Source organism: Solanum verrucosum, unplaced genomic scaffold (genome assembly GCF_900185275.1).
Source record: "Solanum verrucosum unplaced genomic scaffold, falcon-dt-bn FXZP01000136.1, whole genome shotgun sequence".
NCBI lineage: Eukaryota > Viridiplantae > Streptophyta > Magnoliopsida > Solanales > Solanaceae > Solanum > Solanum verrucosum.
Window position 1 is genome coordinate 1,493,714 of NW_026020145.1, and position 144,179 is coordinate 1,637,892.

A 144,179-nucleotide genomic window follows, 5' to 3' on the forward strand; every position below is an offset into this window, starting at 1 on the left:
TAGCAAAACTAAAACTAACGACTAAAAGCGATAAAGATAAACATGTCACTAGTCCTCGAAGAATGAGGACTCACCACTGATGATGCTGAGCTGGAGATCGAGAATCGATCTAAGCGTGATCTGGATACTGAGAACTTGAACCTACATCACGAGAAGATGTAGCGCAGGTATGCGTCAGTACTTGAAAGGTACTGAGCATGCATGATAGAGTAAAGCTGAAATAACATATAACTGAACAAAGCAATAAAGCAATGAAATAATCTGAACATGATATAGATACTGAATGTTGAGCTAACTGAATGCAATGACCAATTTATAACATGCTGAGACTGAATACTGAAATATCTGACCTAGCATGTGTAATTCAAGAACTAAAGAAATACATAGCTAGGGTTCTGAAATTCATGCGATAAACTGAGCAATAACATAATAATCTGATTTGGAACATTTAAATAACTAACTCATGATGATTTGTTCAAATTCTAGAAACCCTAGGTTTGTTCATAATCATGGAATCAAGAATTTGACTAAATTCTAGGGACCTAATGGGCGAAAGGAACCCACTAGTGAAATCCCACATACCTGGTGACGAATTCCACGGAGAAATCCTTTGATTTCGGGGCTGGAACTGATGGAACCTTGATGCGTTCTTGAACTAGGGTTCTTGACCTTTTTCTCCTCTCTTGATTCAAATTTTCTAAGTTTTGATTAATGATTTTGACTAAGGTAAGTTCTAATTATGTTTCTAGGCTTAAACTGATTAAAACCTCATGATTTAGGGTCTAAACGACGTATCTTAGGGGTTAAATGAAATAGGAAAAGACCAAAAGACCCCTGAATTAACTGTTGTCGGAGTGACTGACGGAATGGACCTACGGTCCAATCAATCAACGGTCCGTCGATTGGGTCCGTAGGTCGAGTTTGCTCGACAGGGTTTCACTAAAACGGGCATAACTTTTTACTCGGAGGTCAGAATTTAGCAAACTCAGTGGTGTTGGAAAGATAATTCAATTATATATCTAACCATAAGTCATGGTACACATAATTCATTTTGTGATAAGAGTTATGACCATCTGAAGTTGACCCATCAATATTTTTTAGCTAACTGGCTGCTGACCCTCATCTACGGTCAGACCTACGGACCGTGGATTGAATGACAGTCCATGCTGGTCGACCGTAGTTTGTGTCAGAGGCTGGGTAAGCGAAGTCTCGATCCACGGACACAGACCACGGACCGTGGGTCTGTCCGTGAGTCGGGACTTAGCCAAATTTTCTGACTGAGTTCTGAGGAAGTTTTCTGTCACGAACCACGGACCTGCAAGACGGACCGTGAGTCCATCTATGGTCCGTGGATGGTGTCCGTGAGTGCCACATGTAACACCAGAAATCTGAAATCTCTATTTTCGGATACGGGTGTTACAAGCAGGGAAATTGTTAAAGATAGATAAGCAGGGTATTCCTAATATCAGAATTAGAAAATGCCAAAATGGAAACTTCAACAATCAATGAAGCATTGGAGAGTGTGTGAGAACAAATGACTAGTTCATACAAAAACATGCTTGAACATAATAGCTGCAACTCAGTTACTGGAAAATGTAAGTCGAATATTCGTTTTAAAGATCAAAATGAGGTTACCTGGTATACACTAGATTTGAGGCAGTGGTATCAGCTCTTCGGAGCTCAACCTGCACAATTGGGGGTTTATCAGTTACATCTCTCAAAATTGATCAAGCCAAAGGTGTGCTTCAGTCTTGGGGATTACCTTGATTGGATATGTCGGAAGAAGGATATGAGCTAAAGAAGTCTTCATAGGGTTGGATCCATGGCATTCGTGAGAATTTTTGAATGCCCAAGGGGATACCGCCCAAGATCATGACTTTTTTATCGCCCTTTCATCAAAGAATAACCATCGGAGAAGCTCGACGTCGGTCGAAGAGGAAGCGGATTAGCTGGGACTAACACTGAAGGAGAAGACTTTCCATTTCCACTTTACTTTGTCAATACAAAATGTGGTATTATGTATTTGGGCTTGGGTTACTATTAGACCCAAGCCATCAGATATTTTGTTCTTTTTTTAATAAATGGGCTTGTCCCACACTTTAAATTTTTTTTAAAAAGAAAAATATAGCCCTCACACCAAATGACCCCTTAATATTTTTGAATAGATCAAATAATATTTTATTTATCTAGAGTTTCTTAACTAGAGATATGGTGTTTTTGGTTATTCATTAGGTATTGCATAGGTTTGACTGTATAATCATATTTTTAGATAGTACTTTATTTTAAATTTCCAAAGAATCAAGTCCTTTTTAAAAAGTACCAAATTTGTCGTTAATTTTAACTAGTTGTTGTAGTGGTATTTTAGGTATCCAACATTTAATTTTTGCTTCACATATTTGTACCTTTTGCATACAAAATAAATTAGGATGATTTGATTCTAAAAATAACCCTTTTATCTTAAGATATTGTCAACATATTAAAATCAAGATGAAACTGAGAAAGTAATCGAACTAAATGTATGAACTAGAGAAAAAATTGAAAAATATCTTGGGTCTTTCATTACAAAAATGACTAACCATCTTTTTAGAGTACTGTACATACCCTTTTATACAAAATACACTAAGTTTCCAACAATACAAATCAGTCCCAAGTCAAATAGAAAGAAAAATACTATGAGAGTTGTCAACTTGGGCTCTATGTCAGTTGGCCCACGGGTTCATTCTTATTATGAGGTCCAACACCCCCTTCAAGTTGGAGTGGGAGAGAACACCCAACTTGGGAAGAATGGAGTGATGAATGAGCCCATAAAAGGCTCTTAGTGAAGATGTCGGCAAGTTGAGCAGTGGTGGAGACATGATGGAGAGAAACGAGTCCAGCAAGAAGCTTGTGACGGGTGAAATGACAATCCACCTCGATAGGTATAGTAGCGGGAGAGGGAAGAACAGTAGGTGGAGGTGAATGATCAGAATCATGAAAAAAAATGTAAGAACTAGGAGAAGAAACGGAGAGAGGAGGAGAATGAAGAGCAAAAGGGAAAATGGATTCATGAAAGATAACATTCCTAGAAACAAAAATAAGTTTGGTGATTAAGTTATAGATTGTGTACCCTTTCTTCCCTAAGAAATAACCAATAAATACACATAGATCCACCTTAGGTTGAAATTGTCTTGGTGAACTTTTGGAATACTAGTGAAACAAAGGCATCCAAAAGTCCTAATATGAGAGAAAGGATGAGAATGTCCATTTAAGAGTTCATAAAGAGATTTGTTGTGAAGTAATAAAGTGGAAGGAAATCTATTGATTAGGCAAGTGGTGGTGAGAACAAAATCACCCCAAAAATTTATCGGTGATTTGGATTGAAAAAGTAAGGCCCTAAAGGTTTCAAGGAGATGCCTATGCTTCCTTTCCACCACACCATTTTGTTGAGGTGTGTGAGGACATGAAGTTTGATGCAAGATCCCAAGATCAAGAAAATACTAACTGTTTGAAGTGTTGGAACCTAGTTCTAGAGCATTGTCACTCCTAATACACTTGCCAAAGACATCAAATTGTGTTGACCATGGCAAAAATGGATTTTAATAAGGGGAAGACATTGCTCTTAGACCCCATGACATGGGTCTAAGTGGCTCTATTTTAATCATGAACAAGTGTGAGAAAGCATTTGCACTGCTATAGGGACCCATGAATCAACATGGACAAGTTGAAAGGGAGAAACAGGTTTGATAGTACTAATGGGGAAAGAAAGTCTAGATTGTCTAGCCATGGGACAAATAGAACATCCAAAAGATTGTTTAGAAAAAAAATTACAAGGAATATAAGGGATATCCTTCATTTTGGAAAAGGGTATATGTCCCAAATGATTGTGCCATAAAACCTCAATTTTGTTAGATGTAGAATGATTTTTACAAGGAGTTGAAATTACATTATGTAATGGAGAAACATGAGAACAATCTGAATTAGCAAAAACAAATGCAGGAATAGAAATTGAGGATAGAGAATCACAAGCAAAACCAGAAGAAATACATGTAGAAATAGACACATCAGAAGTGCAACTTGTCTGGAGCTTGTAGAGTCCATCAACCAAACTACCAACTTCCACTGGCCTCTGCATTAAAGGGGCATGTAGGAGACAAGAATGTTCAGTAAATGTTACTATACAATCTAATTTAGAAATCAACTTGTAAATATAAATGAGATTATAGTGGAAGGAAGGCAAATAAAAAACATTATGCAAGGTGAAAGATAGGAAATTAAGGGAACTAGTACAAGTCACCTTAACCTTATAACCATTCGGCAAATTGACTAAATAAAAAATGAGTAAAGGTTTGATGTCAAAGAGAAGATTTTTGTTGTAAGTCATGTGTTGTGTGGCCCCAAAATCTATAATCCAAACACAATCAGACACACTACCTAACAAGCAAGCACTAGAACTATTATTTATGTTATTAGACATAGAATGAATACCAGCAAAGTTTGCCGAAGCCAAGAAACAAGGCTGAGTAATAGAAAGCCGAGTGTTCTGGAGCATGATCAACAACTGATTGTATTGTTCCTGTGTCATGCCTGGAACCATAGACTAATCCTCATGTGAGTGCCCAAGAGAGCTAGCATGGAAATTAGCTCTAGATTGAACCTCCATAGTTGTTGCAGTTTTGTTGTTTCTAGTGAATTTGAAATGAAGAGGGTAACCATGTATCTTGTAGAATTTATCAATTGTGTGGCCTAACTTTTTACAACACATTAGATTTTGGAGGTGGTTGGTTATTAGAAATAGGAGTAGCTCTCTGGATGAGTTGTCTGATAGGTGGACTGAGATGTGCATTAAAAGAAGCCGAGTTACGTGAAAATTGGGAATGGGATGTCACTTGTCTCTGTCTCTCATCTTGCAAAAGAATTCTATAGGCAGAGTCCAATGAAGGAAGAAGATTCATCATGAGAAGGTTTCCTCTAATGCTCACATATGTATCGTTGAGGCCCATAAGAAATTGGTAGAGCCCGTTCTCCTCTTTTTCTAGGAGGAGGGTAGTCCTAGCCGTACATATGCACTTTTTAACATTTCTAGTATACATGAACCCTAGTTCATCCCAAAGCCTCTTCATCTTGTTGAAATATGATGCAATATCGAGACAACCCTGAGTGGTAGAAGCAATCTGCTTTTTAAGTTCAAAAACTTTGGTCTCATTCACAGTTCCATACCTTTTATTCAGCTGAATCCAAATATTTTCTGCAGTTTCTGAGGATTGGACACTTTTAGCTATTTTCGAGAAAAGGGAACTAGTAATCCAGAAGATGACCATATGGCCACACTTTTTCCATTACCTAAGTTGTGGTTATCTTTCCGAAGGCTTAGGATAACTCCCATCTATGAAAATAATTTTGTTCCTAGCTGATAGAGAAACAACCAGATTTCTCCTCCATCTTGGAAATCCATTCCTTGAAAAGGTACATGAACAAGTGAGATGCCAAGTATATCAGAAGACAAAAGATACAATTGACTCGATTGTTCAGGAACAAACACAACAGAGGAATTGTTTGTTGTAGTAGAGTCAATTGTCATTATGGTCTAAATTGATCGTAAATGACAATACAAAGCGATGAAGACAAAGGAAGTAGAACGGAATAAAGGAACTGAGTATACCATATCTCTCTATTCATCGGAAGAACACAAATTTCACTAACTTGAGAGCACCGATTGAAAACCTTAGCTCCAGATTTGCATCCATCATCGACTTCGATACACACCTCCAAACCTTTAGCTAAGCTAGATCAGCGACATAACAAGTGAAAAAACAAAAACAAATATCCAGTACACCGACTTGGTTACAGAGATGCGTTAAAGACCAAATAACCAATGTAAAACAATAAGGGTAGAATCGTTCAAACGAAAATCACACAGATAAGCAAGATATCTGCTTTAATACCATGTCAATATATTAAAATCAAGATGAAACAGAGAAAGTAAAGGAACTAAATGTATGAACTAGAGAGAGAAACTTAGAAAATATCTTGGCACTTTCATTACAGAAATGATTAATCGCCTTTCCAGAGTACTGTACATACCCTTTTATACAAAATACACTAAGTTCCCTATAATACAAAGTAGTCCCAATTTAAATAGAAAGAAAAATACTGTGAGAGCTGTCGACTCGAGCTCTCTGTCAGTTGGGCCGCAAACTCATTCTTATTTTGAGGTCCAACAGATATTTCAAACGTTCCATAATTATCTTCAACTTTTGTTCTTCTCAAAGAGATGACATGTCACTTTTCTATTCTCTGTTGTTATGAATCCATCTTTTCACATTCATCGTTTCTTGAGGAATTACTTGATTCTTTTTGTAGAAAAGTAATAAAAATTGATTTCATTGTATTGAAATCAAGGACATTGCTTGGAACAGATTTCCTGCAGATGAATTTTTGTTTCTTGGTCGACTTCCTGATGGATTTTTTTTCGTTTGTCATTTTATTTCTCTAATCTACCAATGTATGTAACTTTTAAGTTTCTATAGGTTGCTTTTTGGATGCCTTTTTGGTTCTTGCAATATTACTTCTGGGTTACGATTAGATTGTAGTAGTAATTTTTTATGTTATATGTTTTTGAGTTTCTTTTGAAATACTTGTTGTTTGTGCATATCATTATTTCTCATTTTTTAGCTCTTTTTCAAGGGTCTTTTGAGTTTGGTTGAGTCTCATTTTTTAAATCCTTTTGTTTCACGGGTTGTTGATCATACACATAATACATAAGCATGTCCGTTTAACTTGGGTTCAGTTGATATCTATGTCCTTCAATTTTGGTGTGTATAAATAGTCATTTAAACCTGAATAAAATTGAATAAGTAGACATCTGCATTCTACGTGACATAATACGCGTAGGATGTGATGCAAGATGCATGTGTCTATTTGCTTTAACTTCATACAAGTTTAATCAAATAAAGCTAATTTAAAAGACAAGTTTATATATTATGTCATTTGACTTTTGTCATTTTCATTTAAAGTATTAAATATTTTAATTGATCTTTTATATGAGTTGAAACAATTGACTTGCGATGTTGGGCCCGTACTCATCACGGGTGCTCTTATACTAGTACTATATCTATATTTATCTATTTATATTACCTGAAAAGCTTAAACTCTCTTATTTGAATATTAAATTACTAATATCTCCAACTTAAAACACTCAATTTAGTATATTTTCTATATTATATATTATATTTATTTATATCAAATTATATTAAAAGTAAACACATTTTCATATTGAAAGGTTGTGATTTTTTCAAATGGCTATGACTTTTTCAAAGAGTTGTGACTTTTCCGATGGGTTGTGACTTTTTTGAAGGGTTGTGACTTATCTGATAAGGCCAATAAACATCTATTCAAACTACCCTTTGTTGGCTATAAACAAAGGAGTTTTCTAACATTTTTAAAACTATAAATTTTCTAAGTTTTTTATTCTTCTTCTTCTTAAAACAATATGGCTAGTGAGAATTGTTCAATTATACGATAACAATATTTTTTGTGGTTAAATTAGTCATATGAACAATAATTGATGCACTAAGGAGAATGAAATAACTCAACTGCAAACAAGAAGACTATTTAGACAATTATTTTATTTATATTATAGTATATGAGAAGTAGACTTTTTTTCAGATTGAAGGGTTGTAACTGTTTGAAGGGATGTGACCTTTTTAAGGGTTGTGACTTTTCTGATTAGGCACAATAAGCATCTTTTCATACTACCCTTCGGCTGACTATGAATAGAGGATTTCCTCATATTTTAAAACTACGAATTTTCTAAGTTTTTGATTTTTCTTCATCTTAAAACACCAATTTGGTATATTTTCTATATTTTATATTATTTATATTCTATTATATATTATACTAAAAGTAGAAGCATTTTCACATTGAAGAATTGTGAGTATTTCAAAGTGTAGTGACTTTTTTAAAGAGTTGTATTTTTTTCGATGAATTGTGACATTTCCGAAGGGTTATGACTTTTATGAACTACTGTGACTTTTTCTATTCAGCACAAAAATGTTTGTACAAAATATTTATCAAAAAAAATTAAATAAATAAATAGAAAAAGTATAACCTAGAAAAATAATTAATTTCTAAGTGGACAACGACGTCAAAAACTTGTTGTGTCCAAACGCACACTGTAACACCCCTAAATACTAACCAAGAGTCTCATGTCATTACACCATTGCTTAATTACTACAATATGTTTTATTCTCATTTTGGGAACTTAAAATTTTGTGATATTTGCAAACTTGCTTAACATAATTGTGATCATAATTTAAGGAATTGTATTGGGGTATTTACGTAATATTCTAATTAGAATTATTTATAACTTGAAAGGGAGGTGAGGGATATACATATAGGTAGGGGTGTTCATGGTTCAATTTAGATCGGTTATTGGTTATAACCAAAACCAAACCAAAATTAATTGGTTTTTAGATTTCTAAAATCAAACCAAACCAAATCAAAAAAATAACCTTCGGTTTGGTTATTGTTGGGTTGGTTCGGTTTGGTTTAATTTTTTTGGTTATTTCGATTTGAAAGTATATAGTTTGTTGAGGGCATATGCATCTCGACAGGGGCGGATGTACAGTGCTTCGAGGGGGGTCATCTGACCCCCCTCGGTAAAAAAATTACACTATATATATAAGATTGATTTTTTTTATGTACATGTATATATTTAAAATTGAACCACCTGAATATATATCAAAGGAGTAGCCCAATTGTTGAGGGGGTTCAAGATTTCGCTCAAGTGAGCTTTGGGTCGCGGGATCGAGTCCAATAAACAACATTTTTTTTTGTTGTAATTTTTAGCGATTTTACAGGCTGTTTTTTTTTTAAAAAAAGTTAAAGATAGGCCAGGCCCATTTTTATTGAACAAAAGGGGCAAAAAAAGGCCCAGATCAGCCCATGTCCACAAAGCCTAAATTAAAGTCCTAAATCATTTTTTCTAATTACAAAATAGGAAACTACCCTAGAAAAGAAAGTCAGCAAAACAGAGAAATTTTCAACCATTGAAAATTTAGAGACATTTAGAGACATTGAAAACCAAGCCTGTTGCTGCTGCTAGCCTGCTGCCTGCTGCCCTGGTGGAGGAGTGGTGGTCCTCTTAATCTCATTCTCAGATTCTCTCCTTCAAGCTCCATTTGTGATGGCAACCTCTGTAAGTTTTCTTTTTCGTTTTTTTTTAATTGTTATTTTTCAGAATTCTATGCTTTGATTATGGTATTTATTGATGTGTTATTTTATTTAGCTAATTGAACTCAGATATTCACTTCTCTTAACAATTTTTTATTTTTCATATAAAAATTTCAATTCTATTCATTGATTATGAAAGTTATAATTTTATTTGTTTGGCCTTATTTGTTGATTTTATATGTTTATTATGGACATTCAACATTTCTTAAATGGATATTAACTTTTATTTCTGAGATTCAAACTTTTGTTCATTGTTTATAATTTGTTTTGGTCCTTATTGCATATTTAATTTTTGTAAGTTCTCACTAAATTTTTATTACGATTCAGTCTCAATATTCAGTGAAGAAGTATTTTACACAAGTACCGAAATCAACTTTAGCCTCTCAAAGTTATAGTCAATCTAATCAAAAAGAAAATACTAATCATTCAGAAGTGTCGTTAGATTCTTCTCAAGAATTTGATTTGAGTTCTTTAAAGTTTGATCCTGGTGAAAGAACATCAATATTGAACTATCATCCAAACCACCGTGATGTTATTAGAAGAGCATACCTTTTGAATGGTCCTTGTCAACCTCGTTTGGCGGTGCAAGAGTATCCTCAAACATATATTTTTGGATCAATGCGTCGTTTTAATCATGAATGGTTTGATGATATATATCATGATTGGTTGGAGTATAGTGTTAGTAAAGATGCAGTCTATTGTTTGTATTGCTATCTTTTTAAAGATCATAACACTAATCAAGGAGGAGGGGAGACATTTTCAACTATAGGATTTAAGAGTTGGAACAAAAAGGGTGGTCTTGACAAACATATTGGTCTATCGAATAGCATACATAATCAATCAAAAAAGAAATGTCAAGTTTTACTACAACAACGGCGGTCTATTCAATTTGCATTTGAGAGGCAATCTAATCAACTCAAGCATGAATATTATATGCGCTTAAGTGCGTCGGTTGATGTAGTAAGACTTCTCATAAGTCGGGGATTTGCATTTCGAGGTCATGATGAATCTAAATCATCACTTAGTAGGGGTAACTTTCTTGAAATTCTCTCATGGTATGCAAAAAAATGTGATAAAATTCATGATTATGTTTTGAAACATGCTCCTATAAATGATCAAATGACTTCTCCAATGATTCAAAAAGATATTGTGAGTGCATGTAAGATAGAGACCGTTAAAGCTATTCTTGACGAATTAAATGGTGACTACTTTGCTTTACTAGTTGATGAATCCTTTGATGTGTCACGCAAGGAGCAAATGGCTATCGTATTTCGTTATATTGATAGAATGGGATTTGTAATGGAGCGACTTATTGACATTGTTCGTGTTGAAGATACTAGTGCTTCATCTTTAAAGGAGGCAATTTTTAATTTACTTGCTCAACATTCTTTGAGTCCATCAAGTGTGCGTGGACAATGTTACGATGGGGCAAGTAATATGCAAGGTGAGATCAATGGCCTTAAAATGTTGATTAGACGAGAAAGTAAATCGGCTCATTCAATCCATTGCTTTGCTCATCAACTTCAACTAACTCTTGTTGGGGTCTCTAAAAAGTGTGTTGAAGTGGGAAAACTTGTAGTATTGATCTCAAATATTTTTAATGTATTGGGATCTTCTTTTAAGCGTATGGATAATTTACGAGATTCTCAAAAATCAACAATTCAAGTGGCATTAGATATGGGTGAACTTACAACCGGTAGGGGCTTGAATCAACATCTTGGTCTTTCAAGAGCTTGTGATACTCGTTGGGGATCTCATTATAAATCTTTTAACAATTTTATTATTATGTTTGGCTCTATTCTTGAGGTTCTTGAATCACTTGCTCTTGATGCAAGAAGTATGGATGAAAGAGCCAAGGCAATGGGACATCTTGAAGCTTGTCAAACATTTGAGATTGCGTTTATGTTGCATTTGATGAGAGACGTCTTAGCAATCACAAATGAGCTTAATAAATGCTTACAAAAAAAAGAGCAAGATATTGCAAATGCCATGCTACTTGTTGAAGTAGCAAAGAGAAGGTTGCAAGTCTTAAGAGATAATGAATGGGATTCTCTTATTGCCAAGGTATCTACATTTTGTATCAAACATGATGTTTTGATACCTAACTTTGAGGAGCCATATGTTAGCTCTTTAAGATCACGGCGAAAACTTGCTAACTATACAATCTTACATCATTATCGTGTTGAAGTGTTTTGCAATATCATTGATTGGCAACTTCAAGAACTTAATGATCGTTTTGATGAGGTGACTACCGATTTGCTTCATGGAATTGCTTGCTTGAATCTAATTAACTCATTTTCAAGTTTTGACATAAGAAAAGTAATGAGAATGGCTGAATTATATCCAGATGACTTTGATGAATCCAATATGAGTATTCTTGAGAATCAACTTGCAAGTTACATTGTTGATGTTCGTGATGTTGATGAAAGGTTCTCCGATCTAAATGGGCTTTGTGATCTTTCCAAAAGATTAGTTCAGACAAAGAAACATTCAAATTATCCTCTTGTATTTCGCTTAGTTAAACTTGCTCTACTTTTACCAGTTGCCACTGCCTCCATTGAAAGAGCTTTTTCGGCAATGAAGTTTATCAAGAATGACTTGCGGAGTCAAATGAGTGATGATTTTTTTAGTGGTTGTTTGGTGCCTTATTTAGAAAAAGATGTATTTGATAAGATTTCTAATGATGTTATTATTAAGACATTTTAAGATATGAAACCTCGTAGAATACAATTGTAAAAATATATGTAGTTGTATTTTCAAATGTAAAACTATGTTTTGATAGGTTTATCCGCATGTTTGGTTTCTTAACCTCCCTTCAAGGTTGTGTAGTTTTGTAATGTAATGAAGTCATTTTATGTCAAAAAGAATTTTTGTGAAGAAATAGTATTTTCGCTTTGATTTGTGTTTTTTGTTAATCTTTCTAATGTTAAATTTGTGCTTGCTCTCCATTTGCACTTTCAGGAGCCGAAGAGAATTCTAAAGGAATTGAAGAACTTGTAGAACTTTTTGATTGAATTGTGCTACTTTATTATCATTTTATAGATATGTACTTTAAATTTGTTTCTTAAGATGAGTTGTAATTGTAAGAAATTATTTGAACTAAGGATTTTTTTTGTTAACCCGTTTGTTAATCAATCCGTTCATATATGACCCGACCCGTTTATTTATGGATAATATTAGCGTGTTTAATTTTTTTTTTGAACCCCCTTGATAGAATTCCTGCCTCCGCCACTGCATCTCGATAGACACAAATACATAGTACATAAACAATCCATAGAAAAATTGTTGTGAATTTAATTAAGCAATACTAGTCATTAAATAATTGAAAGAGGACTAACAAAACTCATTAAGTTGTTAGAAGACTTATTTCTAAAAAGAGAAAGCAATTTATATATGTAGTGGAAAATCAATACTAGCAGAGTTGTCTTGGATTGATATATAACATATTGAATCTTACATGTTGTGGCAACTAAGAATTTTACCTAATAAAAAAAAAAAATGTGCTCCAAACTGATCATTTACCATCTTCTTTAGCTTAGCTTAAGCTCTAAATTACTCAATGCTCAAAGTAGTGTCCTGATATTCTGGAAAAAAAAATACACTATATTAGGTAATATTTACTAACATAAATATGATCTAACTTTTTTTTCTTTAGAAAGGACAATAAGAGAAAAGTAAAAAGTTCTATTATGGATCAAATTTTAAGAGCCAAAATAAACTAGAAGAAAGAATTAATAAGTTGTAAAGCAGTACTTTTTGCAACTATTTCAAGTTTTTGAAATCAAAATTTCAGAACCAATAAAGAAACGGGAAGGGATAACTAGTAAGTTGTAAAATAATACCTTTTTCAACTATTTCAAGATTTTGAATTTCTTGTAAAAGATCTTCAATCTTACATTATGTAGATGTTGACGTAACCATTGTTGACTACAAACAAGAGCTTCAGCCGTCTTTGGAGACAAAGAACTTCGATAACAATAAAAAATGCGATCACTAGTGCTAAAAACAGATTCTGAAGCAACAATAGATGTAGGAATAGCAAGCATATCTCTTGCAATTCTAGAGACTACTGGATATCTTTCAAATGAAGCTTTCCACCAAGTTAAAATATTAAAATACTTAATCTTTTCTACATCGTCCTCCAAATACTTGTCAAGATCAGGTTTATTATCAATATTATTATTTTCTTTTTCAAGAAATTTATCCCATTGAGATTGCCACACATCAGAAGTATACATTGCACTAACTTCACTCACCGCATCAGTTTGATCTCCAATAGTTTCACAAGAAGTCCCAACAATAGATTTTTTGTAATGATTATATAAGCTAGTTAAAGTATCTGTTACTTTGATAGATTTACTACATCTCTCCACAAAATTATAATAATTCTTAAAAATAAACTTCACGTACTTCATTTTGAAACGAGGATCCAACACAACGGCAACCAACAACAACAACATATTCATAACATCAAAATCACCCCAATATTTATCAAACTTACCTTTCATCTTCTTAGCCATACCAGTCAAAAGAAAATCATCACACTTTGAATAATTGACAATTATGCTTTGAAGATTAAAAAGCTCATGAAAGAAAGTATTTGAAGTAACATGTAAAGTACTCGAAAATTTCAAAGTGGTTTGATAGAAAATCTCTAGAAACTTGAGAAATACATTCACATCTCTCCAGTCTTCTGAAGATGGATGCTCTATCTTTCCACATGAGTCAAGAAAATATTTAAAGTACTTATGATCATCTATATACATTCTTGAAAATGCCTTTTCAAATTTGACAGCAGTATTTAACATCAAATATATAGAGTTCCACCTCATCTCAACATCCAAACTCAAAAGTCCACGAGTATCTAGTTTAACCTTGTCAACATATGCCTTGAAATAAGTAGTTCTTGCACAAGAAGACAGAACATATTTCACAACATTTCTTACCCGAGAAATAGACTTATTTTGTTCACTCAATCCTTCTTTCACAATCAAGTTTAGAATATGGGCATTGCACTTAACATGTAAAAAATTATTTTCCATGATAACACCTTTCCAATCACTAATTCTCCTTGCATCATTACCTGTTGCATTATCAAATGTTACTGTAAGTAGATTTTGTATTCCCCAATCTACCAAACAAGATTCAATAGCTTTTGCAATAATCTCACCTTTGTGATCTGGAGTTTGAAAAAAATTCAAAATCTTTTTTGCAACTTCCACTCATCATCAATCCAATGGGCAGTAATGACCATATACGTAAAATTTTGGAGTGAAGTCCATGTGTGCCACACCCAACACCTACAACATTGACACTGCTAGCACCAGCTCCCATGGCATCTTTAGACAAAATGTCAAGTTGGGTCATGATCCTTGCCATGTTTTGTTCCCTCTCTTGATCTTTCTCAAGTTGCTCCTTTGCCAATTAAAAGTGAGAAGGTATACCTGATCTTCACGAGTGTACCATGCCTGGTTAATTTTGGTCATTCCATCCAAGAGTTGGGCTGCTATAATGTAAGGTTGTTGCATTAAACCTCCCGGAGAAAGTTGGTCAACTACTCCCTTGTTCACCGAATCAAGGCTTCGATAAAAGTATTGCAGCAAAATGTTGTTGGGCAAACCATGAGTTGGGAATATAGCACCAACTTCTTGAATCTCAACTAAGTCTCATGGATTGGCTCACCATCCAAACGCTTGAAGCTTTGGATGTTGTCCCTAAGTGTCATCATTTTCGAATGAGGGAAAAATCTTTATTGAAATGCGGTGACAAGCTTTTCCCACGAAGTGATGGAGTCTTGATACGCTCAAATTACACCTCCCTAAAGAAGCGTAAGCTATCGTTATCAAGTAAAGAACCCAACTTGTAGGTTGGGGTCGATCCCATGAGAAATATGGTTTAGACTTAACTTTAACCCACGATTATATACGTTTAGTCAACGTACTTCCGAAACAAATAATTAAAGGGGCGAGGGAGGATTTGTGAAACAAATTCTGGAAACTATGTGAACAAGATTTAAACTTTAGGTGTTATCAAGATGAGAGAGAAATTAGGGTATACGTGTTCCCCATAAGCTCATAACGCGGTAATCCTAGTAATAGTAATCATTTCCTAGTGTATTACATGCAAAGTGATAAGTTCGGTATCTCTAATTCCTTGGTCCGGCAACTAGAGAATTTCACCCCGCACATTGGTCCGGCTACGTTTGTATAATTTACTAACCCTTACCTTTACCTCATATTAGACATCGCATCAATGTATGGCTTAGTCTTCACCCTCGCACCAATTGACACTAGACTATTAGATAGTATCACACTAAATCTATGTTGATAATTCTTTTCTTATTAACTACCTCCTTGGTCTGGCAAGTAGCAACAAGGCGAGTTCTAACATTAGCCACCGTTAAAAAGACTTCTAAACGAAGAATTATCAATGCATGCAATAACACTATTCAAGAATTACTTAGTTACTATTCATACGTTGTTAATCGCTCATGGTTCCCACAACCCTAGTTGTAGATTTAGTTACCCATAATAGCAAGAACACATTTCATATTTTTAGATGAAGAAATCATGAACTTACGTAATGAGAAGAATAAACCCAGAATCTCAACTTGAATTTCAAAGTCAAAATCTTCAAAATGAACTTAGAAAATCAAGAATTGCTAAAGTTGCAAGTTAATCTCCAAAGCGAAAAACTAGAATAAAAGTAATAAAGTCTCACCCCCAAAAACGAAGTTTACATGCCCTATATATAGAAAGACAAATCCCAACTAAAAAGGAAACAAAATAAGGAAATAAAGTTTCTAGACGCGGTTGTAGTTGACGACATTGACCTACAGTCCGTAGGTCCCTTCCGTGATTTGGGACTTAGGAGATTTTTCAACTCTTCAAATCTCCTCCTCTTAGTTGCAATTGACAGATCAACATCACAGACCGTGATTCAATCCACGGTCCGTGGATCCTTCTCCATGGTTTCATACTTAGACTTTTGAAATCAGGTACTGGAACACCCTTCTCTGAATGGTTTGACGGACTTGCAGGACGGCTCGTAGGTCGACCTATGGTCCATAAGTTGAGGTCGTGGTTCCACACTTGGTCAACAACTCCCTGATTTCTTCTTCATGCTTTGCCTGTCCATCTAAGATCACAATCTACGGAACGTGACTGGACCTACAGTCCATGAGTCATTCCACGTCCGAACTTAATTCCTACAAACATGATAAAAAAACATTACTACAAATACAAAATGGCTCTAGACACATACAACTTGTAAGTGAAATATATTAAAAATACCGTAAAATCACGGTATATCAAGTCTCTTGGCAATTCAACCAACCACTTACATGCTTCTCCCATTAAGGAAAATGGGAACAACCTCAATCAGACCGACTGTTGGGATATGTTCTTGAAGGAGAACGACCAGCAAACATCAACAAAGTTCCTTATATGCTCATGGGGATCCTCATGAGCCAACCCACCAAACAATCCTTTCAATTACAAGAGCTACAACATGATGCTTATGATGTGGAACACAACGTTCCCTTCATTCGGAGGCAAGAAAATGGCACCAACTCCACCCACAAGATTAGGATCATTAGCATTCGGCTCATTGAGATTGCCGATGTCATCTTGGTGGCCCACTTGGCTACTATTGCTTCCGTTGACATTTATTTCCTCTGTTTTTAAAACAACAACACAAACAAAAACTAAAAGTAAGTAGATTCAACTATAACTAAAAAGAACAAAATTCAACTTCACCAAAGAATCTCAACCAACGTTTCACGGACACTTCATCCAATTCTAAGTGTCAACGATCGCTAGTCAGTATAAACCCCAACTAATTAACGTTTCAAGGACACTTCATCCAATTCTAAGTGTCAACGATCCCTAGTCAGTATAAACCCCAACTAAATGATTTGGGGTCGAATCCCATAGGGAGCGGTACGTGTTTGAGATTCAATTTGAAAGTACAAATTTGGTAAAATCAGTCATAGGGATAAATATTATCGAATAAAAACATAATTCAAATTAGGGAGTGACACGAATGTAAAATGAGGGGTTTTGGTTTGGAATTATGAACTACAAACAGTGGCAAACAATACAAAATAACAATAATGAGACGGGTTCTTGGGTTGTGATTCGATTATAGGCTAATGTAGACAGATGGGTAATTGCAGCTATTAACAAATAGATAAATATTAGTGAGTAAGCTAGGGTGTAGATGAGATAAACTTTCTCTTGAACAATTTATCCCGAATCAAGTTGATTTCTCTCGAATATCAACAAGCAAGCAAAATAAGGACAACCCACACCTTAGTCCATTCACTCTCTCGAGCTGAATGTGTGGGATTGGGTTTAAGATTCACTCTCTCGAGCTGAACCCAGGTCAATCCAATACCCACTGACCATCAATCAATAAGCTTAGTTTTAAAACTTCTCTCTCGAGCAAGCCATAAACACGAGGGTGGAACTGCATTTGAAACTACAATTCTTAAATTAAACCACAATTGATGATTGAACTCACTTCTAAATAACATTTAAACTAACAATTAGCAATACGCATAAACTAAATCCGCCCATAATCACATAATCACACCCCAAGAATTGGGGTTTTATCTAGACATTATAAAAAGATAAAAATTGTTACCAAATTGAGTTTCCATCAATTGGGTAAGATTGATTTCGTCTTTACAATGTTCCAATTCGAAGAATATGAAAGACCCACTTCCAATTTCTCAAAAGTGTAAAACTTCAATTCTCCAAAGTTTAGGAAAACTAGAGAAAACTTGTCTCAATGCTAAGAATATTATGATATTAGATATAATGAAAATTTCATTCTAAGCTAAATGTTCAAAAATGTATTTATAGTCGTCAAAAATATGCTGCGAAGAGCCACTTGGTGAAGTAAGTCGGGCTTGCCGAACCACTCGGTGAGCCGCTCTTTGGTCACTTTCATCGCCTTTCTGCCTTGGCATTCGCATTCTCAAGTTCTGTAACTTTGGGCGATCCAACACTACATCGCGGAACCACTCGGCGAACCGCCCTTTGGTCACTTTCATCGCCTTTCTGCCTTGGCATTCAGCATCCTGAAGTTCTGTAACTTTGGGTTATCCAACACTACATTGCGAAACCATTCAGCGATCCGCCGACTGCTCCTTTCTCTCGCCAACTTGGTTCTTTCCTTCAGGGCTTGGCACACTGGAACTTTAGGTGGTCAAATAGTCATTCCGCGATTCGTCAAGTGGACTTGGCGATCACCAGGCTTGCATTTCTTCATTCTTTGAGCTCGCTTTGTTCCTTATTGCAAATTAGTGTCCTTGCTTTGTTCCTCAATCAATATACCTAGAAATCAAGGGCTTTACATCAATTATTGGCACAAAATAAGCATTTGAGGATACTAAATCTATATAAATAAAACCATAAATAAGTCCAAATCTCAGACTCATCAGTTGTCTATGAGTAGCATATTGATTAATGTTTCAAGGACACTTCATCCAATTCTAAGTGTCAACGATCGCTAGTCAGTATATAACCCAACTAAATGAGTTGGAGTCGAATCCCACAGGAGTGGTACGTGTTTAAGATTCAAAGGGAAAGTACGAATATGCTCAAGTCAGTCATAGGAATAAACATTTACGAATAGAAACATAATTGAAATCAGGGGGTGACACGAATGTCAAATATAGGGGTTTTGGTTTTAATTATCAACTACAGTAGCATCAAATAATACGGAATAAAAATAATGAGACGAGTTCTTGGGATGTCATCCGATCATAGGCTAATGTTGACAAATAGGTAATTGCAACTGTTAGGAAATAGCTGTAAATTAGTGAATAAGCTAGACTATAGAGGAGGTAAACTTTCTCTCGAACAATTTACCCCGAATCAAGTCAATTTCTCTCAAACATCGATAAGCATGCAAAATAAGAACAACCTACGCCTTAGTCCATTCACTCTCTCGAGTTAAATGTGTGGAAAAGGGTTTAGGATTCACTCTCTCGAGCTGAACCCATGACAACCCAAAACCCACAGATCATTAACCAATAATCTTGGTTTTAAAATCTCTCTCTCGAGCAAGCCAAAAACATGAAGATAGAATTGCATTTGCAACTACAATTCTTTAAATTAACCCACAATTACTGATTGAAATCACTTCTAAATAGGATTTAAACTAAAAATTAGCAATATTGATAAACTAAATCAGCGCATAATCACACCCCAAGAGTTGGGGTTTTAGCTAGACATCATAAAAAGATAAAAATCGTTACCAAATTGTGTATCCAGCAACTGGGTAAGATTAATTTCGTCTTTACAAAGGTCCAAATTTAAGAATCTCAAAGACCCACTTCCAATTTCTCAAAAGTGAAAAAACTTCAATTCTTCAAAGCTAAGGAAAACTTGTCACAATACTCAAAGTTCAAAACTACAAATTCTCTCAAGATTAAAAGATAGCTATAAGATATATAACTAAAATGTTCAAAAACGTATTTATAGTCGCCAAAAATATGCTGTGAAGGACCATTTGGCACAGTAAGTCAGGCTCGCAGATCCACTTGGCGATCCTCCCTTTGGTCAATTCCATTGTCTTTTTGCCTTGGCCTTCAACATCCTCCAGGTCTGTAACTTTGGGCGATCTAACACTGCATCGCGGAACCACTAGGCGATCCGCCGACTGCTCATTTCTCTCGCCAACTTGATTTTCTCCTTCAGAGCCTGGCACACTAGAACTTTAGATAGTCAAATGGCCACTCGACGACTCGCCAAATGGACTTGGCGATCACCAGGCTCTCTTTTCTTCCTTCTTTCAGATCGTTTCGTTCCTTTTTCCAAATTATTATCCTTGCTTTGTTACTCAATCCAAATACTTGGAAATTAAGGATTTTATATCATTTATTGGCACAAAATAAGCATTTGAGGACACTAAATATGTACAAATATAGCCCTAAATGAGTCCAAATCTTGGACTCATCATAACACTTGTAGATGAAGAAAGGAAAGAGCTAGCCAAAGATGTTCACCGGCTTGTTCACTTAGATAGTTCAGAATGGGTCAACATCTTCATTAGTAGTGAAGGTTAAGGAAAAACAAGATAGTGATCCTATATTACTTCACTTGAAAGGTGCAATTCATCAGCAGAAGGTTGAGGTTTTCTCCCAAGGGGGAGATGGTGTGCTTCGTTACTATGGGCCACTTATGTGTTCCTAATGTGGGTGAGTTGAGGCAACATATCCTTACAAAAGCCCATAAGTCCAGATATTCTATTTATCCAGGTGCCACTAAGATGTACCGTGATCTACAGGAAGTCTTTTGGTGGAACGGCATAAAGAGAGACATCGCAGAATTTGTGGCTAAGTGTTCTAATTGTCAACAGGTGAAGGTAGAACAACAAAAACCAGGAGTTATGACTCAAGATATTAACATTCCTACATGGAAGAGGGAAGTGATAAACATGGACTTCATTGCGGGTTTACCTCGTACTCGCAGACAACATGACTCCATTTGGGTGAAATTGGACAAAGTCACTAAGTCCGCTCACTTCTTGGCTATCAAGACTACAGATTCAGTGGAGGACTGAGCCCTTTGGTCATTTCCATTGCCCTTTTTGCTTGGGCCTTCAGCATCCTCAAGTTCTGTAACTTTGGGCTATCTAACACTGCATCGCGGAACCACTCGGTGATTCAACGACTGCTCATTTCTCTCGCCAACTTGGTTTTCTTCTTTTAAGGCTTGGCACACTGGAACTTTAGGCGGTCAAATAGCCATTCGACGACTTGCCAAGTGGACTTGGCGATCACCAGACTTTCTTCCATTCACTCTTTCAGCTCGCTTAATTCCTTTTTGCAAATTAGTGTCCTTGCATTGCTCCTCAATCCATATACCTGGAAATCAAGGGCTTTACAGTAGTTATTGGCACAAAACAAGCATTTGAGGACACTAAATCATTGTAAACAAAGCCCCAAATGAATCCAAATCGCAGACTCATCAACACCCCCAACTTAAACTTTTGCTTATCCTCAAGTAAAACTCAAGTTCAACAGTTCAAAAAGGATAACTCAAACCGTACTACACAAGACTCAATCATGAATGCACATAAAAAGACTCAACTTACTTATGCAAGGATCAATTGTGCACTCAATGGTTCAAGTTGTGACTCACCATTACCAAAGATTCTCAAGTTCACAATACTTGCTTCAAATGCAAGTTCAAGCTCAACAAAGGTACTCAAATGCCCTCACACAAAGATGATTCCTTATTCACACACAATGGTTCAACACTTTATAGTTCTGAAATAAAAAACAACTCTCACACTCACAAAGATGAACACATTTATGACTTCACCCATAGGTTTACCCTTATTTTCCAACTAACACTTGTTTCAGCTCACTCAAGATTAAAAAGGTCTTTTCAAGGCTTGTAACGAGGCTGAGTGTAAAGGTATGGTCATTTAGGCTCAGTGGCTGTTATTCTCATGAAATGTGGTACGAACAACACTTTCTTTCCTTTTCTTCAACATTTTCGTTCATGCTCAAAAGTCACCCCATTATTCACTTTCCATGGAATATCGGACACCCCATTTCTTTTGCACTTTCACAACTTTATTTCAAAACTTTTTCATTCTTCTTTTCTTTTTCTCTTTCCTTTTTTTTGTTTTTTTTGTTTTGTATGGAGTGGTTTCATCTTTTTCACAACCATGGATCAAAGGGGACTTATTTGCACTTCTTGATTTACCTTCTCTTTTTACCACACCCCAACTTAGGCTTTTGGCATAAGTTGACTATTCAAACAAACCGCACTTCATGAGAATTATGGGTGAAGGGATAAAGAAAGGTCACAATTTCATCAAGTTTCTTCCAAGGAAATGTTAAGGCTCAAAAGGGTGTTCAAGCAAAATTCACACACTCACAAGGTTGGCCACAAAAGAGGTATAATGTCAAATTGTTTCACTCTTTAAAAATGTTGCCTAAGATCATTTCAAGAGCTTGCATAACTTAGTCAACCAGACCAACATGGGAAATTCTAGGTGTCATCACACAACGTTCACGGTAAGCTTATCACACAAGGCATTGGAACCAATATCAAACAAGACTCCACACTTTCGCTAGTGTGTAATGTTCATCACAAGAGACTCAATTAGATAACCGGCTAGTCATAATGAGATATAAAAAGTTCACATATTATCTATGCAACTTCATTTGTCCTCATCGTAGCCACATATTCATTTTTGTTCAATTGAGAGCACTATTCAAGTCATCGGTATTCATCTCAATCGACACTCAAATTTGTACAACAACAACCACAATTAAATACACAAGAGGTGACAAATTTTTTTCAGAAGGGACCAAAAATCATTTACATTCAAAATAAGGAGCCACAAGCTCTAACATCCACAAAACAGAGTCAAAACACAAATTAAACACAAAACCCAATATATACAAAAGTAATAATCATAAGAGGTAGGTATGGAAATACCTCACCCCACCATAAACAAAAAGCAATTTGTCCTCAAATGTAATAAAATACTAAAACATTAATAAAAGTGACAAAAATGGAGGTAAAGAAAAGTCATGTCTAATCAGTCTCTCCATCTGTCGGGGAATCAGTGCCCGGTGTAGTACTCTGATCATGGGCATCAGTGTTCAAAGTATTAGGAAGAATAGATCCGGCCATGGTGGTGTCCGTCAGAGAAATCCGCATAGCTGAATCTATTATCACCTCTTCAACCTCTGTTAGGCCCTTATAGGAAGCCTCATCATTAGCAACAAGTAGCTCCTCGTTGGTCTCATCCTCTGACTCGGCAGCAACTACTTCCTCATTTCGAACCTCATCTCTATTGGTTGCCAAAGGCACATCTGGATCAACTAGCACATCTGGGATCTCCACTATCCCGAAAATCATCAACATGTTGGTAGACTTCAGCTGGTCCACATCTCTCCTCAACGCAACAATAGCGACTTTTAGGGTTGTCACCTCCTTAGTGGCCTATTGGCCACGCTCGCACACCGCTATCCTTGCCACAAGGGAATCAATGGTAGAACTCAAGGGTGTCACAACATCAACAAGGGCCCTCTCGATCACGCCATGAATGGTAGCCTCATGCCTTGAGGCACGCCTATCGGCAGAATGTGCTAGCTGTCCCATCCGTAACAATATAGCTTGGGTGAGCGGGGCTCGGCTAGCAGTAGTACCAGATCTAGGAGGCAAGGGAGCAGTAGAGGAACTGGGAGTAACAGAAGGGATAACACTAGATGTACCTGAAGGCCCGGGGCTGGAGTAGGCAATATTGCCTTTGCAGGTAGTGTCTGAATATCAACAACCAGGGATGTATCCACCGGGGGTGCCTTCTTTTTCTCGGTCTCATCTTTCAAGTACTCCACCTCAATCCTACGGATGTAAGTACAAGAGGTAGGAGTAACTTCTACATCCTTTTACTCATCCTGAGGCACCCGAGCCCATCTGCACAACTCGATGATTAGCACCGAAAAAGAGAGGGAAGTCTGGCGCTGCTTGGCCCTCAAGACTATCTCCTGTGCAATAATCATCCCCAGGTTCAGCCTTGTCCCATCAATGGTGCAACCAAGACATGCTGCTTTGGCGTGGCAAAGAATTGACTCGTTTTGGGATGGCATGATGGTACTGCTGATGAAGCTAATCCAGAACCTTGCTGCGATATTGAGGTCCTTATTTTCAATAGGTTCTCCAACCTCGATCCACTTAGGAGCACCATCATATATCAGAGGAGCCAACCATTTCTTCATATTCTCCAGCGTCTTTGTCCAGATCATATATTGACAACCATCCTCTTTTCTATTGAGCACTCCAGGACTGCATTGATAATATCACTATCACATTTCACCCTTTTATCCCTTACAACCACATGGTCAACCGACTTGAATTTAGCTGCCGACTTCTTCATTTGTGGCACAAGGGCATTGTAGGCATGTAGAAGTCTCTAACCCAATTTGGAATGTACGGGCCACGGGGCTTAGTGAATAACCGGAATTTGTGCGATCTCAGGCAGTTCATGATCTCTGGGTACCTATTTATAATACCATCTGTAGATAGCCTCTTCTCCTCTATGATGGTCCTCAATCCCTCAGTTTTTAGTTTGTTCATAGACCGAGAAGGAGGACCCTGTACCCTGTACCGGTGGTGCTAGGACCACAACATGTGCTGGAGCAGGAGGAGTAGTGGTGGCCTACGGAGTCCTCATCCTAGACGGATCATTCATTCTCTTGGATCGCAGCTCCGCTCTTTAGGCTGCTAGTAACTCATCATCCTTAGGCCCAAAAGTGGTATCCCGAGGATTCAGTGCTCACCCTTACTCTCAGAAGTGGTGAGGTGAGTGTCATAGATCCCATCACTATCGGAGCTGACCTCCGATGACGTAGGTACATGTGCCTTGCCCTTTCCTTTTCCCTTCCTACTTGTTGTGGGGAGTTTGGTAGCCTTAGTCTTGGATGCAACTGCATCCTTGCTGATTTTTATTCCATTAGCCCTGTTGCAGGGTGGCATGTCTCTACCGACCACTTTTGTTCTAGCCATTTCTGCAAAAACATCAAAAAGAGTTAGATTCATTTCAAGAAAAGTTGCAGAAAATTGTTGTAGGCAGACTCACTGAATCACTTTGGCGAGCCAGATCGGGGTCGCCGAAAGTATTGGCTCAAAATTTCCCGATAAAATTATTTTGTCGTCGATGGGAAGGGCCTTTAGGCGAATCGCCGACAACATTCGACGAACAAGGACTAGGCCATCGAAAGTTACAGTGCATTTTAGGGGTTAGGGAGGTAGAAAGGGCAGTCAAGAAAGAAAATTGGTGAGTCGCCGAGTCCACTCGGTGAACTCAGGCTTCTCGCCGAAAGTTACAGAACCCAAATTCAATTTTAACATGAAATAAAAGGTGATTTAGGGGGATTCGGCAAACCGCCGAGTGGTTCAGTGAGCTCGACCCAGCTCGCCAAACTGCCCAACGTGCCTATTTTCAACCCCGACTTCCAAATTCAACCCCGCTGCCCCCGAAAACAAAATCAAACCATACACTGACCCATTTAGACTAAGACCCATGTTACCCATCCCTTCGGGATACTCAAACTTCTCCCGATTTGGCCAAATTTCGCCATTTGACGACTTTAGCCCTTAGGAATGACGCCAAACGCTCCATCATCGGGTAAAATACGTCATTTAGCACAAATGCGGGTTACTTAGACTTCACCCAATTAGACCCAACAACAACACAACACAACTCAACAAGATTTTGATCAATTTTAAGCACGAAAATTCAGGAAATCAACAATATAGATAATTTAGGTAAGATATTCAAATTAAAATAGGCACACATGCAAACAAGCATAAAAATAATGAAATCAGAGAGGCCCAACACACATCACAAAGGTAAGATCAATTGCAAATGAGTAAAATCGCTAATTACAAGTTCGAGGTTCGGTAAACCAACCTTTAATGTCGAATACGAGATTTGAAAAGCTAGGCGACAAAGAATCTAACTCTGAACACAAAATCAATGACTAGGAGGTAGTAAAAACACAAAAACACAAAAACACGAGAAAATATAGTGCGGGTGTGATTTTAGAAAGTTAAAAAGTGAGGGAATGAAATTTTAAACCTTTGGCCTTTAAAATCCGTCCATTTCTCGCCCATTTGACAACGTTAGTCTTGCTCGCCGACCCACTCGGCGACACGCCGAGTGGCACTTACCTCGCCGAGTTTTACAAGACCTCCAGTTAATGTGGGGTCCAAATGGCGGACAAAGTCACGATCGCCAACCCGTTCGGTGACACGGCGCTTTGCTCCTTGCCCGCCAAGTTTTATAGACTCCAATTTCAAAATTGCTTGAGTCCAACGGCGGTCCAAGTTGAGCTCACCGACCTCTTTGGCGAGTCGCCGATTGGACATTTTGCTCGCCAATTTCCACTAAGATGTACCATGATCTGCGGGAAGTCTTTTGATGGAATGGCATGAAGAGAGACATCACAAACTTTGTGGCTAAGTGTTCTAACTGTCAACAAGTGAAGGTAGAACATTAGAAATCGAAAGTTATGACTCAAGATTTTAACATTCCTACATGGAAGAGGGAAATGATAAACATGGACTTCATTACAGGTTACCTCGTACTCGCAGACAACATAACTCTATTTGGGTGATAGTGGACAAAGTCACTAAGTCCGCTCACTTCTTGGCTGTCAAGACTACAGATTCAGCAGAGGACTACGCCAAACTCTACATCAATGAGATAGTCAGGTTGCATGGGGTTCCCTTGTCTATCATCTCATATAGAGGTCTTTAGTTTACCTCTCATTTCTGGAAATCGTTCAGGTCTTGGTACTCAAGTAAATCTCAGTACAACATTTCATCCACAGATGGATGGTCAGGCAGAACGTACCATTCAAACCTTAGAGGACATGTTGAGAGCTTGTGTGATCAATTTCAAGGGTAGTTGGGATTATCACCTACCTATCATAGAGTTCGCCTATAATAATAGTTTTTATTCGAGTATTCATATAGCCATGTATGAGGCACATTATGAGAAAAGATGTAGGTGAAACAACCCCAAAAATGCCCGAAAATGTGCTTCGGAAACACCTATAATTGTAATTTCCATATATCTCAAAATCCGTGCATGATTTCGGAAATTCGACTTCATATTCTTATTCAGGGGGTCAATTGAGTGGGAAATGGGTCTAACCTGAATTTTAGAACAACCGTATCAAATTTCGAAAATCGCAAAAAATGCGATTTTCAGGGTCAACTTTAAAGGGGCATATCTCTTAGCATACAAGGAACTGGAAGGGCTGCTACCTATTAAATTAAAGCCCTTCGAGTTAGCTTTCCAATGCAATTGGTTTCACCTCATTCCGAGTTAGGATGAAGGAGTTATGATCATTTTCGTAAAACCTGTAGGAGCAGAATTTCAATTTCCAGTAGCTAAAGTTACTGTAGCGGCTGGACGTTTTTCTTTTATAAAAAAGAGGATTGTCCCATACTTAGTTATATTTCTTTCTAGCTTCAAAACACTCAAAAACACTCTCTAAACCCTCTCCAAAATTCCACCAAGATCTTCAACCAAATTCAAACATCTCAAGTTCTAATTCCGGATTCAAGACTCAATCTCAAGCTTCAATTCTCCATTCCAATCTTCATCAAGGATTCCCCAAAGTTGAGGTATGTGGGTTGATTGTGGAAACCTTCCTTTCCACAAGTCCAACCATTTATCCTCTATTTTACTTCAAGTTTATGGGTCCTTATGATCATTTATGAACTCTTGAATTATGGAATTACTACTACACATTCTATTATGGTCTATTTTTGCATATTATCATGAAATGGAATTATTATGTGATGTTATGGTTTTCATGCTTCCATGATCAAATTATGAAGGTTGATATATATATGTATGTTGTTGGTGGGCTGATTTATATGTATTTCGGAATTGGTTGGACTTAGTACTCTTGAAAGACATGATTTTATCTACATGAACAATAGCCCACCATGTGTTTGATAAAATGTCATTTATAGAATTCATAGGAAATGGAAGGTCCAAGGTACATCCTATGAGTCGGATGATTACATAATTATTGAAATGATGATGAAAGGGATACATGTATATGATTTTCTCTATAAAAGTGTTGTGAGTCGACCAAGCCTAGTACGGGGGGTAGTAGGCCCGTATAACCGTATCAAGGGGTTGGTACCTTGGTTGCCTAGTACGGGGGGTAGTAGGCCCGTATAACCATATCGAGGGGTTTGTACCTTGGTCCCTAGCCCGGGGGGTGGTAGGCCCGGGTAACCACATTGAGGGGTTTGTACCTCTTTCGCCTCTCCAAGGGGGTGGTAGGCCTTGGAAATACTATATTGATGGTCACTCACCACACATGTACTACGTCCCACTAAATATGATTTTTATGTAAGCGTCATTATATATATCATTTCATTTATGTGCTATCTATCGGGTATGATTATGCATTTTTCCTATGATGTCCATCTATTGTGGCATTGCATTGCATCCCATATACTTAGTACATTCAAACGTACTAACGCATACTCTATGCCTACATGACGTCACCATGTAGGGACCGGAGCACCGCTTGACCATCCTCCTCCGCGTGGCTAATACGATTTCCTATCAAGGTTATTGGTGAGTCCTCCATTCCGGGGACGTTGCTCATGATCTTTTGCTATGTATAAGACTTTTCTTTTTAGTTATGTTTTGACTATGAGGGTGAGCCCGGTGGCTTGTCTTGGCCCCCGCTAAGTACTCATGTTTAGAGGTGGTGTTGGACAAGTTGTGTATTATGCTTGAGCTTGACTCATCTATGGTATTTATGTATCATTTCTTCTTCTTTTTTTCTTGCTCCCTTAGTCCCGATTTCCCCCTTTGATTATGCTTATCGCTTATGGTCATTTTAATTGCTTCCGCGACCAAGGATGTGTAATGATATGCTATGAGGCTTGTTTGGGGTTCCTTCGGGTTCCCCATTCGCCGGTCACGTCTAGGCCCTAGGCTTGGGTCGTGACAGTAGGTCCCCGATTGGTTGATTAGAAGTAGGTGAATCAGCCTTGATAGGGCCAGATTCAGTTCATGAGGCTATGGAAAAAATTCAACTCATTAGAGATAGACTAACGACAACTCAAAGTTGTCAGAAGTCCTATGCAGATGTGTGGAGAAGGGACTTGGAGTTTGAAATTGATGATTGGGTTTTCCTGAAGGTATCACCTATGAAGTGGGTGATGAGATTTGGCAAGAAAGGGAAGCTCAATCCTAGATATGTAGGTCGGTACAGTATATGAAAAGGGTTGGTAATGTGGCTTATGAAATAGAGTTGCCAGCAGAACTAGCAGCGGTTCATCCAGTCTTTCACGTTTTCGTGTTGAAGAAGTGTATGGGTGATCCTGCATCAATAGTACCAATAGAGAGTGTGGTTGTGAATAATAGTCTCACTTATGAAGAAGTGTCAGTTGAAATTCTTGACCGTCGGTTCGTAGGTTGAGAAATAAGAAAGTCACTTCAGTGAATGTCTTGTAGAGGAGTCAGTCCGTAGAGAGAGCTACTTGGGAAGCAGAAGCAGCCATGAAGGCCAAGTATCCTCACCTCTTCCCTTTCGATTCCATTTCAGCTTTAGGTAATAGTTCATATCTAGTCTCTCAGTTTATTCTTGCGTAAATTTAGTCTCAGTATCTTGTTCCTTCAATTGTTCTTGCATTTCAACATATTTGCATGTTCTTGGAACTCAGTTCAGTTAGATGTCAGTTTCTAGTACTTAGTGGTAGGGATTACAACTCTTTCCCTCCATACTCAGCTTGTTTAGACTTCATTAGATGATGAATGTTCCCAAGGGGGAGATAATGTAACACCTCGAACCTCAAAATGAAGAAAATCCTTGTTTTCAAAAAGTTGGTGCCAGTACCGACAGAACCACCCACAGACCGTAGGTAGAACCACAGACTGTAGGTGGGGATCTGTTGCTAAGGTCCAAATTTTGATGGTCTCTGATCCCACCCACGGTCGACCAGTATGGTCCGTGGTTGGACCTACGGACCGTAGGTGAGGGTCAATAGCCAATTGGAGGGAAATGGCTATTGAGTCAACTTCAAATGGTCATATCTTTTATCAAAGGATTAATTAGGTGGCCCATGACCTATCAAATGAAAGATAATTGAATCCTTTTGCCAACACCACCGAGTTTGCTAAAATCCCATCTCCGAATAAAAATTTATGCTCGTTTTAGTGAAGCCCTATCTGGCAGAGCTTGACCGACAACTCCTACCAACGGTTGGTAGGTCAACCGACGACCCGCCAGTCCTGTAGTAGGTGGCACTCGTCAGATTTAAGTCAGGGTCATTTTGTTCGTTTCCCCTATTCGTTGGACACTTAAACTATGTCGTTTGATGCCTAAACTACATCGTTTTACTCAGTTTAAGCCTAATAACTTTGTCAGACATACCCAAAACCCTCATTCACCTAAAATCATCAAAACTTAGAGCAAAAAGGAGAAGAAAGAGGCCTCAGTTTCCCAAGAACAATCAGAAGGTTTGCTTCAAGCTTCAGCCCCGAAATCGAAGAATTTCTTCGTAGATTTCGTCACCAGGTATGTGAAATTTTACTAGTGGGTTCCTTCATCCACTAGGTCCCTAAAATTTAGCCAGTTCCTTGATTTTCCATATCTTGTTTAGACCTAAGGTTTCTAAAATCTTGGATATTTACTGTGATTTAGCTATCGTAGTATCCTAGGTCAAAATAGCATGTTTCTTGGAAAGTTTGTTAGTTCTTTGTATGAAACTCAGAACCCTATTTGTGTAGATTGTCTTAGTTTATGCATTACACTTGCTAAGTCAGTTAAACAGATAATCATTCTCCAGAATTCAAATGCCACAGTATCAGTATATAAATGTTGCATTCTCAGATTGCATGTCAGTATTTTGAGTTATTCAGTATTTCAATCACATTTCAGTCATATACATATTCAGTTGGTAGTAGACTTAGCATTGAGTTGGACTAGGGTTCAACCTAGCCTTGTAGTCCAGAACTACGTGCCCCTGTAAGATTATATGTCCCTTCTGTTGGGCATCAGATTTAGTGATCACTCCAGTCATGCCTTTATACCCCTGGCAAGGTATATTGGGCCCTCTCGATTGGGCTTATACATCAGACTCCACGTTTAGCTCACATGGTTTATGTCGGTTAATAGTAGCTACCACGGTCAGACTCTTAGTGCATTTGACCAGGTTATCAATATATACTTCAACATTCAGTCCAACATATTATTTTCATGATTAGTACTTAATCATTGCATTCATCTTAGCTTTTCAGTTATGTTTCAGTATTTACATTCTTGCTCAGTTTATGTCATTGCTCAGTTATGCTTTATTCATCTTATATATATTTGTTCAGCTTAGCATCTATATCCTGCATGTTCAGTACATTTTAAGTATTGACATATACTCTAGGCTACATCCTTTCATGATGTAGGTTTAGGTTGTCAGCATCCAGATCACGTTTAGATCTATTCTCAGTCCGCATTTTAGCAGCTTCAGTGGTGAGTCCTCATACTTCGAGGACAATAGACATGTTTTCCACTTTAGTCTTTTTATTCAGTGTTTAGTTTTGTTAGAGTTAGCTGGGGGCATATCTAACAACTCAACTCATATAGAGGCTTTTCAGACACAGTAGTAGAATCAACTTGAATTGTTAAGTTTAATCTTTCAATTGTTATTAAACTCTTAGCATGTTTTATACATTCAAACTAGTTGGGTAATCCCCACTTTCATTTATCATTGTTTTAGCTTCAGCATAGTACATGTTTTATTTAATTATTCTCAGTTTGCTTGATATATGCTAGATACAGGGTTAACTTGGGGTCACTCATGATCCTAGGTCCCGTGTTACATTAAGGGGTATCCTCGGGGCGTGACATAAATTCTCTTAGTTCATAAATTGTACTTGCTAGGTCAGTTTAACAGATAATCATGCCCCATATTTCGAATGTCACATTATCAGTACATAAATATTACATTCTCAGATTGCATGTCAGTATGTAAGTCATATTTCAATCATATACATAGTCAGTTAGGAGTAGACTTAGCACCGAGTTGCACTAGGGTTTAGCGTACCCTCATAGTCCAGAACTACGTGCCCCCGTAGGAGTATAAGTCCCCTCTGTTGGGCATCAAATTTAGTGATCACGCCAGTCATGCCTTTATACACTTGGCAAGATATGTTGGGTCCTCTCGATGGGTCATATACATCGGACTCCACGTTTAGCTCACGTGGTTTTATGTCGGTTAATAGTAGCTTCCATAGTCAAACTCTTAGTGCATTTGAGTAGGTTTTCAATATATACTTCAACATTCAGTTTAACATGTTATTTTCATGATTAGTATTTGGTCATTGCGTTCAACTTAGCTTTTCAGTTATGTTTCAGTATTTACATTCTTGCTCAATTTATGTCATTGCTCAGTTATGCTTTGTTTAGCTTAGTATCTATATCCTACATGCCCAGTACATTCCATATACTGACGCATACTCTGCTACATCCTTTCATGTGTAGGTTCAGGTACTCAGCATCCAGATCGTGCTTAAATCGATTCTCGATCCGCGTTCAACAGCTTCAGTGGTGAGTCCTCATACTTCAAGGACAATATACATGCTTTTCATGTAGTAGTAGTAGAATCAACTTGAATTGTTAAGTTTAATCTTTCAGTTGTTATTAAACTCTTAGTATGGTTTATACATTCAGACTAGTTGGGTATTCCCCATTTTCAGTTATCCATGTTTTAGTTTCTGCATAGTACATATTTTATTCGGTGATTCTCAGTATGCTTAATATATGCCAGACACAGGGTTAGCTTGGGATCACTCGTGATCCTAGGTCCTGTGTTACGTCAAGGGGTAGCCCCGGGGGGGGGGGGAGGTGACAATATGTATGTTGTCCATGGGACATAAGTTGTGACTTTTGCCCTTAGCGATATAGTAGAAATTGTTGCCCATGAGACATAAGTTGCTATTTTAATCTCCAAGCTATTTTTTTCACGTTAAGGTCATTTTTTTAAATATCATTAATTAGAAACAAGAATTTTAAATCAAAAATTTTACACGATAAAAATTTAATCAAAACACTTTGGGAGACACTAGGCATAATTCCCTATATATAAGTCAAAGTTAGGCCATTTAAATTTTTAATGACTACACTATGTCTTCTTTCTTATAATTATATGTTTGTCCAATATAAGCCAAATTTCATTTTAAAAAAAGAAATTAGTGAAGTGCGTAAAATAAATAATAAAATTGAAGATATTGAGAGTTTTGCAAACAATTTAAGAAACCATTATGATAGTTGGATGAAAACTGTGTATTTTATATTGATTAAAATTTTACAAGATGATAAAATCCTAAATTGACTAGTTGGTAGTGTCATTTTGGTCAGGTGTGGAGGAGAATAGTGAAATTATTTCAAATAGGAGGGCAAAAAAAGAAATGTTTTGGTGCGAAAAGAAGTGCCTTACTGCCTAGGCAATAATCAAGGCTGTCAAAGAGGAATGAGCCCATTATTATACGTATAGTGATGAACCGGCTTCTGTGATCTGTTGGTATTTTTTGTTTTCCACATATCTCTCTCAGATTAATAGTGTGATTTCACATCAAAAGTTTTCTTCATCTTTCGGAATTCGCTAATTGGGGTTCTGTGGTTTATTCATAAATTGATGAGAGATAGGGTTTTCTGCAGATTGAATTGTTGAATATTGAGATTTCCTTCTTTCTGTAAATCTTGTGAATTGTCATGATATTTGGATTTTGATTGTGATAAAGTAAAATAATTAAAAAAAAGCTGTTCTGACTTTGAAGGCTGGGTGCCAATCAGTCTCGGCAGAGACCGTCATCGGCTGGGCCGGCCGGTGGTTCGGGAATATGGTTTTTCCTGCGCCCTAGTCCACCACAGCCTTACTCTCTTCAATACCTTCCTCAAATGGATTTTGTCAGCCGACACGCTTCTGACCAGCAAACACCTTCTGAATCCACATCCTCCTATTCTGCTCCACCCTCTCATGCCTCCGAAGAGCCCGAGTACTTGGCCCGTTATATGGTTGTCAAACACTCATGGAGAGGTCGATACAAAAGGATTTTTTGCATATCAAATTTTGCTTTGATTACACTCGATCCAGCTACATTATCAGTCACCAATTCCTACGATGTTGGGACTGATTATGATGGTGCCGCCCCTATTATTGGAAGGGATGATAATTCTAATGAGTTTACCGTAAGTGTCAGGACTGATGGCCGTGGGAAGTTCAAGTCTATGAAGTTTTCTTCCAAGTATAGAGCAAGCATTTTGACAGAGTTGCATAGAATAAGGTGGAATAAGCTTGGAGCGGTGGGAGAGTTTCCTGTTTTGCATCTAAAGAGGAGAACTTCAGAGTGGGTTCCTTTTGTAAGTGTTTTTCCTCCTTGTCTGGTTTGAATAGCTAGCAGTCTTATGGTATTAGCTTTAGACAATTCTTTCTATGATAGATGCTTTGACGTCACCCGGTTCCCTTAATTTTTCTCATGACCATCAGGTGACTTATGTGACACAATACTCGTTTTATTGGTGCTTGATAACAATATCTTATCTTACAGTGAGAAGTCAGAATTCATACAGGGAACACTAAGATTTATTTAAAACAAAGTGTTCCCTATAAGAATGTACTTATCCGGAAAAAAAGTAATGGAATGTTGTTAAAACACCAATTGTGAGTTGATAGAGGAACTATGAGATTGGTTAAGTGAGGAAGTGATGATGCAATGCTTTTGTAGGATCTTTCACTACCCCCTATATCTTTGGTGCTCATTACTTGGTATCCTAGCTATTGGCTTTTTAAGTTGTTTTTGACCTTTCCATTCAGTGTATCTTTTGTAATATTTGGCTGCAAGTGTATATTATTAAGGTGGGAAGTCCTGTGAAGCACATGTGGACACCTTTATGCTTCAGGGTAAGAGTCCGTTTGGATTGGCTTAAAAAAAGTAGCTTTTAAGTCGGGAAATAAAAAGTCAAAACTTACATGACTTTTAAGTCAAAAAAATTAAAAGTAGGGGGAATCCTACTTTTGATTTTTAACCTTTTTAAGTCATTTTAAACTTATTTTAAGTTATTTTTAATTTTGCTAAACACTCCAAAAGCTAAAAATGACTTAAAAATAAGTTTAACCAACTTTTAAGCCAATCCAAACAGGCTCTAAATTGATTAGTTCTAGTATATTTCTTAAAAATTATGCAACAGATAATTGATTTTACTGTTTTTGCGACAATATCTGATGAATTGATGTGCCCCTATTAGTGCTTATATCTTGGACAGAACCAGGAAGGTAGACTAAGGTACTTGAATTTAGTTGAGAACAGCACTGGCTTGAAATGATTATGATGCATAGCTGTGCTTAAGAAATTGTAAATCTATCTTAATATAGGCTTATTTCAATCCACTAGCATCTATCAACTTGGACAATTATTACTAGCAAACCAAGGGTGCGGCCTAGTGGTCAATGAAGTGGGTTGAGAATTATGAGGTCTCAATTCTATTCCTAAGAGAGGCAAAAAACACTAGGTGATCTCTCCCCACCTGTTCAAGCCTTGGTGGACAGAGTTATATGATACCTGTACTGGTGCGAAGTAGTAGGTACTTGTGGATTAGTCGTGATGCTCACATGCCAGATCAGACACCATGGTTATTCAACAAAAAAAATTACTTCTACTATAATGGGAATTTAAGTTGGTAACTGTTTGGATTATGATGAGATGGGCTATGTTTGGGAAAAACCAAAATATCCTAGGATGCAAGCACCAATTTGCTTTCTTGTATAAAGAAGATATCTTGCTTCAAGCTTACAGATCAAGCCCATTAAACTATAGGACGTTGTCACTTTCTATAATTGATTGTAGTCTTCAAAACTTTTTGCTCTGTGCATCTCTTTTCCTTCTCTTTTTTTTTGTTTCTTTTGGTTATGGCAAAATCCACTGATTACTGGAACACTTATTGTAGAGCATATAAAACATCTGCTAGTGAAGTTATATTATGTCCCATCCATCCCAGTTGGTGATACATTCTGGATTTACTGAAGTCTCAGCCTCTTAGGTGTCTGTTACCTGAATGTGTAACACATTTGTATCTTCTAAGGAGTAGGGGGACTTAGTCCTCTGCTTATAATCGCTGTTGGCTGTATGTTATAATGTTACAGAATGCTTTAAAGTTGTACTTGACAAAATTATTTTGTGAATTGCCTACAATTCCAAAGGGATGTCCATTGACGAAGTGTAAAAGATAATCTTTAATTTTCTTTTTGTTTTGATGTTTCAAGAATTGGCTCATCTCCAAAAAATCCATGCTTGAGGCATTAGTGACAGAATATATGCTATTAGCTTTCTCTTCCATCATGTTGTAAGGAATAAGTGGCAGGTGGTTTTGTGCTTTCTTTTTCAACAGTATTTTGAGTCCTGCTCTCTGCTCTCGGCTGTTAATAGCCTTATCTTGATATATACACCTACCGAGAGGATTAAAAAAAAAGAGAGGATTAGGGTTTTTCGGCCATCGCTGCTTAATTCTCTCTATGCTTTGGTAGTATTGATTTATGATGATCTGCTTTCCTATTGTCTATTGCTTTCTCAGTGTCAACTTGATGAGCTAAGTAATGCATACACTAATACTGAAATCTTTGTATGATGGTGACTGCACTGGTTGTATTTCTCTCGGTTTTCCTCTTTTTTTTCCAAACCCCTGCCCTGGTACAGAAAGCGAACATGATAATTTTCCTTTTCCTCTTCGGGGGTGCAGAAGTTGAAAATTACTTATATAGGAGTTGAGCTTATTGAACTAAAAACTGGAGAACTTCGTTGGTGCTTGGACTTCAGAGATATGGGCTCTCCTGCAATTATCCTACTATCTGATCCTTATGGTAAGAAAAATACAGATCATGGAGGTTTTGTTCTTTGCTCGCTCTATGGAAGAAAATCTAAAGCTTTCCAAGCTACTTCGGGAACTACAAATGCTGCCATCATATCAAATCTGGTAATAAAGATGTCCTTGCATTGCTCTCAAGTAACTAACTTTTGGCTGATTCTCATCCAATGAAACTTTACTTTCTGAACCATGAGTCATTTTCATGCTCTAGTCATACTTTTATGATGTTTAATTTGCTAAATATTTTGATCAGACTAAAACTGCGACATCCATGGTGGGTGTGGGATTAACTGTTGACAGTTCTCATGCGCTTGCTGTATCTGAGTACATAAATAGGAGAGGTATCTCTTGAGAGAATAACTATACATTTACTCTCACTTTCTTCTTGTGAAATCCTTGGTACTTACAGAATGTCATCCTACTTGTTTGACTACATCAATGTCAAATTCAGCTAAAGAGGCTGTTGGGGCAGATGAAACTCCTTGTGGAGCTTGGTTAGTAACAAGATTGCGCTCTACTGCTCGGGGGACTCTGAATACTCCAGGAGTAAGTTTGGCTATTGGCCCAAAAGGGGGTCTCGGAGAACATGGTGATGCGGTATCTCGTCAACTCATTCTCACAAAGGGTTCACTTGTGGAAAGACGACCCGAGAACTATGAAGTAAGCTGTATATTCTCTTGTTTGTTTCTTTTTCCAAGAATTTTATGTTTGAGACTCTTCTCCTTTTCTCATACAAATCTTTATTCTTAATCCCTTCAGCTCGTCCCCTCCTAGCAAGAGAATAAGACTTATCTATAAAACTTTGCGCCTTGTGTGGTCCAGTAGCATACTTAGAGAAGGCAACACAACTGACATATCAATCAACTAATATCAATCCTGTACTTGGTTTTAGCTATATTAATCCTCAGTGCCTATTTCGCTTTGTTTAGGTCTATTTTATTTCAGTACTAAATAATGTATTTTAAGGTAAGATATGATGTTTTGTAAGGTTAAGAGGTTCTTCTCTAAATGCAAACTTATCCAAACACAGGACATACACGTCACTTAGTAGAATAAAAGACTGCTGAAAAAACAAATACAAGTATTTATCACAGTTAGTTGGGGTCATTTGTATGAATACTTTTCTTTCAGTGTATTGTCTATCAGAAACAATCTCTCTACCTTCACAAGGTAGGGGTAAGGCTGCGTACACACCACTCTTTCCGGTCCCCACTTGTGAGATTACACTAGGTATGTTGTTGTTGTTGTTGCTATTAATGTATTATGATTTTAACTAAATTTACTTTGATTTTAAGAGCCTACTGTTTTAGAGACAGCTTTCTTCCATCTGATTTAAGTTTTCATTGTCTCCTTTTTTCATCTTCAATATTACATTGATGCACCTATGAATCAGTGTACTTGGACTATGTAGGGCATAGCTAAACCAAATTTGCATTTGTGTCAATTCAATTTCCTGAAGTGTGATAACCAAATAGTTAAAACAATGTTCACATTGCCAATTAAAGTTTTTTTTTGAAACTGGTAATGTTGTATTCCTCAGCATTAAGGTATGCTGGAGACCTCCAAAAGGATTGCCAATTAAAGTTAATGAGGGTGTATTAGGGAAATTAAATAGATAATGAAAATCATTATCTGATACAATTGCAGAAGTTTATGTATAACCCCAAGGACATGGTAATGATTAGTTATGAGCTACTAAAAATAAAAAAGTACATCACCTATATCAAAGACGATGCATTTACTCTCTGAGTATGAGACAATAGAACAAAAAAACCCTTAGCTATCGTGAACAAGGTTGATAGCTCATTATTCGAATATCGTGAAGCTCTCACTCATAGGCTTTACTGGTGCTCAGATCCAAATATGGCAGAAAAGGAAAGGGGTGAGTACAATGAGTACTCAGTAAGTATTGTTGATCTCCCTAGGAAGTAGTGGTGAGAGTCAATCTGGAAAGTACTCTTCCAAAATATATCATATGGATCCTAGTAGAGACAAAAAACATTAGGTGATTTCTTTCCATCTATTCCAATCTCGATAGATAGAGTTACATAGTACTTGTTGCTAATGGGAGGTGACGGGCATTCCTTTGAATTAGTTGAGGTGTGCGCAAGCTGGCCCGGATGCCACAATTATCAAAAGAAAAATCATGTGCAAGTATTGTATAAGCAGCCTGCTTTGCTTTCTTTGCATTTCCTTTTGTGAAATTATTCAATTTGCTATTTTTACGTTAGGGTTGCTTGCTTGTCTTTATTCTTGATTCTTGCCTTAAGTTGTGCGATAAATTTTAGATTTCTTGCCCTTTTTAGTGTTACTTTTAGTAAACCTTAGATTGTCACAAATGTGTTTTAGTGACATTATTTTATTGATATCTTCTATTCACCTGTTTTTTTTTTTTTTGTTAGATAAGTTGCACATGTTTTCATAGTTAGTGCTCTTCCATTTTGCCGGACTCTTTGTTGTCCCAGTGTTAATAAACTCTTCATTGTAGTAGTTTATAGATTATTGTGACTTAAGTGAATGATGGTAGAGTAAGAGCATGTCACGGGGGGGAGGGGTTAGGTGCAGGGTCAAGGGTGACAAGGGAGCCGATTAGTGCCGTCAAAACAGGCTTAGCCCATGGGGCCAGCCCAACTCAACCCGTTATTGGGGTAGGTTGGGATAGAATTTCTCAAGCCCATCTAAAATTAGGGCTTATAATTTGCTCTACGCAGATGATACCATCATCCTTTGTGATCCTGTAGAAGAACAGATAAGCTACATTAGAGTGATATTGGTACTTTTTGAAGCAGTCTCTGGATTGAAAGTGAACTGGGGAAAAAGTAGTCTCTTCCCTGTGAATGAGGTACCTCAGATAAAAGAGATGGCAGGCATACTAGGGTGTAGTGTTGGGAAGCTGCCTACCACCTATCTAGGCATGCCATTGGGTAACAATCACAAAGCCTTGGAAATATGGGATGGTATTTTGGAGAAAACTGAAAAGAAGCTCTCTGGATGGAAGGCTCAATATCTTTCACTTGGAGGACGATTGATCTTAATAAACTCTGTTCTTGATTCTCTGCCCACTTATGTGATGTCTCTATTCCCAATCCCAGGAAAAGTAGTGGAAAATCTGGATAAGCTAAGGAGAAAATTCTTATGGCAAGGCAACAAGGATGGAAAAGGCTATAGCTTAGTAAACTGGGAAACTGCTCTACTTAGCAAAGACAGAGGGGGCCTGGGAATTAAGAATTTGAAACTACAGAATGAGAGCCTATTGAAGAAGTGGTTGTGGAGGTACACTGAAGAGAGAAATTCCCTTTGGAAAGAGGTGATCATAGCAAAATATGGTGAGTTAAACCCTTGGTGTACAGAGACCACAACAGAACCTTATGGTGTGGGTGCATGGAGATCAATTAGAAACTTGTGGTCACAAATGGAGACAAATTTATATATCAAGGTGGGAAGTGGCACTAAAACAAAATTTTGGAAGGATGTTGGGATAGACCAATCCCCTCTTAGAGATCTCTTTCCAGATCTCTTTCAAATTTGTGGAAATCCTGATGCCAATGTTGGCGATTGCTGGACTGAACAGGGCTGGGATCTAGTTTTTAGAAGACTTCTCAATGATTGGGAGGTGGAAATGGTGGCTGAGATATTAGGGATGCTAGGCGGAGTGACCATCAATGCAAATGCCACAGACAGGATGTTGTGGAAGCACAGCAAAGATGGCCTCTTCTCAGTCAACAGTGCTTACAGAAGAGGTCTCCAGGTGATGGCAGGGAGACCAACACACCTCTGGAACTATTTTTGGAAGGGGGATATTCCTACAAAAGTGAAATGCTTCACTTGGCTAGTGATAAAGAGAGCTTGTTTAACACAAGAAGTACTTCAGAAGAAGGGTAGACAGCTGGTCCCTAGGTGTTTTTTATGCAATTTGACAAGCGAAACTAACAGCCACCTCTTCTTGCACTGTAATTACACTGCTCAAATCTGGAATTTGTTCCTTAGCATCTCAAATCTGAATTGGACAATGCCAGAACGTACATCAGACGTGATGAAGTGATGAAGAGCTGGGTAAGGAGAGGGGGTACCAAGAGCCAGAAGAGATGGTGGAGGCTAATACCATCATGTATATGGTGGTCAATCTGGAAGGAAAGGAACAGTAGATGTTTTGACAATAGATCCAATTCCATACACAAGGTCAAATGGAATTGTATAGTAACTCTACTTTTTTGGTGTAAACAGTTGTGTATAGTAGATACAGATCAGATTGTAGATTTGATAGGAAGTTTGTAATTGACACTTTTTGGTGGTGGCCAGCATGCCCTTAATGCTGAAGAATACAACCTTACCAGTTTCAAAAATAAAAAATAAAAAATTAGGGCTTATAAGCCCTTGGCCCTTGAGGCTTGATCAGGGACTGGCCGGGGTTGGCCCATGGGCCAAAACTTTTTATTTAAGGGTAACTTACAATAATCTCGCTAGTATATAATCTAATTACTTAAATACACGCTAGGTTGTAATATTATGAATCTTACTAGATTTTGGTACGTCTAAATACATGTATCTCGGAATATATGGACTCAAAATTAAGTTAATTTATTCTATCCAAGTAGATTGACATGTATCTAGGATACATAGACAAATATCGCACCCTCCCCTCCCTCCCATCTTGTTTGTCACTTTCTTATCACGCTCGCGTATCTGGTATGCGAGATACATGCTAATTACACTGGATTTTATGCTAGTGTTATTGAAACAAGACCATTGTTTGCTATATTTGCTTTGAAAATCTTCTCATTTTCTTGATGTTATAGAATTAAAAGTTTGAAAAGAAAAAAAAATGAAAAAAGAAAAAAAGAAGGGCTAGCCCGCTCCAGCCCTCGGCCCTTCCGGGGTTGGGTTGGGTTATACATTTTCAGGCCCTTCCAAATGAAGGGCCGGCCCGCCCTAGCCTTTCAAATTCCTTGGCCCGTGAGGCTTGGGCCGGGTGGGTTTGGGCCGACCCTTTTTGACAGCTCTAGAGTCGATAGGTTGAGAGTTGGGTCTTGGAACATAGGGACTTTAATGGGGAAGTCTATTCAGTTCGTGAAGATTCTCAAAAAGAGGAAGATGAATATAGCTTGTATTCTTGAGACCAAATTGGTGAATGGCATACTCATCTTAGTAGATAGGAATCTTAGGGAGCTAGTGGTAGTGGCTTGGAGGGTGAACAATAGGAAGATGGGGATTAAGCCATTGATGTGAGGACTACCTTGAATGTAAGCTGACTTGGATGAAGAGGTTAATAAGTGGTTTTGAAAGAATTTGGATGAGGTTGTGAGGAGTATCTTGAACACCGAGAAGCTATTCATTGGAAGAGATTTCAATGGCCACATTAAGACAACTTCAAGGGGTTATGATGATGTACATGGTGGTTTTGGTTTTAACTTTTAAGGATAGAAATGAAGGAGAGCTCTACCTTTTGTCTTCTCCAAAGCTTTTTATTTGATGATAGCTAATTCGAGTTTCCCAAAGGAGGATCACTTGGTGACCTTCCATAGTATAGTGGCTAAGACTCAAATAGATCACTTACTCTTAAGAAGTGTGATAAAAGTCTTTGTATGGACTGCAGGGTTATCTCTAGTGATTATCTCACAACTCAACATAAGCTCTTGGCAATGGATTTAGAGATAAAGAGGAAGAGGAAGAGGAAGAAGAGGGTCCTATATGACCTTCCGAGGAACAATTGGGGTGGCTTAACTATTGTCGGTGATGGGGGAGAAGTTGATGGTGATAGGGTGATAAAAATCGGGTTACTAGAATAAACAAGACAATAATGCGGAAGCAAAATTACTAAGATTAAAAACAAAAATTGGAAGGTATGTGAAATTCGAGAATAAAATCCCCAAATTTCAAGAAAAGTACTAAGAATCCTAATTGATCTTATTCAAAATTAGTGGATTAAACTAATTATGATACTAATAGAGTCAATTCAAGAACTTAGATCAAAAGTGCTCTAGACCCCTATTTCGAAGAAATGTGGGACAACAATTAGTATAAGACTGTTAGAATAGGAATAAATATATAAATCCTACTTAGTATAGGAATAGGAATAGGAATCCTAATTGGAAAAGGCGTCATAGGAATAAGAATCCTAATTTGAAAAGGAGTCCGATGTAGTGTCTATAAATAGGGTCTCAATGTAATAATGTAGATACACAATTTCAATAATATATTTCTCCTATATTTCTCACATGGTATCAGAGCAATGGTGAGAAAATTAAATCAACCTTCATTGTGCAATTTTCCGTTGACCTAAATTGCTGCCTGAGAAGATAAAATTTTCTGGCAGTGTTTTTCAGCAATTTTTTTTCCAGTGGGGGTCGCCTCCTAATTCCGAGGCTGACCATAAATTTTTTCCTGATTCCGATCAGCTTTTGGTGATCAGATCTCTTTTTCCGGCAGTCAGATCTATTTCCAACAGTTCCAGATCAGTTTTTGGTGATCAGATCATTTTTTCGGGCAGTTAGATCTATTTCCAACAGTTCCAGTTCCGGCAGTCAGCCATTCCAACAATCAGATTCTGGCCCCAAAATTCTTCTTATTTTTTATTTTTGTGAGAATATTCTAATTTCACAATATGTCGTTCGGGATTCATACTTTTGGCTCCAAGAATATAGGAAGTTCAAGTGCTATGATCACTACAAAACCATTTATGGGAAGCTCAAACTATTTAGCTTGGGCTTCTTCGGTTGAGTTATGGTGCAAGGGCCAAGGCGTTCAAGATCACTTAACCAACAATGCTTGTGTGGTAGATGAAAAGGCAAAGGCTAGTGAGGCAAATGATAAAGCCAAAGCACAATGGGAGATGGTTGATGCTCAGTTAGTCTTTTCCCCATTACCAATTTTCTTCCTCAATCCACAATTCATTTTAGAAATTAGTCTTTTCCCCAGTACCAATTTTGTACTTCAGATTATTACTGAAAGAGAGCCACAGTCTTCTAATTGTTTTCCACACAGAACACCGAAGTGTACCAGTCACCTCCTCAGTAATCCAGCTATTCAGGAGCCCATATTTCTGTGAAATGAAGCTCCTCCAAAGTGCCATATCTTCACCACAAAATCTCCACAACCAATCCACAATTCATTCTAGAAATTAGTCTTTTCCCCATTACCAATTTTGTACTTTAGATTTTTTTTTTTTTTGATAACCGAGAAATACGTCCGTGACCTGCCCTTTGGACCAATCACAGCCTTCTAAACTCGGTGGATAATGGGCCTGCCCCTCTACCCTTCTCCACTTAAATACCGGGCTTCGCTTTGCATGATGTGGGGCTTGAACCTGCAACCTAAGCCACAAATCCTCCACCTTTTGTACTTCAGATTATTACTGAAAGAGGGCCACAATCTTCTAATTGTTTTCCACACAGAACACCCAAGTGTACTAGTCACCTCCTCAATAATCCAGCTATTCAGGAGCCCATATTTTTGTGAAATGAATCTCCTCCAAAGTGCCATTTCTTCACAACAAAATCTCCACAACCATTTCTTCAGTAAACTTTCGTTGTGTGCACGTATCTTCTTTATGCCTAGACCACCTTACTCTTTGCTAAGGATCACCTTATCTCATTTGACTAGATTGTACCCCTTCTTCTCTTTGTTGCCCTGCCATAGAAATACTCTTCTTGCCTTGTTAAATTTTTTCTTTATGTTGACTGGTAGAGGGAACAAACTCATCATATAGGTAGGTTGGCCATCCATGACTGACTTTATAAGAGTTAGTCTACTGCCCAAAGACAGATATTGACTTTTCCATCTTGCTAGTTTCCTCTCACTTCTTTGCTAAATCTCATTCCACGCTTGCAGCTCCTTGTTCTTTACTCCGAGAGGCATACCTAGGTATTTAGTAGGTAGGGAAGCCACTTGACACCCAAGGTTCTCTGCTAGGATCTGCATATTAGGCACTTGGTTGATTGGGTGGAGACAACTTTTCTGCCAGTCAACATGGAGCCCTGAAACGCCTGCAAAATTGGTTTGGATAGCTCTCAAATGCCTTATTTGTGTAACTTCAACTTCACCAAAAACTAGGGAATCGTTTGCATAAAGTAGATGAGATATCTCCATAGCATTGCCCATATTTCTGTTACCACAAAAGCCTCTAATCCATCCATTCTCCCTTGTGGGGAAACTTGATGTGCAAATATTCTGTTTACTTCTCCTTAATTTAGAAACCTCTACTCTCTAGATTTTGTTGATTCCCATGTTTTTTTTATGACTATGGTGTCCGGACTAACTTTGGTGTACCTCGACTAATTCCACTGGGTACCTGCCACCTCCCACCTGCAACAAGTACCAAGTAACTCTGTCCACCTAGGCTAGGACATATGGGAAGAATCACCTAATGTTAATCGTCTCCATTGAGTTTTGAACCTGAGACCTCAGGGTTTTCAACCACTTCATTGACCACTAGGCCACACCCTTGGGTGCTCCCATTCTATTCTCACCTGTTAAAATAAGTCATCTCTTCAACAAATAGCATGCACTGTGAAAACCTCGTCCTATTATTGGCTAGCTCATTAGATCATTCTTAAAATAGGGTATACATAGCACATGAAAGATTAAGTATATATATGTTGTTCAATTTTACCAATGTTAGAATCTTAGGAATATTCTATAGCAATGTGTAAGCATAGTAGGTAGCTTGATTTACTCCTAGATTTACAACTAGCTTTTTACTCCTAGATTTACAACTAGATTTTTACTCCTAGATTTACTTCTATCTTGATTAGGTATTGATTATGTATTGATTTCCTTTCCTTTTTAGGACATTTATACTTTAGCTATTTAAACCCCAATAGCTTGTGAGAATAATCAAGCTAAGTTCTCTCTCAAACTCTTGTCCTCTCACAACAACTTCAAAAAATAAGTATATATCTGTGGTTAACTCATACTGTATAAAGGTTGAAATTTTAAGATATAATTTCTGTTCCCACTAATCATCTGGCTGAAAAGGCAAAAAACATTTTAATTTTTCGAAGTTACTATGTAATGAATAGTACTACTCTAAGTACAGTAGACAGTGTTGGAACGCAATTCCTACTTGCATTTTCTGGAACATATGGAAGCCGCAGGAGAGAAACAATAGATGTCTTATTTCTTAATGATAGGATAGACATTATCTTATATGTCAAATCTAGATGTTTGAAGAGCCTTTATTTATGGTGAAGAACTAGCTTTTAATCTGTATCTTGACTCTGTCTAATCTCTTGTACTCCTTAACCTTTAGATGAAAACATCTCCCTCTCTTGTAATTTTGGTACTCATTAATAAAGTCATTACTAAAGCAATTTTAATAGTTACTATGGTATGAACAGTACTCCTATAAGTACAGTAGACAGTATTGGAAGGCGATTCCTACTTGCATTTTCTGGAACATATGGCTGAAGAGAAACAACAGAGGTCCTAATGATAGGAGAGACATTATCTTACATGTCAAATCAGATGTTCGAAGAGCCTTTATTTATGGCGTAGAGCAAGCATTTTTATTGGATCTTGACTCTATGTTTTATGTCTCGTACTCCATTAAGTCTTAGATGGAAATTTCTTCCTCTCTTGTACTTTTTGCTACTAGTTAATAAAACCATTACCTTTCTCATCATAAGAAGAAAAAAATAAAATAAAATGTTCTACTTTAGCAATACATATACACTCAAGTGATCTCATTATTTGTACTGCTGAATTATTTATAATTATGTGGCGTGTCTGAGAGGTGTGTGTTATCCATGAAAATGATGACCTAAAGTACTGAGCAATATGGTCAATAGCTTTCGAGCTATTACTGCAGACTTGTCACTTAGTTACATTTACCTTGTTCCCCAACCTAGCACTAGGTAGAGGTGACAATTTTGGTCCTCCTTGATCTCCTACTTTAGGAATCTGTTATGATGCTCTTTTTGTTTGATTTTATTAAAATGTTATTAATACTTTCTAACAAATGCTTGCAGGCAGTTGTTGTGCGTCCTCTATCTGCCGTTGGTGCCCTTGTTCGATTTGCTGAGGAGCCCCAAATGTTTGCTATTGAATTTAATGATGGATGCCCAATTCATGTGTGCCTTTGTGGCTTTGCCAGATGTCAAATTTGTTTATTTACTTGTGTTGGTTAGACTTTTTGCCTTATGTCCCTTTTTTCTTCAGGTATATGCTAGCACGTCTCGTGATAACTTACTTGCAGCAGTTCGTGATGTTTTGCAAACAGAAGTAAGGCCTCTTTTGTTTGTACTTAATGTAGGTCTTAATCTAAATCATTCAGATCTCAGTCATTAAGTGTGTTTTCAAAGTCTGAATCGTAATTATTCAGATCTTAATCATTAAGTGCATTTATTTGTCTTATTTTACAACTACTTAATGGTTCTAAATAGATCTGAATGATTAAGATCTATAACAAAGTTTTAATATCATTAAGATGTCTATTTAAGAATTTGTGCGAAGATGATAGGTCACGGCTTCTCTATCTACTTTCACCCACCACCTATAACCACCATATCAGCCACAACTACCTCCACCGATCACCACCACCTACCATCCACAACCACCAATCAACAAAATCAATCGTCATCACCACTAGCCATAATTTGCAGTCATCACCCCCAACCATTATTATATCCGCTAATCACCACCGATAATTATCACCATTAGTCAACATTATATATCTCTAATAACCATTATCATTTACCATCGTCATTAGCTATCAATATATCTCACTCCTAATTATCAGCCGTCATCACCAATAACCATGGTTAATCAGTACCACTATACAATAAGATAATACCCACAACCACCAACATCAGTCAATACCATCCCAAATCGATACACACAATCACCATCGTTAGTCATCACCAGTACCAATTGCCATATAAAATTTTAATTTTTTTTTTGATATAATATTAGATCAATTTAGTGTCTTATTTAAATTTTTATTTATTATTATATAAACAAAGACAAATTTTATACATTCAGATGTTGAGGAAACAAATAGTCTTAACTATCAGTATTCAAAACTTAATCAGATGTGCATTTAGATTCAAATGCCTTAATCTTAATGAAAACAAATGAGGCCTAAGTGGACATGCTCTTCTTGGTCATTAATAGTTTTTTAAGCCTTTCCAAGGGGTTGGATTGAATGCATTCTCACATGTTTAGACATCATTGAATACATGGATTTGCTTAAGTCATATCGCCTTACACATCTTGTTTATTTTGTGTAGCGCCAGTGTCCGGTCCCGGTGCTACCAAGGCTAACAATGCCTGGTCATCGAATTGATCCACCATGTGGCAGATTCCACTTAAAATTCTCTGCTTCACAACAACCTGTTGCTGACTTGGAAACTGCAACTTTGCATTTAAAACACATGGCAGCAGCTGCTAAAGATGCTGTGGCCGAGGGAGGATCTATTCCTGGATCAAGAGCAAAACTATGGCGCAGGATACGAGAATTTAATGCATGTATTCCATATGGTGGAGTACCGTCTGGTATTGAAGTACCGGAGGTGACGCTAATGGCTTTGATTACAATGCTTCCGGCTGCTCCCAATCTCCCACCAGAGTCACCATCACTGCCTCCACCCTCTCCTAAAGCCGCTGCTACTGTGATGGGTTTCATTGCTTGTTTGCGTAGGCTGCTTTCATCAAGAAGTGCTGCTTCTCATGTGATGTCTTTTCCTGCTGCTGTTGGTCGTATAATGGGTCTACTTAGAAATGGGTCTGAAGGAGTAGCTGGTGAAACTGCAGGCCTTGTGGCGGTACTTATTGGTGGTGGTCCAGGGGAAACTAACATGCATACAGATACAAAAGGGGAATGGCATGCAACAATAATGCATACCAAGTCTGTGCTGTTTGCTCAACAAAGTAATCTTATAATTCTGGTAAATCGGTTAAGGCCTGTATCAGTGTCACCACTATTGTCAATGTCTATTGTTGAGGTTCTTGAGGCAATGGTCTGTGAACCACATGGAGAAACAACCCAGTATACAGTGTTTGTGGAGTTACTACGTCTAGTAGCTGGCTTGCGCCGCCAGCTGTTTGCATTGTTTGGACATCCTGCCGAAAGTGTGCGAGAAACAGTAGCCGTCATTATGAGAACAATTGCTGAAGAAGATGCAGTTGCAGCAGAATCAATGCGTGATGCTGCTTTGCGAGATGGTGCACTACTGCGTCATTTGTTGCATGCACTATACCTTCCTTCTGGTGAGCGACGTGAAGTTAGCAGGCAACTTGTGGCTCTATGGGCCGACTCTTATCAACCTGCTCTTGATCTGTTATCTAGAGTTCTGCCTCCTGGACTTGTTGCTTATTTGCACACTAGATCCAATGGGGTTCCAGTTGAAGGTGTATCTGACCAGGAAAATTCATTGCTGAGTAGACGACGCAGACGGTTGCTTCAGCAAAGGAGGATTCATCCTGGGAAAGAGATCGCATCTCAAGGGCAATCTTTGCCTTCTGCTACTAACTATGAAGTTAGTGAGCAAGCTCCTGTAAGTTCTGTCCCTTTCAGAACTTCTGATGGTTATCAAAGGGCTGCTGTTGATTCAATCTCTGGACAGGTGCCAGCCATGCACTCTTCAGCTGGCAATGCAGGTGAATGCTTCCAAGGTGAGCTGTCTGCTGCTGCTGCTCCTCAAACTGATCAGTCGTCAACCATTCCTGCTCCTGACGGTCCTTCAACCAGTACACATTACTTGGTTGAATCAAACACTGCAAATGCTGTGGATTCTGATGTTACTGCGATTTCCCAGGATACAGGCCTTCCAGCTCCTGCACAGGTAGTGGTTGAAGATGCACCTGTGGGATGTGGAAGGTTGTTACTGAATTGGCCAGAATTCTGGCGAGCTTTCAGTCTTGACCATAATCGCGCTGACTTAATTTGGAATGAGCGGACTCGGCAGGAATTGCGAGAGTCATTGCAGGCTGAAGTTCATAATCTTGATGTTGAAAAAGAACGCTCTGAAGATATTGCCCCTGGAGGTGCAAATAGAGACTCAATAACCGACCAAGATAGTGTGCCTCAAATATCGTGGAACTACAGAGAGTTTTCTGTTAGATATCCTAGCTTATCAAAAGAAGTTTGTGTAGGTCAATACTATTTGCGTTTACTTCTTGAGAGTGGCACAAGTGGGAGGGCACAAGATTTTCCTCTGCGTGACCCTGTTGCTTTTTTCAGAGCACTGTATCACCGGTTTCTATGTGATGCTGACACTGGGCTTACTGTGGATGGTGCTATTCCTGATAAATTGGGTGCTTCTGATGATTGGTGTGATATGGGAAGATTAGATGGTTTTGGAGGAGGGGGAGGCTCCTCTGTCAGGGAGCTCTGTGCACGTGCCATGGCAATTGTTTATGAACAACACTACAACACAGTTGGCTCATTTGAAGGCACAGCGCACATTACAGTTCTCTTGGACCGGACTGATGATAGAGCTTTACGGCACCGTCTTCTTCTTCTTCTAAAGGTGCATCTCATTTATTTTATTATTCTATTTCTATTTAATGATTGTCTTTAAATAACACCACATGTCCAGAAAAGGAAAAGACGATTGGTTCATCTAAGTTTAAGGTGTACAAAAGACAGCACATGCTGTTTGATCTTTAACTAACACCACCTGTCCATGGAAAACAAAGAAGGTGCTTCTTCCATGTAAAAGGAGTAAAAAGGAAAACAGAAAACTAGGTTTGTTGGACTTATTATGGGTCCTAGTAACAAAAGATATAAAGACTCTTCACGACCCATTTTAATGGGAGAACTTTTGTCGGATACCTTGATTCACTCAAATGATGAAGATTTATGTTCTTGTTACATAATCTAGTGTTCTTTTTTCGAAAAATTTGGTCAAGTTGAAAAAATGACTATTTGAAGTTGAAGTTGAAAAAGAGTATTTGGAAGCTGAAATTGTGTCTGGACATGAATTTCATTTGAAAAAGAAGTTAGAAGTTTTAGAAGTGGAAATCATTATTCATTTGAAACACTCCTCAAACAAGTTATTTAGTTTCAAATTCTCTATTTCAAGTTGGAGTTTCAAATAATGGACAAAATTGTAAATTGACTTGCAATATAAATATATATATATCTGTGTGTGTGTGCGCGCGCGCCCCAAATATGCCTTTGCTTCCTATCTGCCTCAGTTAGGAGTCTTTCATCTGCAGTTCCTCTTATGCTTTGTCATTTCCCAATTCCTGTGGCTTTTTCTGCTTTATTTAAAAATAGACATGTTGGTTGTGGAACCATTCCTTGTCACTTTGGTGTTCTAGTAACTGTCCTGCTAAAGCATGGCTTATATCTCAGAATGAGAAGCTTGCTTGTAAGAAGGCCCATTTGATGCATTATGATGGCATCCTAAATTTTATTTTTTCTTCTAATCTCTATTCGTAGATATCTCAGGTTTAAGGTCTTTAGTGTCTGGAAACAAGTTCATTCTAGTTTCTGCTTTGTTTTGGTGCTTTCTCATATTTGTGGTCGCCAATAGTTGTGTTATGCATTGTAGATAAGATGAGGTGCAAATAATGAATGTTATTATTGTTTTGATGAAACCCTGAAATCTAGTCTGGCAACAAATTGTTTTCCTTGAACATGTTACGTCAGAGGTGGTGGCTCTAAAATAGCTGCTTAGGTGGAAATGCTATGCCTCCTTTACTTGACCATTGCTTCGCTTTGATGAGTAAAAGATGGCTAATCATTTTAGCTTTTAGGGTTTTTTTGATTTCATTTTATGAGAAAATAATCTGTGTAAGACGCATCATTACTTGGGTGCTTGGTTACCTTTTTTGTTTCTCGTATGAATGATACTTGCAAAACATATGTGCGATAACCTATCTAATAATTATATAAGATTGAGTGGTGAATAGAATTTTTTTTTTTATGACAAGGGAAACCCGCAGCCGCTATCCTTTGGTGCGCACAGGGTAAAACCTCCGCTCCTATGCAATAGCTTGCAAATCACATAGGAGAGGTAACCCGCACTAGGCAATCCCGGTGCGACGCGACCCAGAAGGCAAACCCCTTGCTTTCGCTGGCAAGGGGTTTCGAACTCGAGACCTCCAACATGGAAGTCCCAAGCCCAAACCATTTGTTGTAACAAAAAATAAATTCATGACAGTAGTGTTGTAAGAATATTTAAAATATTTTTTGTATAATAAACCTTTTACGTGTATATTAGTAATTAAAGGCAGTTTTTGGTTTTGGTGTTCCCTGAGTTTTGTATTCGGAACCTACAAATATTAGAAGAACAAATCTACTTTCATTTGTAGAAAAAAAAGCGGTAAATTTTGTTTATGAAGTAAACAAAATCTGTAATTGCCATAGATGTATACAATTGTATAATCTCATACAGATGTATTAGGCGATCCAGTTGAAATACTTATTCAGTATGTAAATAACAAATAACTCAATAGCACTTTTGAAATTCATCATCTCTGGATATAAAAAGAACCACTTCTTCCGTGGGAGAGCAAAGCAGAGTCACTTTCTACACTAATTTCTGATGCTGAAGAATATAATTTGTGTTCCTGTGGTCTCATGTAATAACTGTTCCTCAAATACGCTTTATATTTGAAAATGGATTTAATCCAATCGACAGCTAATGGCACATGGTGAACAAGCAAATGTAAGCTTTCTTAGCTGTTGTCAGATGATATGTGTAGTGAAAAGTGAGGCCATCTTTATCTATTGGGAGTAATTTCTTGGAAGGGTTACCACACTTCAGGAATTATAATGAATTGGCTCCTGAACTGTTGGAAAATTATTTAGTTGTGGAGAGAGTCTATATGGTTCTTTTAATCACACAAGCACTAGTTAATTTTTCACCTTCATGTCTGATCAAAATATTTTTTGGCAAGAGTATAACTTTGAGCGTGCTATATATTCTTTTTCAATATTTCCCAACTTGCGCAGGTTTTGATGAAGGTTTTGACTAATGTAGAGGCATGTGTCTTGGTTGGAGGCTGTGTACTGGCTGTTGACCTACTAACAGTAGTTCATGAAGCTTCAGAAAGAACAGCTATACCTCTGCAGTCGAATTTGATTGCTGCTACTGCATTTATTGAACCCTTGAAGGAGTGGATGTTTCTTGACAAGGATGGTCTGCAAGCTGGACCAGTGGAGAAGGACGCTATTAGGAGACTCTGGTCAAAAAAGGAAATAGATTGGACCACCAGATGTTGGGCTACTGGGATGCCAGATTGGAAGAAGTTGCGAGATATTCGTGAGCTCAGGTGGGCTTTGGCTGTCCGAGTTCCTGTTCTCACTCCAACCCAGGTATTGCACTACTTTCATATTTTGTTTTTTTTTGAAAAGGTAACTTGTATTATAAACACAGGAATACTCTGGACGTATTCCAGTAATACTTACAATCAGAAATACAAAAGTGTTGCTGTTTTCCTATGAACTCCTTAAGGACTCTTAACATACTAGTGATATCCTCATCTTCGTGAGGATATTCATGTTTACACCAAAAATAGAAAAGAGTTAAACATTTCAGCTTCATCTTCTCCATAGAGCAGCTCTTGTTCTCAAAACATCTTTGATTCCTTTCCAGCCAAATAGTCCACCAAATGCAGGCTGGGACAATCTTCCATCTCTCCCTGTGCCCCGACTGATTTCCATCCCGATTCCAACATGCCAAAGCTTCCTTTATGTTTCCTGGCATAGACCAACTGATGCCCCTTTTATTGATGAAAATTTGCCAAAGTTTCACCGTCTCCTTACAGTGTAAAAAGAGATGATTTATTGTCTCTGTCTCACATTCACAAAAAAAACATCTGGAGCACAAATCAAGGCCCTTCTTCATACGGTTATCCTGCGTGAGAACAACTTGTTTTGCTAAAAACTTGTTTTTCAATCTCCCACGTCCCATTTTGACAGTGAATAGATTTGAAAAGAACTTTGAAATTTGGTAACACTTGAACTGAGTGGTCTTGAAGTTGAAAACGGATTCTTTTTTATTTTGATATCTTTTGTTGCGTTGAAGTTAGTAGATGTTAACTTTCTTCTGTAATATTAATCAAGATTGTGATGCATATTTTAGGAGGGTTTGGAGGTCGCGGGTAAGGGTAGAAGGTTAGTAGGCAGTTAAAGAGTTGTCGTATTACTATCCTATTCATATATTTGGCTTCGCAGTTGTATAGAGCACCGTGTCGGTCGTAGTATTAGCCTATTTATATAGTCTTTGGCTTTTGGTATCTGATATCACCTATTCATGTGTTTTGGTGATTGCACGTTGCTGTTGTTGTTACATTTCCTTGCTGTGTTCTTGTGATCGCATATATGTTCCACACAGATTTGCTTTGTACTTACTGAATTATTGTAGTTCTTGCTTTTGATATCTAGCATCATCAGTTGTTTACTGTGTTTCAGTTATCGCACTATTTTGTTGTTCTTGTTCCTTTCTACACTGTTTTCTTCTTCTTTGTACTTGGATGCATTTGGGCCGAGGGTCTTTCGGAAAGAGTCTATCTACCTCCACGAGGTAGTGTAAGGTCTACGTACACTCTACCCTCCCCAGACCCCATTTGTGGGATTTCAGTGGGTATATTGTTGTTGTTATTGTACTTTAGTGGAACCGTTGCCTGAGAAACTGGTGATCATTTGTAATAGCCTGAAAATGGAGGTATCTCACTTGGGTTTGGAAGAACTTTGCATCTGAGAAAGTGAAAAAATTATGTTATGGACTGGAAATGGATGAGGAATATTAGTTTGGGGCTCGTAGAATTAGTTCTTCGCTCAAATTTGTGCTAGATTTTCAGTAAAACAAGCTTAAGGTGTATATTCTGTTGGCTATGTTATTTCTCGGACTTGACTTGTTTGATTTATGCCTAATCAAAGAGGAAACAGTCAGAGCTTCTTTTTGCATGTATGAACATATGTCTATGTACGTGTATTGGGATATGGGAATATAGTAACAGTTTGTCACATCCTTCTAATTCCACTATGTTATTGTTCAAAATGGCTATGACATTCCAGGTAGGAGAAGTAGCATTGAGCATATTACACAGCATGGTTGCGGCACACTCAGATATAGATGATGCTGGAGAGATAGTTACACCAACACCTAGGGTCAAGCGAATTTTATCAAGTCCACGTTGCCTTCCACATATTGCTCAGGTTAAATTATTTGACTTGTTATGGTGCACTTTTCTATAGTAAAGGAGTCCTTGGTTAAAATCGCCGTTATATTTGCCAAAATTTTGAAGTTTCATCATATTGGGTGGACTTTTGAAGAACAATAACAACTATGCCTCAGTCTTAAACAAGTTGGATTAGTAGGAACAACTGGCCTCTAAAATATATTCTGAAAGCATTGATGGCGTAGCTGTTACTTTTTCTACTTCATTTATCAACCCTTCCCTTCTCTTTCTGTTCAATATTAGTTAGCGTATGTGAATTGGTAATTATTTTAATCAAGATTCTATTATTCTGTTTAAACATGGTTTCTTCTAGTGGAAGTATGAAAAAAGTTTCTGAAGTTATGGAGAAGGTCTGTTTAGGTACAGGTGATACTATTTCTTTAAGACTTTTTTCCTTGATAGATAAGATAATAGATAATTTGATTTTTTTTTGAAATAAAGAAACTTAGGTTGCAGATTTCGAATATCCATTGGAATAATCAAAAGTCAATGTGAAGGTGTAAACAAACAATATCTGTTTACATAACAACTATGACACTGGCATTCAACATTCCTTAATGCCCTCTTGATACTCTATGCTGCTCTATTGAATTGTTTTTTCTTCCTCTTTTCAGTATCCCTATGATCAATTTAAAAGATTTTGCAGAGACAATATTTATTCATATTCTTCTATCCAAGTTGGAATACCACAGTGAAATAACTGACTGGGGCATGCGTTTTCAGAATAAGGATTGGCATATAAAATTGAACAGTCTAGGCTAGATTTAATGCTCCTCAAATCACTTGAAAATAGTGCTTGAAATGGGAGTGGGGAAAGAAATAATTGAGAATTAGCTGTTTTTTAAATGTTGGATTCTATTTGAGAAGCTTGATGCATGAAAATCTCTGGAGAGAGATGACAAGCTGTCAGACTTCCGAGGGTTTCTGACACTTCCGAGAATAAGGTGGAGGAAATGATCCTTCTAGAACTATGTGTCCTCAATGAAAGAGTTTGTTCGTGCAGAATAGGCAGTCTAATGTCTCATTTGTTTGCACTTAATGGAGGTCTGAATCTGAATGGTTCGGACATTAGACCATTATGTGCATTTTTTTCCTAAAAAATCTCTTTATGGGTCTGAAAGCATCTGATTCAGTCGAGTCTTATTTCTATCCAGACTCTTTTCAAAGCGCTTATTTATTTCTCCGTAAAGCTCAAACAATTTTGTTTTCTCTATGGACGCCTGCTCTTTCTCCCTCTCTCCAAGAGCGTGCCCTCTCTCCTTCAAAAGGGTTGTTGAATTTTTTTTCTTGAACGGGTAAGATTTCAAAACTTTTTATAAGTTTGTTTATTAATTTTTATATTCAAAATATCTTTGGTATTACTGTGCGACAACTCTGAAAATGTTGCTTGTAATTTAGGTTTTATTTATAAAATTAGTAGTCTCGTGGTGCTTATTCGATAAAACAAAATTTGTGCTAGTTATATTGAATAAGATTACACAAATAAAGTTTTTGTTGTTACTTTACTATGGTAAAGCCTCTTTTCCTTTCAATTCCTTTATTTTCTTGGTGCATGATGGTTGATCGCATGTTGGGATATGGTACACCCTTACTTTCACTATTACCCTTTTGATTATTCCCAAATTATTCTCCAAACAAATATAAATTAGTTAAGAATCCTATTAAAAAGAGGATAAATATAAAAAAAGTTTCAAATTTTTTCTTATGCGATTATGGAAAAGATGGTGATAATACAAAAGATAATAAGTTCAGATGAAGATAAAATTTAATACGGACAAAACTAAGGGCTAAGAGAATTATAACAAAAGTCAAGTTTAGTTTTATTAAATTGCATTAGTCAAATTGGATATTTTTTCTTCATATACAGATTCACTACTTCAGGAATAAAAATTGATGCCATGTTTTTGCTTCATTTTTCTCTTACAATTTTTTTGCCGTATATATAAAGAATATATTAAAATTAGTGAGTAACCTAAATGAGAATTTATCAGTGTTATTGACACTTTGACTATATTCAAGTTTATTCTTGAGTTAGACGAGAGATTGCGGACTTGCTTACTCTAGAAAAGCTTAGATACTTCATGTGTATCCTTATTTGTGCCAAGTTCGTCTCAATAATATTAGTAGCTTAATGCCAAATTATAATTAGAGGCCTTAAATATATGTGTATGCACAAAAATAATTTAAATGTTTTATCAAACTTAAATGTGAAATTTTTATCACATAATAATTTTATTTTGTTTAAATAAAAAAATTCTAATATTTTATTAATATAAACACCAAAATATAATTTTAATTGAATTATATATTTATTATGCTTATATAATGATGAATTATACACATTCAAATGTTCAAAAACAAACAATCTTAATCTTTTAGGGGTCGTTTGGTAGACTGTATTGGAGAAAATAATGCTTGCATTAGCTTGATGTATTACTAGTACCTTGTTTGGTACACTTTTCTAACCTATGCATAACTAATGCTTGTATTAGTAATACACTCTATTGTGTATTGAAGAGTGTATTACTAATACCATCTATTTCTATGCATTAGTAATGCAATGGGTTCTAATGCATGCATTAACATTATTAAAGACACAATTGCCCTCAAAAACATTTTTACATCCTTTCCACTATATTTTTATTTTTTGATAAAGGTAACATTTGTATATCAATCATCAGCTCAAAGCTGGTATCCAAAAATTTACATCATATCCTCCCTCCACACGTGTGTCGGGCATAACAAAAGATAAGGAAAAGAAAGAAGAAAAAAGAGAACTATCCCTAGATCCTCCTTTCACCTTTATAAGGACCCTAGAATGTCTACAATAGCCACAGAGTCATCTATATACTCTGAACTACACCAATAGCAAAAAGTGATAATGCAGTTCATTTTAATCTTGTGCAGAGGGCTGCTCTTGTTATCAAAATTCCTAGAATTCCTTTCTTTCCATATGGTCCACCAAATAACAGTTGGGACAATTTTCCATCTACTCTGGTCTGTGCTGCCACTGCCCTCCATATTCCAGCTTTCTAGAGCCTGTCCTGTTCTCCCTGGAACAGTCCAACTTATACCTCTGAAGCTAGTAAACAAATTCCACAACTGGCCAACCACTTTACAATGCAAGAACAGATGATTAATTGTCTTTGCAACCTGCTCACAAAAACAACATCTTGGGCACATTTGTATTCCCCTCTTCATAAGATTCTCTTGTGTAAGTACAACCTCTTTCACCACCAACCAAGTAAAAACTACCACTTTATATGGTATTTTAACCTTCCATATAAGATTCCAAGGAAGAAAGTTAACTTGGGATCCCATTTGATTCATATTTCTATATGCAGAACTAATAGTGAATAAACCTTTATTATGACATTTCCATTTAAGAGTGTCTTCTCCTTCCTTGAATCCTAAGAACTGAGCAAGTGTTCCATAAAATTCAGCCAATCTTTCCACCTCCCAGTCTTGCATCAGTCATCTGTAGGTAAGGTTCCATCCATGTTCAGACCAAACTTCATAAAGAGTCTACTCTTGTTGTTGGTTCAGGTGATGAATATCTGGGAACAAGCGTTTGAGGCTTCCATTCCCTAACCAGTTATCTTCCCAAAACCTGATCTTCCTCCCATTGTTCACATTACATTCAGTTTTCGCATAGAAACCATGCCATAAGTTTCTAATTGATCTCCACAAACTGGTTCCATATGTGGATGTCACTTCCTTAGTCTTCCAGGGTCCTTCCTTCCCATATTTGGCCTGGATCACCCTACCCCACAAAGATTGTTCTTCTAAAGGAAATCTCCACAACCACTTCATGAGAAGACTTTTGTTCTGCTTCCTAAGATTTTTAATTGCCAGTCCTCCTTGCTTCTTGGATAGTAGCAATGTCTTCCATTCGACTAGGTGGAAACCTTTATATTCCTTCTCACCGTGCCACAAAAAATTCCTTCTCAGTGCATCAATTCTTTCTTCCACCTTTGCTGGAAGGGGAAAAGCTGACATTAAGTAAGTTGGTAATGCATCTAGGACTGAGTTAATCAGCACTAATCTACCACGTCTTGATAAATATTGAGACTTCCACCTAGACAATCTTTTCTCACATCTTTCCACTACTCCATTCCATATCTCCTTGGATTTGCTATTGGCACCCAAAGGCATACCCAAGTATGTTGCTTGTAACTGTCCTATTTCTACACCCAAAATATCCACCAGATTTTGTATTCTGGGCACGTCATTGATTGGAAAGATGTGACTCTTCCTCCAATTAATGTGCAACCCTGATACTGACTCAAATAGTATGAGAACTATCCTCAAATTTTTTAGTTGGCTGTCTTTTGCATCACAAAAAATCAAAGTGTCATCTGCATATTGCAGATGGGTGATTTCCAATCTAGTATTCACCTCTTTGACCACATTAAAACCCCTTATCCAATCATTCCTATGCGCTGTTTTAATCATACTGTTCAGGCCTTCCATGACTAGCAAAAATAAGAAGGGTGAGAGTGGATCACCTTGTCTCAAGCCTCTGCTTGCCGTAAAGAAACCTGCAGGAGAACCATTTATTAGTATTGAGAACTTGACAGTGCTAATGCAGAACCTTATCCATCCTTTCTACTATATTTGTGGAGGGTATTTTTGTAAACAAATATTTTTTCTAAAAAAATTATGTAATGCATAATATTTTTAGTACACCAAACCAAACATTGCATAAAAAAATCTCATCATATCTAATGCAAGCATAACTAATACAAGCATTACTAATACACTATATTTTGCATTATTCTTATACACTCTACCAAACGACCCCTTAGTGTTCAAATCTAGAGACAACATCTTAATCATTTTAGACGTGCATTCAAATTCAGACGTCTTAATCTTAATAAAACAAACAAGGCATGAGTTAGGAAAGTCAACATGATTAACTAATTGAAAGTATTTAGTACCTGAATTACTATTCAATGTGATTTTTTTTATAATGCAAATAGGGGTTTTAAGCTTCACTTATGCTTGTACCAGACGGAATTTCTCTTATCTCATATTCACTTCTGATAGTTTTCTTAAGTCTCAAGTTCAGATCACAGTTTTAATGAGTGACATGGGGATGTTCTCTAACTTCCTCTCGTTTGATTCTTCTTTTATAACTGTGATTTATAGGCAATGCTCTCTGGAGAACCAAGTGTTGTTGAAGGTGCTGCTGCTTTGTTGAAGGCCATTGTTACTAGGAATCCCAAGGCAATGATAAAATTATATAGCACTGGAGCCTTTTACTTTGCTCTAGCTTATCCTGGATCCAATCTCCTCTCAATTGCTCAGCTGTTCTCAGTGACACATGTTCATCAAGCATTTCATGGAGGGGAAGAAGCCGCCGTCTCCTCTTCTTTGCCTTTGGCAAAACGCAGTGTTTTGGGTGGGCTTTTACCTGAGTCCTTGCTCTATGTTCTGGAACGTAGCAGTTCTGCTGCATTTGCAGCTGCAATGGTCTCTGATTCTGACACTCCTGAGATTATCTGGACACACAAGATGAGAGCTGAGAATCTTATCCGTCAGGTTGTTCAGATCAACAGGATTTTGCCGTACCTTTCCAAGATTGTGAGTTGCTGCTAAACTTTACCTCTGTCTCTGCAGGTCCTTCAGCATCTTGGTGATTTTACGCAGAAGTTGTCACAACATTGCCATTCTTTGTATGAATATGCTCCTATGCCACCTGTGACATATCCAGAGCTGAGGGATGAGATGTGGTGCCACCGTTATTACCTTCGTAATTTATGTGATGAAGTTCGCTTTCCTAATTGGCCAATTGTTGAACACATCGAATTCTTGCAATCGCTGCTGGTTATGTGGCGAGAAGAGTTAACTCGGAGACCCATGGATCTTTCTGAAGAAGAGGCTTGCAAAATATTAGAGATTTCCTTGGATGAGGTGTCAAGAGATGATGCTCCCAAAAGACAATCAGAGGAGACGGTTAATATCTCTAAGCAGATTGAGAACATTGATGAAGAAAAGCTCAAGCGACAATATCGAAAACTTGCAATGAAGTATCATCCAGACAAAAATCCCGAGGGGAGGGAAAAGTTTCTGGCAGTGCAGAAAGCTTACGAACGGCTGCAGGTAGTTGTATACTCCCTAGTTTAGTGTTTAGACTAATATTTTCTATTTAACCAATTTTTCGTTCTGAAACCTCAAATTTTGAAATCAGGAGAGTGAAAGGTTGTGGGACCCTAGGCCAGGAATTGCTGGATATGTTTTAGTTTTAGTCTCCAATTCCATTTTTTCTATAAACTGTGTGTTCCTTCTTTATTTCCCTATCGGTAACACATTTTAAATAGGCTCAGTGTGTTAATGCAATTGTGAGTATGGTTTGTAACTTGTAAGCTAGAGCTAGGAGTTGAAACTTCGTGACTTTTGCCTTCTAATATTTTGACATCATGTTTAATCTTGAAGTCTTAACCGTGAACATACATACAATTGGTAGAAACAGTGAAACCTTTACTACTCTTTCCCCCAAAGATTGCTGGTTATGTGAAACCATTTCTTCTTTTTTTTGGACAAAGGTAACAGTTTTGTGTATTAATCTTCAACACTAAAGGCTGGGATCCCAAATTTACATCATGGAGCTCCACCATTTCTTCTTATATGATCTTTGTCAATCCTCACATCATTAGCTATCTTTTGGGGTTGAGTTAGACCCAAAGATCCATTTTCTTTGCATGGTTTTAAGTCAGGTTCCAAGTTTGGGACCTGCAGGCTATGGCCCCACCTTGCTTTCGTGAGTGTAATCACTGGGGAACGTTATAAGAAAAAGCACTGTCCCTGAGAAATATTTTGACAGTGTAATGTCTGAGGTTTCCTTAGCTTATGTGAGTATTGTGCCTAAATTAATACTATTACAAGGATCAGAACCTCGTGTGAGCAAACTCTCATCAGAGCTTCCACACACTACTCAGTTAACTCATTTCCGAAAAAAAATATCAAATTATCTCTGGTATATCAAGGGTCGGCCCATATCAAGATCACATTGGTTGATTTCCAGAATTTTATAGCGACCCACATTGTTCTTGCCATATCCTTGCAAGTTTTCTAATAGCTTTCTGGATAATTCTTTTTAGTTTGTTCTCTTGATTACTTGTGTTGATTCTCTCGCACAATTTTGAGATTATTCTTTCGTTTTCTTGAAATTTGTTGTTGGAATTCTTTTCAACCCAATAACATGTCATAAGGATTTGAGAAGTTTGGGTGCAACCTGCAAGAAAATGGACTTCAAAGGTTTCTCAATAAAGAAAATGGAATCCAAACAATGAATGGTTGAATTGTTTCTTTACTTGATCATATTTTGTTTGTTCAGTACAAGACGCTTAATCAGACATCTTCTGAGATAGCTTCTGTTGTTCTACATGCAACAGTGTAGATTTTCCCATATTAGTTGTGGGAAGAAGTTGTTGTCTCCTTGTATGTTCTTGGGCATTTCTCACCTCATGAGCTAATTTTTAAGGTTGAGTTATATCCCATACCTATTTTTTTTAAACACAGGTTTTGTTCTACGGTGAATAATAATATATTGATTGAATTGTAGGGATGGCCTGATCTAAAGGTGTTTTATGACTAGTTTCATATGTTACAGTAGACTTCTAATCATCAGCCTTGATTTTGTAAAAATATACCTATAATTAATGAGATGGAGATCATATATATCTACGCTGAGTATATTCTGTCAAGTGAAATCTGAGCTCAAATCTATGCACATATCTTATGCATGAAACCCTGATTAGAAGTCCCTTAATGTGATCCTTCTTCACTAGTCATGCCTTTTATTATACATCCCTACATAGTGATCAATAAATCATCTCGTCGCCGTACCAAATGTCTGATCAAGTCTTTTAAGTGACAATTCTACTTTTAAGTGATATCTCTATGAATGTTTGTTCCACCTATTAGCTTTATGATGACTTCCTAGCGACAGCGTATGTGGAATGAGTCAAGAATTCAAACAGATAATCCATATACAGGAGCTTGATTTTTCAATTCTTTCGCTCAGTAAATTTTGAGGGCGAGATAGAGCTGCGGCATAATTTGGTTTTTCCTCTAAAGAAAGGTGGAACACCCTTAAGTTTACCAGTTTTTTAAAAAAGGTGGAACACTCTTGAGGAAACCCAAAGAAGGTATGTGCAGATATTCTATGTTTGGAGGGAGTAAAAGATAACTTGTAGATGAGTTTACTGTCTTCATGATTTGGTTGTTTCTTGCTTCTAGTTTTGACAATATTGTTGTTCTTACCATGTCCCTTAAATCCACATGTATATTTGCTTATTTTCTTTTCTTTCTTCTCTCTTAAACACTTTGGTCAGGCTACAATGCAAGGACTGCAAGGTCCACAGGTTTGGCGATTATTGCTTCTATTGAAGGGACAATGTATTTTGTACAGACGACATGGAGATGTATTGGAGCCATTTAAATACGCTGGTTATCCAATGTTATTAAATGCAATCACTGTGGATAAAGACGACGCCAATTTCCTTTCTTCTGATCGAGCATCTCTTCTTGTTGCTGCATCTGAATTGATATGGCTAACGTGTGTTCTCTGAATATAATTGAATTTTTATTTTCTATACTACCGCTTTCAGCTATATGAAATATTTTCATGCTTTTTAATGTCTCAGGTGTGCATCTTCTTCACTAAATGGTGAAGAACTTGTAAGGGATGGAGGAATACAACTTCTTGCAAATCTTCTGTCCCGTTGTATGTGTGTAGTTCAACCAACTACTCCTGCAAGTGAACCATCTACTGTCATTGTCACAAATGTGATGAGAACCTTTTCAGTGTTGAGTCAGTTTGAGAGTGCCAGAGCTGACATGCTTGAATTTTCTGGCTTAGTTGATGATATTGTACATTGTACTGAACTTGAGCTTGTACCAGCTGCTGTTGATGCTTCCCTCCAGACAATTGCTCATGTTTCTGTGTCCTCTGAATTTCAAGATAACTTACTTAAGGCTGGTGTTTTGTGGTACGTGAATTATTTTATGATGAACTGCATAGATTACCTGAACCACTGATTAGAATAGATGGATCATGATACTTTCTGGATAGGGTCAAAGCTGTTGTTTCTTGTGGTTATTACTTTTTGCCTAATCCTACCTCTATTGTAGCTTTTTGTTTCCACTTGCAGGATGAGCTAAACAGGTGATGCACCTGGATCTGCTTTCTGTTTTACCTTTGTTGGATAAGTTCTGTTGATATCAAAAAGGTCTTTGAAAGCTTTTTTTAGGAATCACATATTTGTAAATGTCGTATAGTACTCAAGCTAACAGAATATTTTGACAGTGAGTGATTTCTGTGAGGGTTACTTTCCATTTACAGAACAGGAAACTATTAGCTACTGCTCTATCTTTAGCTTTGTGAGTTAATGATAGGTTATCAATCATGCTTGCTCGTATCCTATCCGTTTCACGTAGTATGTGTCCATTTTCTGAAATAATACTTTGCTTTATTTGTATGCTTCCTAAATATTAATTTGCTAATACCTTATACAATTAATTTTTTGCTTTAGGATCCCTTCTTTCTTTTTTGAAATGGTAAGTATTATTAATGTCAAAACTATCACTAGGAAAGTGCTGTGATTACATCCAAAACAAGAGAAGAAGAAAAATAAACTACCGGAATCCCATTTGATGAACTGCAATAGGGATTTGGCATCATCTATCCATTCCACTTTACACCAAAAAGAAATCAGAAGTATACATTCAGATTTGATTGTCATTATATTGCTGTCGTTTTTGCTTCAAAACATCTTCTATTCTTCTGCCTCTAAATGCATGCAGATGGAGTTCCAAGCCTTCTTCAGTTTCTTTAAGCCCTCTTTGTACCAGCATAAAAACAGATTAGCAGGTGAATTGGGCATGACCTTTTTAAGGTTCAAACATTGAAGAACATATGCCAAATCTGAGAAGTACAAGGACAATGAAAAAATAATTCTCCTCCACATAGAAAGCATTGACTGACTAGTTGTATGCCTCTCTTGTGTAAATTTTAAGATGTCGAGTTACACAATCTTCTTTGATGACTAGCCATGTAAAGCACATCACTTAAGCTGGTGCCTTAGAGCTCCAAACCTTCTTCCATGAGCCATAAGTTTCTTGGTTGGCTTCTTTTACTAACATGCGGTAGCATGACTTCACTGAATTGGAACCATCTCTCTGCCCTGTCCAAATTAAATTATCTTCACTGATGTTTAAATCTAGAACTGAGGAAAGAAGACCAAAGAAATCAGAATTCTGCCCATTTTCCAATCATTTAAGTTTCTTCTAAAGATGATAAAAAAGTTGCCTTCTTTACTTTGTGCTACACTGAGGTTAATGTCCACTCCTAGATTAAACAGGGAAGGGAACTTCTCTTTGAGAGGGGAGTGCCCAATCCATATATCTTGCGTGTTAGCACCCTTCTTCCATTTCCAATTTCGATACTAATGTTGGGAGGAGAAAGAGGCTATAGTGCTCTAATATTTTTGTCCAGATACCAACTCCTTGTGGGGGTGGTCAAGTTAGTGCACCACATATTCATCAAACGATATTTCTCTGTTATGATATTCCTCCATAAACCATCGACTTCAACATTAAATCTCCATAGCCATTTCATCAAAACGCTCCTATTTTGCATTCTTAGATTCTTGATACCTGTGAGAAATATATACGAAAAATATTATTGAATTGTGTATCTAAATAGTTACATTGAGACCCTATTTATAGACACTACATTGGAATCCTTTTCCAACTAGGATTCCTATTCTTATTCCTATTCCTATTCCTATTCTTATTTCTATTCTAAGTAGGAAATACTTATTTCTATTCTAACACTCCCCCTCAAGCTGGTGCATACAAATCATATGTACCTAGCTTGTTACAGATGTAATTAATACGAGGACATGTGAGGGACTTGGTGAAGATATCTGCAAGCTGATCATTTGACTTCACAAATTTCGTAACAATATCTCCCGAGAGTATCTTTTCTCTGACAAAGTGACAGTCAATCTCAATGTGCTTAGTCCTTTCATGAAACACTGGATTTGATGCGATATGAAGAGCCGCTTGATTATCACACACAAGTTCCATCTTATCAACTTTGCCAAATTTTAGTTCTCCCAGCAACTGTTTGATCCAAACTAGCTCACAAGTTGCTGTCGCCATTGCTCGATATTCTGATTCTGCACTAGATCGAGCAACCACATTCTGTTTCTTGCTCTTCCACGACACCAAATTACCTCCTACTAAAACACAATATCCGGATGTCGAACGTCTGTCAGAGGGTGATCCTGCCCAATCAGCGTCTGTATATCCAATGATATGCTCATGGCCTTGATCCTCAAAGAGTAGTCCTTTACCGGGAGCTGACTTTATATATCGCAGAATACGAACAACTGCTTCCCAATGACTATCACAAGGGGAAGTCATAAACTGACTTACAACACTCACAGGAAAAGAGATGTCAGGTCTAGTCACTGTGAGATAATTCAACTTTCCAACAAGTCGTCTATACCTTTCAGGATTACTAAGTGGCTCCCCCTGTCCTGGAAGAAGTTTAACATTCGGATCCATAGGAGTGTCAACAGGTCTACATCCCATCATCCCTGTCTCCTCAAGAATGTCTAAGGCATACTTGCGCTGAGAAATAACAATACCTGATCTAGACTGAGCAACCTCAATACCTAGAAAATACTTCAATCTGCCAAGGTCTTTAGTTTGGAAGTGCTTAAAGAGATGTTGCTTCAAATCGGTGATACCATCTTGATCATTACCGGTGATAACAATATCATCAACGTAAACAACCAAATAGATACATCGACTTGGTGCAGAATGCCGATAAAACACAGAGTGATCAGCTCCACTACGAGTCATGCCAAACTCCTGAATTACTGTGCTGAACTTCCCGAACCAAGCTCGAGGAGACTGTTTTAGACCATAGAGTGACCTGCGCAATCGACATACAAGGCTACTAGACTCCCCCTGAGCAACAAAACCAGGTGGTTGCTCCATATAGACTTCTTCCTCAAGATCACCATGCAGAAAAGCATTCTTAATGTCCAACTGATGAAGAGGCCAATGACGAACGGCAGCCATAGATAGAAAAAGACGAACAGATGCAATTTTAGCCACAGGAGCGAAAGTGTCACTATAATCTAGCCCAAATATCTGAGTATACCCTTTGGCAACAAGGCGAGCCTTAAGTCGATCAACCTGACCGTCTGGACCAATTTTGACTGCATAAACCCAACGACAACCAACAGTAGATTTACCTGCAGGAAGGGAGACAAGCTCCCAAGTACCACTCTTATGTAAAGCAGACATCTCATCAACCATAGCCTGCCTCCATCCAGAATGAGAAAGTGCTTCACCTGTAGTCTTAGGAATGGAAATAGAGGACAAAGACGACACAAATGCATAATGGGGTGATGATAGACGATGATAACTTAAGAAGGTATAATGTGGGTTAGTATTTCGAGTGGATCGTATACCTTTTTGAAGTGCAAGCGGTTGGCTAGGAGGAGGCAAGTCCGCAGTAGGAGCAGGGTCTGGCGCATGACATGAATCATCTGGGACTAGGGTTGGACGTGGACGGCGATGATAAGTTAGTAGTGGTGGCACTACAACTGGAGATGTAGAAGTAACCGTAGATTCCACAAAGGTTGGCACAGGTAAAACCTGAGGTATGGGTAAGACCATAGAGACATCAGGATGATCAGAAGATGTATAGTAAGGCTGAGACTCAAAAAATGTAACATCAGCAGACATAAGGTATCGATGAAGATCATGTGAATAACAACGATACCCTTTTTGGACTCGAGAGTAACCAAGAAAGACACATTTGAGGGCACGAGGAGCTAATTTATCTTTTCCTGGGGCTAAGTTATGAACGAAGCATGTGCTCCCAAAGACACGAGGAGGGATAGGATAGAGATGTGACTGAGGAAACAGTATGGAATGGGGAACCTGATTCTGAATAGAAGAAGAGGGCATTCTATTTATCAAATAACAAGACGTAAGAACTGCATCTCCCCAAAAACGCAATGGAACATTGGATTCAAGGAGAAGAGTACGAGCGGTCTCAATAAGATGCCGATTTTTTCTTTCAGCTACACCATTTTGTTGAGGGGTGTATGGACAAGTAGTCTGGTGAATAATGCCTTGGTGAGTCATAAACTCCCGAAATTGGGAGGATAAGTATTCTAAGGCATTATCACTACGAAAAGTACGAATAGAAACACCAAACTGATTTTGTATTTCAGCAAAGAAACTTTTGAAAATAGAAAATAACTCAGAACGATCTTTCATTAAGAAAACCCAAGTACATTTTGAATAATCATCAATGAAACTAACAAAATAACGAAATCCTAAGGTGGAACTGACTCTACTAGGACCCCAAATATCAGAATGAACTAATGAAAAAATAGACTCTGAACGACCCTCAGTACTACGAGAAAACGTAGCACGAGTGTGTTTCCCAAGTTGACACGACTCACAATCTAATGTGGATAAACTAGACAAACTAGGCACCATCTTTTGCAGTTTGGATAGACTCGGATGTCCCAAACGTTTGTGAATTAAATCTGGGGAATCTGTAACGGAGCATGCTGCTAAGGAATTTGAAGAGGTAAGATAGTAAAGGCCTTGTGATTCATGTCCTGTTCCAATCATCTGTCCCGTACTGCGGTCCTGCATGAGAAAAAAATCATCGAAAAAAGTTATGCTACAATGTAGGGCTTTCGTCAAACGACTAACAGATGCTAGATTAAAAGGAGAACCAGGGACATAAAGAACAGAGTCTAGGGTGACAGAAGATAGGGGTTTGGCTTTTCCAACCCCTTTTGGTTTGGTTTGGATCCCATTGGCTAAAGTAATAGCTGGAAGAGATTGTGAATAAACAATATCGGATAAAAGTGATTTATTACCAGAGATATGATCAGAAGCCCCAGAGTCCATGACCCATGTTCCAAGAGTACTAGATTGCGACACACAAGCAAAAGAATTACCCGCAACAGAGACATCAGGTTGTGCAACCGAAACTACTTGTGGAGACGTTTGCTTATTTGCACGATACTGAAGGAACTCTGAGCAATATGAGCATTATTGGATGGTTGATTAGGTTGAGCACCATATGCTACTGGTGGAGATGTCTGTTTACTTGCGCGATTTCGAAGGAACTCATTATATTCCTTTAGAACAATAGGATCATAACTGGGTGGTGGACCATGCAAAATATAACATATATCACGAGTGTGTCCAGGCTTATGACAATGACTACACTTGGATCGAGGTTTCCCAAAACGCCCTCCTCCTCGCCGATTCTCCATAGATTGATATGTACGCTTTTCAAAGGTTTGAGATGCAAGAATAGATGAGTCAACAGTGGGTGATGAAACTACCTTGTGACTGGGAGGTGCCGCAAGACGAAGGAGACGAGAGAATAATTCATCGATTGTAGGAACTGTAGGGCTAGCTAAAATCTGATCACGTACAGAATCATGATCAGGAGGAAGTCCAGCAAGAGTAAGAACTAGAAACAATGTTTGTCTGTGTTCTTGTTGTTTTTCCACATTCGTAGTAACTGGCATTAATGTGTCAAATTCCTCCATGACTGCCTGTACCTGTCCTAAGTAAGTAGACATATCGGATTCTTGTTTCTTTAAGTTGGTCAATCGAGATATCACATCATAGAATCGAGATATGTCATTAGTGTATAAAGCACGAGCCTTTTCCCAAACTGTATAACACGTCTGGAATGGGCGAAACAAGGGCATCAACTTGAAATCAATAGAACGCCATAGGAGACTACATAATTGAGCATCTACTTTCTCCCATTGTGCTTTGGCTTTTGCATCTTCCTCACTAGTCTTTGCCTTTACATCTACCTCATAAGCCTTGTTCGTTAAGTGATCTTGGACACCTTGACCCTTGCACCACAACTCAACCGAGGAAGCCCAAGATAAATAGTTTGAACTTCCCAATAAAAGTTCTGAAGTGATTATAGGGCTAGAACTTCCAATCCCCATATTTTTGGAACCAAAAACATCACACCCAAAAGACATTATGCTAAATTTGTCTCGGAAAATTCAAATCTCGAAGAAAAGTCGCCGGAAACTGCCTGGAAATAGCTGGAACTCTAATTCCGGCGATCGGATCTGGTCAAAAACAGTATGGGCCTGGTCGGATTGGCTGGACGACCCCAACTGTCAAAAAAATCTCAAAAAAATATGATCAGAAAAGCCCTCACGCGCCGGCGCGTGAGACAGATCTCGCCGGAAACTGCCACCTCCGATAGGCGCGTGAGAGCGCGTGGGGTGGTGTTTTCCGGTGGTTTTGGCTGGGGTTTGGTCGCGGGGGCTTTCCGAGCCTCGTGGTGGTGTTGGTTTTCGCACAACACCCACAGAAAGAAAAAAGTATAACAAAATCAGACCCAACAGTCACCGGAAATTGACATAGACATACGGTGACTTGTTTGTTCTCACCAATGCTCTGATACCATGTGAGAAATATATACGAAAAATATTATTGAATTGTGTATCTAAATAGTTACATTGAGACCCTATTTATAGACACTACATTGGAATCCTTTTCCAACTAGGATTCCTATTCTTATTCCTATTCCTATTCCTATTCTTATTTCTATTATAAGTAGGAAATACTTATTTCTATTCTAACAATACCTATCTACCATCTTCCTTCTTTGAAATGACAATACCCCACTTCACCAGGCTAAATGCTTCACATTCTCTGTCCATTACCAAATTAAATGTCTCCTCATCTTGTCTAGTTTCTTTTTCCAACCCCCCCTCTTGCACCTAAATGGTAATCTCAAAGAGATGGAGGAATCTCTGTTTGGCAGCCCAAAATTGTAGCCATAACTTGCAAATCCAGCACTTGATTAATTGGTAACAAACTATTCTTAGCCAGTTAACATGTAGACCTGACACAGCTCCCAAAAACATATATTGACTTTCTTCTTAATCACAAAAAATGTGAGTGTTGTCAGCATTGAGAGATGTGAGATCGACAGGTTACTTTGATGTCCACTGTTCACTTTGAATTGCTTAATCCAGTTTTCAGTTACAACATACTTAAGGAGCTTGCTTAACCTTCCATTACCAACAAATATAAGAAAGGAGATATTGGATCCCCTTCTGTAAGGTCTCTTTGAGTAGGGAACAATCCCTGTGGAGAGCCATTGATGAGAACTGAGAATCTGACAGTACTTATTTAATACCATATCCACTTTGTGACTTACTTCCAAAGCCCATATCTCTGAGGAAATTGAGTAGAAAATCCCAATTGACATGGTCGTATGTTATTTTTTTGTGTCAATCTTCCACATTAATCTTGGTTTTGTCTCCCTTTTCCTGGAATCATAACATTCATTTGCAATAAGAGCTGTATCCATAATTTGTCTCCCTTTTAAGAATGCCACGTGTGTGTTGGGAACTAGCCTGGGCATTATCCGTTGGGTTCGAAAGAAACAGTGCATCATGCGGAAGCTTATAAAAGAAACGTCTATTATTATATGATATGCAATTGGCCTACATATTTTAAAAACTAATTAAAAGCATAAAAATGTAGAGAGAAAATCTCCCCATAAACAAAAGTCTCTAAATGACTACATTGTAGATCCTATTGTGTTCATTGCATGAGAAGAAGGGTCTTCAATTTACAGGGTTCCATACTTTTCCTACTTTTCCCGTAAGGAATGAATAACTAAATATGGAAGAGAATTATATATTTTTTTTCAGGAAAAGTTGAAGCATTTATGGTAATACTTCTCTTAACTTTTTTTCAAGAGAAAAGTTAAACTCAAATATGGTAAGAAAATCAGGGTAAAACCCTAACATTAGTTTCTTCAAGTCTCACTGTAAGTAGTTTTGTTTGACCATTATCTTGTAAAAACTTCCAATTAGATCAATGGGTCTAAAGTTTTTCAACTCTCTAGCTGCCTTCTGGGAATCAAGTAATATATAAATAGGCATTGAAGCTTTTTTCAAAATTTTTCTGTTGGCGAAAATGATCAATAACCTTCATTAAGTCTTCTTTCATTCTAGTCCAACACTTTTGGAAGAAACCCATATGGTATCCATCAGATCCTGGAGCAGCACATTGGTTTTATTTATTTATGTACCTCTCCTTTTTGAAAGGTCTTTGTAGCCATGCATTTTTCTCGTGAGAAATCTCTGTTGAATCACTCATATTATGTGATGGTTTCCAAAACTTCTATTTCCGGGTGTAGTTTCTCATAGAAATCACAATTTCATTTTTTAGCTCTCTGGTTCCTCAAAGGTTGTCTCTTCCACTACTACCTTGTCAATGTGATTGTATCTTTTATGGGCATTGGCCATTTTCTGAAAGCATTGGTGTTTTTGTCCCCTTGCTTCAGTCATAACACACTGGATATCCGTCTCCAAGATATCTCATTATCTCCTCTGCTTTGGACATGTCCTCCATTTCCATTAGAATGCTAACTTTTTCTTAACATTTCTTCTTCAGCAATTCCTTATCTTCCTTTTTTTTTTTAAAAAAAATAACTCTCTATCTTCCACAATTCTGTCCATGTATTTTCCTGATTTCATAATTCTCAGCAGCCTCTTTAGACCACTCTTTCAATTTCAGTTTCAATATCTTCAGTTTTTTAGCTCGATTGAAGTCCAAACTATCTTCTTCAATAAAAGAGGACCACCAACTCTCCACCATATCACAAATCTCTCTTGTTCAAGCAACCAGTTATGAAATTTAAAATACTTGGTATTCTTTGCTTTATGATCATTTTGAGTATTAGAAAATAGCAACTATTTTGTACACATTGCATTTCTAGTTATCTAGAATATATTACTCCAATCTATTTTTATGTGGATTAGTCAATTGGCGAGGTATTGTTGTTTTTATAAATTTAAATTGGATCAAGTGTCTGGAAAAATAAAATATGAAAAATTTAAGAACTTTATTTAAAAGTCTATCTATCACATTGTTTTGATTTATTAAGTTACTTACCTAATAGATCAGAGAATCATATTTCTAGAAATAAAACTAAAATTGAAATAAAAAGTCATCGTCAAAAGCATGAAGTGGGGATCAGAATTGAAACAGAGGTTGCGACTCCACCCTCCAATCTATCAAAAGCCTCCCCTTCTATCTTCCTCTCCTTCTGTTCAAGGGCCCTCTCCACCCTTAAAATAAACCATGAAAATTAACCTCTAAGGTCCAACTTGTCACATAGGATGGATGCAGTAAAATCTAATGCCTGGTTTCTTGATGTTGAATTCTTTATACTTTTATTTTTTTTAAATATTTAAATTCTCTAAAGTTTTCTTTTATAAGTCATTGGTATTTATTGTCTTATGCTTGTCTGCTGTAGGTACCTGTTGCCACTGTTGTTTCAGTATGATTCTACTGCAGAAGAGACAGAAAAATCTGAAGCTCATGGTGTTGGTGTTAGTGTTCAAATTGCAAAGAATATGCATGCTGTACGGTCAGCTCAGGCTTTGGCAAGACTCAGTGGTTTGGGTACTGATGAGAATCAGACACCATATAATAAGGTTGCAGCTGATGCGCTTAGCGCATTGCTGACACCAAAGCTTGCCAGTATGCTGAAAGATAAATCTCTCAAAGACTTGTTATCCAAACTAAATTTAAACTTGGAGATCCCAGAGGTGATTGCTGCAGATCTTTAAGTTCACTTGGTGGATCTTTCTGTTGCATATGCAAAACTGAGTTTTTTCTTTTACAGCTTTCCTGAGAATGGTTAAGGGTAACCTTTTTTAATTGGGGGTTGCCTCTGTTTTATTATTATTTCTCATTTGTCTAGTGCTGCAAGAGTTTCATTATCTCCTGCAGGGAGTAACAAAAACATGGTTCGCCACAAAATGTACCCAATTACTCCATACTAACAGGCAACTCGTGGGAGTTAGTCCTAATTTGACATAGAGTATTTTCTAACCCTTAAAGGCTCTTGAGCTTTTTTCCTTTTCTTGTTTTTGTTTGACAAGACTTTTCTTGAGAAACTATCTCTGTGCATTTGAAAAATGGCCATTTAATGAATGACATCCTTTGGATGGACTTGAAATGGTTTTTTTCCATATTGCACTCATAAACTCTATTGTTGATAGATTGTTTGTTTTCCTCTCTTTCCCTCTCTATTTTTATTTTTTGAGTCTGAAAATGCTCATTCTGATTTTCTCTGTCCATCTCAATTTGCCATTTCTTCTGAATGCAGATAATTTGGAACACTTCAACCCGCGCAGAACTGTTAAAGTATGTTGATAAGCAGCGTGATAGCCAGGGTCCTGATGGTTCATATGACCTGAAAGATTTGCATTCCTTCACATTTGAAGCATTGTCTAAGGAACTTTTTGTTGGAAACGTGTACTTGAGAGTGTACAATGACCAACCAGATTATGAAACTAGTGAACCTGAGGTCTTCTGTGTTGCTCTTGTTGATTTTATATCATATCTGGTACGGAGTGATGCTGCAGTGGGAACAGATACTCCTTCAACCACTGGGACATCAGAGTTCCAAAATGATACGATTAATGAACCACATAATGAAGAGCAGCTGTCTAATGATGATTCAACTCCTTCAGATGTGAAACAGATGAAGAAAGAGGAAAATGAATTGGTTAATAAATTTCGCTTTGCTTTAACCGCACTCCAGGTACACATGGGAATCATTTGTCCCGTTTAATATGGTGATCTGATGTTTGACATATGCATTTCTTTCTTCAGAATCTCCTGACAAGCAACCCAGATTTGGCATCAGTTTTTTCTGCGAAAGAAAAATTGTTACCAATTTTTGAATGCTTTGCTGTTCCTGTTGCTTCAACAACCAATGTCCCTCAACTGTGTCTGAGTGTCCTGTCACGCTTGACAACACACGCTCCTTGCTTGGATGCAATTGTGTCTGATGGATCCAGTCTGCTTCTTCTATTGCAAATGCTTCACTCCTCTCCTAGCTGTCGCGAAGGAGCTCTCCATGTTCTGTATGCTTTAGCTAGCACACCAGAGCTTGCATGGGCAGCTGCTAAGCATGGTGGAGTGGTCTACATTCTCGAACTTCTCCTGCCTTTGCAAGGTAATTTTTTTTCCTGGCATTCTCTTCTAGATCATTATCCTAGACAGTCTAAAAATATTGAATAATGTTTTGCAGAAGTTCCTCTGCAGCAAAGAGCAGCAGCTGCGTCATTGTTGGGAAAACTTGTTGGGCAACCAATGCATGGACCTAGAGTTGCTATAACTCTGGCTAGGTTTCTTCCTGATGGCTTGGTATCTGTTATCAAGGATGGTCCTGGTGAAGCTGTTGTGAGCATTCTTGAACAAACGACAGAGACTCCAGAACTCGTGTGGACTCCAGCAATGGCTGCTTCTTTGTCTGCTCAACTTGCGACCATGGCATCAGAACTGTACCGTGAACAGATGAAAGGAAGTGTTGTTGATTGGGATGTACCTGAGCAGGCAACTGGCCAACAGGAAATGAGAGATGAGCCTCAGGTATTGATTGATAAATTGCACATTTGGCACCATTTCCCAGAACTACTCTTTTTTTTTTTGTTTTAATGGTGAATTTTTATGGTGATGTAGGTTGGAGGAATCTATGTTAGATTATTCTTAAAAGATCCAAAGTTTCCTCTTAGAAATCCGAAGAGGTTTTTGGAGGGTCTATTGGATCAGTATCTTTCATCAATCGCTGCGACACATTATGATGTCCAATCGGTTGACCCTGAACTTCCTCTTCTTCTATCTGCTGCTCTGGTGTCATTATTACGCGTGCACCCTACTCTTGCAGATCATGTTGGATTTTTAGGATATGTACCAAAACTTGTGTCTGCGGTGGCATATGAAGGGAGAAGAGAAACAATGGCCATTGGGGAAGTGAAAAATGTTGACTACTCCAAGGAAGAATATGAAGCTGATAGTAGCTCAAAGCAGCCCCCTTCACCAACGCTACAAGAGCGTGTGCGTCTAAGTTGTTTGCGTGTTCTGCATCAACTTGCAGGAAGTACAACGTGCGCTGAAGCTATGGCAGCTACTAGTGTTGGGACACCCCAGGTATGTGCTTTACCAAATGCATAACTTAGAATAAGTTGAGATATTTTTGTTTCTTGGTTTCTGCTGTTTAAAATACTTAAAAACAAAATACTTTGCTGCAAGGTCCTGCTTTAATTGTCATTTGTGCCTTTGGTGTTTCAGGTTGTTCCCCTTCTGATGAAAGCTATTGGATGGCAAGGTGGAAGTATTCTAGCTCTTGAAACATTAAAACGTGTAGTCGTTGCTGGAAACCGGGCTAGGGATGCGTTGGTTGCTCAGGGACTCAAGTGAGTACATAATTTGATTATGTAGAAAGTTAGTATTCGTACAGATTAAAAATTAGTTTTCTATATGTTGGAGTTGTACTAATTGCTTTTCAGAATATAACTGAGATAATTTCTTGTCACAAATCTCACCATCAAAAAATAATAATTCTCTTTCACAGATTTTATTCGGTTCTGAAAGTAAATTGGAGGTTTTTCTTATAGAAAGCTATAGGCAAGGTGTTGGAAATGACCGAGTCTTGATCAAGTACTATTTTATTGAAGTGTGCTTTATAATATGTTTTCATTTTTTCTTTTGGTACAATAGATCCCCAAAGGAGTTAGAGCCTGCTTGGATTGACTTATTTTAATTGCTTTTAAGCTAAAATAACATTTAAGCACTTTGTTTGAGTAAGATAATAAAGTGCTTTTTTTTTTTTGATAACCGAGAAATCTGTCTGTGACCTGCCCTTTGGACCAATCACAGCCTTCTAAACTCGGTGAATAATGGTCCCGCCCCTCTACCCTTCTCCACTTAAATACCGGGCTTCGCTTTGCATGGTGTGGGGCTTGAACCATAAAGTGCTTTTAAGCACTTGTTTTAAGCCAAAATAACAAAAATAAGCCAAAAGCCATAAGTTAGGATTCCTAGCTTATGCTTGTAAGCCCATCCAAACATGCTCTAAGTGATGCATAGTCCACCAGGTGCAGCTTTGAACCAATGCTATTGTTAGGTTTGGCCAAAAGAAGGTAGAGGAGTGAACAGTTAGTTTTCGTACTTAGTCTTGACAGATTAAAAATTAGTCTTCTATATCTTGGAGTTGCACTAATTGCTTAATTTTGTACTTATGCTTGTACAAATTAGAAATTAGTTTTCTATATCTTGGAGTTGCACTAATTGCTTTCCAGAATATAATTATGGTAATTTCTTGTCACAAATTTCACCTATACAAAATGAATTGTCACAGATTCTGTTTGGTTCTGAAAAGTAAGTTGGACGACTTGTTTCTCATATGATGCTAATTGGCAATGTGTTGCAAATGATTGAGTCTTGATCTAGTACTATTTTATGAAAATTTGCTTTCTGACATGTTGTCGTAATTTTTTCTTTACCAGTTTAAAAGAAAAGATATGTTGTCGTCATATTTTCTTTTGTTATAATAGATCCCTAAAGGAGTAAGTGATACATAGTCCACCGGGTGCAGCTTTGAACCAATGCTATTGGCAAGTTTATCCATGTTAGAATATGAATAGGAACAATAATAGTATATACAATCCTACTTAGAATAGGAATATGAATAGGAATAATATAGAGAATCCTATTTGGAAAAGGATTATAATATAGTGTCCTAGTTGGAAAAGGAGTCTAATGTAGTGTCCATAAATAGGGTCTCAATGTAGTAATATAGGTACACAATTCAATAATATTCTTTTCCAATATTTCTCACATGGTATCAGAGCCTCTACAATCTTGGTAGAGAATCAAAGAGCTTCCACTGTCAGCGGGAGGCTAGTACCCATATATGCCACTCGTCTGGCCAACAATTATGTTAGCAAAAATAGTGTCACCGTGTATCTTTCTGGTGACGATGACTACTTTCTCATATTTGATTTGTGTAGCACTGTACATCATTTGGGTAACTACTTTCTCATGTTTTATTTGTGTAGCGCCGTACTATCTTTCCGGTGATTACTTCCTCATATCTGATTAGTGTAGCACCATGCCGTCTTTCCGATGACTACTTTTTCATATCTAATTGGCGTAACACTGCTCTTTCTGGTGACTACTTTCTTATTTGTGTAGGGTTGTGCTATCATTCTGACCCTACCCTTATAATTTCTATTTTTCTGTAGGATCGTGCCATCATTCCGATCCTTGCATAAATAATTTCTATTTTGCAATAGGGTCGTGCCATCATTCTAACCCTACCCATAGTTCTCTTTCTTTGTAGGATCGTGCCATCATTCCGACCCTACCCATATAATTTTATTTCTCAGATTGTGACCACTTTCAACCATCAAATCTAGTACTCCGACGCATGAACATGTTTCAGCCAATTTTTCAGTGACTTTCTTGTTTAATGTCGACTCATCTACTAATTTTAAAACGGCCCATATATTTTTTTATACCATATTTTGAGCACTTTCCAATGTTCGATGCCTTGTGGATAAGTTTATATGGAGCAACTACCTAATTTTGTTACTTCGGGGAAGTTAAGTAGCCTTGTATTTCGATTACGTAAGTCACTCTATGGTTTGAAATAATCTTCTCAAGCGTGGTTTGGGAAGTTAAACACTTTAATTTAGGAATTTATCACTCTGTATTTTATCGACATTATGCATCAAATCTAGTATTTCATGAGAAGACTAAGCCCATTGGGATTGACTGCCAATTTTGTGAAGTTGAGTGTTCAACTTGCCAATAAGAACAATAATAGTATACGCAATCTTACGTATAATAGGAATATGAATAGGAATAGTATATAGAATCCTATTTGGAAAATAATTATAATAGTGTCTGTAAATAGGGTCTCAATGTAATAATGTGGATACACAATTCAATAATATTCTTTTCTAATATTTCTCACAAGCCAAAAGAAGGTAGATGAGTGAACCTATTTTAAATTGTCTTTCATCATAAGTTTCATATGCAATGGTGAGATAGTAGGTTCTACCTTGAAATTCGATAAGGTGAACCAAGCGAGGACTAGGCTAGTATGACTCTCAATTACTTTATGGTCTCAGAAGGTGTTCAGAGAAGTCGGTGATCATTGTGGTGCCTGGTAGAAACAAAGGAGAGGAGACGGAATTTAGAGGTGAGAGGGGATGGAGATTCAGTTTCGGAAGTGGTGACAGTGGGATTTGAAGGGGTTATTTTCTCTATTTAAGTGGTGTGAGCCACACATGAGAACCAGTGCCGTATAAGATGGACTCTTTGGACTGTAGGCTATTTCAAATGCGAAAATACTTGAACTCACACGTGGCTCATCATGTGAGAAGAGGGTTTCAACAGTGACCACAATACAGGAAATAGGACTGGGTATTAGTAAGAAGGAACTGGGCCTGCACACTTTGGCCCAATGCATTTCGGAAGATATGACACTGCAGGAGTTAATACTAGGGCCTAGACTTGATCTTTTTAATGAAGAGTTAGCGGCTAACTCTTTCTCACCTCTTCTGAGAGTACAAGAACTATGATAGAGAACCTATTATGAAAGAGGGAAGGAAGTATAAGATGAAAAGGAAGTGAAAGATTGAGATTTTGATACATCAATTTGGGTGTGTCAAAACATCATCAAATTAAGCAATGTATTTGGGGTGAACTTTTATGGTTGCGAGAAAGAACAAAGTAAAACATGATTTGATAACTGCTCATGGGATATGGAATGTCTCTTCTCATGTCTTACCAGTGTTTTGGAAGGCGCGAGGCATCAAACCACGACAAGGGCCTGCTTCACTAAGGCGAGAGGTGAACTTTTTGAAGTGAAGCACCAATTAATACAAAAAAGATAAAATAATAAATTTACATATATGGATTACCAAAACCTCAATGGCAATAACATATTAGCAAATATTTCAATTCAAAAACCACTACCACTAGATGATGCCATTGAAATTTACTGTTTAAAGGCAAAAAGAGTTGATGTATAAATTATTATGCAACAAAAACTGAATTGAAAAGAACAATGAAAATAAAAAAACTGAATTAAAAAGAACAATGAAAATTAAAAAAACTGAACAGAAAAAGGAAGAAACAGAGGTTCTGTTCTGCCTGAAAAAGAGAAGAAGACAGAGGTTCTGTCGACCGGGAAAAGAGAAACAAAAGGAAGAAGTAGAAGAAAGAAGAAAGAAAGAAAAGAAAGAAGTAGAAGAAAGAAAGAAAAGAAAATTCCTGAAGGAAGAAGGGCTGCAACTGTAATGGAGAAAAAAAACAAGAGCTGTGTGACAGGGTCTGACCAAAAATCCTAAATTAAGTTGTGATTTTTATCCTGTTATTTGAAAAGAAAAGCGTCGCGTCAAGTTGCATCAGCGCCTCAGTGGTGCCTTGTCGCCTTTCTCGCCTCAATCCAGAAAAGCGATAATCTCATGCTTCACCACGCCACACACCTTTCAAAACAGTGTTTTACCCCGTCCTCTGGAGCACTAGTCTCACGGTTATAGACTTGTCACAGTCTATGGACTATGTATGTTGCCCAGGTCTCTGTAATTCTGGCACTACTACTGGCTGATGACATCATCATGGTCAGGCAATGTATGCTCTACTGTTGTAATGATAAGGCATGCTAAAAAACTAATCAATTATCACAGAAGATGCAGCATAACTTTTGAGAACTGAATGAATGACAAGACAAGCTAAACATTATCATGGGAAGATTCAATAAACTTCATAAACTAAACGAACGATAAATCATGTGAAACAGCTAAGCAATAACATAATAACACTGAATCTGCTAGGAGATTCAAATCGTGTGAAAACACACCCTAGGACCCCACTTAGTGGGATTTCACCGGGTATGTTGTTGTTGTAAGCAACACATATAACATGCTTTACAGGAAAAGCAAGCAAACTTAGAGTTGAAGTTTAACTTGCCTCGGAAACGGCAACCCTTACTTCACTTGAATGCTCAAACTGATCTAATTGAGCTCCAATGGCCTCCATCTATTCAAAATCATGCTCAGAGCGATCAAAAACCTCGGAATAGCCATTTTCGGGATCCTGGTCAATGTCAAAGTTTGATAGATCAGGTCTACTTAAGGTCAACCTGCACTGAATCTGCCCAAACAGTTCAACAGGTTGTCCTCACCTTGAGGAGTCCAAATCTATGCTCCAAGTCAAATCTTGAAGAGAAACTACGCATATACAGAGGTTTGATTCATTTTTCAATACCAAGTTAAGAGGGTGTTTGGATTGGCTTAAAAGTGGGTCAAACCTACTTTTAAGTCAGTTTTTGACTTCCAAAAGAGTTTGGCAAAAATAAAAACAACTTAAAATAAGTCAAAAAATGACTTAAAATAAGTTAAAAAACCAAAAGTAAGCTTCCCCTATTTTTTATTTTTTGACGTAAAAGTCATTTTAGTTTTAACTTTTTATTTTTGACTTAAAAGCTACTTTTTTTTAAGTCAATCCAAATGGACTCACCACCTGATCAACGGACTCAGAATTTGATAAGTTTTATGTTCCTGCAAATCCCATGACTAGGATTCCTAATCCATAATCAAAATCTTATTTTGATTGGAAATCGATGGTCAATTGAGAATTATCCCCAAATCTATCCCCAAGGCAAGAAACCTATTTTGGTGTAGAATTCATGATCCAAACATGTTATAAGGATCAAAGAAGGTCTGAAAATGTTACCTCAATGTTCTTCCTTGATCCCCAATGTTTGTCACCTTTACTCCCCAAGTTATGCTCTAAAAATCACCTAGTGTGTTTGCCTCTGCTATGATTTGAACCTAAGACCTCATGGTTTCAACTCACTCCATTGGCTAAGTGGTCACACTGTTGGGTGCAAGATTAGCAAACTCTGAACTGTCCTTGGTGGTATTTTTATGGTTTGCTTGGCACTTAAAAAGTGTTCTCAGTGTATCTTTTAGAAAATGCTCTTAGTATATACTTTTATGGTTTGCTTGGCACTTAAAAAGTATCCTCTGTTTATCTTTTAGAAATTGTGTGGGTGTTATTTTTTTTTTTTATCATAGATTTCCAACAAAATTAACGAATTTATTCAGTCTGAAAAGGATATTCTTTGTACCCTTCCTTCTTCCTCACTATCTTACCTACACTCAAATTGCTTTCTTTTATATAGGGTTGGACTTGTTGAAGTACTCCTGGGCCTTCTTGATTGGAGGGCTGGAGGAAGAAATGGACTTCACTCCCAGATGCAGTGGAATGAGTCTGAAGCATCCATTGGCAGGGTGCTTGCAGTTGAGGTCAGTGTGTCTTATTACTGTTACTTGATTTGCATGATCTGTAGTCTACTTTATCTTGTTTTAAGTATCTGGTAGTACTTCCTGTGTCATCTCATAACAGGCAATGACCGGTGCTTGATGATTCTGTCCGTTTTGGTTCATGCTTTGTAAGCCTGTAAAAGTCAATTAATGATATGATCACTGTGGAATGAACTTCTTAGTTGGTTTTCCTAAATAAAGTTCTTGCATTTGAGAAAGCCTTTCTTAGGACTTAAATCTTTCACTATTGCAGCGTTTTTGAGAGCGTGAAGCGACAAGGCCTCACTTTGCTTAAAGCATGAAAGCAAATCACTTCTTCCTCAAAGTGAAGTGCAATTTTTTAGGGCTCATTGGGAAGAAAGATTACGTGCGGCCTTTTTTTTAAATTTTTTCCCAGAGACGAATACATAACAAATGTTCAATTTAAAAACTAAAAAATAGACTGTACAAAATTTTCCATAGGACAATTAAAATCAAAACTAAACCATAAATAGATCAACATCCTATTCTTCTACAAGATTGTCAAAATATCTAATTCTATCATCATCATCATTATATTTCTCCTCGTTTTTTTCATCAATTAAGGATAAACTCATAACTACTTCTTTCTCCTCCTATGTGAGCTTGAACATGATGTACTCCCTCTTAAACCATAAAAGCTCTCCCCAGTTCCACTTGCCTCCGCAACATCAACCCCCTAGTGAAATTAGAATCCCCATCAAATACTTCTTCATCTGCATGAGTTTCAGTGAGACTCCAATTAGCCATTCATTAGCCTCACCAATATTATCCAAACAAATTGGATCAATGACATTGCGAGTGTTGTTACGGCGCCTCAATATTCTATTGTATTATATAAAAAATGAACACTTGATCATTGAGGCTCTTTAGGGTGAATCTATTCTTCTTCTTGTTATGAATCTGCAATGAAGTTGTGGCAAGTAATTAGTAGGAGTTAGAACAATTGAGATATAATTTAGTTATCATTACTAAATCTTTCTTCTTACATGTTCAAACATACTCCAATTCTCTCACATCCTCATAAGCTACAAGTTAGACATCAAACTTTGATGGCAAACTTTTGTAACTTTGGAGTGGAGCAACCATAATGCTTCCATTATTCAACTGTATTAGTAGAAGTGTAGAACAGTTCCTGGTTTAGAACATTCCTAGCTACATGCAAAGATTGGTGAAGTTGATCCGACCACCTCTTTATATTCAGCTCGTCATTAAACGACTCTTGAATTTCCTTGTTAGCCCTACCCATAGCTTCATAAATGTAGCCAAGTGGTGGTTTTTGCTCCCCATCCACCAAACAAAATGAAGTACTTTAATAGAAGAACCACTTATTTTGAAAGCATGAACAATATTATTTCAAAAGGTTCTTCGTCATGTTTGATAATAAAGATGTTTGAACAATGTAAGAATGCACTCTAACTGCCCGAGTGGAATCTGTATTGAAGGGTATTTCCTTGAAAATGTCACTGACAGCAAATTTATAAAATGAACTCCATAAATATGCAGGTACACTCCCTTCAACATATCACTCGCTTTAGCGTTTTCCCTAGCATTCTCTGTAATAACCTTAAGAATGTTCTTTGCTCTAATTTTCTCTGTAGTATTCTCAAACAAGGAGATCATTTTGATGGAATCTGTAGAAAAGTCACTAACATCAATTTATTCAAGAAACAAATTACTTTTTGGAGAATTTACCAACGCATTGACGATCATTTTTTAATTTCTTGCTGTCCACTTATCCATCATATGGAACATCCATATTTGTTCCATTCTACTTTATGATCTTCCACAATTTCTTTTTTTGTGTCTTCCACTTTTTTTGTGGTGGAGTATAATACCATCATGCATTTGGTGGTGTATTTGGAAAGAAAGAAATAGCAGATGCTATGATAACAAAGCTAATTCAATAGAGAAAGTCAAATGGAACTGCTTGACTACTTTTTATTTTTGCTGTAAAGAGGAAGGGATAGAAGAAGCTGCACAAATTTTGGATTTTATAGGCACTTTGTAATCTATTTAGCCTTTTTGTTTTTTCTCTTGTTGGAAACCAATTTTTGGAGGTCTCCAGCATATCCTTAATGCTGATGAATACAACTTTATCTTTATCAAAAAAAAAAAAGTACCTCTAACTTCATGATAAGCGGTGGGCTTCATTCTTGGACCAAACTGGCCAACAGCCTCAATGAAGGCTCCAAAGGCGTCGGTTTGATTGACACAATTGAAGGGGAGCCCTGCATCATACATTTATCTTATAAAAGTTGTAACTGCACGATCCCTTCAATCTCCTTGGCAACATTTTGAGGATTACCACTTTTCTTTGCCCCATGTCCTGGATTTTGTGGGAAATAACAATCTATAGGACCTTTAGTCTTACTGGTAGATCCACAACTTGAAGACAATTTTTGCCCCCTTCCTCATTTTTTAGGAAGCAACAACTTATTAGCTTCACCATTTTCCATTTTACCATCCTCATCATCAAAACTGTGCACTTGTTGATGTTGCATTTGAGTTTTTCACTCAATATGTCTATCCGTGAACTTTTTCAAGCCTTCCTTCCCATGTGCCTGGCATTTTGGATAAGCTGTGACATTGGGGTTACTACTGATGACATGAATTTATTGATGATTAATTCCCCCTTTTAAAATCTTGGTACAAAAGAGACATCTAACTGAGATCTTCTTGGTCTCGCTCACTTCATGTACATATGTCCAAGCCGGGTCTTTCTTTTGATCTTGTGATGTCATTTACAATTTGTTAAGAGCTGTTAGAATAGAAATAAGTATTTCCTACTTATAATAGAAATAAGAATAGGAATAGGAATAAGAATAAGAATAGGAATCCTAGTTGGAAAAGGATTCCAATGTAGTGTCTATAAATAGGGTCTCAATGTAACTATTTAGATACACAATTCAATAATATTTTTCGTATATATTTCTCACATGGTATCAGAGCATTGGTGAGAACAAACAAGTCACCGTATGTCTATGTCAATTTCCGGTGACTGTTGGGTCTGATTTTGTTATACTTTTTTCTTTCTGTGGGTGTTGTGCGAAAACTAACACCACCACGAGGCTCGGAAAGCCCCCGCGACCAAACCCCAGCCAAAACCACCGGAAAACACCACCCCACGCGCTCTCACGCGCCTATCGGAGGTGGCAGTTTCCGGCGAGATCTGTCTCACGCGCCGGCGCGTGAGGGCTTTTCTGATCATATTTTTTTGAGATTTTTTTGACAGTTGGGGTCGTCCAGCCAATCCGACCAGGCCCATACTGTTTTTGACCAGATCCGATCGCCGGAATTAGAGTTCCAGCTATTTCCAGGCAGTTTCCGGCGACTTTTCTTCGAGATTTGAATTTTCCGAGACAAATTTAGCATAATGTCTTTTGGGTGTGATGTTTTTGGTTCCAAAAATATGGGGATTGGAAGTTCTAGCCCTATAATCACTTCAGAACTTTTATTGGGAAGTTCAAACTATTTATCTTGGGCTTCCTCGGTTGAGTTGTGGTGCAAGGGTCAAGGTGTCCAAGATCACTTAACGAACAAGGCTTATGAGGTAGATGTAAAGGCAAAGACTAGTGAGGAAGATGCAAAAGCCAAAGCACAATGGGAGAAAGTAGATGCTCAATTATGTAGTCTCCTATGGCGTTCTATTGATTTCAAGTTGATGCCCTTGTTTCGCCCATTCCAGACGTGTTATACAGTTTGGGAAAAGGCTCGTGCTTTATACACTAATGACATATCTCGATTCTATGATGTGATATCTCGATTGACCAACTTAAAGAAACAAGAATCCGATATGTCTACTTACTTAGGACAGGTACAGGCAGTCATGGAGGAATTTGACACATTAATGCCAGTTACTACGAATGTGGAAAAACAACAAGAACACAGACAAACATTGTTTCTAGTTCTTACTCTTGCTGGACTTCCTCCTGATCATGATTCTGTACGTGATCAGATTTTAGCTAGCCCTACAGTTCCTACAATCGATGAATTATTCTCTCGTCTCCTTCGTCTTGCGGCACCTCCCAGTCACAAGGTAGTTTCATCACCCACTGTTGACTCATCTATTCTTGCATCTCAAACCTTTGAAAAGCGTACATATCAATCTATGGAGAATCGGCGAGGAGGAGGGCGTTTTGGGAAACCTCGATCCAAGTGTAGTCATTGTCATAAGCCTGGACACACTCGTGATATATGTTATATTTTGCATGGTCCACCACCCAGTTATGATCCTATTGTTCTAAAGGAATATAATGAGTTCCTTCGAAATCGCGCAAGTAAACAGACATCTCCACCAGTAGCATATGGTGCTCAACCTAATCAACCATCCAATAATGCTCATATTGCTCAGAGTTCCTTCAGTATCGTGCAAATAAGCAAACGTCTCCACAAGTAGTTTCGGTTGCACAACCTGATGTCTCTGTTGCGGGTAATTCTTTTGCTTGTGTGTCGCAATCTAGTACTCTTGGAACATGGGTCATGGACTCTGGGGCTTCTGATCATATCTCTGGTAATAAATCACTTTTATCCGATATTGTTTATTCACAATCTCTTCCAGCTATTACTTTAGCCAATGGGATCCAAACCAAACCAAAAGGGGTTGGAAAAGCCAAACCCCTATCTTCTGTCACCCTAGACTCTGTTCTTTATGTCCCTGGTTCTCCTTTTAATCTAGCATCTGTTAGTCGTTTGACGAAAGCCCTACATTGTAGCATAACTTTTTTCGATGATTTTTTTCTCATGCAGGACCGCAGTACGGGACAGATGATTGGAACAGGACATGAATCACAAGGCCTTTACTATCTTACCTCTTCAAATTCCTTAGCAGCATGCTCCGTTACAGATTCCCCAGATTTAATTCACAAACGTTTGGGACATCCGAGTCTATCCAAACTGCAAAAGATGGTGCCTAGTTTGTCTAGTTTATCCACATTAGATTGTGAGTCGTGTCAACTTGGGAAACACACTCGTGCTACGTTTTCTCGTAGTACTGAGGGTCGTTCAGAGTCTATTTTTTCATTAGTTCATTCTGATATTTGGGGTCCTAGTAGAGTCAGTTCCACCTTAGGATTTCGTTATTTTGTTAGTTTCATTGATGATTATTCAAAATGTACTTGGGTTTTCTTAATGAAAGATCGTTCTGAGTTATTTTCTATTTTCAAAAGTTTCTTTGCTGAAATACAAAATCAGTTTGGTGTTTCTATTCGTACTTTTCGTAGTGATAATGCCTTAGAATACTTATCCTCCCAATTTCGGGAGTTTATGACTCACCAAGGCATTATTCACCAGACTACTTGTCCATACACCCCTCAACAAAATGGTGTAGCTGAAAGAAAAAATCGGCATCTTATTGAGACCGCTCGTACTCTTCTCCTTGAATCCAATGTTCCATTGCGTTTTTGGGGAGATGCAGTTCTTACGTCTTGTTATTTGATAAATAGAATGCCCTCTTCTTCTATTCAGAATCAGGTTCCCCATTCCATACTGTTTCCTCAGTCACATCTCTATCCTATCCCTCCTCGTGTCTTTGGGAGCACATGCTTCGTTCATAACTTAGCCCCAGGAAAAGATAAATTAGCTCCTCGTGCCCTCAAATGTGTCTTTCTTGGTTACTCTCGAGTCCAAAAAGGGTATCGTTGTTATTCACATGATCTTCATCGATACCTTATGTCTGCTGATGTTACATTTTTTGAGTCTCAGCCTTACTATACATCTTCTGATCATCCTGATGTCTCTATGGTCTTACCCATACCTCAGGTTTTACCTGTGCCAACCTTTGTGGAATCTACGGTTACTTCTACATCTCCAGTTGTAGTGCCACCACTACTAACTTATCATCGCCGTCCACGTCCAACCCTAGTCCCAGATGATTCATGTCATGCGCCAGACCCTGCTCCTACTGCGGACTTGCCTCCTCCTAGCCAACCGCTTGCACTTCAAAAAGGTATACGATCCACTCGAAATACTAACCCACATTATACCTTCTTAAGTTATCATCGTCTATCATCACCCCATTATGCATTTGTGTCGTCTTTGTCCTCTATTTCCATTCCTAAGACTACAGGTGAAGCACTTTCTCATTCTGGATGGAGGCAGGCTATGGTTGATGAGATGTCTGCTTTACATAAGAGTGGTACTTGGGAGCTTGTCTCCCTTCCTGCAGGTAAATCTACTGTTGGTTGTCGTTGGGTTTATGCAGTCAAAATTGGTCCAGACGGTCAGGTTGATCGACTTAAGGCTCGCCTTGTTGCCAAAGGGTATACTCAGATATTTGGGCTAGATTATAGTGACACTTTCGCTCCTGTGGCTAAAATTGCATCTGTTCGTCTTTTTCTATCTATGGCTGCCGTTCGTCATTGGCCTCTTCATCAGTTGGACATTAAGAATGCTTTTCTGCATGGTGATCTTGAGGAAGAAGTCTATATGGAGCAACCACCTGGTTTTGTTGCTCAGGGGGAGTCTAGTAGCCTTGTATGTCGATTGCGCAGGTCACTCTATGGTCTAAAACAGTCTCCTCGAGCTTGGTTCGGGAAGTTCAGCACAGTAATTCAGGAGTTTGGCATGACTCGTAGTGGAGCTGATCACTCTGTGTTTTATCGGCATTCTGCACCAAGTCGATGTATCTATTTGGTTGTTTACGTTGATGATATTGTTATCACCGGTAATGATCAAGATGGTATCACCGATTTGAAGCAACATCTCTTTAAGCACTTCCAAACTAAAGACCTTGGCAGATTGAAGTATTTTCTAGGTATTGAGGTTGCTCAGTCTAGATCAGGTATTGTTATTTCTCAGCGCAAGTATGCCTTAGACATTCTTGAGGAGACAGGGATGATGGGATGTAGACCTGTTGACACTCCTATGGATCCGAATGTTAAACTTCTTCCAGGACAGGGGGAGCCACTTAGTAATCCTGAAAGGTATAGACGACTTGTTGGAAAGTTGAATTATCTCACAGTGACTAGACCTGACATCTCTTTTCCTGTGAGTGTTGTAAGTCAGTTTATGACTTCCCCTTGTGATAGTCATTGGGAAGCAGTTGTTCGTATTCTGCGATATATAAAGTCAGCTCCCGGTAAAGGACTACTCTTTGAGGATCAAGGCCATGAGCATATCATTGGATATACAGACGCTGATTGGGCAGGATCACCCTCTGACAGACGTTCGACATCCGGATATTGTGTTTTAGTAGGAGGTAATTTGGTGTCGTGGAAGAGCAAGAAACAGAATGTGGTTGCTCGATCTAGTGCAGAATCAGAATATCGAGCAATGGCGACAGCAACTTGTGAGCTAGTTTGGATCAAACAGTTGCTGGGAGAACTAAAATTTGGCAAAGTTGATAAGATGGAACTTGTGTGTGATAATCAAGCGGCTCTTCATATCGCATCAAATCCAGTGTTTCATGAAAGGACTAAGCACATTGAGATTGACTGTCACTTTGTCAGAGAAAAGATACTCTCGGGAGATATTGTTACGAAATTTGTGAAGTCAAATGATCAGCTTGCAGATATCTTCACCAAGTCCCTCACATGTCCTCGTATTAATTACATCTGTAACAAGCTAGGTACATATGATTTGTATGCACCAGCTTGAGGGGGAGTGTTAGAATAGAAATAAGTATTTCCTACTTAGAATAGAAATAAGAATAGGAATAGGAATAGGAATAAGAATAGGAATCCTAGTTGGAAAAGGATTCCAATGTAGTGTCTATAAATAGGGTCTCAATGTAACTATTTAGATACACAATTCAATAATATTTTTCGTATATATTTCTCACAAGAGCAAAAGAACTAAAATTTTCAGCTATTTTAATTGAAAAAAATCCACTGAAAATCGACTTCATGAAAGAATCAAAATGCAGCTATATCAATTCAGTCTGTTAAAATTTAAGAGCAACAAAAGATTAAAACACAGAAGAAGAAGAAGAAGAAGAAGAAGAAGAAAAACAAAAAAAATGGCAAGGAAGAATAAAAAAGAACACCTCAGCAGCTTGAGGATTCTTTTGTTGAGAAAAGCAGCAGCAGCTTGAGGAGTTTTTAGCCGAAAAACAAGTGGCTGAAGAAAAAGTGGTGCAGCAGCATTTACAGATTGGATAGGTTCACCCTCTGTAAATGTTGCTGGTCAAAACTGTAAATGTACTCTTGAAGTGAGTACCTGTCGCCTCGTGTTCTCACTTTATGTGATTAAACGACAACTTCCTATAACACTTCACTATTGCCTATGGACTTGTTGACTGTACATTAGTGGATAAATATATTCTGTGTATAGTGCACTTGCTATTGAAATGTTGAGTATCTGAAGAATTTTATTGCTGTGAAGGCATGTTTAACCATCCCCACTCTTTGCATGTTTTTGCCAGTTGTATATTTTGTGATATCCATTACTAACTAGTGTTAAAAATACTTGTCCAGGTTTTGCATGCTTTTGCCGCAGAAGGGGCCCATTGTACTAAAGTTCGTGAGATACTAAATGCTTCCGATGTAAGTTCCAAACACGTAAACAGTTTGTGCTTGTCATTCCAGTTTGTTATTGTTCACAACTTTTTCAAAATTCTGAGGCTTTCCCCCATGTACTGAACTCAATTCTTTAGTTCTGGATGTTACTCTGCAATTGTTAAGAATGAATAAATTTATCTAGAATTAGAGGAAAGGAGCAGAAATTGACTTGTTGCTATAAGGTTAATTTAGAATCGCTTGGAACATGCTTGTGCATACCTAATAAATCTTTGGCTCACAATCTTAAGGTTCGTTTGGACCTTAAGTGCAAAATAAAGAGCAAAAAACTCTTTAAGGTTCGTTGGGACTTTAAGTGCAAAATAAAGTGTGGACTTAAATGAAAAAGGTTATAGGGAGGAAAATACAAATATATATGTTTAGTCCAAGACTAACAATTTATAAGCATGAATGACAAATATAAACAATGAAATTGAAAAATAATTACAATAAAGTGAAATATCAATTGTTTAGTGTCGTCTCTTTAAAAGAGGTTCATTGGCAAGGAAGAGTATGTCTTAGAACCTTGATGACGACACCGAAGTGCACATTAAGCTAGGTGAAGAGCTCAACACTTTTTGAGCCTCTTTTCAGGGCTTACGTGTGCCTTTGACAACACTGGTTTTTGAGTCATTTATGCATTTCATCAAGCAGTGTGCATCATTCCCCATCGTTCATCAATGGTGTTTTTTTTTTTTTTTTTTTTTTTTTGAGAAAGATCAATGGTGTTTCTTTCATCCAACAACTTTTCTATATTCCGACAATGGCACTACAATCATGCTTAGGTTCTACTTCTTTCAACACATACATGTCCAACAATTAACTCCCAATCAACCTATCCACTATTAAATCACTCCCCCAATCTCTACAACATTCATCAATTTCAATCCAAGAACTTTTTTCAATCCAAGAACTTTTGGCTTCCAATCACCATCACATAAATCTCTACATTTAAATAGTAATCACACTATCATGCATCTGAGATAAGGGGTGTAGGCTTACCTCTAGGAAGAAATCCTAGCCAAATCCTTCACTTGAGTTCTTGAGAAGATTTTAAAAAAAAAATTCGGTTCCAGGAGTAGGAGGTGTTAATAAACGTGGAAGGAGTTGGAGGTATAGAGAGGGGAGAGAACCTTCAAAGACATGACCAAAACATATGCCCTTTGTCTCTCTTCGCAACCGTAAAAATATTAGGGGTCAACCATGGATCCAACCTATGGCCATGGTTAGGGCTTGTCCTTGAGCCTTGAATCCAACATACTGGACTTGGTCACAGCAGGGGACTCTCTGGGAACAATCAGGGCATTTTGGCACGATTGGAACCGTTGGCCACGGTAGTTGGCTGTTTTGCTACGTCCCCCTGGAATGATTATAACTCCTTGTAGGAAGGTCCAAATGGTAAACAGTTTGGAGCGTTGTAAACTAGACTGGAGGATCTTTCATTTGATAGGTAATTCACCACATAAAACTTTATATTCTGGAGTTGTAAGCTTGTTTGAAGTTGGACCTTGTTTGAGGTTATTTGAGATATTAGTCCCACAGACAACTCATTCCATTGGAATATTGGGGAAATTATCAAAAGCATAGACACATATGCATTCTACCAGAGAAAATACCTAACCAACCCGAATCCAGTTTTCATTCATATCCATTGATCATTTTCTCTAGCAAAACTTATCACTACTCCTACTAGAGCCATTGTTTCCATATTACCCTCTTCCCCTTCTGGATTGCAAAAGACAGTTGCATCTTCATCCACACCAGCCCATCTGGGTTCGTGGCTGCATAGAAAATGTCGAATTTGAATTACTATTTTGTTATAATTTATGGTATGTCTAACTAATACATGTGTGGTGGTAATTCGCATAATAATGAATATTGCAGTACTGTAATTAAAATTCAAAGATTCAAAATTGTGTCCTGAAGGTAGAGGTGCGCAAACACCACGGTTATCAATAATAACAATAATGATAATAAAAATTGTGACCCTTCGGGGTGGCCCAGTGGTTTGGGCTTGGAACTTCCATGTTGGAGGTCTCAAGTTTGAAACCCCTTGCCGGCGAAAGCAAGGGGTTTGCCTTCTGGGTCGAGCTCGTCGCACCAGGTTTGCCTAGTGCGGGTTACCTCTCCTATGTGGCTTGCAAGCTATTGCATAGGAGTGGGGTCTTACGCCGTGCACACCCAAAGGGTAGCGGCTGCAGGTTTCCCTTGTCATCAAAAAATAATAATTGTGTCCTGAAGCTAGAATTTCACAACTCAAAATTCAGGACATAATTTCCCAAAGTTTGAAAGTCACAACTCAAAATTTAGGACTTGATGTTATGAAGTCCAAATTTCACGGTTCAAACTTACGGATACTGTGAAGAAATTTATGAACTGATATCAGTTGAGACCTTTGTGATCTTGGCAATCTACTCTTTTTCCTTTTGTAAAAGTATCCAACAGTTCGAACTGAGTGTCCTAAGGTTGACATGTAACAGTCCAAACTTCAGGACATAGTGTCATGTTCACTTGTGAAAATGCAAACTATTTCCAGAAGTTAACTATGCAAATTTCAGGACATTGTATCCTGAAATTCATTTGTGATAATGCAAACCATTTCCTGAAGTTTGCGTCTGGTGGTGTAAATTTCAGAACTTTGATTTTTTTCAACTTTTACTCAGGTATTATCCAAACATCTTAGTCATTTGCTCATGAGTACAACCACGTCCAAGAGTCTCGTGTTTCATTTCTTTTTACTGATAATCTAATATAAAGATTGTGCAAAAAGGTTCTTGTATGTATATAATTGTTTGATATAAAGAAAAAAAATGCTGAAAGCAAAGAAGAAAAACACTGAGTGAAGTCGTTTCTTTTGAGAATTTGAATCAGTAGAAGAAATAAGTCATTTATCCTAGTTTTAGACATTTATTAGAAGCAGGTGGCTGAAGAAGAGAGGAAGAAGAAAAGCAGTACTATTGTTTGGTGGGATAACTTTGTCAACATATAATTTACTAACAAAACACTTGGCCATTTTGAAAGTACTTAAAAAACGGCTGAAATTTAAGGAGTGGTGTTAAAAATGGCTGTTTGTGCACTGTGCCTGAGTTACATGTATTCGGGACCAATTCTTACTATCATAAAAAGTGTTAAGAGATTGTTGTAAGTGAGAGGTCGTAAGTTGGATCTAATGAAGCCAAGTTTGTGATCAAACTTAAACTTGCAGGTTTGGAGTGCTTATAAAGATCAGAGACATGATTTATTTCTCCCTTCAAATGCCCAATCTGCAGCTGCTGGAGTTGCTGGTTTGATTGAAAATTCTTCATCCAGGTTGACATATGCACTGACAGCTCCTCCAGCACAAACTGGTCTAGCTAAACCTCCTGTCGTGACAACATCTGAATCGAATGGCAAGCAGGATCAAGTTTCATAAGATGAAAAGTTAGACATGATACATACGTCTGCTGAAATGTTTCAGCCAAAAAGTTATGCTGCTCCTCTTGTTGGCACTTGGAAGGCATGCATTGTCCTTCCATGGGCAGAATTTTTTATTTTCTAAAAAGAGCTTCATCATGTGACCCCCCTCCCCGGCCTTTGTTCTTCATCTTGTGTACAGTTTTTTCACCCTTTCTAGGCTTGCTCTTATTTTGATGTCGTGGAATTACGGAAGAGGTCAAATTAAAAGCAGGAGTACATGATTATCCAATGTATAAGACTAGCAAAACATCCTGTAAATTTCTTATAGTACTGGTAGAGTTCATTTTGGTGAGTTTTTGTGCTTCTGAATTGTTGTACAACTGAGCTGATTCACAGAGCTTTTCAAATTAAACATGAAATTTATGCCTTCCGCTGAGTTGCCATCGTTGTAAATAACTCCCCCAACATCATATTGGAGTTTTTTAATTTTTAGTGAGATAATTGTTGTTCTACGTTATTTTCTATTGATTACCTTTGTAAAATAACATCTAATGGAGTTGGATGAATCCAAAACCCTTGATTAACAACTCTACCGTGGATTGCAGGATAAATTCATGGGAATCCAAAAACCTAGACACATTATACAATGTTTGAATTTTAGTCTTTTCTTACATTCTCCAAGAATGGGAGTATGTTAAAGTGTGTGTTTGCTTGTACTCTATTCCCTTTTTTCATAGTATATCAGGTCGAGACAACCTCGATTTTTATTTTTCAAAGTATAAAATCCCGACAGATGTACCCTATGTTACCTTTGTTACACTGGCGATGCTTTATGGCTGAACTCACCATACTAAAGAGAGAATATTATTTGCTAGTGGTGACATTAGCAATGGCTAGCTAGCATGGAGATGATGAGAAAACCGACTCACAAATCACATTCCATATTGCAAAGAAGCCAACCCCAGAAAGTTTGCCTGTGTGTTGTCTTTTTAGGCCTCTAATACTAAACACTACTTTCGGCTCTTCGAAAGCTTGGTGTTTGATGCCTAAGTCTCTAATCGCCCTTGTAATTATAATTCATCTCCTTGCGTAGAGTACCAATTTATAACCTATAATTATCACACATGTAGCTATTACAATCATGAAGCTCTAACAGGTATATGGATGAGCTACAGTGACAAAAACCAACATAGATAGACCCAAAACATATATACATGACTTGGCCGTTGAAGTCACAATTGCTAATGAACCAAATATACTCGAACATTAGCCTACGAAATAACATGGCAAACTTAGGTTTAGTCAGGATAGGTTCTGTCTTATCCTTAACTACTATACAACACCAAAATGCATCTACAAAAGACTTGGTAAAGCTTCAAATCAATCTGGAGCTCATCAAAAGTAGTTGAGTATCGTATGCTCCTACCGAGGAGATCAATTACCTGGAGTACATGTACATGTGGCATGAAACACACCATCTCCCCATAAGGGACGTTAGTACGAAAGAATGTATTGAAAATGTAAGAAATAAAGTGATCATATATAAACCAAGAGCTCAAATGAAATCAAGTATCAATCTGTGAATGGCTAGATAAGAATTAAAAACCACCTTTTACTTGCTTGTTATGTACATAACATTCTTTTTTCTTGTTATGATCTATGTAAGGCATGCCATACAAATGACTAGTCGATTAGTGGTAGAAAATGATGACCTGTGATAGACATTTTCTAATCACAAGGTCACTTGTCTTCATAAATATATATTGGGATACACCCATGCAAGGCTTTTGCCCCTCGGATGCTACCCTTATACTCAAATTAAAATCCCATGCTAGGCTTTTGTCCTTAGGTTACAACCCATAATGTCACGACCCAAAGTACACCCTAGATTTGACATGGTGTATAAGAGACCGAGAAGCCCTACACAAGCCACTTGACATGAACACAACACAATATAATAGACAAAAGTAGAGAATCTCATATCATTAGAAAAGTTGTCATAAAAGTGAAAGACTAAATATAGTCTTGACAAGCCATTCTAATACATCAAGAAGGGGTTGGGACGTAACCTGTACACCATGTACAACATCCGAATACTCAATACATATGAAAAATATAGTAAAGGTTACATGGTCTTCGGATCATGAGTTAAAAGAAGCGGTGCTTAGAAAGTCCGTTGAGGCTTTCTCCCAAGGGGGAGATGGTGTGCTTAGATATCAAGGTCGTTTGTGTGTTCCTAATGTAGATGACTTGAGGGAACAAATCTTGTCAGAAGCCTACAGTTCTCGGTATTTCATTCACCCGGGAGCCACCAAGATGTACAGTGACTTGCGAGAGATCTATTGGTGGAATGGGATGAAGAAGGACATTGCGGGATTTGTGGCTAAGTGTCCTAACTACCAACAAGAGAAAGTTGAGCATAAGAAACCGGGAGGTTTGTCCCAAGATATAAGCATTTCTACTTGGAAATGGGAGGATTTGAATATGGACTTCATAGTAGGGTTTCCTCGCACCCGACGACAATATGATTCGATTTAGGTTATAGTAGACAGAATGATGAAATCGGCTCATTTCATTCCCATCAAAGTTTCTTATTCGACGGAAGATTATGCTAAGTTGTATTTCAGGGAAATGGTAAGGTTGCATGGAGTGCCCTTGTCCATTATCTCCGATTGGGAAAAAAATCATTAGCTATATTAGAGATCATACACTATCGTTAGATGTCCTTTACAAGGAGGAACACTTCAGAAAATCACTTTATTGGTTACTACACGAGTGTAAGATTTTTTGCCAAAGAATATGAAATCAAGTAATCTTACGTAACTTGCGGTACAACTAGACATTATATCGAATCAACCTTCTTTATTTTAGATTATTAATCTATAATGAAATAAGTAAAGCTAGTATTAGTAGATAATCAACACATAATGGGTACTGAACCTTACCAAAATGGTAGTCGAGAAGTAGACGCATAATTTATCATATCAAGGGTGATATTTCAATTCCTTCTCCTCTAATTACATCGAGATACCATATAAATTCTTATAAGATCCTCCGAAACAACTTCGGCTCCATTACACCCTCTAAATAACATTCAAAATGGAGTGAGAAGTAAAGCCTACAAAACATTCATTCCGGTGGTGTATCGCTACACCCTCCTATATTTCAATATAAAATATTCACACCTTTCTCAAACATCAACCCAGCTCCCCAACATTACACATAAAATAGTCTCTAAAACTGCCTCAATTATTCTTTATCATAGCAACAAAATATTGAACTCACCATTTCTTAAGCTCTTAATAACAACACACTCATAATTCTTTACCCAAACTCATTATAAGGAGGATAAAAATAGAGCAATCACCTTACCTCAATTTCTATAACTTATCCTTTTAACTTGAAGAGCTTCAACTTCACATTTAAATCAAAAAAAGAATAAAAGTCTTTTAATAACCAAGAAAAGTGAACAATTAGCTTATAAAAAAACATTCTGCCCTATGATTATACTTAAGCATAAATAACATGTTTTTTTAGTCTTCCATGAGAGAATTAAGCTAAAAACAAAAGGGGTCCTTTGGTGTGACAGATTAAAAAATAGTGCTGGGATAAAAAAAATTGTGTCTTATTTGGTTGCATGTTTGGGATAACTTATTCCCTCATTTATGTCATAGTGATGAGATAAGTTATCCCATATATATGGTGGGGTAAGTTGTTTTGGATAGCTAATCCCATGATAATTAATTCCGAAATAACTTGCTCCCAACAAAATGTCCCCTAAGTATTTTCACTTACTTGGCTTTTAAAGTTGAGTATTTTTAACATTCTGAGAAATTTTAAGGCTATTGTTTTAAGACTAGAGAAAACTGGAGTTGAAATCTGAATTTTGTGTGTTAAAATGAGTAAAAAGTCTAGCTAATATGGATCTTATGTTAGGCCTTCTTGGCCCTTAAAAAAAAATCCTCTAGAGCCTACCTTTTTATGCTTTATTTTTAGCCACTAGTTGGTCAAGTAGGTGATGCACCTACTTGGTTATATCAAGCAGATGAAAAAGTCAAAATAGATGATGCACCTACTTCTTTATTCTTAGTTGGGATTAACTTCATTGAGCCTTGAAAATTTGGGATGTTGAGCTCTTTTTTAATTTCCTTTTTTTTCTTACTTAGTTTGGGCCTCAAATGAGTCCATTAGCAAAGACCTAAATCTGGTCCATTAACCATGACCCCTTTAATTAGATCCATATAGCTCAAGTAGGTGATGCACCTAGTAGCTTAATTAAGTCGAGCAAGAAACTCCTTATTTTATTTTATTTCCTAAATCTTAATCTCTTTAGCTTTAACTCAACACTTAACTTTGAACTTTACACTCAATTACCACCTTACTAACTCGAGTTAAATACTTCCATCGAGGTTAATTTGGAATATACATGCTGAAACGTGCAAGACATTATAAAACCTTCCAATTTATTTTAAATGATCACTAATCATATAAGAAGAATGATCCCTCACCTATACGACAAGGCTATATCAAGTGTCATATGAATAGAACTAACATATGCATATACGAGGTGTCACAATTTGCATCTTCTTCTTTGTTTTTGTATTGCAAATGCTTATATACCACTTAATAAGCAATAACTGTGCTACAATTTTGTTAGCTATATTGAAGATGATAGCTTGATGAACACTTCCTTATCATTATGGAATGTTCTAGATACATACAGAGAGAGAACTCATAAATGTAACAAATTATGAACTGCATTCATTAATCTCCTTAGAGATTCTGTACATTTATATATACAACAATAGGAAAGTATAAATTGTAACTACCCTAACTAACTTCTTGCTCATTAATCCTCTAATTTCTAGTAATTACATAATGACCCAACCTTCCTATGTAATACCTTCTTTAATACACCCCCTCAAGTTTGTGGGTATGAACAAGTTCAATAGACCAAACTTGGATAGCAAATACTCATGTTGAGATTTCCCTAAACCCTTAGTTAGCATGTCAGCCTCTTGCTCTTTAGTATTCAAATACTCGATCTGAATGAGACAATTCTGATTTTTCTCCCTTATTAAGTGACAATCCAACTCGATATATTTTTTTCTTTCATGTAGAACTAGATTGGCAACTATTTGAATAGCAGACTTACTGTCACTATAGATGGTAACAAGTGTGAGAACTTCTGCTCCAAGTGCTCTGAATAATCTCACTAACCACACTACTTCAGCTACTGCACTGGCCATACTCCTGTATTCAGCTTCAACTGAACTTCTAGAAATAGTTCCTTACTTCTTATACTTCCATGATATTAATGAGCCTCACAGCTTGACCATAAATCCCATAACTGATCTTTTTGTGTGTAGGCAGGCTCCCCAATCTGAGTCACAGTAGACTTGTAATTGTTTACTGCTTTTACTGGATAGTAGAACACCTAGCCCTGCCCGACTCTTGATATATCTCACCACCTTGAGAGCAACGTTTAGATGTGATTTCTTAGGTTGGTGCAAGAATTGACTCAGTCTGTGTTGCATAAGGGATGTCTAGTCTAGTAAAATTTAGGTACAATAGTTTCCCAACCAACCTCATGTACACTGTTGGATATGTAAAAACCTCGTCATCCTTGCTTGTTCCATTTTGTTCATCATACTCTTTGGTAGTTAGTTGCACATATGGATCAAGAGGAGTGGTAGCTGGTTTAGCAACATCAAGTCCAGCTTCAGAGATAAATTCCAGAGTGTATTTCCTTTGATGCATCACAATTCATTCTTGGGATTAGCAAACTCAATCCCAAGAAAATACCTGAGATCACATAGGTCTTTCATCTTGAAAATATCATGTAGAACTCTTTTGGTCTGCTGAATGAAACTGAGATCATTTCCTGTAATCATCATGTCATCAACATATACTAACAGTATCACCAGAGATGTACTTGTCTTCTTGTTGAATAAAGAGTAATCAAGATGACTTTGAACAAATCCCTTTTTGATAAGAGCCTCTGTGAGCTTCACATTCCATTGTTTAGGGGCTTATTTTAAACCATAAAGGGATTTAGTGATCTTGCATACAAGTTTCTCCCCATGCACAGTAAATCCCTTTGGTGGTTGAAAGCCAAGTGGAAGGGTCATATAGACCTCATCAAACAAATCACCCTGAAAGAAAGAATTGGACACATCCATCTATCTGGTGAATATGCCCATGATTCTGAGCTGCTAGTGCTAACACACTTCTAACAGTCACCATCTTAACCATAGGGGAAAAGATTTCCTGGTAATCCAGCCCCTATCTCTGATTAAAACCCTTTCCTACAAGTTGTTCCTTGAATCTATCAATATCACCCGAGGCATGATACTTGATTTTAAAAATCCACTTACAACCAATGGCTTTCTTGTGGGGAGGCAAGGGAACCACCTGCCAGGTCTGGTGGAATTCTAAAGCTGATATTTCAACCTGCATATCCTCAACCCACCTTGGGTCTTTACAAGCTTCCTGAAAGGTGGCAGGCTCAACTTCAGAACCAAAGGAAGATAGAAAGTCCTGATAAATGGAAGACAAGTGCTCATAACCAATATACTTGTCAATGGAGTACAAGGGCCTAACTTGATTGAGATGAGCAGAGGCAACATAGTCATGAAACCACAGTAGAGCTTTGCTGCTTCTCTCTGATCTTCTCAGGTTAGGAGTAACTGGGACTGAATCATGTGTCTTTGTAGGCAAGTCAGTTGTGTCAATCATATCTGTAGATGGACTACCAAAGAGTTGTGTAGGATCAAGAGGTGTATAAATGTGAGGAAATAAATTCTTGTCATTGGAAGGTGGGACAACAAAGGGGAATATGGTTTCTCTAAACAATACATCTCTGCTAAGGAAGAAATGTTTGTCCTTGAAATTATATAACATATAACCCTTTGTATGATCATTGTAGCCCATGTGATTAACAACAACACTCCTAGGTTTGAATTTGTCTTGAATGTACATATTCTTGGCAAAACAACGGCAACCTAGAACTCTCATATGATGAAGAAAAGGTTTTTTTTGTAAAAAACTTCATGAAGAGATTTGCCAGTATAGGTGTGGGTAGCCTGTTGATGATATAAACATCATTAAGGATGCAATGACCCCAAAACCTAGTGGAAATATGTCCTTGAAACTTGATGGAACAAGCAACCTCAAGAACATGCCTATGCTTTCTCTCAGCAATAACATTTTACTGAGGTGTATGAATACATGTTTTTTTGATGTATTATGCCTAAGCTGGTATATAAGGTGTGACACTAAATATTAATAAATTCAGAACCATTGTCAGTTCTAATGTTTTTAACCAAGGCATTAAACTGAGTTTTGACTAAAGTGAAGAAGTTTTTGAACACAACACGGACACACTCTTCAGCTTTATTAGAAAAATCCACAACATTACAGTACAATCATCAACTATGGTTACAAAAAATCTATTACCATCACATGTAGGAGTATGAAATGGACCCCAAACATCTATATGAAACAACTGAAATGGATAAGTAGATACAATATTACTGTGCTGAAAGGGTAATCTAGGTTGTTTAACAAGTGGACATATAGTGCAATTGTGAACCTCCTTGTATCATTGTTTAACATGAAGGTCAAGAGAAGTGGTTAGAACAGTGGAAGAAGTGTGTCCTAATCTTTGATGCCATAGTATGGATTGTTCTTCTGATGGAGAAATATCACCTTGGGCAAAGTGAGAATATGATGGATAGACTGTGTCATAAGAGGATGAGTGAGTAGGCAGAAGATAGAGGCCTGCATGTTCTCTACGAATCACCTTCACCTGCCCACTGTAGAGGTCCTGTATGGTAAAAAAAAATCAAGAAAGAAGCAAACTGCACATTGTAGGTCTTTAGTAATTTTAGATACTGACATCAAATTGAATTTAAAGTCAGGAATAAGAAGCATTATTGATACTGTCATGCGATGTCATTTTACAAGATCCTGTATGAGTAATGAGTGTAGTGTCTCCATTTGGAAATTACACACTTCTAGATTTATCAACAGTCAGTGGATATTTATGAACAAGTAAATCTGAATTAGGTGTCATATGATTAGTTGCTCCAGAGTCTAGAATCCAGTCTGACTGTACATACTTAACTGTAAGGGCAGTGGAATTACTTGTGGATGAGTAGTGGCCCTTAGCCAAATTTGCACTAGAACCTGTAGCTGAGGCTCCTTCTATGCTGCCCTATAAATTAGACTGACCAAGCATGTGTAAAATTTGGTTGTAATGCTCATGCAACACATTCATTCCTTTGTGATACTCAATATGATTAGATTGCCTAGTTCCACTGCCATAACTGTGAGCCCTTTGATTCACAACTCTCATATATTCAGGCTCATTATTAGACCTAGGTGAATGATCAGATTCACTAACCACATTTTGAGCAGTTGGATGTGGTCTCCTATCATTATTGGATCTTCCTCTCCCATGATAGGTGTTCGGAGTTCCTTTCTTCTTCCTTTCATAACTAGGAGGATAACCATGAACTTGATAACAAATAGTCTGTGTGTGCCATGTTCTTTTGCAGTAGTCACAAAATGCATTTGGATCATAGCTCAAACTAGATCTTGTCTTATGTATTGGAATTGAGATGTTGCTAGTAGTGACTAAGGCACTCAACTCAGAAGGAACTATTGAATGTTTGAGACATGTTACAATGACTCTCTTTCAATCAACAATGAGTACGTCTTATTCAAGGATGGCGATGGTACCATCATGGAGACCTGACCTCTAGCATGCTCATATGTGTCATTAAGTCCCATGAGGAATTGAAGCAGTTTCTGATTATGCATAAACACTACAAATTCTCTCGAATCAACACATTCACAACTAGGAATAGGAGATAGACTATCATACTTAACCCATAATTTATGAAGCTTAGAAAAATAGGTTGATATTGAACTGGTACCTTGACTGATTGTTGCAATCTCTTTGTGCAGTTGAAAGATACACGATCCATCAATTTTGTCATATCGTTCACACAAAACCTTCCACACTACTACAACATTTGTATAGTAGACTATACCTACAAGTAATTCCATCGAAATATAGTTCATGATCCATGAAAGGACTATGGCATTGCAGCGTTCCCATAGATTTGCCAAATTTGGACCATACGATTCATTTTGCAGGATCCATCGATGAATCCAAGCTTATTTTGACCTAGAATTATAATCTTCATGGCTCGACTGCATACTGAAAAATTATCAGCTCCAGTCAGTTGGATTGAGCTGAGCAGAACACCAGAATTATCAATTGAATAAAGAAAAAGAGGATGATTATGGCTCAGTTTCTTAGGCATTTCATTGTCAATAGTTGCCATGATTCAGCTAAGACACTTCAAAGCTCTGATACCATGTTAGCTATCTTAAAGATGATAGCTCGATGAACAATTCCTTATCAATATGGAATGTTCTAGATACAGAGAGAGAACTCAAAGATGTAACAAATTATGAACTCCATTCATTAATCTCCCTAAAGATTCTGTACATTTATATATACAACAATAGGAAAGTATAAATTGTAACTACCCTAACTAACTTCTTACTAATTAATCCTCTAACTTCTAGTGATTACATAATGACCCAACCTTCCTATGTAATACCTTATTCAATAAATATTTCTACATCAACGCAGATCAATGTGTATTTAGATGTGCTAAAATTGTAGAAAGAGGGAGAGATTTATAGGATAATCTAAATCCTAGCTATCTCTGTTCACCTCTCTCTCACATTTCGAGGATAAAATTATGGTTGTTGGATGTTATAAGATAGGATCTCAGATAAAATTTTTGGTTGTTGAATGTGATAAGATGGGATCCCATATAACTTAGAGTTTGTCTGTTATTAGAAAGTGAATTGTAAGGCTACCTTGGACCTTTTAGAACACTGTTGTTTGTCACACCTCTTTTCGCATACGGCGTATAGGGTATTTCCAATTACGGTGACGGTATTGAATAGGGATTATTTTGTTTTTCGGAGTCGCCACTTGAAATTGAGTTATAGTGTTCCAAGTCACCTTTTTATTTAATTCCTAATCAAAAGGAAATGACTCTTTGGTTTTGGTCTGCGAACCAGAAATTCGGGTAAGGAATTTTGTTGACCGAGGGGAAGGTATTAGGCATCCGTCGAGTCCCGTGGTTCTAGCACGGTCGCTTTTATTGACTTATACTTATTTTTACTATTTTTGGATATATTGTGTCTACAGGCCATGGTTTGCTTATTTTTTAATTGTTGAATTTTTGTTAGTCTTAAACCGGATGCATAATTGCATTCTCGATCTTGACATTTGGAGACATAACTGTCTTCCCATCTCGAGTTCATCACACCTAATAATCCCAATTTACACCTCTTTGTTTGAATTAACAAAATTAATTATTAAAATAATTTGGCCAAGGTGCGTAACCGCATCCTTGAGTTTCTTAAGTATCTCAAAAAGATGTGGAACAACATTCTTAATTGAGATGAAATTTAATTATTATTATTACTCATCTAACAAAAAATAAAAAATAAATTTTCTAATACATAATGAGTTATTCTTATAATAGTTGTCAATGTACTATATTTAAATTATTTCCTTAAATGTTAGAATGAATAGTTTCAACATTCTAAAGGTCTTCATTGTTTAGTGATATGTAAGATTCAAACAATTGTATTTCAACATTATAATACCAAAATTAAGCACACCTAAAGTTCGAGCAATTTCATAACATTGTAATCAAGTCTTATCTTATCATGAAAGAAAAGTATACCAAGTTAAATTAAATTGAGTGTTACCTCTTGTGAAAATTATTCATTGAAATAAAATAATCCTAATAAAGAACCACAAACTCAAAATCAAGAAAGCAAACCTCGAATTCAACATTTGTTTGTGAGTGGAGGAAAAAAAAATGCAAGGATAATTTTTCTTTTTCTTCTTGAATCTGTTTGCTGCCCAGATGAAGGGGTGTATAAATATGTGGAAATTGGAGTTTAATGGTATTTGGTGTTGGAGGGTATGTTGTGAAGTTTTTTTTTTTAGCTTGTGCGTGTGTCTGTTGTGCCCTTTTTTTTTTTGCTGATTTTCTTCTTCTTTCTTTTACTGTTGGTGTGCGTGTGTGTCGTGCCTAGGAGTAGTGTCCGTGTATGTATCGATTTCCTTTTTTCCTTTTCTTTGCAATAGTATAATTAATGAACTCATAAAGGCCCCTTTTTAGAGAAAAAATAATAATAAATAAAAGTAAAAACAAAATACAAGATTATCTTCAGTATTTATACTAAATTTAAATTAGCGTTATGTCCATGTCATATAAAATAACAAGAACCTTTTGTTTTTGGATGACAAAAATAAATGCTATCAATAAATGCATTTTTGCTAATGAAGGATGATTTACTTAATCAATTTTGAGTTATGCTCATACGAATAATACAAGTATATATTAATTACACAATTAAATTCATAAGAATTCCTGAGTCATGTATTGGCTTAATAAGGTAGAACGAATAAAGAAAAATATTGGATCCTAGCCAAGCAAAAGCAACTATATGTTATACTACGTTTTACTCGATCTAAATTTAACAGTATAAGCATTCAAATATATTTCAATATTATAGCATTAATAATATTAACGGGTTAAACAAATATGAAATCTGAACAACTTCCATATATGGGATTCATTTCTTGCACAATCATGACACAAAATTATACAAAAATAGAATATAAATAAATGTTACCTCTTGTAAAAATTAGGTCACGAAAAGAAAGGACCAACAATCAGGAGCCACGAACTTGAAACCGCGAAAGTAGACTTTGAGATCCTCAATCACAAGGTGCAAAAGTATGATATATATTGTTTGCCGAGATTAGTGCATATCTCTCTCTGTTTGTTCTTCATTTTTTTCCTATGTGTTCTATATATAGGATATATTTTCCTAGGTCGGTCCTATTTTTTTGTTGTAGTGTGCATGTTAATAAGAGTTGGGGGGGGGGGGGATTGTATCGTGTAGGGTGTGGACTGTGGAGGAAAACGTGAGGGAATGGGAGTGTGGGGTGGGTTTTGTTAGATTATTTAGGTTATTTTTTATGTTAGTTTTAGTTTTATTAACTATACATATATATAATAAATTATAATAAAATATCAACTAATTAAAACAATATTAAAAATTATAACTGAAATTTAAAACTCTATCCCTTCGTATAATTCTTAGGCACAAAAATAGAAACTGATTTTTATATGTTTATTTATTTTTCTAACAATCTTTGACTCATTCCTGCATGTTTTATGATATTAAAGCAAAGAAAAATCACATACTACTTTGTTTTAATCACAATTATTAATAATGTAAAAATACTTTAAAAAGATTATTATCAAAAAAAAAATATTTTTTTTAAAAATGTTCAACAAGTTTAATATATTGAAAATATCTTTCTTTTCTTTTTGTTATTTTCAAATCTTTTAAAATAAACTTACTAAAATAAGACAAAAATCAAAATATCTAACTTAACCTAAAATAAATATTTAAGGAATAAATACAAGTGTAAAGCCTTATGTTCGGTCAAAAATTACGTGTCTACATTGTTTAGTATGAGAGAACCCAGCTCAGAACAATGCTTTCTTGTAGTTAAAAGGTTCTTCGGTCATTGGCCAAGGGTCAGCCCGAGATTAAATGTAAATTTCCATCAACACCTATCATGAGTTTTTTTCTCTATTCCTCGTCGTAACTCCCTTAATGCTAGATTCTTAAAAGACTTTTTATATTATCCCATTTAGGTCAAATATTCTTTACCCCTAATATATTTATCACCAACACAACTCTCTAGTGTTGAGAGTTGAGGATTTAATTTGAAAAATAAAAAAATATGGTAATTTGTGTTTTGCAGCGACATTAAAAGTTGGGGCAGATTCACAGTATGCCAAGATATTCATATTCAAGCACAAGAAGTAATGGTAATACAAGACTAATAGTATCATTTGGTTTAAAGTGCTTATCCAGCTTCAATAATAATAAAAAAAACTTAAGAAATATTTTGGTTCGAAGGCGGGAGGAAGATCCTCAAGAGTTCATTGATGAGATTTACAAGGTGTTAATGATTATCGGAATGACGCCGGTGGAAAAGGCAGAGTTGGACTGTTATCAACTTAAAAGTGTTGCTCAAATTTGGTTCAACCAATGGAAAGAAGGGAAACCAGAAGACGCGAGTCCTGTCGATTGGGAGCAATTTAAGTTTGCTTTCCTTGGTAGGTTCTTTCCTCTTGATATGAGGGAGGAAAAAGTGCTTGAGTTCATAAACCTTTTTCAAGGAAGTATGAGTGTGAAAGAATATGATTTGAAGTTCATAAAATTGTCTCAATATGCTCCCAGAATAGTTGCCGATCCTAGGGAAAAGATGAGCAAATTTGTTTTAGGTATGTTCGAAATAGTTGTTAAAGAATGTCGTACCACCATGCTTGTTAATGACATGAATATTTCTCGTCTCATGGTTCATGCTCAACAAATCGAAGAGGAGAAACTTAAGGAAGAGTCTAAGGAGGCAAAGAGGGCTAAGACCGGTTAGGGTAATTTCTCACATTCAAGGTCCGATGGACATGGTCATTCTAACTTTCGACAAAGGTTTTCCGGTCAAGGTTCCTCCAATGCTCCTCCTAATTTCAACAAAGATAGGGTGCCTAACCCTAAGCCTCAAGGAGGGAATGATAGTGGATCTTCATTGCTTATGTCTACTTGGGCAAGGTGTGGAAAGAAGCACGAGGGTAAGTGCTTAGTCGGCACAAATGGTTGCTTCAGTTGTGGTAAAAATTGTCATAAGATGAGGGATTTCCCAATGCTTATGGCTAAAGAAAGAGAGGGCAAAAAATCTCCTAGTGGTTCGGGTTCCAATGCTCCCATGCAAAACTGATTCTATGCACTTAAGACTCGTGGTGAATAAGAGGATTCTCTCGATGTGATTACCAGTATGTTGAAAATCTTCAAACTTGATGTTTATGCTTTACCTGATCCTGGTGCTACATTGTCTTTATTGACGCCATCTGTGGCTATGAGGTTTGATGTTCTTCCAGATGTGTTGTTAGATCCTTTTTATGTCTCTACTCATGTTGGTGATTCTGTTATGGCTAAGAGGGTCTATAGAAAGTGTCCCGTTTCCTTGTCCCATAGAGTTACTCTTGTTGATTTGGTAGAGATTGATGTGCTAGATTTTGATGTTATCCTTTGTATGAATTGGCTACATTCTTGTTATGCTTCTATTGATTGTAGAACCCTAGTAGTCAAGTTTCAGTTCCCGAATTTGCTTGTCCTAGAGTGGAAAGGGGGAAGTTTTATGCCTAAAGGTCCGTTTGTCTCTTGTCTTAATTCTAGAAAGAAGATTGCCAAGGTTTACATATACCATCTAGTTAGGGTGATGGATGTGGATTCCGAAACTCCTACTCTTGAGTTAGTCCCTATTTTTAATGAGTTTCCAGAAGTGTTCCCAGACGATCTACCTGGTATTCCTCCCGAAAGGGAAATAGACTTTGGTATTGACCTTCTCCCAGATACGCAACCTATCTCTATTCCTCCTTATCGAATGGCTTTGGTAGAACTAACAGAGTTGAAAGAACAACTGAAAGACTTGTTGGATAAGGGTTTCATCCAACCGAGTATCTCTCCATGGGTGCTCCTATCTTGTTTGTTAGAAAGAAGGATTGTTCTCTCCGTATGTGTATAGACTATCGACAGTTGAATAAGGTTACCATTAAGAATAAGTATCCTTTCCCAAGGATAGATGACTTGTTTTACCAACTTCAAAGGGCGAGTTACTTTTCCAAGATTGACCTTCGATCGAGTTACAACCAATTTAGGGTGAAGGAAAATGATATTCCGAAAATGGTTTCTAGAACCCGATATAGTCATTATTAGTTTTTGGTAATATTTTTTGGTTTGACCAATGATCCAGTCACTTTTATGGATTTGATGAATAAGGTATTTAGACAATATCTTGACATGTTCGTGATTGTGCTCATTGATGATATTTTGATTTATTCTAGAAGTGAAGATGATCACATAAATCATTTGAGTATTGTGTTGTGAATTCTCAAGGACCAACAACTCTTTGCAAAGTTTTTCAAATGTGAGTTTTGGCTACGTGGCTTTTCTTGGTCATATTGTTTCAAGTAAGGGTATTAAGGTAGATCCTAAGAAGACGGACGCGGTCCAGAGTTGGACTAGACCTCTATCCCCTTCGGATATTAGAAGTTTCTTGGGTTTAGCTGGTTACTACATAAGGTTTGTTGAGGGGTTTTCTTCGATTGCCAATCCATTGACAACATTGACTTAAAAGAAGGCTAAGTTCATATGGTCCAAATCATGTGGGAAGAGCACTACATTAAAAATGACTATTAGAGGCAATTAATTAGCAATTGCCGCTAAATATGTATTTTTAGCGGCAATTAGCACTCTTTGTATATGTCTCTAAGGGCTTTAGCGACATTGGATCTAGTGGCACTTAACTAATGCCGGTAAAGACTTTAGCACTCTTTATTATTGTGTCTATTTATTTCTGCTAAAAGTTGTTTTTGTTATAGTGGAGCTTTTAAGAATTGAAGGATAGACTTACTTCCGCTCCAGTGTTGACCTTACCGAAAGGGACTAGTGGTTTGTTGTTTATTGTAATGCCTCGAGAATTGGGCTAGGATGTGTACTTATGAAAAATGGGAAAATTATTGCCTATGATTCAAGGTAACTTAAGGTTCATGAAAATAATTATCCTGCCCATGACCTTGAACTAGCGGTAGTTGTTTTTACCTTAAAGATTTGGAGGCACTATTTGTATGGTGTTCATGTCGATGTTTTCACCAACCATAAGAGCTTACAATATGTGATTAATCAAAAGGATCTAAATCTTTGCCAAAGAAGGTGTCTTGAGTTATTGAAAGATTATGACATGAATGTTCTCTATCATCCCGCTAAAGAGAATGTGGTGGCGGATGCTCTTAGTTGGTTATTTATGGGTAGGATTGCTCATAATGAAGAAGATAAGAAGGAGTTGGTCCTAGATGTTCATATATTGGCCCTGTTGGATGTTCAGTTAGTGGACTCTACCAAAGGTGGTGTTATGGTCAACAATAGTTCAGAATCATCTTTTGTGGCGGATGTGAAAGCCAAGCAAAGTCTTGATCCAACTTTGGTTAAATTGAAGGAAGCGGTGCTTAAAAAGTCTGTAGAGGCTTTCTCCCAAGGGGGAAATGGTGTACTTAGATACCAAGGTCATTTTTGTGTTCCCAATGATGATGACTTAAGGGAACTGATCTTGTCAGAAGCCCATAGTTCTCGGTATTCCATTCACACGGGAGCCACCAAGATGTACCATGATTTGCGGGAGATCTATTGGTGGAAATGGGATGAAGAAGGATATTGCGGTATCTGTGGCTAAGTGTCCTAATTATCAACAAGTGAATGTTGAACATCAGAAATCGGGAGGTTTGTCCCAAGACATTAGCATTCCTACTTGGAAGCGGGAAGATTTGAATATGGACTTCATTGTTGGTTTGCCTCACACCCGACAACAACATGGCTCTATTTGGGTTATAGTAGATCGGATGACAAAGTCATCTCATTTTATTCCCAACAAGATTTCCTATTTGGTGGAGGACTATGCCAAGTTGTATTTAAGGGAAATGGTAAAGTTGCATGGAGTGTCTTTATCCATTATCTCCGATTGTGGTACCCAATTCACTTCGTAGTTTTGAAAATCTTTTCAAAAGGGTCTTGGTACTCGTGTCAAGCTTAGTATATCCTTTCATCCCCAACCCGATGGGAAAGCATAGCGTACTATCCAAATTTTTGAAGATATGTTGAGAGCTTGTGTGATTGATTTCAAGGGTAATTGGGATGATCACTTCCCTTTGATTGAGTTTGCATATAACAATAGTTATCACTCAAGTATTGGTATGGCTCCATTTGAGGCATTGTATGGTAGGAGGTGTAGATCTCCTATAGGTTGGTTTGAGGAGGGCGAAGTTGCTTTAATAGGTCCTGAGTTGGTACATGAGGCTATAAAGAAAGTTCGACTTATTAGGGAATGGTTGAAAACGACCCAAAGTCAGCAAAAGTCATATGCCGATGTAAGAAAAAGAGATCTTAAGTTTGACATCCACGATTGGGTCTATTTAAAAATCTCACCCATGAAGGGTGTAATGAGGTTTTTCAAGAAGGGGAAGCTTAATCCCTAATATGTAGGCCCATATCAGATTTTGAGGCGTATTGGTAAGGTTGCTTATGAGCTTGAATTGCCTAATGAATTGGCATCGGTGCATCCAGTTTTCTATGTCTCCTTGTTGAAGAAATGTGTTGGTGATTCGACAACTATAGTCCCATTAGATGGTTAGGGAGTTAAGGAGAATCATTCTTATGAGGAAGTCCCGGTTGAGATTTTAGACTGGCAAGTCAAGAAGTTGAGAAAAAAAGAAGTCTCTTCCCTGAAAGTGTTATGGAGGAATCAGTTAGTTGAGGGTGCTACTTGGGAGGCAGAGGCCGATATGATGTCCCGATATCCTCATATCTTTCCTTCTACCCCTACTCTAACTAGAGGTAATTAGTTCCTCATGGTTTACTCTTTTGGTGTCATATGTCTTAGATTTTCCCATGAATTCCTCATTTATGCATGTTCATGAAAAAGCTTAAGTCTTGAGAAAATGAGTCAACTTGATTGATTTCTACATGTTTATATGCATTTGAGTATGAGTTGCATATAGACTTCATGATATGATGTTTTGAACATTCTTTAGCTTGGAGTTGATGTCTCCTTTGATATGTGCATTTATGTGATTTCATGCATGATGAGCTGCTAGATTTGAGTTCATTACATCTGTATGATGTCAAGGATTCCATTCGAGGACGAATGTTCCAAAGGGAGAGATAATGTAACACCATGTAATCAAGAAACCTAGAAAAGAGAGTCAAGTGGGAGGTCACCAACCCTCCATTCAACCATGGCACCCTTCATGGGACCCTTCACAGGTCGTGAAGGTCACCATGACTCATTGTGGTGCTCGTGGGGGAATACAGGTTGGCTTGGACGGGCTCCCTTCCCATGTGCTCTTAGACGCCTCGTGAAGGGTACCATGACTCACGGTGGTGCCCGTGGTGGAGTGGACAGTGTCCTCCCTAAGGCATGCTCCTCTAAGTCTATTTCCCGTTCGGGAGGAATGCCGGGCAAGTCATCGGGAAAGACTTCCGAAAACTCACTCACCACGGGGACCGAATCTAAAGAAGGAGTCTCAGACTCAACATCCATTACCCTTACAATATGATAAATGCACCCCTTTGAGATCATTTTCCTAGTTTTTAGACATGAAATGAATTGACCTCTAGGGATCAAATTTCCCCCTTTCCACTCTAAAATGGACTCATTTGGAAATTGAAACTTTACTACCCGAGTCCTACAATCAATAGAGGCCTAACATGCATGCAATCAATCCATCCCCAAAATGACATCAAAATCAAACATGTCTAATTCTATCAAATCAACCAAAGTGACCTTATGAGACAAAGGAATAAGACAACTCCTATAGACTCTTTTAGCCACAACCGAGTTACCAACCGCGGTAGAAACTGAAAAAGGTTCTTCTAACACATCGGGGAGTACTTCAAATTTCATTGCCGCAAAAGGTGTAACAAATGATAAAGTGGCACCGGGGTCTAACAATGCATAAACATCAATGGAAAATACTTGCAACATACCTGTTACCACATCCGGGGAACTCTCTTGGTCACTCGAGATTTGAGAGCATAGAATCGATTCTTCTTGGGAGCATCGGAATATGAGCCACTAGGAGGGACTTGCTTGCCCTCTCTCCCTTAAACTTTAAGCATGGGACAATCTCTTATCATATGACCACTCTTCCCACGATGAAAACAACCATCCGTGCCAACAAGGCACTTCCCCTCATGTTTCTTGCCACACTTGGCACAAGTAGGCCTTGTCATTGAAGATCCACCACTATTGCCTCCTTGAAGCTTAGGGTTAGGCACCCTATATTTGTTGACCCTTGGAGCATTAGAGGAACCTTGGTTGGAGAACCTTCTCTTGAACCTTGGTTTACCTTGACTCTCAAATTTACCTTTGGAAGAATTTCGATCATCGGTCCTTGCCCTCTTCACTTGTCTATTCACTTGCTTGAGCTTTTGTTCCTCAATTTGTTTGGCATGAACCATAGGACGTGAAATATTCATACTTGGGATGAGCATTGCCTAACGACATTCATTGACTACCAAGTTGGATATCCCCATAACAAATTTGTTCATCTTGGCCCTAGAGTCTGCCACCAAGGTTGGAGCATATTTAGACAATTGGGTGAACTTAAGACCATATTCCTTCACAGTCATACCTCCTTGGTGTAGGTTGATGAATTCTTGCATCTTTCGTTCCCTTAACTCTAAGGAAAGAACCTATCAAGAAAGGCCGACTTGAACACTCCCCAATCTACCGGGCCCACTCTTACGGGTCTCTCATCCTTCCATTGCTCATACCAAACTTGAGCCACATTCTTCGATTGATAGGCGGCTAGTTCCACCTTCTCTTGGAGAGACACTCCTATAGCATCAAGCACCTTAAACACTTCATCAATAAACCCTTGTGGGTCTTCCTCCATCTTGGAGCCATAGAACATAGGGGGATTCATTCTTGTGAAATTCGTTATCCTTGAAGCGGTTGTACTTGCACTAGGGTTCACTTGAACTCTAGCATCCCTAGTGACTTGAGCCGTTAAAGCACGAGTCAATGTTTGGAGATCCATCCTTATTTCCACATTTGTCATAGCCCCCACATCATTAGGAGCTTGAGGCTCTTGAGGACCTTGGGAGGAACTCCTTCATTCATGATCTCCTCTTCCATCCTTCTTGCATTCTCCCTTCTTGTATTCGTATCCTATATACACAAGAGAAGGGTTATGAAAAGGACTTCATAGAGTTAAAACTCTCACTTTCATATCCCCTTGGTGCTAAGCATAATTCCCTTCAAAGTCATATTAGGTCTTTGCTTAAATTCATGTTCATGAAAGAATGCAATAGACACTCAAACCATCATAACATCATAATTAGCTCATAGATTGATTAGGTGAGAATGTCCTTTCAACCTTAAAATCATCAACATGTGAGTAAACCTTTCACATCTTATTCATAGTGTATTCATAAGGATTGCCTTACAATTAACACAACAACATCATCATATTCAAAGATATATCATACATAATCATGTGTAAGGGTAGGGGAGAATAATCTTACAACAATACCATAATTACACAATAATCATAACATCTTCACCTTCTAAATGAATCATAAGCTCATACACAAATTCTCTTAAAGATGTACAAACCCTAATATTATGCCCTTCAAGGGTATTGAATCACAATCAACCCCCATCATATTCAATTACTACACAAGATAGGGGGGAATTTCATAATTCAATAGCTTAATCAACATAAACACATTTAATTGACATACTTATAATATCAACCAACCCACATCACCAATTCATGATTCATCAATATGGGGGAAACATGGGTTTATGGGGAATTTTCATCATAAAACATCAATACTCCATTAATAAAACCATAATTCATCATAACCAACCATAATCAACCATAGATAAACAATTGAAAACGTTTTAGAAGTAAACCCATGTCATAGATTGAAAACCCTAAAATTAGGGAATTTGGAATCTTGAAAACATAGTTTGAAGGGGCTCTTTGGGTGATAGATTCCCAAAGACGAAAAGCATCCATACCCTGACTAAAAACTCCAAGAAGTTTGGGGAAGAACCCTTGGAATCCACAAGCCCTAGCTTCAATGAATCATTTCTTCTTCTTTGTGTTTAGAGAGAGAAATATTGAGAGATGAGGAAGTTTTTGATCTCAATTGGGTGTTTGAGTATAATGACTTATTTTGGGTGAATTTGAACTTAAAATGACTTATATAGTAAAATACCCAAAATGACCTCACTTAAGTTAGGCTTAATTAGGAATTGACTTAATTGACCCTCACTGAGGAATCCCGTCCAGGCTCACGAGCTCCTTCATGTGTTATGGTGAGGACCACGACCAGTGGTCCTCCTCGTGAAGGTTGGACAGTGGCTTGGCACTTGGTGCCTTAGACTCATAAGCCCAAGGCATTACCATAAGAGTCTCCACGAGTCGTGGTCAAGACCACGAGCTGTGGTACTTAGGCAGTGAGCTTGCCACTTGGGGCTCTTAAATACTTTGCTTAAGTCTTCTTCACGAAGGGCTCCATGAGCCGTGGTCCCTATCGTGAAGTTAAGGCAGTAGCTAGGCCAAAGGGTGGCCATTTTTCCATGGCCAAGGAAGCTTCACAAGCCGTGGAGTGGACCATAATCTGTGGTCCCACTCGTGAAGGTGGGGTAGTCTGCTCCTAGCTAGGGGCAGCCTTTGACTTTGGCCTTGGCTTGTCCCCTTTGCCTTGGCACTTGCCCCTTTGCCTTGACTTAAATAAACTCCCTTTCAACTCCAGAAGGACTTCTAATATTAACAGAGTCATTTTATGATTTTTAACCTTATGTTTAGGCTCTAGTTTAACCTACCTTTTTTTGGAGTCTTACAATAATCAATTGACATACTTCTAATATCAACCAACCCACATCATCAATTCATAATTTATCAATATGGGGGAATCATGGGTCCATGAGGAGATTTTATCATAATTCAACAATACTCCATCAATCCAACCATAATTCCTCATAACCAAGCATAAAACAATTGAAACTGTTTTGGAAGAAGACCCACGACATAGATTGAAACCCTAGATTTTTGGGGAAATTGAAATATTGAAATTTAGTTTTGAAGGGACTCTATGGGTGGAAACTACCCATAGATGAAAATCCACCATACCTTGCTTTAGAATCTCCAAGAAATTTGAGGAAGGACCCTTGAATTCTCTAAACCCTATCTCCAATGGCACCTTTCTTCTTCCTTGAGTTTAGAGAGAGAAATATTGAGAGGAGGAGATTTTTTTTTTGATTTGGGTGTTTGAGTATAATGACTTGTTTTGGGTGAATTTGGACTTAAAATGACTTATATAGTACACCTAAAAATATCCAAAACGAGCACACTTTAGTTGGACTAAAATAGGAAATGACTTAACTAGCCCTCATTTAATGAACATGCCCAGGTGTCACGAGCCACCTTCACGAGCCGTGGTGAGGACCACAACCCGTGGTCTTGCTCGTGAAGTTGGGCCAGTAGCTTTGCAATTGGTTCCACAAGCTCATTAGCCTAAATCACCTTTACGAAGGGCTACATGAGCCGTGGTCAAGACCACAGTCGTGGTCCCTTCCGTGAAGTTGAGGCAGTAGCTAGGCTACTTGTGCCTCTGGCCACCATGCCTAACTCATCTTCACGAAGGGCTCCATGAGTCGTGGTCAAGACCACGAGCCGTGGTCCCTTCTGTGAAGTTGAGGCAGTGGCTAGGATTTTTGGTTGCCATTTTTCCATGGCCAAGGAAGATTTACGAGCCCCTTCACGAGCCATGGTGAGGACCGCGATCCATGGTCCCACTCGTGAAGGGTGAGGCGATGTGCTCAAGCTGGGGGCAGCCTTGGCTTGGCCCCTTTGCCTTGGCAGTTGCCCATTGGCCTTGACCCTTATAACCCTCATTTCAACTCTAGAAGGTTTTCCAATCTACGGGGAGTCATTTTATGATTTTTACCCTTACATTTAGGCTCTAGTTTAACCTACTATTTTACGGAGTGTTACAGAAGGGGAGGCAGTATCCCCAAGCATCTGGTCCAGGGTCATGACTGCATATACAGATCGTGGACCCTGAGACGGCTTGTGTGGGCCTCCTTCTAGAGGTTCACATCAGCTGTAAGCCAGGGTCAGTTAGGTCGTTTCCTAATTATTTTATTTTGATACTATGTCGTTTTACCCATACCTAGGACCCCTATATAAGTATTTTGAACCCCAAATTCAACCCATTCAAATCATTATCTTAAATTTACCAAAGAAGATCAAGTTCATCCTCTCCAAAATATTTCTCTCTCTAGAAACTTGAAGAAGAAGGGTTCAACCTAGTGTTTCAAGGAAAGTATCTGATTCCACTATTGAAGGCAAGCTTTTGGAATTGAGGTGTGATAGTTTTCATCCATGGATTCCTTCCATTCATGGAGTTCCTAAATTCTCCTATTTTCAAAGCTAGAATTCTCCAATTGAGTTAGGTTTTTCTTCTATTTTATGGGTTCTCTTGATTATTGATTTAATTGATGGAATTATGATCTCTTATGCATGAATTAATGAAATTATATGGTTTTATGATGATTCCCCATGAACCCATGTAATTCTCATGTTTTCCAAATTTTGATGATAGGATGTGGGTTTTGGATTATGAATGAAGAGTTTATGAAATTAAGCATGTTATTATAGGATTTATGTAAATGTTTTAAGGATGCTTTGAGAGTGAAGTATCAATGATAATGTTTTTGTTGTGTTGTTGAAAGGATTTTTCTCATAAACACATAAGAGTATGATTGTGAAATGTTTTCTCCCATAGTAAGGATTTTAAGGTTGAAAGGTCTTCTCACCTATATAAATCAAAGATAAGGAGCTATCCTAATGAAACCTAGCTTGGATTAGTTATTGAATGATACCTTTCCATGATTTACTTATGACCTAGCTTGGATTGGCAAGATGACGTGCCCTTCCATGGATAATTAGAACAAGTAAAAAAATGACTATTCCCTGTGATTTATGCGTAGCACTGAGAGGGTATTGAGATGGAAGCTCTCCCGTGAGTAGAGGCGAGGTTTTAGAAGCAATCTCCTTATCCCTTACATATTTGCCCCGATAGGATGATTTTCTAGATAAACATTATCTAGTTGATCCACCTAAGCTAGAAGTTTATGGTCCTTACGTTGACAAGTAGGACAACCTTTTTCGGTGTGGGAGACACTAGGGGACATGTTATAGCTCACATGGTATCTATGTCGATTTAGGCTACATCCCACAATAATAATGAACTAAGGTTACTTCAAGAAGTATCTCACATGTGTTCAAATGTTTTAAAGATGTTAGCTTACATTGACCATGTTTTATGACTTATGTCTTCTGAACTGTTTTATCATGTTTTAGCTTGGTCATTGCATGTTATGAAATGTCCCCTTTTAATCATGTTATCAAATATTTTATGCATCACTATCATACTTGGTACATGTTTGTACTAAGTATACTCTTGCCTACATTATCCCCAAATGTTGGGTCCGATAGTCAGGGTTCTCATTTCCGTGGCTAGATGCTAATTTAAGAGATTTCAAGATTTGGTGAGTCCTCATGCTTCGAGGACGGATTTTCATTGTTTTCAATTTTCTTAATTACTTTCAGTTTTGAACATGATGTATGGGTGAGGCCCAATTTCATTCTTATGTACTAGATGGCTAATGAGACAAGTGTTTAGACATTCGCTTCACTTTTATAAAACTTTTGGAACTTGAAACGTTGTTCTTTATCTCTGTTATTCTATTTCTTATGTTATGAATGCTAAGTGGCTTGTATGGGGCCTCTAGGGGTCCTATAGGCCATGTTACGCTTAAGGGGTACCTTGGGTCGTGACATTGAATCACCAATTAGAGTTCAGATCACCTTTTTCTCTTTTCAAGTTTAAGATATTTGATCTTTATTTGGCGTTCCCGCTCAAGTTTGTTTTTTGGTTCGGCAAATCGTTGATCAGAACCTTAATTCACCCTTTAAACTTCCATTTAATCACACAACAATGTAAAATTCAACGATGTTCCTTCTGTTCGCCTTTTCCACTCGGTACATAATTTTTTACCTACGACTTCGCCCATCATTTGATAGCCCTATGCCTGGTGTACTTCCAGATTGGGCGATCCCATGCTCATTAGGCGATCCACTTTTCTCACATTGCTGATATACCGTGAGTTTACAATATTTTTAATACGTTTCACTTAAGAGTTATGTGTGTCTAGGGCCTTTTTATATTGGTTTTTATGTGTTTTTATCATGTTTTGCATGAAAGATATTTAGGCGCGGAAGTAAAGCGACAACTGGAAGAAATGCAAAAAAAGGGATCTACGGATCGTAGGTCCATTGACGCTCCATAGATGGTGAATGTAGATCAGAAGGCAAGGCATGAAAGGCAAATCAGGGAAATCTGACCAAGTGTGGAACCACGACACTCATTGACGATCCGTAGATTGATCTACAGACCGTACAACTGATCCATATAATCATATTGCGAGGGTTCCAGTACCTGATTTTTGAAGATTCTAAGTGTGGAGCTACGGAGAGGGATTGACAGACCGTAGATCGATCTATGGTCCGTATTGGAGTTCCGTCGTTTGTTTCAGAGAAGTTGATTTTTGGAAGCTGAAATATTTTCTAAGTCCTGGCTGATGGAAGGGATTCACGGACCGTAGATCCATTGACGGTCCATGAATCAGTCTTGTGGAATGAAGACGCGTGCCTGAACAAACTTTCCTTATTTTGTTTTCCTTTTAATTTAGGACATATTTTCTATAAATAGGGTATGTAAACCTCGATTTTGGGGGTTAGACTTTATTACTTTAGTTCTATTTTGTGACTTGGGATTTTTATTGTTGCAAACCTAGCAATTCTTGATTTCCTAAGTTGGTTTTGAAGATTTTGGTATTGAAATTCAAGTTGAAATTCCAGGTTTGTTATTCTCAATTACGTAAGTTCATAATTCTTTCATCTAAAACAATGAACTGTGTTCATATGATTATGGGTAACTAAACTCCACAACTAGATTGTGGGAGCCATGAGTGATTAACAAAGTATTAATAGTAAATAAGCAATTCTAAAATAGTGTTTTGCATGCATTGATAATTCTTTCGTTTAAAAGTCTTTTTAACGGTGCACAACGTTAGAACTCGCCTTGTTGCTACTTGCCGGACCAAGGAGGTAATCAACAAGAAAAGAATTATCAACATAGATTTAGTGTGATACTATCTAATAGTCTAGTGTCGATTGGTGCAAAGTAATAACTAAGTCAAACATCGATGTGATGTCTAATATGAGGTAAAGGTAAGGGGTAGTAAATCATACACACATAGCCGGACCAAGGTGCGAGGTGAAATTCTCTAGATGCCGGACAAAAGATTTAGAGATACCTAGCTTATCACTCTGCATGTAGTACACTAGGAAAGGATTGCTATTACTAGGATTACTGCGTTATGAGGTTGTGGGGAACACGGATACCCTAGTTAATTCTCTCATCTTGATAACAACCAAAGTTGACTTTTGTTTGCTGATTACTTACTAAATTCTTGCAATTGTTTCACAAAATCCCCCCCCCCCCCAATTAATTACGTGTTTCTGGAAGTAATTTGACTAAACAAATATAATTGTTGGTTAACGTTTAGTCTAAACCATTCTCCTCGTGGGATCGACCCCAACCTACAAGTTGGGTTCTTTATTTCATAACGATCGCTTATGCTTCTTTAAGGAGGTGTAATTTGAGCGTATCAAATTTTGGAGCCGCTGCTAGAGAATTTTGGCTTTTAGAGTAATTTTAACTACATTATTGAACTTTGGTAAAATATTTCATAATTTTACTTTTTATATTTCTTTTTGTCTTTCTCAGGTTCTGACTCTAGTGTATGCCAAGTACATGGAGCAAATGTGAACCACTTACTCCTTACGATCCAGAGTTGAACCGAACTTTGCGAAGAATAAAAAATCAAGGAGATCAAGTTAATCCTATAAGAGGCAATCTAGGTGATGAAGTTGAGTTGCAACCTCCGAGGGTAGTTGGTGGGGACAACCAGGTTCTAGCTGAAAATCAATTGGGAGATGAAGTGAGGGTGCATGGTCCACCAGGCCCACGACTGCATGACAACTATAGGGGAAACGTCAATATTGCTGACTCTGATGGACCTCTTGTCCTACTCCCTTTGCCTCCGAGGCATACATTTGTAGTGACCAGTAGCTTAATGCAGATGCTTACAACGGGGGCTTGTTCTCGGGGTTGCCAACAGAGGACCCACATGCTCACATAGCCAAGTTAAGGGTGGTTTGCAAGAGCTGTGTAGGTCGACCAGACTTGGATATGGATGTCATCGGATTGCGAGTGTTCCCTCTATCACTAACAGGCGATGCTGCCGTATGGTTCACTGAGCTTCCTTATAACTCAATCTATACATGGAACCAACTGAAGGATATGTTCTTAGCAATATATTATACAGTGTCCAAGAAGCTCAATCACAAACATAAGGTCAAAAATTTTGTGGCATTACCTGGAGAGTCTGTGAGTAGCTCTTGGGACATATTTATTGTGTTCATAAGAGGTGTTCCGAATCACCGTATTGATGATAAGTCACTGAAAGAATATTTCTATCGAGGTCAGGACGACAACAATAAAGCAGTACTTGATACTATTGCTGGAGGTTCATATGGTGAGTGCATGTACGCACAGATTGCAGAAAAATTGGAGAAGATCTCTCGCTATAATAAAACATGGAGCACTAGAAGGTCAGATACTAGGAGAAACACATTTACCATTCACGCTACAAACAACCAGTCTACGGATGAGATTCGTGAAGAGATGACTCAGATGAGGACCGAGTTGGGGTTGATATTAAAATATGTGCGCGGAGGTGCGGAAAAGGTAAATGATGTGAACTACTTGACTAGAACTCCACCACCAGTTGAAGAGTGTTACTATGAAGAGGATACCTATGCGGTGAATGATCAGACGAGGGATTTTCGACCAAACGCCGAAGGATTCAAAACGGACTCTTGGCGCCAAGGTCAAGGAAACCAAGGTCGGAACTATGGCAATTATAATCGAGAGGGTCAATATGTGAGGGATGGGAACTTCAATCGCGACAACAACTACAATCAGAACAACTATGGCAACAGAAACGATCTGGTTGGACCTTATGTTCCCCCTCAAAATTGGGAATCTGGTACTAGGGAAGCTGGAGGCAAATATGGCGCGTATTGAAGATATGATGCAAAAGATGATGATAAGGTTTGATGCAACTGATGAGAATGTGAAGGAGATGAGAAACGACTTGTCTGGTATTGGTCAAAAGGTTGATGCCCATGCAGTGTTAATAAAATATCTAGAGCAACAAATGACTCAGTTGTCTACTACAGTGAACCCACATCAACCTGACACTCTTCCTAGGAACACCATCCAGATCCAAAGAATAATGGTCATTGTATGGCAGTTACTACTCGAGGGGGTAAGTAAACCATTGATCCACCTATGCCGTTTGTGGTGGATGTTGAGATTAGAAAAGAAGATGATGTGGTAGAGTTTAGAGAAGAGTCTGAGAATTCGACAGAGAAAGAAGCTGAGATATCTCAGAAAGTGGTCCCCATACCTAGACCCCCACCACCTTTTCCACAGAGGTTAGTGAAGAAGACTGAAGATGGTAAATATCGCAGGTTTATTACTATGTTGAAGCAATTAACGTTCCGTTGATAGAAGCCTTAGAGCATATGCCTCGGTATGCGAAGTTTATGAAAGATATGGTGACAAAGAAAAGGTCTGTGAGTTTTGAAGATGATGATAGATTGCAGCATTGTAGCGCTATTGCTACAAGGTCTCTTGTGCAGAAGAAGGAAGATCCCGGTGCTTTCACGATTCCGTGTACTATAGGGTTGTTACAATTTGCTAAGGCATTGTGTGATCTTGGTGCTAGCATTAACCTCATGCCATTGTTTATTTATAAGAAGTTGGGTCTAGGGGATCAAAAGCCTACTACGATGCGGTTACTTATGGCCGATCGAATCGTGAAAATGCCCATTTGTGTACTCCATGATGTGCTAGTGAAAGTGGAGTCGTTCATCTTTTCGGCAGATTTTGTGGTTCTTGATTGTGAGGTTGATTTTAAGGTAATGTGTGATGCAAGTGGAGTGGTGCTTGGTGTAGTATTAGGACAGAGGAGAGAGAAAATTCTTCCCCCTATTTACTATGCTAGCAAAGCTCTAAATGTGGCCCAAAAGAATTATACTGTGATAGAACAAGAACTTCTCGTGGTGGTTTTCACATTCAAGAAATTTTGATCCTACATGTTCGGTACTAAGGTCATAGTGCATACTGACCATTCTGCATTGAGGTATTTGATGGCGAAGAAGGATGCAAAACCGAGGTTGATTAGATGGGTATTGTTGCTACAAGATTTTGATTTTGTGATAAAAGATAGAAAGGGGATCGAAAATCAAGTTGTCGATCACTTGTCCAGATTAGAGGAAGAGGCTATGCTAAAGCTTGGTGATAGGGCTGAAATTAATGATGCTTTTCCAAATGAACGGGTATTGGCTGATTCTCATGATCTGATTCCTTGGTTCGCAGACTTTGCTAATTATTTGGCAAGCGATTTGGTTCCCCCAGATTTTTCTTTTCACCAAAGGAAAAAGTTGATGCATGATGTGAAGAAATTATTTTGGGATGAGCCTTATTTGTATCGTAGTTGTGTTGATGGGATTATTCGTCGTTATGTGCCCAATGTTAAGATGTTGAGTGTACTTGAAGCATGTCATTCATCGCTTGTTGGTGGGCATCATAGTAGTATTCGGACTGCGCATAAGATTTTATAGTGTGGGTACTAATGGCCTACCATCCACCAAGATGCTCATGATTTCGCCAAGTCTTGTGATCGTTGCCAAAGAGAATGAGGGATTTCAAAGAGGCAAGAGCTTCCTATGAATCCTATATTGGTGATAGAGTTGTTTGATGTATGGGGCATTGATTTTATGGGTCCATTTGTGAGTTCACATGGGATGAAGTATATTCTTGTTGCGGTTGATTATGTATTGAAGTGGGTGGAAGCACCTGCGCTCCCCAACAATGAAGGTAAAAGTGTCACCGCATTTTTGAAAAAGAATATCTTCCCCAGATTTGGTACATCGAGGGCGATCATCAGTGATAGAGGTTCCCACTTTTGTAATGAGTTGTTCAAGGCGCTACTTGAGAAATATGGTGTCTGCCACAATGTAGCCACTCCTTACCATCCGCAGACTAGTGGGCAAGTTGAAGTGTCCAACAGAGAGATCAAACAGATTTTGGCAAAGACTGTGAATGCTAATAGAACGGATTGGTCAAGAAAGCTTGATGATGCTCTATGGGCCTATCGCAATGCATACAAGACTCCCATAGGTATGTCTCTGTACCAACTGTATATGGGATGTCTTGACTTTTACCGGTAGAGCTAGAGCATAAGGCTTTGTGGGCGATGAAGAAGCTAAATTTGGATTAAGGCGCCGCATCTAATCAAAGAATGAATGACTTGAATATGCTTGATGAGTTTCGCCTGAAAGCTTATGAAAGTTCAGCCTTGTACAAGGAGAAGATAAAGAGATATCATGATCAAAGAATTGAAAAGCGAGAAATTGTTGTGGGTGATCTTCTGTTTCTATTCAACTCTAGGTTGCACTTGTTTTCGGGCAAACTCAAATCCAAATGGTCTGGGCCATTTTTGCTCACAAAAGTGCTCCCCCATGGAGTGGTCGAGCTTGAGAACAGTGAAGGAACAAGGTTCATGGTTAACGGGCAAAGGATCAAGATATATCTAGGAAACGCAATAAGTGTGCAAGATGTTGTTGCGGCCTATCATCTTGATAAAGTCTGAGTAATCAAGAGGCATGCATCGCGCTGCGACGTTAAATCAAGCGTTTCTTGGGAGGCAACCCAAGATGTAAAATCTAGCCAACAATAGGTTTTTGTTTTTCGTTTAGTAGTTTTCTTTGTTTAGTTGCTTCTCTGTACTCATTTAAATAGTTGTTTTATTTTTGTTTTAGTGTTGGCTAGACATAGCATAGGGTCTGTGTCTAAAAGAAAGTGTCCAGAAAATGTAAAAAGAAAGTGCTAATGGTTGCTACATGTGCAAGGGCGAAAAGCAGATTCTGTAGAAAAAGGTCTGGTGCAGCGGTCTACGAACCCCATCGATGGTCCGTGGTTCATTCTACGGACTGTCAATAGTGTCCGTAGATCCTAGGTAAGGTTTCTGAATTTTTAAGTACAAGTTTGATCTACGGTCCCCATCTACGGACCGTAGATCAACCCATGAACCGTAAATAGGGTCTCGTGGATCAAAAACCCTAAATGCTACCTGACCCGACCTGGACCAATCCTATTTAAAATCCCCCAATTTTAAACCATTCCCATTTCCTTCCATTTACCACCAAACCGTTTCTAAACTTCCCAATCCCTTAAATCACTCCATAACTCCCCATTAAATCTTCCCTTTCCTCTCCCCTTAAAACCTAATTTTCCTATCCTCTCCAACCTCCACTCTTCCCATAAATTCCCCAATCTCTCTCAACTGCCTTATTTAAAACTTTGGTGTTCGGGTTCGGTGCAACTAGGTGATTAGTGTGGTCTTGCAAAGCTTAGTGTCATCACGCAGTCACCCCACTCTTTGTTTCTTGTAAGGTAATAGACGTTCCCCTCACTTTGAATTTCGGTTCATAGATTGAATATAGAAAGTCGAGAGTCGGGTCTTGACCTTGGGTAATTAAGTGTATGTAAGCGCATGCAAAAATTTAAGTACTAAAACCCTTGGGACGATAGATTATGATCGTGTTGCCTTGATAGTATGTTAAACATGTCTAAATGCTAGTCTATATGTAAGTTTCGAGTTAGGGTTCCGAATCTTGTATGAAATAATTATCAAATTGAGTAATTGGAACCCTTGGAATGATGAACTAGCATGATTAAATGTTGAAATGCATGGTTACACTAGGATACTGTTGAAAATGGTCAAATATGTGGGATTGAAAAAAATGAATGTCTGAAACCATCACGTCCACGAGACCCCGTCTACGGACCGTAGTTCAATCTACAGACCGTAGATCAGGTTCGTGGATGAATGCACTTGAAAATTTCACCAAGTGTGAAACCATGGAGGTGGACTACGGTTCATAGATCAATCTACGTACCATTCTGTACATCTATGGTTTCCATCTGCGACCAATATTATTGGTCCTCTGGTCCACGGAAGGGTTCCACGGACTGTAGATCAGTCTACGGACCGTAGGTCCCCACCGTAGATGACCACGGTAGACACTATCTGAAATTTTTAGTTAGTTTTGGTACTAATAACGCTTCCACAGGTACTATGGAACCCAATAAGCTAGTCACCTATGCAAAATAGGGAAAGTCAAAATCTATTGCCCCTAGCTTTTCGTTAATCGACAAAAATAACGATGTGGAGACGGATCCGACATATATTCCTCCCAACACAAGGACCTCTCCCACTGCACCCCGAGTCACCAGAGGCACCCCCCGGAAGGTGATTCTCGATGTAGTCACTATCTCCCAGTCTACTGAGGAGCACACACTGTTCGGGTCACCAACTGGGGCTGCTTCCAGTTCAGAGATTGGGTCTACGTCCGACTCCGAGTCTGCCCATGTTGAAGGGTCCATTGCTAAATCAGCCACATGTTCCGGTGAAAATGAATAAGCAGCCTCATCTGATTAGGCCACTAGCTCAGAGTCGGTACCAGCACCACAGAATGATGGCCCTACTCTAGTGGCCGATGAGCCAAATAGATGGTGTGTTGAGGGCCAATGGCAGATTTATCGAGATGCCAAGATGAAAAATAACAAAGAAAACATGGCACGACTTATTACAGAGGAGCGTAGAGTCCTCATGAGGAGCTTACACACTATTCCCGACATCCACAGGCTTTTTCAGCTTCACAAGTGCGACTGGATGGCTCGAGACCCTGGGACTTATAGCGAGGAAATTGTGCAGGAGTTTTATGCCTCCTATGTTGCCACTCTCCGAGGTTCGATTGACAAGAGGTCCAAGCCCACAACCCAGGACCCTATTACTTCTACTATGGTCCGAGGTTTTCCAGTGAACATATCACATACCACCATCATTTGATTCCTCTATGGCCCTGGTCCTGACAACACTTGGGCTCTCAACACGACCAAATTTGATTACAGATGAGATGTTGTGAGAAGTGGAGCCTTCACGAGTAATGCCGAGAAGCGAGAGGCTGTTATACTATGATTAGCTAAATACATTGCTACAGATAGCTAGCGTGCGGAGTGGGTCACCGCACCACGTTTGGGTATCCGAAAGGCCACATTAAATTTTGTGGCCAAGTTCTTCTGATTGTTGGTGTGCAACAAGGTGTCACCTACAAAAGCTGACAACCAACTCACATGAGACAGAGCCGTCATGGTTGCAACATTAGTAATAGGATTGGAGATTGACTTTCCCTGCATGCTGCTGGCAGAGATCCACGAGAGGGCGTTCAAGTCCTCCACTACTTACCCCTTTCCATGTTTGGTTTTCCAATTGTGCAGGGACTCTGGAGTGCCGATCTGGCATTGTGATAGGTTGATCCACCCTACGAAGACCCTAAATATTGGCCTGATTTGGGACAAGGCAAATGTGGCAGCACCTCGTAGAGGGCCGCGGATCGATGTGCCATTGGGTACTGATTTAGTAGATGTTGTGGAGAAAATGCAGGGTGATGAGCTTGCCCCTCCAGCCCACACTGATGATGCCCCAGCCTCCTCTTCTCAGACCGCTAGTCAGGCCCCCAGCTCATCTAGAGCCACCCCCCCTTCGGGAGCAAATGTTATACCACTGGCTCGAGTCCAAAAGTTAGAGGCTCAGATGGCCACCTTGCTGCACCATATTAAGCCCTGGATGCGGAAATTCATTACTAAGTCCGAAGAGATAATAGAAAAGAGAATGGAGGCGAAAATGGACCAAAAGGTCCAAGCAGTTCATAAGCGACTTGATGCCTTCGAGTTGAGAGTTCTAGAGACGCTAGCTCCTACTACTGCAATGTCCTCTTTCCGAACCGAGATAGCTAGTCTCTAGGCCGATGTTGATGTCATCCTGGCCACACCAGCTGTTGAGCCACAGGCTGCACCCTCTGCATTAGGCGATGATACAGTCCTGGGTGCACTATTCAGTAAAGATGATGCGGAGGAGTAGCCCGAGCCTGCACGTGCCCATGGTAAGAGGCACCGTTCTAGTCACAAAACTAAGCTCACGAAGGAGGAAAAGACTAGCAAAAGGCAACACAGGCAGGAGAAGAGGGCACATAAAGCCTCCATAATAGATGAGCAGCTGAGGCAACTGAGGGCCCGTGAGATGGTTTCTGGGGCGTCGAGTTCTATGCCTATGACTGAGGTTCTGCCTACTGGGGTGATTGATGTGAGCACCACTGATGGTGCAGTTAGAGTGACAGATAGCACTACTGATGGTGCTATCCTTGTTGATGCGGGCACTACTGAGGGTGACCCGAGTGCTTATTTAGCAAGCTCGGGGAAACCGGACCCACCCGCTTGTTGATGGTTCATCGGCGCTATGCGCCACAGGTTTGCTTCACCCAAATCCATTATTTTTTACCTTTTTTGTGTGCATTGGGGACAAGTGCACCTATTTTTTGTTATGGGAGGGGTTAATGGATTGTGAGTGATAGGGTGAAGTCTGAGTAACCCAACTCCTAATCATCTCTTGGGGTTTTCTTGCCTGTGTTCTTTCCCCAAATAGGCTGTCTAATTTCTGTTGAACTGGTATGTGTTAGGATCGTATGTGTAGAAGCATGATGGCTTATGAAAAATGATACTCGTCCAAATTTTGTGATGTGTGCTAGAATTTGTAGGCTAAGATAAGTTGAATGTGTTTGCTCTGAGTATGACATGATAATCAACCAACTTGATGGCATGACTTAAGCTAAAACTTGAACTAAGTAATTTGATAATGAAACTATGTGCCAAGAGTGTGTGAGAATAGTTGATTGTTCAAACAGTTTTGTGCCAATCTAGAACTTGCCCGGTTAGTCCTGCTAAGACAATTTACTCTAGAGGCTAGGAAGTGATCATAGGCCCTTGTTCTGATAAGTCCACAAATTGCCTAAAAGAAGAATCCAACCAAATGAAATAAATGTTCCCTTTGATCCAAATGCTTTGAGCCTAAATTAGACCATTTCTTTCTAAACCCCTAACTCACCTTCCCATAATCTACTATGTTGGCCCCAGTCCCTCCTTGGACATGTGCACCTCGACTTAGGCCAAAAGCCTAAGTTGAGGGTGGCTAATGTAAAGAGTAGCTTCAATCTTGTCCCTGATCTGATATCGGGTATTGTGCACCTCAACCAATGGAAAATCCATAAGTTGAGGGTGGCTATGAAAGAGAAAACCAAAAGAAAAATGAGTATGAAAAGAGTTTGATGTTGAAAAAGAGAAAAAGAAAAAAGAAGAAAAGATGTGACTTGTTGAAAGCTAAAGAAAAGAATAAAACGCAAGAAAAAGATGAAAGTGAAAAATAAAGAGTTACAAAGTCTAAAGTCACATCCATGGTTGAAGAAAATCAAGGGAAAGAAGGTAAAACGGTAGGATGTCAAAAATAGGGCAAAATGAGGTTGAAAGCCTAGTGTATTGTCAAGGAGGGAAGAAAGTCACTAAGAAGTACTCAAATGTACCACACCTGACCCTGAGCCTACGTTACAAGCCAAGAAAGTCCTATAGTGATCCTAGAATCTAGTTTGGAGAGTCGAAGCAGTGAAGATAAGGGCAAGCCTATGGTATTGATCACTAACTGTACTTGAAGTTATTTCTGAGTGTGACTGTTAAATGAATCCTTGTACTCAAATTCATATTCATTGTGTGAAAAGAGGGATTTGGTTTGAAGTAAGGGAACTAGTTACATTGTCGAAAAGTTGGTACCTTGTTGATAGTAAAACAGTGTATGTTGTGTGTTGGTTGGTCGATTTTGTCATGCTTTGATTCGCATAAATTAGCTTGTTGAGTCTGAGAGAAAATATTTACACCCAAAAAGAGAGTCGGAGTAGAGAGCCATGTGATTGCTTGTGCTTGAATTGCTTGCTTTTGTACAAGTATCGTTTAGAGTATTAGTGCGTCGCTTGAGGACAAACAACGAATTTAAGTTGAGGGTGTTGATATACCGTGAGTTTACAGTATTTTTAATACGTTTCACTTAAGATTTGTGTGTGTCTACGGACTTTTTGTATTGGTTTTTATGTGTTTTTATCATGTTTTGCAGGAAAGATGTTTAGGCGCCGAAGTACAGAGACATCTGAAAGAAATGCAGAAAAGGACATCTACGGAGGTGATCTATGGACCGTAGGTCCATTGATGCTCCATAGATGGTGAACGTAGATCAGCAGGCAAGGCATGGAAGGCAAATCAGGGAAATCTGACCAATTATGGAACCATGACGGCCATTGGCGGTCCGTAGATTGATCTACGGTCCGTACTGCTTATCCGTAGAATGATACTGCGAGGGTTCCAGTACCTGATTTTTAAAGATTCTAAGTGTGGAGCTACGGAGAGGGATTGACGGACCGTAGATCGATCTAAGGTCCGTGCTGGAGTTCTATCGTTTGCTTCAGAGAAGCTGATTTTTGGAAGTGGAAATATTTTCTAAGTCCTGGCTGACGGAAGGGACTCAAGGACCATAGATCCATTTATGGTCCGTGAGTCAGTCTCGTGGAATGAAGACGCGTGCCTGAACAAACTTTTCTTATTTTGTTTTCCTTTTAATTTAGGACTTGCTTTCTATAAATAGGGTATGTAAACCTCGTTTTTGGGGGTTAGACTTTATTACTTTAGTTCTATTTTGTGACTTGGGATTTTTATTGTTGCAAACCTAGCAATTCTTGATTTCCTAAGTTGGTTTTGAAGATTTTGGTATTGAAATTCAAGTTGAAATTCCAGGTTTGTTATTCTCAATTACGTAAGTTCATAATTCTTTCATCTAAAACAATGAACTGTGTTCATATGATTATGGGTAACTAAACTCCACAACTAGGTTGTGGGAGCCATGAGTGATTAACAAAGTATTAATAGTAAATAAGCAATTCTAAAATAGTCTTTTGCATGCATTGATAATTCTTTCGTTTAAAAGTCTTTTTAACGTTGCGCAACATTAGAACTCGCCTTGTTGCTACTTGCCGGACCAAGGAAGTAATCAACAAGAAAAGAATTATTAGCATAGATTTAGTGTGATACTATCTAATAGTCTAGTGTCGATTTGTTTGAAGTAATAACTAAGCCAAACATCAATGTGATGTCTAATATGAGGTAAAGGTAAGGGTTAGTAAATTATACACACGTAGGCGGACCAAGGTGCGGGGTGAAATTCTCTAGATGCCGGACCAAGGATTTAGAGATACCTAGCTTATCACTTTGCATGTACTACACTAGGAAAGGATTGCTATTACTAGGATTACTGCATTATGAGCTTGTGGGGAACACAGATACCCTAGTTAATTTTCTCATCTTGATAACAATCAAAGTTGACTTTTGTTTATTGATTACTTACTGAATTTTTGCAATTTGTTTCACAAAATCCCCCCCCCCCCCCTTTAATTACTTGTTTCTGGAAGTAATTTGACTATACAAATATAATTGTTGGTTAAAGTTAAGTCTAAACCATTTTCCTCGTGGGATCGACCCCAACCTACAAGTTGGGTTCTTTACTTGATAACGATCGCTTATGCTTCTTTAAGGAGGTGTAATTTGAGTGTATCAATTGTGATCAACAATGTATTGATTTTACTTATTTAAGCTTTTTTTGTCATTCTTTCAAACATCAATCCTCGCCATGTCTATTGGCCTTCATAGTCGCAAATCATCAATAATTTATCAGAATATGACAAAATTAGGCATGGAGGACACCAATCATACTAGACCTCAAATGAGTGTAAATCTAGCACTCATCAGCACCCCCAACTTCAACTTTTGCTTGTTCACAAGTAAATCGCGAACAAAATTAGCCCAATAAGGGTGTCTACAATAGTACATAATGAGAGGTAACATGCAAGTGCCATAGCAAGACTACTCTTAACATCATGCTACACTCTATCATGATCAAAATGCTTCAAATGATTGCTAGCCGGTGTCAACACAAGTTCAATCTCACTTTAGTTTCTTTTCTATTGCAATAACATGTGTCAATAAATGCAATCAAGTGCCCTCACATAAAGAATGATTCCATGTTCTCACAAAGCAAATCAACAAACATTTAGGTAATCAATTAAACTTATACTGTCACGGCCCGGGAGCACCCCCTAGTCGTAACCAGCGTACTCGACCTCGAAGAGGTCTAATACAAGCCTCTTAGCATTCATTCATCGCATACACACTAAAACCATAAGGAATTAAAAACTTTCTTTACCAAGAAAACATTTCATAAAAAAAATAATATAGCAAGCGGAAGACTTTCTAGACTTTATACATGATGTCTCAAAACCATCTAATACTTTAGAGTACAAAATTCGGGACTAATCCCATACACAACTTAAACAATACTAAAAAGACATAAAAGAACATATTGGGTATTGTCCTCGAATATATGAGGACTCACCAAGTCTTCATCTTCAATACTTAGAAACCTATCAAATAGCCATGACATGTCATCATCTCCAAATCCCTACACTTTAGTCCAAAAAGGGAAATAAAGGGGTTAGCACAATTAAGTACTAAGTATGGAAACCATGCAAAAACATGCTAAAAATGACATTTGGTTGAAAGTCATGCCTTATGCCATTTTAGTAAAACTTCATGAACATTGACATATTAGACATATTATAGAACATAACCAACATATAAGACATTAACCACATTATAGACATACTCAACATTTTCACCACGTAACTCATTTCATCATCCAAGGACCCTTATCTAAAGTTACCCTAAGACACACTTGAGTGAGACATGAAATGGCCGCCCATACAACCTCTTCATACACACCTAAGTGTTCCTCAAGGCTACTATAGACAAGAACCATCATGCTTTAAGGTAACATACCAAGTAACTCACTTCATTAACATAAGCTATTCATTCAACAAATCATTTAGACAATAAGTCAACATTCTTCTTTAAAGTCATTTAGGATACATTCATACATTTACGGGACTTCACACTTTAGTCATATAGACTTAGAGAACTCGTTTTAGCACCTTCAAAGGCTACTCGTGTCATGTGTAGATAGCATTCCATACTACTACCTACATGGTGTAGAACCTATCAAGTAACTAGAGTTCACATTAAGGGCATCAAGTTCTACACTTAAAGATCCAAGTGTCAAGAATGCTCATAGCACCAATTTCCAAGAGATTCAATAACAAGACTCGCCCAATATATACATCATGTCGTCACACCAAGCACGAGCAAGTATCAAGAAGGGTCGACGCCCTGTATCAAGAAGGGTCAAAGCCCAATAATCAAGAGAACCAAGAACCATATTAAAAATGGCTTTCTAGTTCGTACTGAAAATGGACAACTTCCATTCATAAGACGGACTAAAAATCCAGAGTCAAGATGACAAGTGATCCGAATCAAGAGGCATGCCTAGCGTGACAAAGTCACAGCCACAAGAAGGACAAGGTCCCAACAAGAGTGCTAGGTGATCAAACAATTTGTACAAGTGAGTGAGTTACACAAGCATCTTTAATGCCTTAAGGGATACCAACATGACAATGCCAAGTGACAAAAGTAGCCAAGGTATCAAGATAACCCTTCAAATATACAAGAAACTAACAAGAGTACAAGTACAAGTTTATACACAAACCTCGGGCTTTAGCAGAGAAACAGTCCGACAAAACATCAAGAATTCAAACCGTAGCCCGGCCAACGTATCAAGGTTCTCAACTTGTACACGAGTATATATAACCTTAAAAATATAATTACATAACTTATTTAACTTCTATTAGCTCAGTAATGTCGACGTAAAACAGGATCATCATCGCAAGTAAGTCTAGCATGTACAAATACAAATATGCTCCCAAAACAGTGAATCTGTCCAGCCTGGTACCCCAAGTCGCAAGTTAGATTTGAACAGGAAAACGGTAAAATTAGACTTTATAACCTTCATGAAAGATGTAACTACATCTCTTAAGGTTGTAAAAAAACAAGAATCACCACAAAATACATTTTTTACAAAAAGATATATTCAAAACACTACAGCTGAACATGCAGGATTTCAATTTCCGAAATCTGGGCAGAACTTTCCCTGTGTTGCGTCCCATATTTAGTATCCATAACAGTTAAATTAGCATTTTACATAAACATAAGAGTTGTAGGTATACGAGCTATCTTTCCAAATCATATTTGTTCATTGCAAACTAAGTTCTATATCGAGAGATATGCATAAAATACCAAACACTACCCAGCTCGGAAACAAATTTTGTCATTTACCAAAAAGAAGTGTGTGTCTCGAATTCCAGCCAAAAGAACCAAGTTTTCTCTTGTGATTTTGAAGAACAATATATTTAGATAAGTTTCTAAGGTTCTAAGGCTTAAGGAAAACGAAATTACTAAAGGAGGGGTGAAAATATATAGTCAAACAAGTGATGTTTATCCCTTGGGCAGCTGTCCTTCAAAAGTGCTGCCCAAAATACATACATATACACCTATATATATATCCCTCATCTCATTTTAAAGTTATACATAATTCCAATTAGAATATTACCTAAACACCTCATCACAGTCCTTTGCATCACATTCACATATATGATATCATGTCAACACTTCAATTCCTCATATAATGCCTTCAAGGCCAGCATCATCATACACTCCATAAGTAGACACCTCCACCATAAGTGGATCACACATCAATCTACCACAATTCTATATCAATTCTACATTAACAATGAAGTTAGGCCAACTTACCCTTTTCCAAAGCCACAATCACCATTCCTCAACTCTCCAATAATTCACAATAGATAAGCATAGATAATAATAGAAATCAACTATTCAACTCAATTTAAGCATAATTCTATCATCATTCAATCATAAACAATAACCCCACTTCATAAGCCAACTTTAGGAAATTTGCAAAGACATGGGTTCATGGAATTTCTTTCTTAAAACCATCAATAATAACATAAATCATCATAAAAAAAACATTTAATGCAAGAACCCATGCTAGAATCGAAATTAGGATTTTGAGTTTTTGAACAACTTTTGAAATCTTTTGGATTGACTCTTTGATTGAAGAAGGAATCAAAGATGAAGAGTCCCCATACCTTAATCTTCAAGAACCAAACGAAAATTGGAGAAGAAATCAGTAGCCACCATCCACCCTAGCTCCATCTTTCACCTTGAGCTTCCATGGGGTTCTAGAGAGAACCTTTTTGAAAGAGGAAGGGTTTCTTTTTTTCTTCCTAATTGGAGTGACTTAAATGGAAGAATTTTGGTCAAAAAGGGTTTTATAATTACTAGGAAAGTCAAAGAATAATAGGAACTAAACTTAGGAAAAGAATTAAGGACCCACAAAGTTAAACTTAAAAGTGTTCACTAAACCCGTCTAAACTCGTCCTTTTGGACAGTGCTTCACTATTTCGGCCATAACTTTTCACTCCAAAGTCGGAATTGGGCAAACTCGGTGGCATTGGAAAAAGGACTCAGAGACCTTTAATTGGATAGGTAACGGTTCACCTAATTCGTTTTGAGCTAAAAGATATGACTAATTAAAGTTGACCCTTACAACTCACTAGCTCAAATGAATAGTTTCCGGACGTCACGGTCATTCCTTGACGTTTGACCTCAAATCTCTTTACACTAAACTTCAAAAGCCATTTCTCATCATTTCATCAAGTTCTCAACTCCAAACTCACATGTGAGGCTCTAGTTTCACTAGTTCGTTTTTAGGGTCGTTACATATACACTTTCAAAAGAAAAACAAATGTAAGTTTTTTTCCATTGATTTGCCCATATTTTCTAGTTATCACACAACCTAGTTCGTGCAAGATCTACAAAGTATTTTAGGTTTGTAATAAGGTTGAGCATTTAGGTCTGGTAAATTTAGCTTGTTGACTTTACCTTTTTAAAGCATTTTTGCAATCATTTTCACCTCTTCTCAAGTTCTTTTCATTCGTTTTTATTTGAGAATTCAAACTTTGACTTTTCACTCAATTCATTTGAAATCCCTTTTATTTCATTCATTTCTCTTCTCTTTTTTTTTTTTCATTTTTACTTTCAATAGCATTTCCATCACAATGACTCTCTCTTATATTTTAGGAGGGGTTCCTTCTTTTTGTAACAAACTCTAAAATTGAGTCTCATTTCATCTTGCTTTACCTTTTACTTGGCTTTTATTCCTCCTTCCTTTCCACACCCCCAACTTAGGCTTTTGGCCTAAGTTGGCTATTCAGACATAAGAATGCTTCAAAAAGGATTTTAAGTGAGAAAGTAGGGACAATTTGGTTCAAGAGGCTTTCTTTGGGTTTTGCCAACAAATGGGTTAGGCTCAAATGGTGCCAAAAATGGATGCACACTTTCACAAGGTAGTAACAAAATATTATGAACATGTGGGTTCCCTCTTTGAATTGTTTCCTAAGATCACGCCTCACATTCACCAAGATTCAAATAATTGGACAAACAAGGCAAATTCTAGGACTACATACATATGCTTTCAAGTAAGACCTCACCACACATGGAACTTTGAAATACACTCATCTAGCACATCCTAAAAAAATGAAAAGTGTACATGTGAGGTTCATTGCAAGGCACACATCAAAACACAACTAGTCAACAAAAGACTCAAAGAGATTGCTCAAAAGTGCAATCATATTGATTTCATTTTCGCAACACCAACACTTTACATCATGCTCCCCATGGTACTATTCATGACATCGATATTGAACACAGTCGATCCTCCAATCATTATCAATGAAAACTTCAAGCATTTCATGATTTCAAAATGCATTGAGGAATTGGAACATCCGGAGAGAACAATGTAGACAAAAGAGAAGCATTCATCTAAAACTACAAGTAGCAATATGAAAAGCAAAATGGGACATGTTGGCTTAAATGCATGTACACCACCAAAAGAAAATTGCAGTGCCTTCGATGCTAAGAAATAACATGAGAAAGTGAAGATGGAATTACTCCCCAGGCAATAATGTGATTGGCCTTTGCTGACTCATTCGGCAGATCACCAAGTAAGATCAGCTCACCGATGGGGGCTAGAGCTAGGTACAATTTAACCTTCACTTTGGAAAACTTCATTGTGATTGCCCAATGCAACTGGGCGAATCGTCTTATTTCCAGGAATGTCACCAAAATAACAAGTGTGCTCCCTTTTTTGAGCACATGATTAGGAAAAGTTTAGTGGGTTCACCTAATTGCATCGGTGTATAACAACGTTGGTGATGTTCCTACACGAAATAGACAATAAGTACCTAAAGTTGAGTGCCCTATTGGGAAAACTCATTGGAGCTTCGCTTGCAGTACTCGGCATATTCCTTTTCCATCACCCAGTTGCACACGATCCCTTCACGTTTTGACGTCCACATTATTAAAAACAAATAACACTTAGGTTGCATCCCAAAAAGTGACTTATTTAATATTGTGGCATTACGTGGATAAGTCTTCAAGCATCATCCAATTACACCACTTCAATACTTCACACATCCCGACTTTCTTCAAAATATACCTTTACCTCTATCCATTGACTTTGAATTGCACTCTCTTTGCATCCTTAATCTCGATTGCTCCATTTCCATACAATTTTGTGATTCTGCGTGGACCAGTCCATTTGAACTTAAGTTTGCCCAGAAAGAGTTTAAATCTTTAGTTAAATAGAAGTACAAGTTCCCCTACCCTAAACTCATGAGGTAACTCTTTACATCATGTCATCGCTTAACCTTCTTTCTGTAGAGAGCTGAGCTTTCATAAGCTTGCAAATAAAAGTCATCTAAATCAATGATTTGATGCACACAATTCTTAGAAGTCGCATCCCAATTCAGATTGGGCTTTGTGTTCTAATTCGACTGGTAGATGGCAAGCCTTCCCAAACACTAACTTGTAAGGAGAGATCCGAATGGGAGACTTGAAAGTTGTGTGATAAGCCCAAAGTGTGTCGTCAAAATTGCTAGATCAATCAATAAAATGGGATTGACCATTTTGGCTAGGATTCTCTTTATCTCTCAATTTTACTTTTTGACTTGTCTACTAGATTGTGGATGGTACAGAGTGGCTACCTTGTGCTTGACCCCATATTTAGATAGAAGTGTCACATATTGGCGATTGCAATAATGTGACCCGCCATCACTTATAATGGCCCTTGGAGTACCAATCATGTTCTTCTTGAGGAATTTTGCGACGCTCCTTGCTTCATTATTGGGTAATGCTGTGGCTTCCACCCATTTAGAAATGTAATGAACTGCAACAAAAATAAATATTTTCCCAAATGATCCAGGAAAGGGACCCATAAAGTCGATTCCCCAAACATCAAACAACTAAAGCTAAAGGATTTATAACCGGGGTAACTCATGTCTCCGAGAGATGCTACCTTGCATTTGATATTGGACACAATATTTGCAAATATAATGAGAATCCCTAAATCAATTGGGCCAATAATACCCATGTTGCAACACCTTAGAGGGTGTACAAATGACTTCATGATGACCACATGTAGACGAAACATGAAAAGCTTCCAAAATTTACTTCACCTCCACTACGGGTATACAACGCCGAATGATATTAGCGGCACACTCTCTAAAGAGGAAGGGTTCATCCCATATGTACTTCTTCACATCAAATAGGAATTTCCCCTTTTGATTACTATTCAAGTTATGAACTAGCAGCTAACATACAATCAATTTTTCAAAATTAGCATACCAAGGGACAAAAGGAGTAGAAATTACCACTACCAATTCATCAGGGAAGGCATCATCGATATCTCTCTCCCCCAATCAATTTGGTACCCGCTTCTAACTTGATAGGTGGTCAGCTACTTCATTTTCACAACTTTTTCTATCATTTACTTCAAAGTCAAACTCTTGAAGAAGGAGCACCCATCGGATTAGTCGCGGTTTCACCTCTCTCTTTGCCATCAAGTACCATAGGGCTGCATGATCAGTGTGCACAATAACTCTGTTACCTAATAGATAGGCTCTAAAATTTTCAAATCCATACCCTACCGCCATCATCTCTTTCTCAGTCACTGTATAATTCTTTTGAGCACAATTCAAGGTTTTACTAACATAATATATAAGATGAAAGAATTTGTTTTTGCATTGTCATAGAAGAGCCCCTAATGCTAACCCACTAGCGTGACACATCAATTCAAATGGAAGATCCCAATCATGTGCTATGATAATAGGGGTTGATACTAGCTTCTCTTTCAACATCTTAAAAGCATTCAAGCAAGAATTATAAAAAACAAAGGTGTTTTATTCCTCTAGAAGCTTGCACAATGGAATAGCAATTTTAGAGAAGTCCTTGATGAACTGCCGATAGAACATGGCGTGACCAAAAAGCTTCTCACTCCTTTCATAAAAATTGGGGGAGGCAGTTTCTCGCTCACTTGGATCTTAGCTTGATAACATCAATATCATTCCTATAAAATTTATGCCCTAACACAATTCCTTCCTTCAACATACTATTGCATTTTCCCAATTAAAGATCAAATTGTAATCTACACACCTTTTAAGCACCATCTTTAAATGCTTCAAACAAACTTCAAAAGAGTCTCGAATGACTGAAAAGTTGCCCATGAAATCTTTCCATGGATCCGTCCACCATATCTACGCAGATTGATAACATATATCGTTGAAAGGTGGCTGATGCATTACATAACCAAAATGGCATTCTCTTGAAGGTAAATGTACCATAAGGGCATGAGAGTTGTTTTCTCTTGATCCTCTGGTACAATGGAGATTCGGTTATATCCTAAATATCCACCAAGAAAGCAATACCATGCCAATAAAGCATTTGATCAGTAAATGGCTTGGAAAAATGATTTTTTTCGGTCCATGAATTAAATTTCTGATATTCCATATACACATGCCACCCGAATAAAGGTCTAGTGGCAACAAGCTTAGATATCTCTTTTTGAACTACCATAATACCACCCTTCTTCAAAACACATTTCACCGAACTTACCCATTGGTTGTCCGCAATTGGAAAGATGACTCCCAAATCTAATTATTTTATAATCTCCTTTTTTACCACTTCCAGCATTTAAGTATTCAACCGGCTTTGATTTTCCATTCTTTTCTTGAAATCTTCAGCCAATTTAATTTTGTGAGTGCACACCCCCGGTGAAATTCCCAGAATAACGTCAATAGAGCATCCTAAAGCTCTAACGTATTTCTTCAACACTATAATCGGTAATTCTACTTGCCATTGTTTAAGTGTACTTGAAATAATTATCGGAAGCATAATGTTGTCCCCCAAAAAAGACATATTTGAGATGAAAGGGGAGCTCCTTCAATTCTCAGTTTAGTGGTACAGTAATGAATGTTTTTGTCGGTGGTGCTTCTCGGCTTGATAAGTCAAGATCGAGCTTCTTTTGAAGTGAAGTGTATGAGTCTACACCCACAAAATCAACCATTGTTTCATCATAGTAACCAATTTCGGCATGATCATAATTAAGTAACACTTGAGCCAATGAATCCCAATGATATGCTGCTTTCCCAATCTTTTCTACAACTTCGTCAATCTGATCAAATATAGATACAACATTCATATCACTAGGATATTTCATGGATTAATGAATATTGAAGCTGACCACCTCCTCATTAACTCGAAACTTCAATTTGCCACCTTCCAGGTCAACCAAAGCTTTTCCCGTAGCCAAGAATGGTCTGCCAAGGATAACTAACATTTCCATATCAATCTCACAATCAATTACTACAAAATCAGCAGGGAACTCAAAATTTTCTACCTTTACTAGCACATCATAGACTACCCCAATCAGTTTCTTTATTGAACGATCGGCCATCAATAGTCTCATGTTTGTTGGTTTTGGTTCCTCCATCCCCAACTTTTTAAATATCATCAATGGCATCATATTTATGCTCGCACCAATATTACACACTACTTTTGGAAAGGTGCATGCACGAATTGTGCATGTTATATTTAAAGCTCCCGGATCGTTTTTCATGAGGACTTTGTTGTTTGTAATCACCACATCAAATGTTTGTGGCATTTCAATTGTTTTGCAATCCATTACCTTCTTTTTTTCACCAACTCTTTCATATATTTTGCATAACCAGGCATTTTTGTTAGAGCATCCATCAATGGAATGATAACTTTCAATTCCTTCAATATGTCCACAAACTTTTGAAATTTCTCATTGTCATTTTTCTTCCTCAATCATTTAGGGAAAGGCGTCTCTATCTTGATTTGTGGCAATGCAAGTGAAGCTTCTTTACAACCTTCTTTAGAAATTTTGATTGGATCTCCTTCTACTACTTTTGACTGTGTGCCATGAATTTCCTTAAGTGATCCATCATCGGCAATCACCATTTGGTCATCTACATTATCAGGTCTTGTGACTTTTTGCAACGTCTTTCCACTTCTAGAAATGATGGCTGAAACATAGATAGGAACCTCAGTTGCATTTGGCATTGTCTGCTAATAGGGATTACCATACATAAGAGTAGTTAGTTCCCTATCTTTTATTCAAGTGATTTGATGGAAGATAAATGTGAGACTATGGTGGTAGAAAAAGTTGAAACATCACTATTTATGCCTTTCAAGATAATATAAGAATCCTCCACTTTATTTAGGATTTTAGTCAACAAATCATTGGTCGGTGCATTTATCGGATCATGTAGATTGTACGGTTACCTGTATGTAGCTTCTTCACATTCCCTTTTGTACAACAGTTCACCCTTAATCTTGTTCTAACCTTGATTTCCAATAAGCCTTAGATAACTTGGCAGGAAACCCTCCAACTTTCCATCTCTCATGTATCTCCTGCCAGCATACAAACTTTGAGATGTTGCATTTGTTGTGATTTCTTCTAAGGACGTGTTAATAGAGGAAAAGAACTCAAAGTAAATTTTGCAATGCTTTTGTCATGTTATTGATTTTTCTCCTCTTGTTCTTTAAATGCCCCCAAGTGTGGAAGCGACACATATTCTTCACTTGTGTACCAAACTTGATTATTTTTTGTCATCTCATCAAGAAACTTTGACACTTCTGCAAATGGTTGCTTTACTAGACCTCCCCGAACAAGATTATCAACCAATCGTTTATTCACAACATCAACACTTTGGTAGAAATATTGCAACAACAGCTCATCTCAGAATCTTTGTCTAGAAAATTGCAACAACACCCACTTGAACGTAGCAATGCCTTATGAGCGAGATCTTCATTCACAATTTTAATGTTTTTGATGTCCTTCCTCAATTTCATGATTTTAGACGAAGGAAAGAACCTTTCAAGGAATTTATCAACCCATTCTCCCCATGAGGTTATAGACTTTCTTGACAACTCAATTAACCACCTAGTCGTTTCTCTTGTTAGAGAAAAAAAGAATAACCTCAACCTCATTGATTCATGTGTGATACCTTCAGACGAAAAAGTGTTAGACATACTTACAAATTGGCGGAGATGCTCATTATGATCTTCATGCTCCATACCCCCAAATACTCATCTTTATTTTATAAGCTTCAACATGGGATTAGTAATGACAAATGTGACATCCTTGTGCATCGGTGGTAAGCGGCTTGCTCCCACTTCATTTATGGTATGGTATACCACCTCATCCTCTCTTCTATTATCATTGTCACACCTATGACAGCTAGAGTCTTCACCACCATGCATATTCATTACTTCACCTACTAGAATGCATAACAAGAAGACAAGCATACAATTGTTCAACTAAAAAGTGAATTAGCATGCAAGATACATCGCAAATTGAATTCCTAACTACCATTCCCTAGCAGCGGCACCATTTTTTATAACACTCAAATGTCCTCTTTAAAACCAATCAAAAGGTACAATGGTCTTCGTCAATAACATTGCCTAACAAAGAGTCGGGGTCAAGTCCCACAAAGAATTGTATGAAGTTAAGGATCCAAATGATGCTAATCTACTTTCGATATCATACCATCCTTTCATGGAATCTTCTTTTGGTCTCATCCAAATGCTAAACTAAACAACCTAATACCTTTAACTTGCAAATACTACTAAATTTCAATTACTAAGCATATTCCCCTACTCCTATCAGTCTCATTTGAGCACCCATACAAGGTCAAGGCTAAACTCAAGAATATATCAAATTTAAGATTTACATCTATAAAACTGAGCAATTCAGCAAATCCACTAACTTAAATCAACATCCAACCCCATATCACACCCAAGAGATTGGGGTTTTAGCAATAACAAAAAGCAAAGAATACATTTCATGAAAGAACCATGGGTAATATGAAACTAAGCAATTACAAGCAAACTCACTTTGAATTTTACCTCAATTTTACTACTTCAATCCGTTAATTTCAAAACCATAAGTAATAAAAGTGTTCTTCACTCAATGGAAAGTGTTTCTCTCTCTAAAATATACAGAATTTTCTCTCCAAAATTTTGAACCTCATTTTCTCTCTCCTTAATGCTATTTATAGTTTCTCAAATTTGGCCCAGAACACATGTGCTGCTCATTTGGCAAGATTAGTCGTGATCGTCGATCTCAATTGGTGAATCGCCAATGAGAGTTCAACTCACCATTTTTTTATTTCAGGTTTCAAATATTTGATCTTCATTCAACGATCCTCTCAGGTCAGCTTTTCTAGTTCAATGAATCATCAATTAGTACCCTTTGAACTTCCATTATATCACCCAACACTAACAAACTTGGTGATGCTCCTCCTTTTCACCTTTTTCTACTCGACGCATCAGTGTTTACCTATAACTTTGCCCATCAACTAATAGACCTACCCCTGGTGTATTGTCAGTTCGGTCAATCCCATGCACGTTAGGCGATCAACCTTTCTCATATTGCGATCAACAGTGTATTTTTTTTAACTTCTTTTAGCATTTTTTGCCATCTTTCAAACATTAATCCCCGCCTTGTCCATTTGCCTCTATAGCTGCAAATCATCAATATTTTATCAAAATGGTACAAAATTAGGCTGTGAGGATAGTAATTATTGAGCTAAATAGACCTCAAATGAGTGAAAATCTACAACTCATCATGCAACAATAGAACCCTCCATATTCCTAATTGCTTGATCAAGGAAGGAATGGATAGAAAAAGAGATTGAACTATGGAGATCATTTAGCGAGTTAATTTGTTATCTAATACCTACAACCATCTTTGTGAAGGATAATTTGGGGTCAAGAGTAAGGGTTTGTAAATCACACATATGTAGACTAACTAAGTTGTGTGGTGAAATTCTTTATTTGGATGACCAATCACTTATGAGACACATAACTTACCAACTTTGCATGTTAAACACTAGATAGGATTAATATTTTATAAAGATTTGCTACATTAAGGTTGTATGGGGAACACGTACACCCTAG

The 144,179-nt window shown here is 37.8% G+C and overlaps 4 protein-coding genes across 6 annotated transcripts; 2 read left to right on the forward strand and 2 right to left on the reverse strand.

The window, feature by feature from the left end:
- The first annotated feature begins 10,329 nt into the window (after positions 1-10,329).
- LOC125828021 (uncharacterized) lies at positions 10,330-11,916 on the forward strand. Its single transcript, XM_049507326.1, has one exon. It carries the CDS (start codon positions 10,330-10,332, stop codon positions 11,914-11,916), a length of 1,587 nt encoding a protein of 528 aa, XP_049363283.1.
- Positions 11,917-13,061: 1,145 nt separating this feature from the next.
- LOC125828022 (zinc finger BED domain-containing protein RICESLEEPER 2-like) lies at positions 13,062-14,589 on the reverse strand. Its single transcript, XM_049507327.1, has 2 exons — positions 14,511-14,589; positions 13,062-14,389 (listed from the first exon to the last, which is right to left on the reverse strand). Exons 1-2 carry the CDS (start codon positions 14,587-14,589, stop codon positions 13,062-13,064), a joined length of 1,407 nt encoding a protein of 468 aa, XP_049363284.1.
- An 18,951-nt stretch (positions 14,590-33,540) lies between these two features.
- On the forward strand, positions 33,541-94,290 carry LOC125828039 (dnaJ homolog subfamily C GRV2). Of its 3 annotated transcripts, XM_049507343.1 has the most exons (23): positions 33,541-34,144; positions 36,518-36,751; positions 36,897-36,984; positions 37,095-37,303; positions 46,609-46,710; positions 46,799-46,861; positions 47,869-49,134; positions 49,204-50,109; positions 52,545-52,907; positions 54,612-54,752; positions 59,927-60,319; positions 60,398-60,880; positions 63,115-63,338; positions 63,427-63,771; positions 73,152-73,446; positions 74,010-74,447; positions 74,519-74,864; positions 74,940-75,280; positions 75,371-75,838; positions 75,980-76,104; positions 81,888-82,011; positions 90,462-90,530; positions 93,748-94,290. In XM_049507343.1, exons 1-23 carry the CDS (start codon positions 33,683-33,685, stop codon positions 93,952-93,954), a joined length of 7,692 nt encoding a protein of 2,563 aa, XP_049363300.1. In that variant the 5' UTR covers positions 33,541-33,682; the 3' UTR covers positions 93,955-94,290. The 3 variants fall into 3 exon arrangements, with proteins under 3 accessions (XP_049363300.1, XP_049363298.1, XP_049363299.1); XM_049507341.1 differs by having other exon boundaries at positions 47,869-50,109; XM_049507342.1 differs by having other exon boundaries at positions 47,869-50,109; positions 74,943-75,280.
- An 18,494-nt stretch (positions 94,291-112,784) lies between these two features.
- Positions 112,785-113,743, reverse strand: LOC125828023 (uncharacterized). Its single transcript, XM_049507328.1, has 2 exons — positions 113,429-113,743; positions 112,785-113,177 (listed from the first exon to the last, which is right to left on the reverse strand). The coding sequence occupies exons 1-2, from the start codon at positions 113,741-113,743 to the stop codon at positions 112,785-112,787; spliced, it is 708 nt and encodes a 235-aa protein (XP_049363285.1).
- Positions 113,744-144,179: the final 30,436 nt, after the last annotated feature.

Coding starts and splice junctions, on each gene's coding strand:
- LOC125828021 (XM_049507326.1), top strand. CDS start 10,330: ATGACTTCTCCAATGATTCAAAAAGATATTGTGAGTGCATGTAAGATA.
- LOC125828022 (XM_049507327.1), bottom strand. CDS start 14,589: ATGGCAAGGATCATGACCCAACTTGACATTTTGTCTAAAGATGCCATG. Junction 14,390..14,510: donor TAGCAGTGTCAATGTTGTAG/GTGTTGGGTGTG, acceptor TTCAAACTCCAG/ATCACAAAGGTGAGATTATT.
- LOC125828039 (XM_049507341.1), top strand. CDS start 33,683: ATGGATTTTGTCAGCCGACACGCTTCTGACCAGCAAACACCTTCTGAA. Junction 36,752..36,896: donor CTGCCATCATATCAAATCTG/GTAATAAAGATG, acceptor TATTTTGATCAG/ACTAAAACTGCGACATCCAT. Junction 60,881..63,114: donor AAGCTTACGAACGGCTGCAG/GTAGTTGTATAC, acceptor CACTTTGGTCAG/GCTACAATGCAAGGACTGCA.
- LOC125828023 (XM_049507328.1), bottom strand. CDS start 113,743: ATGACAAATGTGGAAATAAGGATGGATCTCCAAACATTGACTCGTGCT. Junction 113,178..113,428: donor AATGGAAGGATGAGAGACCC/GTAAGAGTGGGC, acceptor GAATGTCGTTAG/GCAATGCTCATCCCAAGTAT.